Source organism: Peromyscus leucopus, chromosome 12 (genome assembly GCF_004664715.2).
Source record: "Peromyscus leucopus breed LL Stock chromosome 12, UCI_PerLeu_2.1, whole genome shotgun sequence".
NCBI lineage: Eukaryota > Metazoa > Chordata > Mammalia > Rodentia > Cricetidae > Peromyscus > Peromyscus leucopus.
Window position 1 is genome coordinate 466,939 of NC_051073.1, and position 143,651 is coordinate 610,589.

Consider the following 143,651-nt stretch of genomic DNA (forward strand, 5'->3'; position numbering starts at 1 on the left):
GCCTGGCTGGAGCTGACTCAGGTGGGCCAGGGTGTGGTGGCAAGATGCATGGATGACACAGGATAGCAGATGTGACCTCCTCCATGGAGACACGGCCACTCACGTGGAACCGTTTCTCCACTTTGCTATTTCTTTGTGTTGTGTGTAGATGCTGTATAAATGGGTATATCTGATACATTCCTGTTATAGGTCGAATGTGAAGTGCCTCCTACCGACTCCTGTTTGAACACTGATTCCCATCTGATCACATGTTTCAGGAGGCTGTGAAACTAGGATCGGGAAGACTGGTATCTGAATGCTGGGAAAGGGGCAGGCAGTGGGTGCCAGGCTTGTGAAGTTTCAGAGGGGAACACGGATTTGATTAGTGACTTTTCTGTGACTAAGTATCCAATGAGAAGCAGCCTAAGGACGGCTTTTTTCTGGCTCACAGTTTGAGGGCGCAGACCAAGGTAGCAGGGAAGGGACAGTGGCAGGAGTGTGAGGCAGCTGGTCACATTGTATCTGCAGTGGGGAAGCAGAGAAGATGAATACCGATGCTCTGCTAGCTTTCTCCTTTTTATTCAGCCCAGGACCACAGCCCATAGAATGGGGTCACCCACAGTTAAGGCGGTTCTTTCCACTCCAATCACCCCATTCTAGAAACTCCCTCACAAACATGCTCAGAGATTTATCTCCCAAGTGATGGTAGATCCTGTCAGGTTGTCGATCAGTACCAACCTTCACAAACTGTACTAGGAAATGGGTTGCAAGTCAATGTGACAGGCTGGCAAGGAAATTGTCTATGTTTTGTCCATGCCTTGAGAACAGAATGAGGCTGAATTTCAAAGCAATGGGCTAATTTATTTGGTGAAAGACATTTCAAGACAGCACAACCTCAGGCTATGGCATGGTTACTGCTAGCTACCTATAGTAAAGTTTACAGTGAAGAGTCTGATCAAAAAGTAGAATGGAAAGATATGAAGAATGTGTAGTTTAGCAAAGAAGGGGACAGAAGAGTGTTTAAAGTTGCATACAGGTGGATTAAGCAAGGTGACTGCAATTGTAAAAGAGGTAAGTGCCACCAAAGAGAAGGCTTCACTCCACACTGGGTCAGTATCAAAGGTGCCTTTAGAGCAAGATCCCATAAACTGAAGACTCCAGGGTATAAAAACACAAACTAAGCTAAAAGGAGAGTTACCAAGAAGAGCCCAAAGGGAACCTAGCTCAAACACAGCACCTTGACTATGGCTGGACACTGCCTAGGGAATGCTTTTTATGTTTCATCTGTCCAGGCACCCAGAGGCTGCTGCACTTTGGCCCAGGGGGTGTCAGGCTATATCTCGAGCTGGCAGCAGAACTTGGTGTTATCCACATGGTGCTGGTTTTCCAGGTAAGTGAAATGCAAGAAGTCTGAGGTGTGACTGAAACCAGTCATGCTTCAACCTTCCACCTCCAAAGACCAGGCCCTTTAGCCATGGTGCCTTCCAAGCTATGTAACAGTGAGCCAAAACAAACCTTTCTTCTTTTGATTTTTTAAAATAAAGGTCTCATGTAGCTCAGGTTGGTTTCAGATTCACTATGTAGCCCAGGATGACCTCGAAGTCCAAGCTTCCTGACTCCACTTCCTAAGGGCTTGGTGTCATGGACGTGCAATACATTGCTCATGACAATTTTTAAGATCTCTAAAGGTGGAGGCCCTTCTGTGTTGTGAACTGGGACAGGCTTGGAAGAGAATGCACAAGACAAGATAGGCACAGAGCAACCTTGAAGGAGCCTCCTGAGTCCTCAGAGACTTGGAGGGCTCCTTTCTCATATCCTAAAGAGTCAGTGGGCTGTGGAAGAAAACTCGGCTTCTATCTGGAGAGACGCTTTGGTGGCAGCACTAAAGGAAAGGAAGGAACTCATTTATTTAAAAAACATCTACAAAAGTGGGGGTAAAGGCTGCCAGAACCTTGCTGGACCCAGACTTCCCTTTGTGCTCTATACCTGCCTGGGGTCTGTGCACTAGGCCTGTTTTCTCTCCGTGGTATGAATGTATACAACGTCTCTGTTCAATTGCTAACACATTCTTGGGTCATTTACAGGTTTGAGTGGTTATTAATGAAGTGCCTTGAGCATGCTACACTTATCTGACTGGGATTGTCTGAAAGCTAACTCATCTCTCTTTCCTCCCTCTCTGGGGTCTCTGGTGACTCAGATTGTGGTTGTGCAGGAATACTATGGGTAGAAAGTAAACAAATTTCAACAAAACCTTATTTATAAAAATAGGCAGTGGGACCAGAACTTACCAGTCCCTGGTGTGAAAGGTTGGAAGGACTGGCTGACATTCGAACCAGCTAGAGGGGAAAGTCTCTCACCTGGGACAGGCAAGGAAGTTTAGGAAATAGGTTTCTTTCTTTTTTTTTTTTTTTTTTTTTTTTGATGCTATTCTCCCCCCTCCTTTTTTTAACCACAATTTGAGTTTTACAAATTGGCTCCGTTCAAGTTTAATTTTCTACTGTCTGGCCTCAGCAGAGTAGAGAGGGTCATCAAGAGCTGAAAATGGAGAATGATCAAGGGCTGATACTTAAGCTAGAGGGTCTTTGAGGTTTTTTTTTTTTTTAAGATTTATTTATTTATTCTGTATATAGTTTCTGCCTGCATGTATGCCTGCATGCCAGAAGAGAGCACTGGAACACATTATAAATGGTTGTGAGCCACCACATGGTTGCTGGGAAATGAATTTAGGACTTCTGGAAGAGCAGCCAGTGCTCTCAACCTCAGATCCAGCCCTGAGTTTCTAAAAGAACCTTTTTTTTTTTTTTTTTTTGGTTTTTCGAGACAGAAAATAACCTTTTAAAACATTTTTTTGCATGTATGCATGTTCTATATGCACGTATATCTACTCACTGTGTGAGTTTAGTGCCCATAGAGGCCGGAAGAGGGCACTGGATACCCTGGAACTAGTTGTGAGCCGCCATGTGGGTTCTGAGAATTAAACCAGATCATCTGCAAAAGCAGCTAGTACTCTTAACCACTGAGCCATCTCTCCAGCCCCCAAGAAAAGCTTCTTTGAAAGATGCTGGCCCTGATCACCTGGGCGAATGTCTGCTCCCGCTGGCAGAGAACACAGGCATTGTCCACTATGAATTCTTCAGGTGGAGTGTGAGATGCTCAGGTTCCAGCCAACTCCACACAGCTTGTATGCGCTCTGTCTGGGGAACCTACAGTGGTGTTGAGAAGGAAAGTCTCACTTTCATTTCACATAGAAGATTAGCAGAAGAAGAGAACGCGAAGCCACCAGGACAGAAAGGAGATGTTCACTCGATACTGGATCTTGATGGAGAGAAGGAAAGTTAGCTCCTTGGTGAGCTTGTCTTTTCTGAGTGACTCAGGGGACTGGAAGGGCCTGTGGAGGTGAAGATTCCATTCATGGATCATGCACTCTGCTTCAGACCTGTGTGCTGACATTGTCCAGCTCCTCACAGGATCCTATAAATGAAGATCAAGTATGCCTGTTTTACAGAGACCATGGTGTTTCTGAAAAACTATAGCTTTGAGATTGTGCAGCCTAGCCACTGACCGTTATGTCAAACCCACCACCCCAAAGGTCTGTGAGAAGTGTCTGGTTATCAATATGCTGTCCTGGTTTGAATTCTGTGGCTGTGATAAACCAATGACCATACCAGCTACAGGGGGAAAGAATGTATGTGGCTTGTGCTTTCACAGCACAGTCCATTGAGCAAAGTCAGAACAGGAACTCTAAGCAGGAACCTGGAGGAATGCTGCTTCCTGGCTCCCTCTGGCTTGCTCAGCTTCTTTTCTGATATAACCTAGGCTCACTGGCCTAGAGATGGCACTGCCAGTGGTGGGCTGGACCCTCCTACATTAATTAGCAATTTAAAAATGCCCCACATGATATACCCATAGGCCAATCTGATGGAGGCAATTCCCCGATTGAAGTTCCCTCTTCCAAGATGACTCTAGCTTGTGCCAAGTTGACAAAAACTTGCCAGCATGCATGCCTTGTTAACCATGGGAACACTGGTTTGCCATTTTACCATGGCCAGGAATAATAATGTGGGCCAGTCATGTTGCAGGTGATGCTCTGGCATGGGGGCTTTGTCAGGATTACTGAAGTGATGTGAGGGCAGTGTGGGGTCTCTCTTTCCTTGCTTTAAAGTTGTTGTCAAATGCTTGTGCCTTTGTGCATGGCCCGCTGATGGGAATGTATGTCTGAGTGTCTGCTGAATCAGCCCCACAGAGAGACACCCTGGGCTGAACTGCACACAGATGTCAGAGGGAGTTTCCCTAATTCTGAGTCAGCTGAGACACTAGGGATGGGCTGAGGAAAGGGAGCATCATACATCAGACAGGCTCAGAGTCCAGGAAAAGCATATCCACACACTAGACACTTTGGCCCTGGAGGCACCACTGATCCCACCAAGCCAGGCTGGATGAGAGGCTCCCTCAGAACCTCTTACACAATGAGGGCTCAGCACACATTGATCATGAGACAAGTGTACCTGGGACACGTGTGTCTCCTGTTTCTACTCCCTCGTAATATACATCAGCTCAATAGTGTCTCCCCAAGGTCAGGAGTACCTGTAACTTAACTGAAAATGAAGTTTTTACAGATATGATTAGTTAAATTAAAGTGAGACCATGGTACATTAGGATAACATGCCCAAACCTAATAAGTCTTCTTCCTTACATAGAGAGACATCACACACACACACACACACACACACACACACACACACACACACACACACACACGAGCCACACCAGAGCAGCCAAGCCATACAGCTGGAGCCAAAGGACACCTGCTGGAAGGATGAGGAAGGACCCTTCAGCGGGAGCATGGCCCTGTTGACAACATGATTTTGGAGCCCTGGTTCCAAGAGCTGTGGGAGAATAAATCTTTGTTGGCTCAAGCCACACAGTTTGTAGCCATTTGTTGCACAGCAATGTCACACTGACAGCACAGGATCCAGGCTTCCCCAGGGCCCAAAGCTGCAGGAGGTGACCAGGGTATGTCTATGTGTGTGTGTCGGGGGAGGGATGAGGGCAGGCAGGAAACCGTGGTGACCTCACATGGCAGAGGCTCCCTGCCTATCTTGAATCCACAGGCCCATGTGTCACAAGGACTAAGGAAGTTGAAGGACTCCAGTGTGCAAAACTAGGAGCCACAGGTGGGCCACCACACTGGGAAGCTTCCCTAGGAGGGAACCCCTGCCCTGGCTGGCCCCAGGTATCTGTGTATGGGGGAATGAACCAGAGGGTATGGGTTTGTAAAATGTGTAGTATGTGGTATGTAGTGGAGGTATGAAGTGTGCAGTATGTATGATATGTGATATATGTGTTTGATTTGTGTGGTGTACAAGGTATATATGTTTATGCACATATACATGGTGTTATTATGTGTGGTGTGTGCAGTGTGCAAATGTGCCATATTATGTGTGAAGTATGAAATGTGTAGTGTGTGTGTGGTCTGTGTAGTATGAGAGATGTGTAGTGTGTATGATGTGTTAGGTATGAGGTGTGTGAGGTATGAGATGTGTAGTGTGTGAGGTGTGTAGTGTGTGAGGTGTATGAGGTATGAGTTGTATGAGGTGTGAAGTGTGTGTGGTATGTGAGATATGTGGTGTGAGGTATGAGGTATGTGTGGTGTGTCAGGTATGTGGTGTGAGGCATGTGTGGTGTGAAACATACAGAGTGTGGGTATGTATATAGTATGTGCATATAACTCCATGATGTGTGAATTGTGAGATATGTAGTGTGTATGTGGTATGAAGTATGTTATGTATGTGTTGTGTGAGGTGTGTGTGGTGTCAAGTGTACAGAGTATGAGTGTGTGTAGTACTTGGCATACAGCTCCATAACATGTGTGAATTGTGAGGTATGTAATGTGTATATGGTATGAGGTATGTTAGGTGTGTGTGGTGTAAAGCATACAGAGCGTGTGTGGTGTGTTTAGTGTATGGCATATAGCTCCATAATGTGAAAACTGAGAGCTGTGTAGTGTGTATGTAGTGTATGGTGTGTATGGTATGTATGGTGTGTGAAGTATGTGTGGTATGCGGTGTATGGCCCTTTGTCCTCAGTGGCTTCCATTCACCCTCCCTGGTGTCAGCTGAGCTCTCTTTTCCCTCCTTACAGTTGTGTTTCTTCCTCCCCGTCCTACCTGCCTTCTGCTCAGATGTCCCTGTGTGTTGTTGCTGTAGACAGTTTTGAGCCTGTGTCTCCCTAGAACATTCAAGCACAGAACATGGTCCAGGAAGGGGTGGGTGATGTCTGCACCTTGGAAACCTGATAGCTGCCCTCTTGGCTGAAGTAGCAGCCCCGAAGCTGGATGGTAAGGTGGTCATTTCACCACTGATTGTTTTTATCTGTGGTGACACAGAACAGTGTTTCAACTCTTACCATCTCTAGGTTGTCATAGCTTGGATGTGAAGTGTTCCCATAGGCTCATATATGATAGTTCTGTTTGGGGAGGTTAGACTTTGAGGCTTATGTATGTGTAGCCTGGCCCTGCTTCCTGCCAGTCCTGCTTCTTGTTCTGCCCAGATGTGAGCCTGCAGCTTCAGTCTCCTGCTGCTGTGACTGACTACACCCTAAATTGTGAGTCAGAACTAACCTCTCCTTCCTTATGTCATCTCTTGTCAAATATTTGGTCACAGTGAGGAAGAAGTAACTGATTCAGTGGCCCAGAAAGTCTTGTCCATTGCAGAGAGAAGAACTCTGCGCTCCTGAGGGATCTGTCCCAGTGCCTAAGCTGACTCAGCCTCTTAGGACTCTATAGTCATTGTCACAGGCAAGCGTCTTTGTATGGCAGGGTGGCCTGAGTGCCTGTGAGCTCGTCTGGGCTCTTCTGTGCTCATGACAATGGGGACAGCTGCTTCTCACCTGGTCACTGACCCATTTTATTCTCTTTACTGGAAACATATGTACAAAATTGGCCTCTTCAGCTAAGTGGGCTGACGTTTCATTGTTCCCAACTAAAAGTGTGTTAGAAATGCTTGTTATGGACTTGGTGTTGTCTACAGATTCTGCTGCTGTTTTACTTGCAAAGAATTGCTATTGCATTTATTTTTTGTTATGTATGTATGTATGTATGTATGCATGCATGCATGCATGCATGCATGTATTTATTGTGTTGGGGGTACCTGTGTTCCATGGGACATGTGGAGGCCAGACGAAAATCCATGGAGTCTCATTCCACCATATGGGTCATGAGATTGAATTCAGGTTGTCAGGCTTGGTTGAAATTGCCTTTACATGCTAAGCTACCTTGCTACCCTCTGGTTGGTTTTTTGTTTTGTTTGTTTGTTTGTTTTTTGAGACAGGGTTTCTCTTTGCAGCCTTGGCTGTCCTGGAACTCACTCTGTAGACCAGGCTGGCCTCAAACTCACAAAGATTTGCCCTCTTCTACCTCCCAAGTGGTGGGATTCAAGGCATGCACTACCATGGCCCAGCTGCTGTCCTCTGTTTTTATTCTCTGTTTTCTTTCCATTTTGTTTTAGGTTAAAAACCACTGGAAAACAGCTATTTAAATAAAATAAAACAGTATTTTAGTTCATTCCCAACAAATTACATCACTGAATAATAACTTAATGCAGTGCCCAGCATAAGGACATTCCCTCAGCCCTGCTAAACCACAGCTAAATATGATCTTACATGGACGTCTCAGGAGGATGGTGACATGGGTGGGAGATGGCTCAGTGGGTGAGGCTCTTTCTGCACAAGCATGCAGACCCAAGGTCAGATCCCCAAAACCCACAGAAAGCCATCATGGAGTGTGTGTCTGTAATCCCATTGCTCCAAGGAGAGATGAGAGGTGGGGACAGCAGACTCTCTGGAAGCTGGAGGCCAGCTTAGTGTACACAGAGGCAAAGACAAGACAGAAGGTAAGGACCAACACCCAAGTTTATCCTCTGACTGGCACAGCATGTTAGGACACATACATGCTCCTCACAGATGTGCTTTAAAGATTTCTGTATTTATTTTATGGTGTATGTGTGATTGCCTGCATGTATGCATGAATGCACACCATGTGTGTGCAGGAGCCCACAGAGACCAGAAGAGAGCACTGGATCCCCTGGAACCTGAGCTACAGGTGCTGTGAGCTACATGAAGTAGCTACTGGGAACTCTGCAAGAACCACTGAGCCTTTTCTCCAGCCCCAGGTATTTTTAAGTTGACACAGTTTGTTCCTTTGGGTTGGTAGCAGTTATTTGGTGTGCAAATGGCTCCTTATGATGGTTGCTGAGGTGCCTGGAGCCACCAGGCCCTGTCTTCCCACTGCCCCATGGAAGACCCTAGGTGGAGGGAGCCAGACCTTCCTACACAGGGCCTCTTCACATGGTGTCTACTGGAAGAACATTCCCTGTTGCAGTTCTTTCTGTTTGAGGGCTTAGCAGTTCCCACCTGACAAGGACAGATGGATTCCATTGTGCTTCTTCTGAGCTCAAGTTCAGTTACCAATGCTGCTAAATTTATGCATGTCTCCTGAGCCCATACTGAGTCCAGGAGGCAGTGATTGCACCTGTCTGTGCCCAGGATGGCATTCCACTTGCTCATCTCTCCACAGTCCACTTGGCCAGTAGGATTGCTGGCAGTCTTTGTGAAGTCAAGGTTTTAGGTTTCCTTGTTTGTTTTTTCATGAGACACAGTCTCTTGTAGCTCAGGTTGTTGGAGAGCTCTCCATGTAGCTGAGGATAACATTGAACTCCTGGTTTTCTTGCCTCTACCTTCTGAGTCCTGAGATTGCAGGTGTGAACCACCACACCCAGTCAATGTTGTACTGTGGATTGAACCTAGGGCTTTGCATATGCTAGGCATGGGCACTATCAACTAAGTTACATCTCCAACCCTGCATGCTACACTTTGATGACACATTTTAGCTCTTCCAGTACAGGGAATCAAGTGACCACATGCCTGAATATAGAGGCCAGGAGGCTCCACCCACACTTACCACATACTGTATGGCGTGGCTATGCCTCTGGACAAGCTCTGTGCATCTCTTCCTACCCTTGGTTTACCTTGTCACATGAGCATGGGTTTCAAGTGCTATCAGTACAGAACCTAATACTCCATCCATCTCATGGGAACCTAGTCCTGAGCTAGGAATGAAGGATGGATCCAAGATGTGTTGATTGATTGATTGATTGATTGATTGATTGACTGACTGATTGATTGATTGACTGACTGAGTGAATAAATAGAAGGCACTGGTTGATTCATGCTAAGTGAAAGGAAAGTCAAGGAAGTGTACATTCTGCAGAGCCGTAGGCACCCATGAAGTCTTCCAACATGTCCATGCCAGAAGCTGGCATGTGTGCAGTAGAGGCCTGCCTCTTCCTTTTCTGGAACCCATGTCTCACAGGGCCTCCTGCCTCTCATCCCAGGAAGTCAGCCAGAGTGAGGCCCTGAGCTGGGTTGCCTGGGCTTGTTTCCAGGCCAGGCAACAAGCTTCCCACACTGGCTCCAGGATCCCATCCTGGCAGCTGCATCAAAGCTTTGTCTAGCCCCCGAGGCTAAAGTTGCTGGAGGTGGCCACACATTCCTGTGGGTCTTGGCAGGGAGGTGTTACACAGAGTGCAGATGAGGAGTCTGAAGGCTGCAAGATACATTCTGAACCTGTGTGCACAGATGCTGTCCATGAACTTGAGGCCAGGCCTGACTGGCCAGTCCATGGAGGCAGAGCTGTGGATACTGTTGGCTTTGGTAGTTAGTGTCTGTAGGCACCACTTTTAGCAATGAGGTTTATACTCCACCTGCCCTCCCTAACCCATCTCTGGAGAATACCTTCAATATGTGCTTGGCTGAACATTTGTCACTATTTAGCAAGTTCTAGAAAGCAGAGATTTGAGCAATACAACTCAAAATTGTACTTTGGGATTGCTTTTGCTAAAACAAAAGAAAATGCCTGATACTGTTGCAAAGCTCACAATGAGGACTGATGATGTTGCCTTCCTGAATGGCCAGGGATACTGTGTATATGTTTCCAAATGAGCAAGAGGTGAGCTTCAGAAGTTCATTGCCTATCCCACTATACTTGTGGTCATGGATGGCTGTCAACAACTGGGAGTTCCAGATGTTGAAGAGGTGGCTATCTAGCTAAGGCGAGGATAGGGCTCCCTCCACTGGAAGCTGTGGATCTGAACCAAGGTGGCTGTTCCTGCTCAAGTTCAGCTGGGTTTCATTCAGCAAGCAGAACAGTGTGATCCTGTCCTTCCACTTAGGGTGTGGCGCTGCTGCTGCATCTTCCTAACCCATAACATGTGTGTGATGAAGCCCATTTGCTAGGCTGCTTCTGGTTGTCTCCAGAGCTTGCACTTGCTGCCAAATCTGAAGGAGTGAGAAGCTACCTGGGAGGACCCAGAATTCAGCCTTATCTCTACCATCCAGTACAGACATTTCCATAGCCAGCAGCTTACTGCGAGGCTCTGCCATCTTTGACTGTGTCTGTGCTTCTGCAGCAGAAAGTGTTTTATTGCACTTCCCTCATTTCTAACAAAAACTAGAGGCCATTTAAAAATTAAGGTGCTATAAAACACGATGTAATAAAAACCAAGGTCTACATGCTTGACTCACGCGGGACAAATATGGCCATCCCTATGAAGAAGAAGCCATCTGGCACTATCACCAGATGGTTCAACGCTGTGCTCCAGTACCAATGCTTCTGCTTGGGAGAAACAGCCGCAGCTGTTTGGATGGAAGAGTAAGAGGCCGCATTTGAGAGATTTGTACCTAAGGGCGAGTAAGAATTAGGGGCTACATTTTTGAAGCTACCTGGAATTGATGTGTGTTTCTTGCTTTGGAATAGTCTATTCTGGAAATGGGGGCTGTCTACATCTTCTGGTGACTGGCAGAGCCTCAGCCTACTTCACATCCTGCAGAAAGACAGCCTGGAAAGGGAAGGGAGCCATTACTTTTCAAGGCACACTTGCAATACCGGTGAGAGTCATTAAAAATAACCATGCAGACAAAAATACAAATCAGATATACCTCTTAGATGCTTCTGTTGGGCCTGGCCTGTTTCATCTGTGTGTACAGTGTGAATTACTCAAACAACAGCTTTTGCAATTCAGTGTTTATTCAAAAGGCTATTGAGCATGTGAGCAGGAGCTGGACTTTAACACCACTTCCCTGAAGATTGACAGAGTAAAGAAGTGGGTGGCTGAGGTTAGGGAAGTGACTTCTCTGGTGTGCTGAGCACAAGTCAGCTGTCCTCATGGCTCTTCATAAGACTCATGCTCAGAACATGGCAGTGTGTCTGAGTGGGGGGAGTGTATTTGACAACATCAGCTCTTGATGTCAAAGAGGTCACCCATCAGACACCTGCCAGGCCCAAGTAAAGGGTGGTGCTTTCAAGAAAGGTGGCCTTCAATTGCTGAAAAGTAACCCAGGCAACCATTTTACTGCCTTGATCAGTAGGACAGAGGTGTCACACACAGCAGAGCTGTGGGAGACTAATGACAGGCCACTAGCTGTATAACCTCCAAAGCTGGTCATTTTGAAGGTTAACCAAAAGCAAAATGAGAAGGATTGGAGTGGTAGCTTGCTGGTAGAGTGTTGCCAAGCAGCAAGGAGCTGTGGGTTCAATCCCCAGGATCATGAAAGCAAGTGACTAAAAGCCAGTGTAGGGGCCAGAGAGTTGGAACAGTGGTTAAGAGCATAGACCTAAGTTTAGTTCCCAGCACCCATGTCAGGAGGCTTACAACTGCCTGTAACTCCAGCTCCAGGGGGTCAACACCCCTAGCCTCCTCAGGCGCCTGCACTCACATGTATACACTTGACACATACGCAATTAAAAATAAAAATAAATCTTAAGAAATAAAAGCAAGTGCAGCAAGAGGGTTTATCCAGAGTTTATTGTTGGACTTCAGATACGTTTCTAGGAGTCGCAGCTGAAATCCATTCCAGCACAAGAAGTACGAGGCATTTCTTCCCCACAGGCCCATTCAGACTAATAGGACCATTCTTAGAGCCCTTTTCAAGAAGGGCTCAGGGACAGCACACTGTCACTGTGTGTTTTACTGTGGATCCCTTCTCTAATCATGAGCCCCACTCTGTTTTCTTGAGGCTCCTGGCATGCCCCTGTCTCTTTTTGCCAGCAATGACTCCACTATTCAGGCTTGTGCCCACCTCCAGGAATACCCCAGACCTATCACAGGAGCACACCTCTGTTCATCTCCAAGGTAGGGCATCCAATCCCTTTAGGAAACATGGGATTTGAATTATCTTGTATCCTGCAGCCCTCCCACCACCTACAATGGTCTCCAAAGAAATGGCCACAAACTTCTCCTTACAAAGCACCACTAGAAATTCCTCAATGCTCTGAGAAGGCCTTTGGTCTTGGCCCTGTGATTGATGAGAGCTGTCAGTTTGTCCTTACTCACGCCACACTCCAAACATGTGCATGCTCCCTGTTGGCCAGAAGGTGTCAGCCTCTCATTTCTGCTGTGATTGGCATGGGAGACAACTGCTCTACCGCTGATCCACACCCTGGCTCTCTTTTTACTTTCTATTTTGAGATAGCCTCTCATCAAATTATCAGGTTCAGCCTTGAATTGGCCCTGTGGTTCCCAGAACCTGAACTAGCAGTCCTCCAGCCTCCAGCTCCTGAGTAGCTGAGATGACAGGCCAGCACCACAAGATGCTGCTTAGCTGCACTTTGCAATGGAAAGCTAAAGTCCCCTCCAGTCCCTGCCCTCAAGGATCTCCTTTTGCAGCTGGAGACATCTCTAGTGTGCAGGCGAGAGCTGACTGCCTCAGCCTGCTTCAGTGTGAACAAATGCTCATGTCACTTATGTGGTCACACATACATGGCACTGAATACCATTAGGGGAAGAAATGAATGATTAGATGTGAGAGAAAGTCTTCACCCTGCTAAATCATGCCTTTCCTGGTCCTTCTGTTTACTTGCTTTCTTGGTGCCTAGGGCCACCCCAGTGCCATCCATGAGTTTGGATATGCACAGCCACTGTCTTTGCCTGCAGAAAACACAATTTCCATAGCGACGACATATAAAAGGACGACTCATGAGCACTGCAGGGAAATGCCTGCAGAAGCATACCTCCCACACCTCAGGCTTCAGGAGACTTCTTGGAGGAGGCCACAGTGACAGAGGATAGAATATGGATCAGAGGGAGAGAATACATGAGGGTTTGCTGGCCAGCTACATCCTGGCTGGACAGGTATCTCAGATAGCAACAGGAAGTAGATAAAGTGTGAGAGATGGACCCTGAGTGTGATCAGAATGGACACCTACTGTGGATTTGTCTGGAGAACAGAGGGAACTGAAGTGGGTGGAGCTGGACTCCTGGATGAATGTAAACCTTCTTCATAGCCTTTGTCAGGGCATATGGGCAGGTAGGTAGCAGCCTGAAGTGTGACAAGGAAGGCCTGGCTTCAGTGGACTGCGAGGATGAAGGAGGCTGGCCATGGAGGTGGCCTGGGAATGAAGCCATAGCTAGGTAGGGGCCAGGCCTGCTCCAAGAGCCTCATAGTCACCTGCAGCAAGAAGAGGGCAGGAGCAGCCACAGGGGCAGGGCTCAGCTCCTGCTATGCAGTGTGAGGTGCTGTCTAGACCCTCACAGGAAGTGTTCAGAAGACATGGAGGAGGGTTCAGCAGTGAGACCTAGGCAGGACAGGGGCTGGTGGAGTGAGTGGGAAGCCTGCAAGTCCTTCCAGGTGGCTGAATATGGCCTCTGCTTCCAGCCTCCACCTCCTTGATACCAGCCCCAGTTAAATATACCACCCAAGGTAACTTCAAGTTCACTTTGCTCCTTCCTCTGCTCCTGTAGGGGCCTGCAATGCTAGTGCTAGCCAAAGGCTGTAGACAGGTAGCTTCTACTACAGAGCTGCATTTTCTTGCAGTTGTGGATGTGGGAAACCTGAGACCAAGTGGATTTGGCTCTTGTCTCTCTCTTACTGCTATATTGCTCCTGGTGTCCTTGGCTTGGAGCAATATTATTCCAGTCTTGGCCTCCATCTGCATACAGAATCCCCTCATGCCTTCTGTCTCTTAGGGTCTGCCTCACTTCAGTCTGACCTCATCTAATATTGACTCCATCCTATTTCCAAATGAGATCACCTCCATAGGCACAAGGGGTTAGAACTTGAGCACAAGCCTGCATGGTGGGATAAGAGCAGCACCTACTTTTCTGCACCTGTCTAGCTATTTGCTGAACCAAGAAAGTTTCCTCAGGGAAAGACAAGCCATTCCCCAGAACCCAGCGTTGGGCTGCTGAGGGGGACCACTGTGAAACCTCAGAGTCTCTGTCATCCTTAACTGGAGACAGCAAGAAACCCCAAGTCTTTCGACACCTGCTCTTGTGGGACCTGGGCTTCTGGCTCTGGCTCAGCACTGCTAGCTCACCAAGGAGCCAGCTGCTATCTTGCCTGGGGCCACCATTCCATACCAGGGAGGGACTGAGCTGGGTGCACAGGAAGAGATGTGGTAAGTCTCTGCAGCCCAACTTTGCCTCTTGCCTGTGGACCTCACAGCAAGCCCCAGCCCCATCTCTAAGAAGGGGTCACATGGCACCTCTTCAAGGGCTGTGGAGGCTAAAGTGACACTGATCTGGTTCTCAAGAACAAACATATAACTTCGTGTTGTTCTTGGCTTGGCTCTGCTCATGTGTGACTTTAGTAGCATCACCTTTGGGGGCCTTTCCAGGTCTTTGAAGCTCCTTGTCACCTGCCCAAACAGTTATTCAGCCTCTGCTGTGGATATCGCTCTATATAAATAAAACACTGATGGCCAGTGACCAGACAGAAAGTATAGGCGGGACAAGGAGAGAGGAGAATTGGGGAAACAGGAAGAAGGAGGGAGAGACACTGCAGCCACCGCCAGGACAAGCAGCATGTAAAGACACTGGTAAGCCACCAGCCACGTGACAAGGTATAGATTTATAAAAATGGGTTAATTTAAGATAAAAGAACAGTTAGCAAGAAGCCTGCCACGGCCATACAGTTTATAAGTAATATAAGCATCTGAGTGATTATTTTATATGTGGACTGTGGGACTGCGGGGCTTGGTGGAACCTGGAGAGAAGCCCTCCAGCAACAAGCCTCTCTAAACAAAGAGACACGGTTTACCTTGCATCTGTAGGAAGCACCCCAGTCCCTAAGGCCCAATGTGAACTCCTAGGTGGGCATCCCAATCAGGGCCTGGACAGTGGCACAATGTCCCTTGCTGGGTTCAATGGATGGCTATTGCTGTCAATACAGTATAAAACTGGTATGCCATTGCATCACCACCAAAAGTTTCTAGAACTTTCCTTTCAGACATCAGGACCACGGTAGGAAGAGAGAAAGGAGAAAGATGGCCTTAGGGAAGGAGGAAGTCCTGAGCTACCTTGCCAGATTATGCATGGGAGGTGTGAGAACAGGCTATATTTGAATCTGCAGCCTGGAGTGGGTGCTTGGAGGGAGATTGGAATAGACATGGCAAGGCCCATGCTGGAGCTGGAAAGGTGTTTGTAGTGGTGCCTGCTTCAGCCTTGCTACTGAGACCTTAAAGGAAGTGAATCTCTCTCCCTCTGATTCTGTCACCCCAGGAGTTCTGCCCACTGTAGCTTGGATTAAGAGCAGAGCACTCTAGAGGCAGAGGCAGGAGGATTACAAGTTTGAGGCTACCCAGGACTATGCAGCAAATGTTACTATCAACAAATAAACAAACAAACAATCTCATATTCTTCTGAATAGAGTCTGTTGAAACAAAACAGCTCTATCTCCAAGGGAACAAGAGGCAAATGTGAGTGACCAAAGCCAGTACACACGGGTTCAGCCTTAAATGGCATGGTTAAAGTGACTTTCATTGTCACAGAACAAAAGACAGTCATAGTCAACATATTCGCCAAATACCTTGGGAGGGACATCAGGAAATGGGTTACAGAAAGAAAGGAAATCTGTGTTGTCAGTCTCAGACATTATCTGATGACATCCTTAATATACCCCAAAGGTTAACTGATAGTCCAAAGATCAGACAGAGGTGGATAATAAGTGACCATGAAAGAGACTAGAGATAGCCCAAGATACTTTTTATTATTATTATTATTTTCGAGACAGGGTTTCTCTATGTAATCGTTCTGGCTGTCCTGAAACTCGCTTTGTAGACCAAGCTGGCCTCAAACTCACAGAGATCCGCCTGCCTCTGTCTCCCAGGTGCTGGGATTAAAGGTGTGCCACCAACACCCGGCTAATTCTTGATCGACAACATTCCAACTTTCCATAATCAATCATCAAGCTCTTTAAGACAATAGAGGTTTTCTCAGAGAACTTGAGTTTACAGCCCTCCATGTTGACAGAACATCACATTTTGTGTATACAGAAACTAGATTGTTTCTCTGTGCAATCTTCAGGGAAGAGAAATAGCTGCTAAAGCCATTAAGGAATGGGTTGGAGAGATTGCTCAGTGGTTAATGCTTGCTGCTCTTACAGAGGCCCTGAATTCGGTTTCCAGAACCCATTTCAGGGGCCTCAACCACTTGTAACTCCAGATTAATGGAACTGACACCTTCTTCTGGCTTCCACAGACACCCACATATGATATGGTTTCTTTTTCTGTCTTCCACACATGACATGACATTTGTAGGTCCATATCATGGCAATACAGTACTTAACATCAATGTAATTGAGAACCGGGTTGGATAAAGCACTTGCTGTGCAAACATGAGAACCCAAGTTCAAATACCTAGAGCACATAAGAGTTGGACACAGTGGGACATGTCTATAATCTATGCTCCAGAAGCACACCGATGAGCTCTTCTGGTAACAAGGAACTCCTGCCTCAAGCAAGGTGGAAGGTGAAGACTGACACCCAAATGTGTCTACTCACCTCCACATGTGTGTCATGGCATACACATACTTGTACTCAGCTGAACACACACACACACACACACACACACACACACACACACACACACACACACACACACACACAGAGTATGGCCTAAAGAAACAAGAGTAGCAGATGAGAAGCAGGCATCTTAGTCAACTCCAAATGCCTCTGGGTGCACCATTAAACCCTTAGCCAGACTGACTGTATTTTCCCTGATGTGTCTACAGCAATTTATACCCTAAGAAATACCCTGATTTTTTTAATAGTCAGAATAACTTATTTCAACTCTGACTTTCACTGGCCAATTCAATTCTATAATTATAACCTCACATGGAAGTGTCTAAATTCTAATGTTAGAGAAGATTTTTTTTAAACATCCAAATTATTATGACTCTTGTAGCTAATAATTTCATCTGTCTTAAGATTTTGGTAGAGGTCACAGTGTATATATCAGGATAGTTCAGGCAGATTACAGAAGAAATCAGATTTACAGGTTATTATTTTAAGTTTCTGACTAACAAAGTTATACTTTCTTCATGTAGCAAATATTTCTAGTAACATAGGTAGAGATGAAAACTAGACTCTTGAGAATAAGGATATTACAGTTTTCTTACTTTGCAAGAAAGAGAGTAGAGCCCCAATAGAAATCACTCTGTAATAGTGCTCATATGCTTCTTATTGGTAAAATATGAATATTTTGATAGCTGTCAAATTCCAGCTAACTATGCTAGGTGCATCTTGAAGACTCATTTAACTGCAAAATGTGAGCTACTGAAGTCACCGCTGTGTTGCCCATGCCATCTGTGAGGACTTTGTGGGTTCCAGACTTCGATGGAAGTATATATGCATTTACACCAACACTTCCCAGAGTATAAGGGAATGCAGCTCATCCCACCTGTAGTCCCTCCTTTTAGAGACAGCTATTCCTTTTAGTAGATCCTCTGTTGTGGATTCTTGGCCAGGTTTTCACCTTCTCAGCCACTCCACTCCCCAGGAAGGGTCTGAAAGCTCCATGCCAGGGTCTGGAACCCAGTGGGCTGCTCTGGGGAAAGGCAAATGCTCCACCCCCCAAAGCACTACCACAACTTACTGGCTTGGGGGCTGTTGCATGATATTTTAGCTTGTGGATGCTGAGCTGTTATTGGAGGTGTGCCTCTGTGTCATTGTGCAGCAGCCATATAGAAAGAGTTAGTGATTCTTTCATGGTGCCATAGCCTGGCAGAGAACTTGCATCTCCAGCCAATGGTGCTCTTGGGTGGTCACTTTCCCTCTATTGCCATGTGCTCCACACCAGGCAGGGCTCCATGTTCTCAGGCCATGAGACAGATGCAGGCCTGTGCTTGAGGCTCAGTGCCCATAACCACAGGACTTGAATTCTTTATGTAGCCAGTGTCAAGCTTGGGGACATTTTAGCATGAAGAAGAGCAGAGAGAAATAAGGACAGAAGAAAGGCAGGGAAAGCATGGTGATAACACCATGGAACTCTGAGGATGGAGGGAAGATAAATGGACAAACATAGTCTAGCTGTTTAACATTGGTTCCTGGCCCAGCACAATCTCATGACAACATATTATCCTTATTCTTGTTTCTTTGGGAGGAAAGGGCACACAGGCACGAAGTGAGCATCTTGAGGTCACACAGCCAGTGATGACAGAGCTGAGACTTGAACCCAAGAAGTCATCCTCCTGACTCCTCAGTTACAGTGGGAAGGGTGGAACATTTGTTGCAGATTGGACCTTGCTCTTTCTACTCCCATGCTGAAAGAGAGAGAGAAGTTTGGGAGAGCCAGATTGGAGTCTAGACTAGCTAAGGAAAACCCCCACCGTGGTCCAACCAGCTCTGTACTGGCTACTTTGTGTCAACCTGACACACACTAGTGCCACCACAGGAGGGAGCCTCAATTAAAAATATGCCTCCATAAGATCAGGCTGTAGGCAACCTTGTAGTGTATTTTCTTAGTGATTGATGGGGGAGGGCCCATCCCATTGTGAGTGGTGCCATTCTTGGGCTGGTGGTCCTGGGTTCCATAAGAAAGCAGGCTGAGCAAGCCATGATAAGCAAGCCAGCAAGCAGCACCCCTCCATGACCTCTGCATCAACTCCTGCCTCCAGGTTTCTAACCTGTTTGTGTTCCTGTTCTGACTTCCTTTGATGATGAACTGTGATATGGGAAGTGTAAGCCGAATAAACCCTTTGCTCTTCGAGTTTCTTTGGTCATGGTGTGTCATCACAGCAATGGTAACCCTAACTAAAACAAGCCCTCTTACATGGATCTATTTCATGGGTCACAGTGTTCTTTCTATTATAAAGTAAATATGTAACACACCTCCACATTCCACGGTCTTCAAGGATGAGATGGAAGTCTTTGAAGACATTTTAAACCTTGAGGAGGCAGCACAGGACCACAGTTGCTGAGTGTGATTTGCTCCAGCAGCAGAGTACTGCAGGTAAGTCTTCTTTGCACAGTGGTCTGCACTCTGCTCACTCAGGTCTGGGGACTTTCACAAGATGCCCAGTGAATGACTAAGGCAGAGCTGAGGTGCAAACCAGGAAACACTCCTTATGCTTATTTTCTGTTTGTTTGTCAAATATTCAGATAGCTACTTCAAACTGTGCCTCAGATGCTTGCCTGGTCTCATACCAGCTGGACAAGATGAAATGCCAAACTTATGACCTAGTCACCAGCACCAAGCCCTCATGTACTGGCTCAGCCATGCAGGGAGGCCACAGCTCCATCTTTGCTCAGCTCCCCTGCTGGCCCAAGATCTAGTCTATAAAGTCAGCTTGAACATGTCCTACATAGCTGTCTTTTTATGGACAGAGCAAGGAGAGAAGTCATACAGGGACTGTGGACACACACCAACTCATCTTATATGGCTGTGTCCAGCATGGCAGGGCAGAGTTTGTAGGGTAGTGCAGACTGGCTGAATTAACTGGAGCGAGATTCATAGAAACTGGCCACCGCAGGCTCTAGGCACTGGTCATTCAGATGAACCTGGTCCACACACTGAGGACCCTTGGGACTCTGTGCCTGGATCTATCTCTCTAGGTGCTGAGTGTGGGAGAGTCCCATGGGACCCAGATTTTCAGGTGCTGAGGTTGGGGTGGTCCCATGGAGAGCTCTTTGGGTGAATTGGACATTCCTGAGATACAGCTCTTTGCAGACTTGCCCAACCTGGTATGTTTCAGGACAAATGCCCAGCCCTGCCTGTGTGTCCAGATCCCCTTCGTCTGCAGCTCTGCGTGTCTGCTAGGTCACACAGTAGGTACCAGCCCCTCAGGGCCTGTACCTCTGGCACTGTGACCAGTGGCACATATGCCTGGCTCCTGTCTTTCTTCAGAGGCTCTGTATGCTTTGCCTCCACCCATGACCAACATTAGCTAGATCATATCTGTGTTCAGAAAATTTATTTATGTTACCAAAATGTACAGTACAGCAAGAATAGAGGGCCAGAGGGCCTATGATGGGCTCTGTACATGTTAGTTACTACTGTGTAACAGATTACCTCAGTCACAGTAACCCTCAACATTGGTTACCTAAGTTCCTGTGGATCTAGGATCCCTGTAGCTGGGCTAGGTTCTTCAGGGCACCACGTCCACATGCAGGCTCACCTGGGCCAGCTCCCTGCAAGCCCCCTTGGTGGATTCTGTATTGCTAGCCCAAGGGCCTCAGCTCCCTGTTGTCTGCTGGCCAGAGTTCTTCCCCACCCAGACCTCTCTTCCTCACCTGGTCTTGGAAGTGTGAAGAGAAGAAGGCTGCAGAGTGAGTCCCATAAGATGGAAGTTGGCAGAGGTGATCTCTCCCTGATGCTTGCTTGATGCTCTTGCCAGGTCCACCTCCCAGGAGGATGTGAACACAGGGAGCCAGCAGGACAAGAGGGTGCAAGTGAGCTCCCTCTGGCTGCTGTGACAATGACTACAGATTAGGCAGCCTGGGCTAGTCTGTTACTATAACAAATAACCAGGTACAGTCAACTTATGAAGAAGAAAGGATTATTAGGGCTCATAGTTTTGAAGTTTTAGTTTATGGTCAGTGTGCCTTCATGCTTTGGGCCTGGGGTGAGGCAGGGCATCCTGGAGGGAGCATATAGCAGGGAACTGCTCACCTCGTGGCCAGAAATGGAGTCCCACAGTTCTTTCCCTCTAGACTCTACCTCCTGAAGGTTCTACCACCTCCCGACTTCTCCAAGGTGAAGACCAAACCTGAGCACAAGCCTGTGGACCCTCATCCCAGTAGGACTTAAGACAACACAAGTGTCTGCTCTCAGCTCTTGAGGCCAGAGCTTGAAATCCACTGCACCAGGGCTGTTCTTCCAATGAGACCTATTGGGGAGAGTCCTTCTGGGGCACGAATGTCCCCTCCCCGACTCAGGGTGAAGCTTAATTAGCATCACCAAATACTAAAAGTGAGGCTTTAAAAAGATTTCATGGATTAATGCCATCACTGGGTTAGTTATCATGGGAGTGGACTGGTAATCATGGGAGTGGGTTGGTAGTAATGGAAGTGGGTTAGTTATTATGGGTTAAGGTTGATTATTGAGGGAATGGATTAATTATCATGGGAGTAGGTAAGTTATCCTGGGAGTGAGGTGGTTATCATGGGAGAGGGTTGGTAATCACAGAAGTGGGTTAGTTATCATGGGAGTGGATCCCAGATGAACAGGATGAGTTCAGATGGCTTTCTCTGTGTGTCACTTACATGCCCTCTTCCATGTTAAGATGCAGCACAAAGGCCCTCATCACATATCTTTCCTGGATCTTGAGTGTCCAACCTCCAGGCTGTGAGTTAAGCCTGCCCCTACCATGTGCGGTTGCCAGTACATGATCTCTGGAAGCAGCAGCAGCAGCACATAGCCAACACCCATCCCAGCTTCTTCATGTCTCCAGGTGCTTTTTGAAAGCTTTGGTGTCCTTGGCTTACTGCTGCACATTCTGGTGCTGGCCTCTGCCTCTACATGACCTTCTCTTGATGTGGCCCAGCCCTAATGTTTTCTTTGTAGGACATCAGTCTTACTGTGTTAACCCATACATTTTCCAGCCTGGCCTCTTTTCCCTTGAATGATCTATAAATTCTCCAAATTGAGGCCTTAGGCATATGTGTGGGATGTGACTTCAACACACCACAGGACTTAGTGGATGAGCACTGAGGCCAGAGTCCACTGGTGCCCTGGGCTGGCAGGGTTTGTGAAGGATCTACATAAGCTTTGCACACAAAGGAGGAGTCACATCTCATGATGGTCACAGCTGGAAATCATAAGCTGTTCAACCTACCTTGACTGCGACAATATGGAGGTGCCTGGATTTTATCCAGAGTGGGAACCGAGGTAGGCAGTTGAGCCTCAGGACTCATGATAGCATTTAGTGACTGGAAGTAGGTCTAAGCGCATACCTCCTTGATACTCAAAGGTGTATTCAACTTGTGGCCTTCAGGCCACAAGCATAACAAGCTATAGATGCCACTCAACACAAAATTGCAAGCTTACTTAAAATATTATGAGAATGTTTTGTGATTTTTTTTTGTAACTCCAGTGTATGGTTCTTAAGGGTGACCTTTATAATCAGCATCAGTCACAATGTCAAAGAGTCGGACATGCCTGCCAGGGTGTAGGCTATCTTAGAAACAATCAGAACAGGAGTCTGGAAGAGTGTGGGTGGCTATGAACTGTAATGCTGGCTCAGGGTCAAACCTTTTCCATAGGGCTGGGGGAGGGGCACTGAGAGTTCACTCTACCAAAAATCTGGGCTTAGTCGTGATTGCTTTTGTTGATTGTGTTATTGCCCTTGCTGTGTGGACTAGGCTTGCATCAAACTTGTGACCATCTCCTGCCCTGCCTCCCAAGTGCTGGATCTTCAGACCACGGGGGTGAAAACCCCGTTCTAGGTGATTTGCTTTGCTTCAAATTGTTCCTCACTACCTAACAGAAAATGATTTTATATTTTAATATTTATTTTTAAGCTGAGTGTAGTGGTATACACCTTTAATGCCAGCACTGGGGAGGTAGAGGCAGGCAGATCTCTGAGTTTGAGGCCAATTTGGTTTACAGAGCAAGTTCCAGGACAGCCAGGGTTATACAGAGAAATTCTTTCTTGAAAAATAAAAATAAAAGATTTATTTTTAATTGTGTGCACGTGTGTTTCAGTGCAAGAGCTCATGTGTGTGTGTATGTGTGTGTGTGTGTGTGTGTGTGTGTGTGTGTGTGTAAGAAAGCACTATATGCCCAGAACTGGAGTTACAGGCAGTTGTGAGCCACCACATAGGTTCTGGGAACTATATTTGGGTCCTCTGGAAGAGCAGTCAGTGCTCTTAACTGCTGAGGTATTGCTTCAGCTCCAGCAAATGATTTTAAATAACAAAACACTGCAAACAATATCAGGGACCTGGGTTTGGTAGATTATTGTATTGGGGCTTAAAACGTACACCCCAAATAAGGCTCCTGAACACAGTGCCTTCTGTAGCAGACAACTGGGAAAAGGTTAGGAGCAGGAGGGCCAGGCTTTGATGTCCCTCCTTCCCCTCTGACAGAGCCCTGGGGTGCCCCAGAGGAACGGTGCAGGGGACACAGCCTGGCCGTAAGCGCATATTCTCAATCCTTCCATGCCGCCATCATCACTGTAATCTTTTCATTTCTCTAAGACATTTACTTTTTAATCAAACGGCATGAAGACTGAGCTTCTTCTCTGTGTCTTTACATCTTCATTTTCAAAGGTCAAAGCTGGCTAAGTGGGAAAGAGAACTTAGTGTGCAAGCCTGAGGACCTGAGTCTGGATTCCAGGTACCCATGTGCTCTCTCTCTCTCTCTCTCTCTCTCTCTCTCTCTCTCTCTCTCTCTCTCTCTCTCTCTCTCTCCCCTCTTGCCTTCTCCTCTTTCACTCTTTCTTTCTCCTCTAGAATTAAAGGTACTCTGACATTTTTTTTTTGTTTTTTTGTTTTTCGAGACAGGGTGTCTCTGTGTAGCTTTGCGCCTTTCCCGGGACTCACTTGGTAGCCCAGGCTGGTCTCGAACTCATAGAGATCCACCTGGCTCTGCCTCCTGAGTGCTGGGATTAAAGGCGTACGCCACCACCGCCCGGCCCTGACATTTCTTTATGTGATACGTTGGTTTGCTTTTCTCTTTTTAACTGGTTGAGGCCAAGAAGAGAGAGGGTTCACTGACTTTCCTAAGGGCATACCTTCAATTTTCAAAACACTCCCAGGCCCAGTTGAGCTTATCTGAGAGTCTTTACCTGGTGGTGGAAGCCAGCTCTTTGAAAAGTCCTAATGTCAACAGCAACTCTTAGTCACAACGTAAATCATTAACCAATTCTATAGAAAAAGGCACGGAGTGTACACTACACATCTACCAGCAGCAGTGGTGGCTTACTATGCTTACAAAGCATGAGGGCTGTGGGTGTTGGGCTGGGGGGCAGTGTGCAGGCAACAGTTTACAACCTAGAAAGATTCTCAGATTTCAAAGCAAGTTCTTAATCCCTATTGTCCACTTCACCAAGAAATCCTGCAGTTTAGGAAAGGCCCTTCTTGAGGATAGAAAAATCCAGTACCAGCCAGTTCCTTCTGTCCCCAGTGACTTTGTTTTTCTTTAAGGTGGCTGCCTTCTCCTGTCTTTGTGCTAATTATCAACCAGCATTAGGTATCACCTGGCAGGATAGAAATGGTCCAAGCACGTCACTGCCCCCCTCCCGTTGCTAGGCAATGATTCCTTCACCTGAGATGGACAAAATGGGTCAGGAGAGATTCCAGAAAGAAGCCTCTATTTGAGGTCAGTGTGGTGGCCCCTGGGAAGGAGACAGGACAGGGGAGCCTCTCTTGGGATCACCCACTCAAGTGGCTTCATTGTCCTTTCTTCTCCCTAGTCCTCAATTCAGTGTGCTTGACAAAGACAGCCTGGGTGTGGCTCAGTGTGAGTTACCTAGTGCTGTCCCCTGAGAGAAACTCTGCATCTACTGGCTCATCATTCAGCCTTCACCTCATTACATAGGTGACTGTCCAGACTGTTCAACTTGATGCTCCCAGCCTCAGTAACAACAGCTTTCAAGTGTTTGCATTCAAGCTTAGATGCTCCCGAGGTGCCGAGGCCAACATCTTGCACCATTCAAGAGACCCAGCACAGGTGGCAGGAGAGGGCATGGAAAATACAGTCACACAAATCTTGTTTGAACACCAGTCTTGCTGTTTGCTGACCATGCCATAGTGGGCACTTAAAACTTGTTAGAGTCTTTGTTGTCCCTTGTTTTAAAATGTAGGCATGTTCTCCTAGGAAACAGCCCAACAGAAATGCAAGCTGCACAACAAGTGTGCTTATATAGGCTGTAACTACAGTAACAACAGCAACAACAACAAAAAATAATGAATATTGTTGATAGTCAATGGGAGCCTTCGAGATGACTCAGCAAGTAAAGGTGCTGGCTGTGCAAGCCTGATAGCCTGAGCTGGATCCTCAGATTCTGCGTGGGCATACACAAAATATAAAGGTAATGAAGGTTTTGAAAAGTTGAATGGTATTATTGTTTTGGCATATATGTATGATAAAATGCCTACCCTACAAGAACAAGGCAGCCAGGAGGTGGTGGCACAGGCCTTTAATCCCAGCACTTGGGAGGCAGAGATGGGTGGATCTCTGTGAGTTCCAGGACAGCCAAAGCTACACAGAGAAACCGTGTCTCCAAAAACAAACAACAACAACAACAACAAAAAAAAAAAAAAAAAAAAAAAAAAAAAAAAAAGAAAAAGGCAGGGCTGGAGAGATGGCTCAGTGGTTAAGAGTAAAATTGCTTTTCCAGAGGACCTGAGTTAGATTCCCAGTACCTATATGAAGCAACTCATAACTGCTCCAGGGAATCTGACATCTCTGGCCTCCTTGGGTGAGTACAAACACACACACACACACACACACACACACACACACACACAATTTAAAATTTTTTTTTTTAAAAAAAGAACAAGGCAAAGCTTGTGTGTGGATGTGGCAAGAAAGCAAGCCTTTTCTGAGATGCTGAGATGGGTCCCAGCAAAAGCATGGGGCTCCACACTCTGTGTGGAGAGACATCTGCCGATGCTGCTGAAGAGACATAGACTGCCAACATTTGTACACACTTGAAACAGTCACAGTGAAACTGGCCAGGACTCCATAGTTGCCTAATCCATGCTTGGATTCTGATAGGATCTGAAAGATAATGACCAATAAGAGCTTCAGCGCTCTTCATGAAAAGCATGTGGGTGACACACCCTTATTTTTATTTATTTATTTATTTTGGTGCCTGGGGGTGTATAGTCCAGCTGGTAGAATGTTTGCCTAGCATGCATGAAGCCCTAGGTTTGATGCTCAGCACCACATAAAACTGGGTGTAGTGAGTCACCTCTGTACTCTCAGCACTTAGGGAGGTGGAGGCAGGAGGATCTGTGTTTGGAATTATACGCTCAACTACACAGAAAGTTCAAAGCCTAAAAGTCTAAAAAGAAAAAAGTTGCTTATTATTTTGATTTTTTTGATTCAGTGTCTCCTACGGCACAGGTTGGCTTCCACCTTGCTATATAGTAAAGGGAGATCTTGATTTCCTAATCCTCCTGCCTCACCTCCCAAGTGCTGGGAGTACAGACATGTACCAAGCACAGATTCCTTTAAATTTAGCAAATCTCTCCTTGGATGCCGCTTATTTATTGCAGAAAAGTAGTCATTGTCTCGTGGAGCTTCTCACGTGCTGGGTTTGCCACTTGTGTTGTGTTAGACATTTCCTCTATTTTAGTGTTTTCTGTACAACAAGAGGAGACCCAGAGACTGGCCAGATGCAGTCTCAGCTCTGAGGAATAACACTGCCCGGGAGACAGCTTGGTGCTTCTCTCTGGCAAGCTCTGGATGTCGCCATCCTTCTCCTTCCAAGCCCCTGAACAAGACATTGGTCCCACCTGTAAACCGGTGCTTGCTCAGCCCTCTGTCCAGGCACAGCCTCAGAACTCCCAGGCTCACTAGACACCTTCAATCTGTGCTTTAAGGGCAGCAGTCCCCAGCCTGATGAGCTGAGACCAGCTTCATCTCCTTTGCCATGCTCTGGTGGCATAGGTGCTAGTCTGATGGGGAGGCTCTGGGTCAGAGTTGCCTATCTGACACCTTGCTGTGTCTCTGACCTTGAGCAGGTGCTGTGATATATTGTGTACCCTAATAAATTTGCCTGAAGATCAGAGAACAGAACAAGCCACCCTGGATTAAATGAGATTGACTCAGTCTAGAAGAGAAACAGAGTCAGGCAGTGGTGGTACACACCTTTAATCCCAGTACTTGGGAGTCAAACACCTTTAATCTCAGCACCAGGAAAGTTGAGACAGGGAATGATATGGGTGGGTGGAGAAAGGTATATAAGGTATGAAGAGACAGGAACTAAAGTCTTTCAGCTGAGGAAAGCTTTTCAGACTGAGGTGTCCTAGAGGTAAGAGGTGGCTTGTTCCTTTGTCTCTCTGATCTTCAGGCAAATTTATTAGGGTACACAATGTATTACCACAAGTAGGCCCTTGGGATGGGCAGAATGGCCACATGATCCTGTGGTACCCTATGCCCAGGACTCAAATCTGTACTTATGGCACCATGTGTCTTCCTCTGACACTTTTCTGAATGTGAGCTCTTGATAACCCTGTTCTCTGAAGGTACTAACAGGGTACTAACAGGATACGATTATGGAAGGGACAATTGCCTGCTGTGTCTCAAGTTCTGGTCTAGAATGTTGGCTCCTGCAGTAGAGTTGGGGTCACCCTTGGTTGGCTTGGCAGAAGTCTGAAAGCATTCTGTAGGTTTCACCTGGTTCTTGTAGAGGCCAGACTAGAGAACTTAAAAGGGGGTATTGTAGAGGCTGTACCCACTCCCTTCAGATTGTCAGAGTGGCACAGGTTTCTGCCCTCCCCCAGGTTGCCATGCAGGTGTCCTAGGAAATGGGAAACATCCGTGTGTTTTCAGAAAGTAGTTTTACTGGCATGCCACTTTCCAACTGAAGAATCAGAGCAGGGGCTAGATGTGCAGCTCAGCTGGTAGAGCGCTTACTGGAATGCACGAAGCCCAGCAGCATGCATAAACAAGGCATAGTGGTGCACACCTTCAGTCTCAGAACTCAGGAGGTGGAGACAGGAGGATCTCAAAACTGTCCTGGGCTACATAGCAGTTTGAGGCCAGTCTGGGCTACATGAGACCTAAAAAAAAAAAGAAGAAAAGAAAAAGAATCTGAGCAACAAACAAAAAAGGACAAAGTGGAGAGAGGAAGTAGAAGGAAATCAGGCCTGGGTGACTAAGTGAGGGCACTGTCACCCACAGTGGTAGCAGTCCCTCTCCCAGGACCTGGAAGGTAGTGGGGCTAAGGTGGGACACATGCATCCACCCATCCTTTAACAACTAGCTTGCAAAATTCCTGAGGATTTCATAACTGCTTCTTGGTGGCCAGAAGGCAGCTCCAGCTGGCTAGCACAGCATGAGAAGAACCTGACAGCTGTGGTCACTTTGCCCTGGGGAGTTCATGTCCTAAGAGTTGTTTGTGGTCACCTTCCTGGGACTCCTGCACAGAGAGCTGGCTTCTGCCTAGATCCTGCAGCACCTGTTTCCTTTCCTCCCAGGACTGATGGCTTTATTGTGTTTACCTTGCCACGGTTTTTAATTTTTAATTATTTATATTATGTGTGTGTGTGTGTGTGTGTGTGTGTGTGTGTGTGTGTATGTGTGTGTGCGTGTGCGCGTGCACGCGCATGCCTGTGAGTGTGATGTGTGGGCATCAGAGAACAACTTTGTGTGTTGGTTCTCTCTGCCCTACTTTATATGAGTTCTGGGGAATCAAACACAGACCACTGGGCTTTCCCACACCCCAACCCTTCTGCATGCCCTTCACTTGTCATTGCGTTCTGGAGATACTTCTGCAGTGGCACTGGCGACAGAGCCCAGTGCTGGGGCACCTGCCTCGCATGCACCAAGCCGCAGGGTCCATTCTTAGCACCACAAAAAATCCAAAATGAGACAAAAGCCTCCTGTAGCCTGTGAAGCCAGTCTGCTGAGAACTGGCTGCTCCAGTTCCCAGCATCACACAGCGAGAGGATTCGCTGGAGGGTGACATTTGATGATTCTGCCAGCATTTCTTTGGAGATTTGAAATCTTTGCTGATTTCCTCTCTGCCTGGGGGTTCTGGTGGACAGTGGGTGTGTGATTTCAGTAGACTTCATCTGGTGCTGGTGAGTTTCCATAGGCAGGACAGGAGTGTGCCCAGCTTCAACTACACCACAGCGGCAGCAATTGCAGAGCTGAGTGCTCTGGGTTGGTGGGGCATAGACCCCATGCAAGGGTCCTGGGGAGTTTGCCTCATAGGAAGAGTGAACTCAGTGGGTTCAAGGTGACCTGGTTCAGGCTAATGCTGGGTGTACTCTTGTGCTTCCCGTGAAACAGGAAATGTGGTGGTTTATGTTGACTGTCAACCTGACAGGATCTAGAATCACTAGGATGTAAACCTTTGAGTGTATCTATGAGGCAGTGTCTAGATTAAGTTAACTGAGGTGGGAAGACTCACTCTAAGTGTGGGCAGCACTGTGCCATGGGCTGGTCTCTTAGACTGAATGAAAAGGAGTAAACAAGCAAACTGCCAGCATCCATTTCTTCTCTCTGCCTCCTGACTATGGAGGCAAAGTGCCCAACAGCTTCAAACTCTGCCTTCTTCAACTTAAACTGAAGTCCTTCTTCCTTAAGTTTCTTCTGTTGGATATTTTGTCACAGCTACAGGACAGTAACTAAGATGAGAAGGAGAACAAAGCTGTTTCCTCATAAGAACAGAACACAACCGACAGCCCATACCCAAGTGGCAGTCCCTGGACAGTCCCCTCTTCCCTCCTCCCCTCCCATCCCTGCCTGGCAGGGGCTTTCAGCTAGGGTGGGCTGGGTAGCCCCAGAACAGCGAGATTCCCAGTTTAACAGAGAAATCCACTTGGAGAGGCAGCAGCAGAACCCACGTTCCCCCCCCCCCACCTGTGCTGCCCAGCTCCTTGGCCCTTACTGTCATGCTCCGTGGTATACGCCATAGAACTCCAAGTCTGCCCCATAAATACAGCCAAGCCCAGGCTCCCCATGAGCTGTGACCATTCACCTGCAACTTACAGGAATCCTGACTAGCCTGGATGTCACAAGAACACACAACACACTTGACTCACAAAATGACAAGTCACATGGCAGACCTTCCAGAGCTGTGGGAGGAGCCAGTTCCATTAGGAACCCTTGTTTGTTTTTCCTCTGCTTTGTCATAGCTTGTACTCATCTTCATTTCTTGGAATATTGCTTCAGGATCACAAAATGGCTGCTGCAGATCTAGACATTACTTCTGTGTCTCAAGGGAAAGACAGAATGGGAGAAAGAAAACAGTGTGGGTCTCAGGAAAGCAGAAGTTTCTCCCAAAATTTGTCAGAAGTATCCTGTGGCTACTCCTAGATGAGGATTTTTTAGCCAGGCCTGCTATCTACCTCTAGGGATAACAGTGCACCCAAGGTGTTCACCAAGCCCAGTGGGAATTGGGAGCTACTTGGCAGTCTGGAACAGATAGCCCTCGACTCTAGGTGACCAGGCTCTACTTTTGGTGCCTGTAGAGGGTGGATGGAGGCTGAGCAGCCTGCAGGTAGCTTCTGGCATCTTTTTGCATATATCTTGCCAACCAGACATTTTTTACCAAGGTTTAACTGCAACTGATCTGCTACTCCTTGGTGGTCCCCTCTCAATGACTCCTCCTGCTTGGTGTCTCTTCTCATGGAAGAGTCTGCCTGGCCTCAGCCACCCACCTCCATTATCCTGGGTACCCACTTGGGTGGCCCATACTTAGGGCAGCTCACCCCAGAACCCTTGGTCTGAGTTTCCAAACCAAGGCCTTGTGATGAAAGGGACCAAGATCCAAAGCTGTGGTAGAATGCCTTACTTCAGGAGGAGTCAAGGCTGTCTGGAAATACTGGGTAGCTGAAGGTTTGTTTTATTATTCCAGGCAGCTGGCTCAGGTGATTGTGTAGGGCCCTCTCTGGATCCTTCGGGAAGCTCAGAGGCTGCGGGCATTGCTCTGGACACAGGCTCAGGCTCCCTTCCTCCCTTCTCATCTTGCAGAAATCTGTAAGCCTCAGACCCTGTGGCACAAAGCAGATATGTGATGCACAACCCCATGGCCACCCACATAGGGAGGTGGTCCTGTTCCCAAGGTGCCAGCTGCTGAGGAAGCACAGGCAGGCACCACATTACTGTATCCCTGCCCAGAAAGTACACACAGGGTGCTGGCTGGGGTGAGCCAGCAAGGAAAACTGCCCTTACTTCTTTCTTGTTGTTTGACCTCTTAGATTGATCCTCCAGTGTGGGTCCCCATGTTAAACAGGAAGAGGAAGGGGAGGAGGGGAAGAGAAGAAGGAGAAGAATGAGGAGAAGGAGAAGAGGGAAAGAGGAAAAGGGAAGCGATGAGGAGACAGATTCAGGGAGAGGAGAGATCTCTTTTCTCCCTAGCAAGCAGGCCCAGGCCCAGTCCTGTTGACCCTCCTGTCTCTGTGGCCTCCCCCAAGCTGCCAGTCCCTGCAGTTTTAGCATCCCCTACACACTCCAGCATCCTTGTGATTTCAAACATCTCTCATGGGCTCCTTTGCCTTAGCCTGGGACTATGCTGTCTGTCTCTATGACTCCATGATTCCTGGTGGCCCCTTCTGCCTGATGCACTTTGGAGGTTCTCAGCTGGAGACCATCTGCACTGGGTGAGTCAAGCCCTCCTGAGGGTAGAAAGCCTTAACCCATAATGTGCTGTTTGCCTTCTATCTGGGCTGACCTGAAAGAACCTCTAAGTGATTGCTTTTCTGTAGAACTCTGGACCTGGCTGTTCACAGGGTGTGGAGGAAGCTGTGTTCATTCTGCTTCCAGGGCACAGGTCACTGTTTCACTAGCTCCTGTTGATCACTGTGACTCACTATGGATTTCCCAGCAACTGCATATATCTTCCCATGTTTCCGGCTTTCCCAGGGGACAGCAGAGTGTGGTATGGTTCCTCTGACCCTGGGCAGGTTACTTGGCAGAACTGTCTAGACAAACTGAATAATGATGTCACTGTTAGTGGCTACATGGGGTGAGAAGATCAGTAAGATGCAGAGGTTCATGAGCTTGGAGTTCTCTATGGATGGAGAAACAGCCTAGATAGTGAAGGCCAGCCTTGAACCCCTGACCAAATCTTCCTGCCTCTACCTCCCAAATGCTCGGTATGATTTGGGCATCATGGTCAGCTAGGGGATCCATAGTTCTGGCCTTTGATCACCTATGAAAGAGGTGCCCTTCATTCACACAGAGTCTGCTTGGGAATTCAAGTGCCCCAGCTCTGTTTCTGACCCAGTCCCTGCTCTGAGAAGTAGGGTGACTTGAAGTAGGTGAGCAGAGCCTGCAACTTCCCTGGGCACTGGGAAGGAAGTCAGGAGCCTGACCCCATAGGAAGTTCTAGGTCCCAACCACTACAGAAGGGACAGTGTGTTCAGTACCCTGTTCCCTTTGCTTGGGAACAGGATGCTGCTGGGAGCACACCAGACCTTGCTCCTTACATGCCTCCTACCCTAGCTGCCTCCTGTACCACTGCTCTGCTCCTGGAGAAACTGGGATGCACAAAGCCAGGCCATCTGGTCTCTGCCTCAGCATTTCAAAAATCTTGTCTGAGACTACATGGCAGACCCATCAGAGAAGACCAGAGGAACTGTTTTATGCTCTGTGAGCCCCATTCCACACATCCCAGTGTTACTTGTTTGTTTGTTTAGAGTAGTGACTCCATAGAAAGAAGTGAGCTGACTTTGCAAGTTCTGAGCCTTCCAGAAGCATGAACTGTTCGTACATGTGTGTCATAGACATTGTTCATAGGGAAAGGCAATTAATTGCCTATAGCTCTCGGAACTGAATCACAAGTAAATCTTGGGCATGGTGGGAAGCAGTGACTGCAAGTGGCCTGGCTGGCTCTGTGCCCTGGGTGTGGAGGTGGCCTTTGCCTACACTCTTGAGCCTGTTGGGGTCTCACCTCCTCCCTGTCTACAGCAAACAAGGTTGGTCTGTGTATCTGGCATGTGGAGTCCAAAGAGTCCCCAGGAAACCCGCCTGCCAGCAGGAACTCTGTACTTGTGGAGATGCTCAACCTTCCTTCTTACTCTCCTAGGCCTTGCCACAGCAGACTCTGCTGCCCTGTGAACATAGGAAGGAGTGCTAAGTGTCTCCTCACACCAAAAATCAGTGTCACCCCTCACTCCTTTCTGTCCCCCCACTCTTGCGGACTCTGAAGCCCTACCTTGTCCCAAGACTCTGCCCACTCCAGCCCCAGGTCAGACTCCTTTTCCTGATCGTCCCGAGAGTAGGGTGTTGTACCCACTGGGCAAGGATTCTACTCCCTGGGCAATATCCCCAACTCCTAAGCAGCTTTTCCATTTTTTAAAATTTTCACCATCTGTCTGGTGATTTCGGAGTCAGACTGTTTTGAGGGGCATAAAGGCCCCAGTTTGCAAGCATAACCTTGTCCTAAGACCTGTCACTCAACAACTAAATCTAGTGGCTTTTCTGAAGGTCTCAGTGGGTGACCCCAGGAGGGAAGATGGATGGGAAGGATCTGCAGGGGAAGGGGAGTTGCAACAAGGCCACTAAGCTGCTTGTCACTGACCAGGTTCTGCTTTGCTGCTGCTCTTGAATCTAGTCCCTTCAGCTCACCAAAAACTCCCAGTTCTCCTGATCTTCCTCCCTTTACTGCCCTGGTTTGTGGACCCCAGTCTATCATACTGTGGCTGCACTGGCAGAGAGCAGATGTCATTGTCCCATGTCACAAAACTGCCCTCCCCCTAAAGCAACAGTTCTCAACCTGTGGGCTGCAACCCCTTTGAGGCTGAATGACCCTTTCATAGGGGTCACCTAAGACCATCTGAAAACACAGATATTTACATTAGCAATATTACAGTTATGAAGTAGCAATGAAAACAATTTTATGGTAGGGGGGGCACCACAACATGAAGAACTATATTAACAGCATTGGGAAGGTTGAGAACCATCGCCCTGAAGTATCATGTCCTGCATGGTTGGATGCACTCTGACAGCACAGTTGGAAGAGCCCACTCAGATCTCAGAACTTCGCACACTGTGACTTTGCTCTTCCCATGCCTGGGACATCAAAGTGGCATGAATGGAGCCAGTGTGCACTTGTGACTGGAGAAGCTTGGGATGGGTCTGTCTATGAACTGAAGTTCACTGGGGTGGGGTGGGAGGGTGGGAGGGGAGGGGGAGGGGAGCTGCACCTGTGACGGAGATTCTACAAGCCAGATAGAGCTTGTGGTTGTGTAGAAACACGATGTTGCAGATCCTGAGACAAATGACCTTGGGATATTTTTCAACTCCCTCAGCAGCCATTCCTAGCCCACCTCTGTGTCTGATCTAACATCCCTTTGAATGTACTAGCTTAGCAGACCACTGTTTTCATCAACCCCAAAGCTCAACATGTCCTCAGACAGCATCTGAAGTCTATAGCCAGTGTTCTCTTTCTCTGCTGCAATATGCCTGCCTGAGGTTCCCACCAGTGTGTTTGAAAATGTCTTGATTATAAGTGTTCTGTAACTATGAAAAGGGTATGAAACCAATTCCATGTCGGACCATGGAGTTTGGGGTAACCTGAATTCCCACTCCCAGGCCACAGTTGCTTAGATTTGGTGCAAAACAAACTACCTCTTGTCCCATTTGAGGCAGGAGTTATGTTTTGCATAGACATGCCTTGTTCTTCTTCTCCTCACGAATTGCTTCCAGCCCTTTCTTTATCCTCCCTCAGCTCTGGCAAATACTATCCACTCCACACTGAACAGGAAAGCTCCACAGAGCCCACATCAAAGCGGCAGTGTGAGCATATACTTGCCTTCCAAACCCTGGCTTAGAGCTCATAGTCCCACCTGAGCAGACTCAGCTGCAGATTTGGGTCCAGCTCACCTGTCATGTGTCTTTATTGTTGGGACTAAATGGCCCACTTCCTATTATTTGGATACATACCTGTTATGGGCCATCGTCTAGAATGGCTGGTGAGTTATGCAAACACAGGAAATAATGATCACTTTGGTCCTTGAGTTTATTAAAACCAATGGTGATGGGCTGTAAACTGAGATAGAGATGTTTGAAGGAGGATTACTCTTTGGCAGAGACTCGGGGGATCATATTAATGAGAAATGAGCACCTGAGAGCACCTCTTTATTCATCGAAGCTCTAAAGATTCCCACTTCTGCCTGTTTGGATCAACAGTCCCAATGAGAACAAAGTAAACCCGGATAATATGTCTCTTAAGCCTGGGGACTGGAATTGGAGCCCTAATGAGGCAGTAGAATCATGTGGATCAAGAAGAAGCAGAAATCCAGACAAGCATGGTAGCTGGGTTCTGTCTTTATCCCTGGGGTCTGCCGATTGGGGGTGAGACACTAGGGACTACTTTTGGCCACACTGAGAGGCAGGAGGCCAAAAGCAGGCTTCAGGCCTGCCATGATCAGGGGCCCATAACTTCCCAAAGTGAGTGGGAAGTCTGGTGGGTCATATCCTATAAATAAAGAGGACCTTGAAGCAAAGCAAACATGACTACAGCCTAGTCACCCATTGGCCCTAAAAGTATCTACCAATGGTAGAGTATCAAGATGACCACAGGTTGGCCATACCTCAGAGCACCTGGCTGAAGTAGAAGGATCATCTCTGAATAAATACATCCCACTTGGCCTCAAACAATTCATGATGCCACTTTTTCAATGCAAGTGGTCTGCCTTTCATCAAAGACCACTGGAAATGCAAGCAGACATGAGAATACAACTTAGAAGGAACAGGAAGAACAGATGATAGAGACATACAGGCTCTAGGAAAGAATTATCAGGGCTGACAAGATGGCTCAGTAAGAGCACCATGTCTGACAACCTGAGTTTAATCCCTGGGATCCACATGGAAGGAGAGAACAAGTTGTCTTCTGACCTCTTTATGGTGCACCCTTCCTAGTCCTGTGCAAATAAATAAAATGCAAAATAATCAGATAGTCTTTAAAAGAGTTAAACACATACTATTCAAGAATGTAAAAGAGAAAAATTTGAATTTCTTAGAAAGCTGGAAATTTACAAAAATTATAGCAGCTCTGGGCAAAAAAGAAATTCTAGAACTGAAAAATCAAACAGCAAATTAGGAACACCTTGAATGTCTATTTACCAGACACCAGAAATAGCTGAAGAGAGAATTAATAAACTGGAAAAAAAGGTCAGGGGAAAATACATATTCTGAAGGGAGTAGAGATGAAATCTAAGAAAGACAAGAGAACAGGCACTAGGTACAGAGAATGCAGTAGATGGACTAGAGTTCAGAAGCAGGAGAGACAGATTGTCCTGTCCAGTGGAGAGCAACAGAAAAGCAGACTGGGACATAGGAGCCCATGTATCTCAAACTGATCCTCCTGCCTACACATCAAGAGTGATGGAATTCAGGTGTGTGCCATGCACCTAGCTGGATGAAGGTGGCTGTTTTTTCTTTTAAATTGCATTTATTCATTTGTGTATGTTTATGTGTGGGCATATGGATGCAAAAGCTCATATGTGGAGATTAGAGGACAACTTCTGGAGTCAGTTCTCTCCTTCCATTGTGTGAGTCCTGAGGTTTGAACTTAAGGTCATTAGGCTTTACTTGGTGAGACGCTTCAAAGGAGTCGGCTCTCTCTTCCCACCATACGGGTTTGCGCTCAGGTTGTCAGGCTTGGTAGTAAGCGCCTTTCCCCTTTGAGTCATCTCAGTAGCACTAGGCGGGTATTTTAACATGCTTTGTACCAGTTAGTTATCCTGTATCATACATCTCCCCATTTCTTGGGGGCTCCAACAATTGCTGTGCATGCAGCTGAAGATTCTGCAGGTATCAGCTTGGGCCAGGCTCTTCCCTGAAGTTCTTCAATCCTGGGCTCCCTGGTGCATCTGTGTGTCAGGTTAGGTGGTACACACCTCTAGTCCTAGCACTCAGAAGGCAGAGGTAATCAGATTACTGGGAGTTTGAGATCAGTCTCATCTACATAGTGAGTTTCAGGGCAGCCAGGACTACATAGTGAGACCCTGTCTCAAAAAAAGGGGGTGGGGCAATTGGTCCTGGATCAGTGAGATGATTCAGCAGTGTGCTGGCTAGTTTAACATCAATTTGACCCAATCTGGAGTCACCTGAAAGGAGGGAATCTCAACTGAGAAAATGCCTCTATAAGTTCGGGCTTTAGGCAAACCCATAGAGCATTTTCTTAGTGATTGATGAGGGAGGGTCCAGTGCACCCCTGGGCTGTTGGTCCTGGGTTCTACAAGAAAGCAGGCTGAGCAAGGCTTAAGAAGCAAGCTAGTAAGCAGCAATTCTCAGCGGCCTCTCCGTTAGCTCCAGATATTTGAGTTCCTGCCCTGACTTCCTTCAATGGTGGACGATAATGTGGAAGTGCAAGCCAAATGCACGCTTTACTCCCCAGCTTGTTTCTGGTCATGATGTTTCATCATAGCAGTAGTAACCCCAACTAGGACAGTTTTACTCAGTGTTTGCCAAATCTGCATCAAGGCCTGAGAACAGATCCCTAGCACCCATGTAAAAGCTGGCACAGCAGCATATACTTATAATTCCAGCACTAGGGAGGTAAAGATAGAAGGATTCCTAGGGCTTGCGGCCAGCTGGTCTAGCCAATCCAGAGAGCTTTAGATTCTGTGAGAGACCTTGTCTTAAAAAACAAGGTGCAGGTGAGATGGCCCAGCAGGCAGAGGTGCTTGCCACTAAGCCTGATGATCCCTGAAGTTTGATCCCTGAAGCCCATATGGTAAAAGAAGAGAATGGATTTCCAAGGTTTCCTCCTGACCTTCACAGACACACACAGACACACACACAGACACAGACACACACACACACACACAGACACACACACACACACACACACACACACACACACAACACACACACACACCACACACATACACACACCACACAGACACACACACACACACACACACACACACACACACACACACACACACACACACACCTCATTGACATGACTTTTCACCATCCAGAAACCCCCTCCATCATATGAGGTTAGAGCTCCAATGAGTGCGCTTGGGGAGGTGACACAAATGTCTCACTTGTGATTTTTATTAGCCTCCCATTGTAAATCTATTCCACGATTTTTCTGCTCAGTTTTCTTTTGCTAGAAGCCTGGGATTGGTTCAAATTTTGAACTGCTGGGAACAAGCTACTCTGAATAAGTATTCACAGGCATGTTTTCTGTGAGCATTAGTTTTTATTTACGTTAGAGCACTGGGCCTTAGAGTCAGCAAATGCCTACCTGGTGTTATTTTGAATTTTCATGATGGCCACTGCCAGTGAGAGTTTTTCATGTCTATTGGCTTCTCCTATGTCTTCTTCAGACCTTTTTAGTCTGTATTTCATTGGGCCATTTGTTATTTTAAATTTTACATTTCATCTTATCATTGAGTTGTAGCATGTTTTAATATGTTTTTGGGATATGAGGCTGGAGAGATGGCTCCATGTTTAATAGCACTGGCTGCTTCTGCACAGGACCCTAGTTGGATTCCCAGCACCTACATGGTGGCTCACTACCATCTGTAACTCCAGTCCAAGAGGATCTGACATATTCTTCTGGCCTCCTCTGGCACTGTACACAAGTGGTGCACAGACATGCATGCGGTCAAAAACACCCATACACATAAAATAAAAAATAAAGGAAAAAGAATATATATATATGGGATTGAAGTCCTTTACCATAGATATGTTTACACATGATATAAGTATATATAATATGTACATATAATATTATATATAATATAAACTTTTTCTCCTGGTTTGTGTTATCTGTTGATTTTCTTGGTAATTTTTAATTGCAGTGAAGTCTAGTGTTCTTTGTGTCCTGTCTTAAAAAAAATCTTTGTCTCTTAAATAGAGGAATTTTGAGCTATAATTATTGCTTTTAATGCAATCATTCATGGTAATGTTGCTGCAGTTCAGAGCACCTTTTTTTTCTCCTTTGAAGTGCTTTGTCATCCTTATCAGAGATGAGTTTGTGGGGGACATTTGTGGGCTCCCTCCTTGGGTCTCTCAGTCTATATATCCATCTTTTGAAGGTCTGGCTTTGGTGAGATTTAATCTCTGGGTAGATTTCAGAATAGCTCATGTGCCATCCTTTCCCAAGAGGATCTCCTAAGCCATGAGAATCTCCTACAGTTCTCCTATTGGTTTTTTAAATCCATCCTGGCCATGGATTCCTGACGCTTTGGCTTTGTAGCACCAAACCCAGCTTTTCTCTTTAGATTTTAAACACTTTCCTCAGTGTTGATATGTAGTTTTCAGTCTAGAGATTTTAGACAAGTTTAATAAATTCTTAACAATGACTTTCCCCTGATGTTGCTGTAAACAATTCAAAAGTTCTTTGCACATACATAAATCAAAGCTGACTCTTTTTAGTGTACCTTGCATCCTGCAGCCTCCTATACTAATTTGCATATGGTCAGATGTGTAGATGTAATGGTCTTATTAAATAAGAAACACAGAGCCAAATGCAGAGTTAAAAGACCAAGAGGTCAGAGCAGTAGCTAAGAGCTGAGACTAAAAACCTTCTTATCACCCGTTGCCACTGCCGTCTTTCCCCTGAGAAAGAGACCTACTTCCTGTGTATCTGCCTTTTTATTGACTTTCTGTTCTGCCTTCTCATTGGTTGTAAACCCAACCACATGACCTCCTCATCACTGCCTGTCTATACAGACCTCCAGGTCTTCTATGGTTGGTATTGAGATTAAAGGCATGTGTCTCCATGCTGGTGGTGTCTTTGAACACACAGAGATTTGCCTGTCATGTGATCAGGATTAAGGGCGTGTGCTACCACTACCAGACTTCTGCTATGGCTTGCTATTAGCTCTGACCCCAGGCACTTTTATTTATTAAAATACAAATAAAATCACATTTCAGCACAAATAAAATATCACCATACAGATGTTTGCTTATCTTTGCAGGATTTTCTACATGCTTGCACACAGAATCACAAGGCCTGGGGGGTGTGTGAATCTACTTTTTCATTTCTCCATAAAGGAAGAGCTTTTTTTTGTGGGCTGAGGAATCAAGGGCACCCTTGCCCAGCTCCTGACTCTGCTCATCAGGAGGTACTTCATTTTTTTTCTTCTCTGATGCTCTGATGCCTTTAGTTGTGGATTTTTTCTTTTGTCTACACTATACCATCCTCAACACCCAATCTCATCTGTTATTCCATTTCCTAGATTCAGTGTTAGAGATTTCTTATCATTCCAGAAAGATTTCTGTGATCAACTTTCCTTTGACCTCTGGATTCTGACTGGGTGGTTGTTTCATATTTCCTCCCTCCATATCACCCCTCTGTTGATTTTGTGTTTTTTCCTTCTCTTTCTCTCTCTAGGTTTCATTCTAGGCAAGGTTTGTTCTTAATTTCTCAGTTTAGCATTCGCTGTTTTTGTCTTTTAAAAGAAAGATGTGTTCTATTGCATGAGTGTTTGGGTGCATGTAGATTTGGGTGCAGTGTGCATGCAGTGACCATGGAGGCCAGAAAAGGGTGCAGAATCCCCTGGAACTGCAGTTAAAGTGGTTGTGAGACCTGAACCCAGGTTCTTTGCAAGAGCAACAAGTCCCCTTAACCTCTGAGTAATCTCTCCAGGGCCCTCAATGTTTTATCGTTTCATTTTAAATGCTTCCACACTAGGGGGTTGTGATAGCACTCTTGGTTCTGATTCCTGCAAAGTAGCATTTCTGTGGTCCCTGGGCACAGTCAAAATTTGTAAATGAGAGTAGTGGATGACAGCATGTCACCTGCAGAATGTGACCAAGGTTCACCCCGTTCCTTAGCATGCTTTATTTGGTCCAACTTGCGAGTTGCACTTGGTTGCAGTGCTCTTCCACCTCCTCAAACACGGATGAGCCTTTTGGGGAACACTGGATTGTGTATGGTAAGACACCCTGGGATTTGGGTCCCCGCTGTTTCCAGGAGACATGTATTTTGTAGAAGAGCTGCAGAAGTGATGATGTCACCTTCTGGCTCTGGCTCCTCCCTCATGCTGAGCTTTTCAGCTGTCATGGGCTTACAGCTGGCTTACAATCCCAGACTGTTTGGAACCAAATGTTTGTATCCTAAATACACTGTAAGACAGTGGGACAAAGGTCAGGCATGGGCCTAAAAGAGTGCCTGCTCCTCTGTTCCAGCATGTTCTCAGAATCAAGGTGACTCAGGATTCTGCAGTGGCCTACAGAGACTGCTCCTGTGAGGACAACCTCACCAGAGCCACCAAGCATCCAGGGAACACGACACTGAAAGACAGATCACTGCCAATTTACAGTGACACCCCAGTGCCCAGGCAGTACCCACACTGACATGTGTGAGTGACTCATGACACTAATAGTCTCTTAGCTCTTGTAATGAGGAAATGAGTCTCAGAAATATGGACTTCTCCAACTTTGGGGGTACTTTGGAGCAGACTGGACTACAGGTATTTATGAAGCCCCTTCAGGCCCTATTTATGCCTGGCTGGGAACCTGCCCATGATGTCTGCCATGGGTGAGAGGGAGGGTGGGAAGGGCGTTAATCTTATAGTCAAGATTGCTTTCTTCCGTGAGTTCTTTTTATGACCCTTTTGTACCAGCTTGCTCTCTAGACTTATAACTCAGGAAGGGTGGATCTAGGGAAGACTGTAAATTAGACAAAGATTCTATTCAGAGCCCTTTCCTAGCCTTCTGACACTTTTTTCCCCCAAGACAGGTTTTCTCTGTATAGCCCTGGCTGTCCTGGAACTTACTTGCTTGGTAGACCAGGCTGACTTTGAACTCACAGAGATCCACCTGCCTCTGCCTCTTGAGTGCTGGGATTAAATGCGTGCCCTTCTGATACTTTAAACCCCTTCAATCTTAATAAAACAATGGCTCCTCCCCTCTTCTCCTTCGTACATAACCAGTAAACCTGCAGGCACTTAGGGTGTTGAGTAGTTCTTCTGTGTGTCCCATGCCTGGCTTATCTGGGTAGAGGCAGGTGGGCAGAGCAGACTCCAAGTGGATATAGGCTAGAGCAGCTTTAAGAGTACCATTTGCTGTATACCACGGCCTGGGGGATCTTCACCTTTAGGGGGCCTAGGAAAAAGTGGGACTTCTGGAAAAGAGGCAAGGGACTTTAAAGCAATAACCAGGTGGAGAGGAATAAAGAGTGTCCAGCCACAGGAGTGGTGGGCCAGTGTAGTCAAGGAGTCAGCCAGTGGGGCTGCCAAGGGTCAAGGAGAGGCAGAGCTCCAGGCTGGCCCCATGCTTCATTTAAATAAACCCACAGGCTCTAACTTGAAACAGGTTCAGACACCTGAATTCTCCCTCCCACCAGGTCTGCATTTGTTAGATCTAAACTCCATCTAAAATGGAGCATTTCCTCCTCAGTCCTTCACGGGTGGCCAGTTCATTGTGCTGTGACACTGACGATGTCTCTAAGGTTCAGATACAGTAAATGGCTTCCTTCCAGAACACACAGTCCTTCGTGGGATGGGCCGGCTCATTGTGCTGTAATGCTGATGCCATCTCTAAGCTTCAGATCCAGTAAATGGCTCCCTTCCGGGAGAAATACTGCTTTCCGTATGGTTTGAGGAGACCCAGATAACAAGTAGGGAACTTGAGCTGATTTTAAACACAGTCTTGGGTGGGAACAGCTGAGGAGACAAGCTGGCTAGCACTTGGAGGGCAACGAGATGCCATGAAAGGCTACCTGTCTTTTATTTTTAGGATGTAGAAAGTTTTACAAAATAGAAAGCAATGGGTCTCAATACTGATATTTGAAAAATATCGCCAGACATCTAGAACAACACTCTGGGGAAAGAAGAGGGCAAGAGCTACTGTACTACCCAAAGGGAGGGCACTTGCCCAGCACGCTCCAGGCCCCATCCCCAGCACTTCCAGACAAAAGGAGGAAAAAAACAGAATGGGGAAGGCAGGAGGGAGAGAGAGAGGGGGAGAAGACAGAGGGTTGAACAGATAAACAGAAAGGTGGGTTGAAGTTCCTAGTATGGATGAAAGATGGTTTTGTACAGACTCAGAAATTTGGGGGGTCAGGAAATCCAGGTGGCTTGCTATCCAGCTGTCGGAGATGAGGACACATGAAAGAAAGGAGATAACAGCAGAGGGACAAGCCAGGAAGTATGCCTTGCACCAAATACCCTCTAGTTGTTTGAAAAGAAAGTTGTAAAAAAAAAAAAAAAAAAAAAAAAAAAAAACAATAAAGATTTGAGAACAAGGAAACAGCCAGGCCTTTGGGAGACACCCTTTGCTCTATCTTCCAGGAACAAGTCTGCTTGCCAGCCACCACCAGAAACCAGGACTTTGCCTAAACATGTGGAACACAGAAGGCATTGTGGGCAGGGCATGAGTGACTGCAGTCTTTCTGTGACCTGGAAACAACTGTCCTGAGGGAAATCTGCCGCTGGGGAAGGCAAGTGACAGGGCCACACTTCGGTGAAGATCCAACCTCATAGCTTCTCCCTGCCTAGTAAGCTTCAAACTGTCGTAGCCAGGCTACTAAGATGCAAATGTTAAAGGTTTTACTGAAGGCTACAGTTCCTAAGCTCAAAGCACACAGCAGGCAAAAAGTTTTAGGTTTTTTTTTTTTGTTTGTTTGTTTGTTTGTTTGTTTCTGGAAGCTTTGTAAACATGAGGCCAGAAGAACATTAGAAGTGGAGGGACAAGACCTGGCACTGTCCCCAACCTTCCACCATTCCTGACCTCATGTCTGAGAGGGTGGAGGACACATGCCTTCAGTATATCCATATAGAATTCCCTCCAAGCTCTGACTGGCTCTCCTGCTGCCTGGGGCATGCCTGGAGAACCTCAGGCCCATCTCTTTCCTTTTCCCACCTTGGTGGAAGGTACCAGTTACCTATGAGATGTGCCACCCCAGGTTCTTCTCCACTGTGACCCCACTGATCCCCCCGACCCCTTCACAAGCGTGTACATCCCTCCAGTTCCCAAAGGTTCTCTTTCCTTTTCTGCCAAACTTGATAGCATCTGGTACCTACAGCTTCTCCATAAGCCCATCTTCCTTCTCTTCTCCCCCATCTTCCTCCTTCTCATTCCCCAATCTCCCCCTCCTTCCTCACCTCCTATTATTCTTTCTTTTCTTCCTCATCCTTGGGTCTTGTCCTCTAGTGCCCACTTGGGACCATGGAAATTTCTAGACAGTATGAAGCCAGGAAGTTTACCTTCCTCTAAGACCTCTTGTGCCAACTGCTGTCCCCACTACCCATCAAGGGCCTTGAAACCTTGGAACTAAAGATTTACCAACCTCCCTGCTTTCAAAAGAGAAACAATAAAGGATCAATGACCACTCCCTAACTTCACCTTCAGGGTCCTGGCATGAGGTTTAGGTTTAAGTAGAGGGCAAGAGTTGTGCAGAACTAAGGAGACCTGGTCAAGGTCAGTCCTGCCCATCCCTGAACCATCCTTGCCTCAACTCTGGTCTCCAATCTCTTTCCCCTGCAGGGATAGTGTCCATTTTCAGTACCAGGGAGATTTCTTCCTGGCAGACAAGTGTCTCTCTTTTCCTTCTCCCAGCACGACACTGGGGGAATTCTAGTTCCTTGGAGTTCCATCTCAATAGTCTGATAACAGAAAGGAGGGGTACCAGGGTCTTGGTGTGAAATATCTTTACTCCTGCTGGGACAGTTATGGGATCAGCCTGGGTGATCATAGCCTTGCTAGAGTGCACTGGGCCACCTGTGCAGAGCAGGGCAGGCTCCTTCACAAGGGCTATCACGGAACCTCTGCAGGCTGTCGCCCCCCCCCCCATCTGCTGCTGTCGGGAGAGGCAATAGGATCTGGAGCAATGTTTGAGGAGCAGACGTTTATGGGACACTTCTTTTATTCCTCTGAGCAGATACTTGCTTTGCTCTGATTTGGATTTTTAAAGTGTGCCTTGTGAAGCAAACCTTAACTCCCGTCAGCATTACGTGCTGAACAAAATACAGAGTACTTCACACCCTGTGCTGGGTGGCTCCAACTATGGCCCACAACGACAACAGTAAGCCCTGCTGAGGTAATTGGCCTAACAGAGCTCCTAGGTTGTGTGTTCTAGAGGGTGAGGTAAGGTCCCAGGCCCTCCTCTGCCTGAATTATTCAGGGGCAGTGGCTGACTCCCTCCTCAGCTCTCCTATCGATTTTAGTGGGAGCAGACCAAATCTACATAGCCCTAACCTGGGAAGGCTGCATGGGGAGTGAAGGAGAGCAGCCAGGCCCAGGGCTACGCATCTGTGATCTTAGTGTTCAAAAGATGGAGGTAGGACCAGAAGTTTAGGGCCAGTCTAAGCTAAGCTGCATAGTGAGATCAAGTTGGTCTGGACTACATGAAACCCTGCCTCAAAAAGAGAGCCAGAGAAACACACACACACACACACACACACACACACACACACACACAAGAAGTAGGGAGAGGGAAGGAGGGGGAGGGGGAGAGAGAGAGAGAGAAGAGAGAGAGAGAAGAGAGAGAGAGAGAGAGAGAGAATAAACATGCTGGAGTCTAGAACCTTCCAGAGAGGCAGGCAGTTGTGGTCCACATTCTGCTGAAGACCCTCCTGAGCAGGACTCGGGGTTCTACTGTCATAGCTAGGAAGAAGCTGGACCATGACCATGGCAGGGACACAGATACTGATTTTAGGATAGCTCTCCAACTATGTGAATCTTTTGACTCCTACAGTCAACAAGGGACTGTGCTGATGTAAATCCCTTGTGACAAGAGGTGGTTCTTCTTACCTCAAACTCAAGTGTGTTGGAACTTGGCCCAAGAGTCTGACCAAATGAAGTAGTAAAATGAGTAGTACAGGACGGCTCAGAGCAGAGCAGGGGTCCTGAGCTGGCTGGTCCAGAGCGGCTCTGTCCCAGTGCTGAGACCAGAGGGCAGCAAGTCGCTGTTTGTGGTTTCCCCCTTTGTAGAGGCAGAAACAAACTGGATGGTGTCTAAAGACTGCCTGTCTGTGAACAGCCCAGGGCTCCCTGCCTCGGGACCGTGTGGCCTCTGTGCTGACAGCTGTCATCTGTTGCCACTGAGTCTTAAGCAATGCAGAGTCCATGACTGTAGACTGCCCTGGAAAAGAAAAATTAGACCTATTTTCACAGTTTCTCAGCTGGAGGTGGATGTCAGGATATGAAATTGAGAAGGGACAGAGATATACCCAACTCAGAGAGAAGGGGACCTGGCAGCCCACACCTGTAAGACAGGATCTCACACTTGTAGGTTCCTCACAAGGTGATCCCACCACCTGAGATGCGTTTCAGTGTGTGTGTGTGTGTGTGTGTGTGTGTGTGTGTGTGTGTGAAGTGCACTTGTGTCATTCTTCAGGTACACCTACCTTGTTTTGTTGAGACAGGTCCCTCAGTAGCCTGGAGCTCACAAATTAGGCTGGGCTGGCTGACCAGAATTCTTCTGCCTTCATCTCTCCAGACCAGGGATTATAAACTCAACCACTACACCCAGTTTTTTTGAATGGGTTCTGGGATTAAAGTCAGATCTTCCTGCTGCCAGGACAAGCATTTTACTGACTGAGCTATTTCCAAAGCCCCATTTGGATTGGTTTTTAGATGCAGGTTCCTGGGTTTTGCCTCATACCCACTGACTCTTCTGGGTCTTGGAGGCCAGGCCCAGGGACTCAGCATCAGTGTCTGTGAGCATATGCTGCCTTTGCCGTCAGCTCTCAGGCTGCTGGTAATTTGACCTTGAGGTTTGCAACTCTCACTCTAAGAAAGACTATTCATGAAGTCAGCTTTGAGCAAGCCTTGGCTAGTTCTTCCTGGGTTTGTTTCTGTCAGGGTACAGGCCCCCTACCACAGTGTTTGTGTGCTCCTTGTAAATGCTTATGAAATGACTGAAGGTCACTGGGCTCCCAAGGAAGTTTGGAGCAATCATCTTATCTTCAATAACTACCTAGCACAGGACCCAGTACTAAACATCGAACCATTTTATAACCAGCCCACACATGGGATGGGTTGGGTTTCCCCACTATCCCTTCAAGGAAGTGATACCATAGAATCACAGACTGATTCGTTTAAAGTTCTCCAAGTAAAAACTCCATGATAAGATTGCCTAGCCATTGCTGTCCTCTGGTCGACCTGGACATGAACAGCAGAAATACACTAAGAAATACAAACAAGCATATCTTTCTGAAACCATGTCTTCCACATGCCCCAGCCTGTCCAGAGGATCTTAATTTCCCCTATCTAATGGTGGGACTGAACTACACTCACACCTTCAAAAGGACCCAGAGGACTGTAATCTCTAGAACTCCCTCCAGGTTCCATTTTCTCCCTCTTTGTTTTCTTTGGTTCCCTGATTCGGAGAATTCCACATTTAGTGGTTCTCAGACTTAGCTGCTGCTGAGGTTTGAAAACTCCTTTAAATGAGGAGCTTGAGGCATGAAACAACAGCAGCAACTCCTCCCCAGGGGCTGGGGATGGCTCAGTAGGTAAAGTACTTACTGTACAGCATGAGGACTTGAATTTGAATCCCCAGCACTCACATAAAAGCTCAGTGGGCGTGGCAGCCACCTGTAATCCTATGATGGAAAGTCGGAGACAGAAAATTTCCGGTACAAGCTGGGGAGCCACATTATCTGCAATGTTATGCAAACACATGTGCTCTAGGTTCAGCAAGACACCCTGCTCCAATATATAAGATGGAGAGCAATGGAAGAAGACACCACAATGTCTACACTCGTGTGCACAAGCACACACACACACACACACACACACACACACACACACACACTCACGCAAAAAAGAAAACCCTCTCCAGGAGTTTCCAGTATCCAGCAAGGTCAAGGTCACAGGTCCACTGGCCTAAGCAGAATCAGGCCATTCAATTGGCCCTTCTCCCTGAAAATGTGCAAAGTACTTGAAAAATGAGTGAGAAAAATTCACTTGCATGTTGAAATTCAGGTTGTTTCAGAGCTGTATAATCTAAACAGTGGGTTCTTCACAGAGGAAGACACTCCTCACCCATTCTGAGGAATGATGAGTCAGACAGACAGACTCCCTGATGAACAGCACATAAGGAGAGGGCCCATGACTAGGTAGTGAAGACAGTGAGCCTCCAGGATAGCTGGTGGCTTCTTCACCCTCCTGACCGGAGCCAGAAGCTTGACAGCTTAAAATATAGGCCTTCTGGGCTCTTTCTTCCACCAGGAGGTCCCCTGCAGATGGATTGGCTCAACAGGTTCAAGGTTGGATGAGAACATGTTACACAACAGTTCTGGGCCAATCAGTCCTCTTCACTGACCAACCCTGGATTAGAGAGGAAGACTCTTCAAAGACTAAAAATCAAACAAACAAAACCACGGCCCTCAAGGAGATCCTGCCCCCACCCCCCTTTCTTAGAGGGTTTTTCTCTCTATAGGCCTGCAGTATGTGTGTGCTTCGCTAACCCTAATAAAAGGCCTTCTTCACTGTGTGATTTGTCTGCTCCTGTTATGTGTGTTTGAGGGTTTCCCTGCTGCTTGCTACCTGCCACACTGGAGATTTTTCTTGCCTTTTAATTCTTTGACTGGCAGAGAAAATGAACCGGATCTCGAGCCCTAGATGGTAACAATCTCACAAACAACACAAGCTGATAAAGTTTATTATGTAGTTGCTCTTAGTAACCACTCCTGGATTGACTCTCTGCTGGGGTAATTAGGATTTCAGCCCTGACTGAACACTGGAATTCCTGAGATAGAACTGGGCTCTGGAAAATTTTCATGTTTTCTGGTGGATTTCCTGGGTTCCCATTTGAAAACTACTGCTTTTTGTAATTCTTTCATCAGAATGTGTTCCGAGCTTGGTGACTCTGGTGCTCAGGAGGCTGAGGAAGGAGGCTCACAAGTTCCAACCCTAGCTGGGCTATATAGTGAGCTTTTTTTGAGACAGGGTTTCACTATGTAACTCTGGCTGGCCTGGAACCTGTAGACCAGGCTTAACTTGATCTTGAACTCACAGAACTCTGCCTCTGCTTCCTAAGTGCTATGAATTTTTTTCCCCATCCAGTTCTCATCATTTCATTTTGGGAAGTATCTAGGGTCATAGCCCATTTCCTCTGCCTTGGAGAGGCTTTCTTTCTCCACACACACTCATCCTATTGAGATGTCAGCTACCCATTCATCACTGCTGTGTGTCAGTGTCTGCCTTCAGGATCTTTTAGATTTTCTCCTGGTCCTTGCTGCTCTCCACTCTCATTGTGAAGACTTTGTGGCTTTATTTCTATTTAGCTTTCAGGCTCCTCAGTGCTACCCTCTCACTTGAAAAGGCATGCCCTCCTTCACATTTGCAAAGCTGATGTGATATGGCCCCTCTGCACTACTCCCTAGCTTCTCCAGTTCTAGAATTCTTGTTAAGACTCTGTTAGAGTGTCTTTATTTTCCATATTATTTAAGTTTCTTACATATTTTTCACTTCTCTTACTGTTCTGTTGGCATTAGTTCCTTTGTAAAATTTTCTGTTTCACTGATTCTCCCTTTAACCATGTCCACTTTAAGATTTATGCAATTTGTGGGGTTATCTCCATACTTACAGGCTGGGGTTTTGTTTCTAGAATCTCCATCAGTTATTCTTATGGAAGAAGTTTCTTTTTATCTGCTTGAGTTACTTCAGAGCATCCCATTCTCTTTTTCTCCTTATCATAATCTCTCCCTCTGTGTCTTTGAAGATTATCCACATGCAAGTTCTTTGCTGTTTACTTTGTCATTTTCCTCCTCAGGAAAATTCTTCCATTTTTTTTTTTGCATCTATTATTTTTCCAAGGCATCATTTTTCTTCTCAGCCTCTGAATGTCATTTTGCATGTGTGCCTAGCTGTCTCTCTTAGCCCACTGTGGTGGACAGGCTTGTGGTCAACTCTGCTCTCAATTCTCTTCTTCTGAGGTTAAGTAAACAATCCTTATTCAAATCAGTCCAGCCTCATACACATACCTGTCCCTGTCTCCAGGCTCTGGCACATAGTTTCTATGCACCTGCAACCCAACAGTAATTGACTTGTTGCTTGAGGATGTGCCCCTGCTTCTCTTTGTCCATGCAGATTGCTCCAAGCCCTCTGTGTCCTCTGGCCCCAGAATGTGACCTTGTCTCCCATGAGGACAATCCCTAACAACTGGAGGAGAAGCTGGCTAGGTGAGCACAACCTTGTGATTGTTACTTCCAACCCTGCCAGCTCATGATTTAAATGATAACACTCCGAAGGACTATGGTAGCTTAGGGATGGCTCTTCAGGGGCCACATGCAGACTGCCAAATATTAATTAACCCCTTGTTCTCTTCATGTGAATCTGGGCTCAGAGGAAGTTCCTATTCATGACTCATCATTTTAGGGATTTTCTTCATGAGAAGTTATAGGGGTCATTTTCTAGATTCATTCTGTACAATCATAAAAGGATGTTTATACAGTGGTATTTACAGAATGCTTATATAATGACTCATTACCTCTTCTCCTTCTTGCTGAAGGTAGGATGGCATTTGGAGGTCACCTCAGTTATAACTATTCTGATCACAATGAATTAGAACAACAGACCCAGAAGTCAGTCAGTGGTGATCTGTTTCATTCTGAAGCACAGAACAGGGTGAGACCAGCATCTGAGTGAGAGGAGTGGGGGCCCACCAGCCTGGGAGACAGGACAAATCATTTCTTGAAACATTAACAGCACCATCCATGTACGGCACAACTCGCTCAGTGGTTCTCACCCACTGACAAGCATCCTGATCTGGGCAGAGACACACAAACTCCCTGGTTATGTTAATGACATTCTCGCTGCCATGACCAAATGTCTCATAAGACATTTCAGGAAAAAAAGGTTTCTTTGGGGCTTATGGTTTGACAGGACCCAATCCATCATGGTGGGAAAGGTATGGCAGTAGGCAGCTTCATGGTGGCAGCAGCATGAGGTCACATTGCATCTGCACTCAGGAAACGGAGACTGGATGGGAAGTGGGGCCTGGCTATAAAACCTCAAGTTCTGCCCCCTGGTGACCTACCTCCTCAGGTGAAGCTCTACCTCCTAAGAGTCCCACAGTTTTCCCCACACAGTGCCACCAGTTGGAGACCAAGCATCCAAATACCTAAGCCTGTGGGTCACACTTCACATTCAAACCACAGCAGTGGGTTAGGCCTCATCCACACACATTTATCTGGAAGGACTTGGGGACACAAATAGATTTTAAAGCTGTGGGCTTCAGGTTTAGTTATTAGAAAATCCTGGAGCAAGGTCTGGAGAGATGGCTCAGCAGTTGGTTAAGTGTGCTTGCTGCTGTTGGAGAAGACCCAAGTTCAGTTATCAACACCCATATTGGGAGGCTCAGAACTGCCTGTGACTCCAGCCCTAAGGGAGCCAATGTCCTCTTCTGGACTCTGTAGGTATCTGCACTCACACATATACATACTCACACATAGAATGGATTTACAAAGCAAGGTCCTACCTGTCTCAAAACAAACAAGCAAGCTATAGAACAAAACCAAAACAGAGCTGGCTCTTTTTGCCCTTTTTCTCTGCCATGGTCACTCAGGTTCTACTCGAAAATGGGACAATAACTAGGGTGAGATGCCCTCACTTCTCTAGAGTAAACTGTGGGAATGGGTTGCATCCTGAAAAATGCAGAAAAAGGAAACACTTGGGGACTCAGACCTGTGGCCCACTTAACAAGAATAATTAGTTGTTCTCACCCAAGCCAAACCCTGCTCAGTAGTGGCCAGCTTCATTTAGGAGGGAAGGGTCTCCACCTAGAATCACTCAGAAGCTTAGCATCCTCCTGACACTGGAATCCTTTCCCTAGGATTCAGACCTGAGTGACCCAGAATGTGGCTAAGACATGAGATGCAGAGGCCTCCCCCCAGGTGGGTGAGCGAGGAGCACTTCTGGGATTGTACACAAGAGCTAGGGGAACTAACCCTGGTTTAGAGAGTGGGGAGGGAGAGTGATGCTGAGCAGGGCAGCCCAGAAGTCTCCAGCAGCCATTGGCTGATGGGTGACCAGGACTAGGGTGGCCTCCTGTCCTGCTGTGGCACCGTCCCCATGCTCTTGACTTGAATCTGTCCATAAGTCCAACTGCCGTGGAGATTCACATATTTTGGCTTGGTCTCTAGCTGGTAGCACTTTGGGAGGTGATGGCTACCTGTGGTTGTCAACTAATAAAGGTATCTCTGAATCGCTGTGCTGCCTCTAACCTGCCATTCTCCACCCACAGCAGATGCTAACTTCTCTGGCTGTCCAACAGGAACTCTTCAGGTATCTTCCAGGCTTTCAGAGCTGGATTGAGACTGCTGAGCCATCCAGTTTCATGGCTTGAGCAGATACTGAGTTCTCAGCCTCTCTAGCATGCAGATAGCCCCCAGTTGGATTTCCTAGCTCCTATCATGTAAGTCAATCTAATGAACAAACCCCTTTCTATAATATGTATGTGAGGTTGGAGAGATGGCTCAGTCACTAAGAGCTCGCTCTGCAATCATGAAGATCAAAGTCCAGATCCCAGCACCCACATAACAAGGTCATTTGTGGAGTGTAAACACCTGCAACTCTAGCCCCGAGGAAACTTACACCTTCTTCAGGTCTCTGCATGTGCATAGTCATGTATACCCATATATGTGTGTCTTAATTAGGGTTTCTATTGCCCTTTAAAATAGCCAATTTCATTTAAAATCCGAAGTCTTTTAAAATTCAAAGTCTTTCAGTTGTGGACTCCAATAAAACAAAAAATAAACCAAATGCTTTCTTACCTCAAGAGGGAAAAATCAGGGCATAATCACAGTCAAATCAAAACAAAACCAAACTCTAGCTGTCCAATGTCTGGAATCTACTCATGATCTTCTGGACTCCTTCAAAGGGTTTGGGTCACTTTCCAGGCTCTGCCCTCTGCAGCACACACAACATGTGTTCTAGGTTCCGGCTGACTCCACTCCACTGCTGCTGCTGTTCTTGGTGGTCATCCCATGGTACTGGCATCTCCCAAACTGTAGGGTCCCTTGCTTCAGCTGGGCTACACTTTCACCAATAACCTCTCCTAGGCCCTTTTCATAGTGCCAAGCCTCAACTTTTCTGCATGACCCCTTCGATTCTGGGCCTTCAACTGCCACTGAGGCTACACCTTCACCAATGGCTTCTCACAGTGCCAAGCTTCAGCTACTTCCCATGACCCCTTCAAAACCAGTACCAGCTGGGTGACTCTAACACATTACCAATTCTGGCTGCCAACACAAGGTACAACCTTGGCTTCCTCTGGAAATTTGCATCTCTGTGCTCTCAGGAAACATTTCCCAAGAGACTTAACCTCAGTGCTTCTGGTCTCAATCACCACTAATTTCTTAGTTCCAGCTGACCAGCATCAATTTTCCTAGTAATGCAAAGGTTTCACCTCAGTGGTTCTAGAAACTCAATTGAAAACAGTAAACAGCCCTGATAGAGTCTTTAAACTTCCCTCTGAAACTTAACAGGCCAGGCTTCCATCTTGTTCTGATCTCAACATTATTGTCTTCCATGCTCCCACAGAGCATCCCACTGAGTTCTCAAACACTCAATGGCTTGTCTATCCCAAAGTTCATAAGTCCTTCCACAATACTCTCCAAAACATGGTAAGGTCTGTCACAGAAATACCCCACAATCCGGTACCAATTTGTCTTAATTTGGGTTTCTATTGCTGCAATGAAATACCATGACCAAAAAGTAAGTTGGGGAAGAAAGGGTTGATTTGGCTTACACTTCTATATCACTGTTCATTATTAAAGGAAGTCAGGATAGGAACTCAAACAGTGGAGGATCCTGGAGGAGGGGGCTGATGCAGAAGCCATGGAGGGGCGCTGCTTATTGACTTACTTCACAAGGCTTGCTTAGCTTGCTTTCTTATAGAACCCCTGACTACCAGCCTGGGTATGGCACCACCCACAATGGGCTGGGTCCTCCCACATCAATCAGTAATTTTAAAAATGCCTTACTTTGCTGTGGAATGTCTTTCTAGATGCTGTGAATATGTGTGGCTCCCACTGGATAGTAAATAAAGCTGTTTTGGCCTATGGCAAGAAAGTTTACAGCCAGGTGGGAAATCCAAGCAGAGGTACAGAAAGAAGAAGGGCTGAGTAGGGAGAGACAGCAGCCTGCGGTCGAAGGAGCAACAAGATGTCAGCAGACTGGTAATGCCACAGTCACGTGGCAACATATAGATTTATAGAAATGGTTTAATTTAAGATGAAAGAGCTAGCTAGCAAGAAGCTAAAGCCACAGGCCATACAGTTTCTAATTAACATAAGCCTCTGAGTAATAATTTTATAAGTGGCTGTGGGACCGCGAGACCGGGTTGGGGAGGTTTGTCCCGACTATGGGGCCAGGTGAGACAGATTCATCCAGACTGCTGGGCAAGGCAGGACCGTAGAAACTTCTGTCTACATTACTTGTGGATGTATTTCCTCAACTGAGGCTCCTTCCTCTCTGATGACTCTAGCTTGTGTCAAGCTGACACAAAACCAGACAGTACAATGTGCATACACATAAACAACAAAATCTTTTTAAAATATAGTATGTGTGCTGGACAGTTTTATGTCAACTTGACACAAGCTAAAGTCATCTGAGAAGAGGGAACCTCAATCAAGAAAATGCCTCAATAAGATTAGGTTGCAATAAAGCCTGTAGGACATTTTCTTAATTAGTGATTGATGGGGAAGGGGCCCATTGCCGGTGGGGCCATCCCTGGGCTGGTGGGTTCTATAAGAAAGGAGGCTGAGCAAGCCAGAGGGAGGAGGCTTCTGCATCAGCTTCTGCTTACAAGTGCCTACCCTGCTTGAGTTCCCATCCTGACTTCCTTTGATGATGAACTGTGATATGGAAGGCAAGCCCAATAAACCCTTTCCTCCCCCACTTACTTTTTGGTCAGGGTGTTTCATCTTAGCAATAGAAACTCTTCCTAAGACAGTATGTATGCATTCTCTCTCATGGTGTGTGTGTGTGTGTGTGTGTGTGTGTGTGTGTGTGTGTGTGTGTGTTCCAGATCCCTGTCACTCACTTTATCATTCACAGAAAGAATGCAGTATCTTTTGAATACTGACATTTTAAAGTGACCTTTTCAGTATCTGATAGAGCTCTCACCTCAGCTATTCACCATTTGCAAAGCACAGAAGCTAGGCCTCTATGTGCAGCCATCCACATGGCTTCCTCTCAGCTTGTGTGTTTATCTCATGGTCTGCTTTGATTTTATCTGAATATAATATGCAGATGCTTCTCCCTCCAAATAAACCCATCATCTGTTGAAAAACAGAAGGTAGAAAATTCACTGAGCCCACGTGGCCTCTGTACATCCTTGTTCAGTCACCCAGAGCATCAGCTCTTTCCTGACATCACCACAGGCCACCTAGGAAGCCTGTGAAGATGGGCAGCTTTGAAGGAGGGTCCTATTAGGTAGGTAAAACCCCAAGTTGGAAACTCCAAGAATGCTTTCTGCTGAATGTATATCACTCTGCACCATCACCATGTTAAGCAAGTAGAAGGCTGGCTGAGCTAGGGAAGTCTGCACTCATAATGCATGAATCATGCATAAAATGATTAATTTTACTTGAAGGATGAGCAATTCTTCCTCACCATTCTACATTCTGCATTCTTCTCAGGAGCCACCAGCATTGTGATTTCAACAGGACTGAGCAATGCCTTGTGGCTTAGCCAAGATGAAGCCAGGCCTGGTGTCACTGTTTCTCAGAAATGGCCACATTGCATGCCCCTTTGCTGTAACCAAAGCAAAGGCCCCTAAGCTAAGGTAGGGCGGTTTCTCCTTCTAGAGTTGGCCTTCCCATCCTTCTCATTTAGCATCCTGTTCCCACCTGCCACTCCAGAGCAGAAATGACCTGAAGCTGGGCACAAGGCAACCTAGTCTCCTTTGTCACGGGTCAGCCTGGCCTCTCTGATCTGAGGCCGGTGCCCTTTACAGTGGCCCTTCTTTAGCCTGGATATATCACCTGCAGCACAGGCAAATTCCACCAACATGTGGCTTGGACCCTTATATCCAGACTTTGTCCCCCTGATCCCCTTGTCCTATGAAAACAGTTCCACACTGACATGTTTTGGCTTTTTTTGTGAAAATTTTGGTGTCTCAGAAATGAGTTCTCTTTCTTCGCTCTTCCTCTCTAATAGTGCTGAACTTCAGTCCTTTGTGTGAATTTTGGGATCAGTTCGGCTCAACTCTTGGAAAGCCCTCAGGAGTTTTACTCAGAGTGATGCTCCATTTGTAGATGAGGTTGGCAAGAATGGAATTGGCATTATGGTATCCTCGACAGTCTTCTGATTTATTGACACACTGTGGTCTTACTTTGTCAAATATAGATCTCATACTGACTGTTTTCTTACAGCTTTTTGCTGTTGTTGTTGTTAGATCTGGGGACCCAACCATGCTGTTGTAATTGCAAACAATTAGCAGTTTTTACCTTCAGATTTTTCCCCGGGGATGTCTTATTGCACAGATAAAGGCAGTTTTCTAGAATCCTGTCCTTTTCTTTCTCTCTAATAGTCCCTACTCTCCTTTCCTCTCTCTCTCTGCCTCTCCCTTCTTCCTTCTGTGCTTCCTTTCCTCTGTCCCTCCCCTTTCCCTCTCTTTCTCTCCCCTTTCTGAACATCTCTTTTCTTATCTTTCTTTTTATTATTCAATTGACTAGAACCACAGTACAGAATTTACTAGAAGTATTGATAGATGACACTTCTAAGGATTGTTTATATTTTTAGGTAATTTTAAAATGATAAGTTAGACCTTTGCACTTCTGAGATAAATGCAATTTAAGTAATGTGTGGTGGTACTGGCCTGGAATTACTCCTAGCCCTTGAGAGACTGGGCAGAGAGAATTAAGAGTTCAAGGTAATGATACATCCCAAACAAACAAACCAGCTAACAAGCCACTAATATCATAAGTTCAGAAAACCATCACAGTTGTTTTATTAATTTTGCGATATTTTGTAATGCTAACTGCCCAGCCAGGGTGGGGTGGATGGTCAGTGGGCCATAAGGAAAGAGCTTAAAGGAGACAATGCCTAAGAAACCAGGCGCTGCCTCCTCCCGCTCCTTGTCGTCCCTGTCCTGTTGGAACTGTGGCCTTGTGTTTTGTTCTGTAGTTGCTTTGGGGCAAAGCACTGTTCTTATCATCTCCGTAGTTCCCTGTGCCCATTGGAACAGAGCCCTGAAGAGGCCAAGTACCACTGGAACCCCTACTCTGTCTGGCTAGGACCATTGCCAAGGCTCAGGTGGCAACAGCCACTCATTTGTTGGAAAGGAATCCCAGTGTCCTGGGGTGCACACACATGGCCACTGAGGAATGCAGCCTGACAGTCCAGAGACAGCCAGGATGTGTCTCAGGAACATTCTCTCTCCCCAGGCACAAGGTTTATTGGCTCTGAAGGTGTTCCCTGTCCAACTGGAAAAACCAGTGCTGCTGCCAGGGTCTTGGTAACCACTGGATAAAAAGTGCCTCCAGGTGCAGGTAGTAAGCAGAGAAGCTGGATAGCCCAATAAATAGAGTGGACTTGCTGCATTCCTGAATGTATGGAAGGACAGGAAGATCCCTGGGAAGGGGAGGGAGTCTCACACCTCACAGCCTCCCTTATACTCTCCCAGATGCCTCTGGGCCCCAAGGAAGTCAGGACTCACTGTTCCATCCTCACCCCCTTCCTACTACCCCCATTACCTCCTGTTTATGCCAGCTGCCCTTCTTCCCAGGTTCCAAGTAGAGCAAGCAGGTCATCTTCTGGTAAATTTACTCCTGGCTAGCACTTTCTCTGGGGTCTAGAAATAATGTCAAAAGATGTGGAGTCCCGACAGAGTAATCTGGAGACACGGGGTCACCTTGAGGGTGCCCATCAGGCATCAGCTTGCTGGACCATCTCCATATACGGAGGGGCCATCCTGGCCTCTGCATTCACACCTGGGCAACATGGCCCCCTGCTCACCTGGTGCAGTTTAACTACCCTGCAGGAGATTCAGTGGGTATGGGCTGATCAAGACCCTGGGCTATTCTGATACTACACTCAGCTCAGGCCTCCTCTGGACCACAGTGATGCCAATATCTACCACCATTGTTGTTTCAAGAACCTAACTGGGGAAATGAGCATGTGGCTCAGCTGGTAGAATGTTTACCTAGAAAGTGTGACGCCTTGGGCTTCATCCCAGTATCACATAAGCCAAGTGCAATGACACACAGATGTAATCCCAGCACATCACCACAAGGACCATATTGTCCTCTAGGTGGGTCTGGTCTGCATACTGTCTCACTGCTGCCTGAACTTGACCTCGATCCTCCAGAGTGAGAGTGGAGGTCTGGATGACATAGACGCCATACCGGGTCAGATTGGGAAAGATAACAAGACTCCTTGATATAAACAGAAAGATTAGCAAAGAAAGAACCCAATGGAGAAGGGGGCATGAACTGTAGGGGGCCATCTCACCCCCACATTTCCCCAGAGTACTCGAGTAGAAGCAGCAGGAAATATTAGTTAGAAGGATAGAGGGGAAAGAAAAAGATAGAAAATACAGGATAGCCTAGAGAGGGCTTGGATCCTAATCCATCAGGCCTCAACTGTCTCTGTCTAGGGTATTTGAAGTAATGCCAAGGGGTGGAGCAAAAGACCTCCCCCCAGTATACCCAAGTGCAGACCATCTCAGATACCTGCACTCAGGCCCATGGTCCAATCATCCTCTTTATGCAGACCTGCTGGGTAACGCCACTAGGAAACCTCAAATGGGCTCCAACAATGAACTCCAACAATTCCATTGGTTCCAGCCTCCTCTCAGAGAGGGCAGAAGAGGGCAAGAGTCTGCCAAGATCAGGCGTGAGAAGATACCGGAGAGAACTGGGGGGAGAAGGAGTGTGTAGAAGAGACCAGGTTGTGGCATTGAAGGACAGGGAGGGGCAGTGGAGGGAGGGGAAGAGAGGCAGATGGGTAAGGAGGGGGAAGTTGATCCTCAACCTTTGTCCCAGAGGAGGAATGTGAGGAATGTTGGCCACTGAATGGAACATGTGGCAGCATGGGGGGGGGGGGGGAGATAGGCAGGGTTCAGAGGAGTAGGGGAGGAGGTCAGTGTCTCCAGTGGCATGGTCAGGGCAGAATGTTCAGGGTCTCAGTCCCCAGATGAGCAGGAATCTGGAGGTTCTGTGACCCTAGCCAACAAGACCTGAGCTGTGGGACACTGGCTGCTGAAGGAAGGGACCACAGAACCCAAAAACTGGACATGGGGCAGTTCTGACCACTTATCTCTATGCCAACAAAAATGTTCAAGATCATGGAGGATGGTAAATTCAAAAGTTCCTTCCAGCGGCCATCTTCATTGGTTATCAAGAGCGTATTGTGGCCAGGTCTTAGTGCATAGAGAAATCAGGTGTTCAGGACATATGCTATCAGATAGCCCCAATCTAAACAGATTTTGTAAAAGGCACCCCAAAGGTGTTTGGGGATCTGGCCTAGACCTGCAGCTGCCCATATAACAAGCCTGTGCCAGAACTTGAAGTCTAAAGCAATACATCCACTGTGATAGGCTTTGGGGGAGAAAAGGGTGTGTGTGGGATGTGCCTTTGAGCAAAACGTCTTCTACAGAAGAGGTGCCATGGGAACAAAGCTGGTCTTTGCTCCAGTAATGGGTCAGGGATGGTAGGATCCTGCCCTCACTCCAGCTCATGCGCAGCTTGGGGTCTTGCATTATCAGGCGGTGCTGATGGCTACGTACACGCCTTAAAAAGCTGGACACGGACCCCCACCCTCTCTCTGCTCTCTCTGTTCCTGCTCTGCTCTCGCCATCTTTCTCTCTCCCCAGGCCTGACTCTCCTTCCTCCTATCCCCTCCTTATTTCTAATAAAGCTCTCTGTAACTCTGGTAGTCGTGGCTGTGGCCCTATCATAACCACCAAGGGGTCCTGTCACAGCCATGTCCTTGTCAGGGTGCCCTGAAAGTCAGAAGAGGTCCTGGGCCTCTAAGGCAATGACTTGGAACAGGCAACTTACCGGGCCAAAAGCTGATCTAGTCTGGTGGAGAGCAGGTGTAAGGGGAGGAGTGTTTTCCCACCACGTGGCTGAGGGCCAATGGGGGAAAATCAACCCCTAGGCAGCCAACCTACCAGATGAAAGGTTTCTGTACCCTGATATTAAGGCTTTCTGCCAACACAGTAATCCAAATCAAACCGAATTAAGAATAAAAGTCCGGGTTTCATGAGTAAAACACTCCTGGATTATTTTTCAGCCCCCAGAAAGGAGATGGGGAGAAGAGACTGGAAAAACCACATGGCTGTTCTCTAGGGGACAGTTTAAATACCCTGTAGGTGTGGTCTTGAGCATCTCTGGGGGAGGAGCCAGGGTTTGGCTGGTTTTCTGAGATGGGGCAAGGTTTGGAGAGAAAGAGATGGGGGGGGCTGAGGTGGAGCTTCCATCTGAACAATACTCATACCATCAACTCCCCCTTCTAATTCCGTTTTCCTGGTGCTTTGGTTATCCTTTGTGTATTGAGCTGAATGAACCAGCATGGCCTGATGACATTCATTTGTCCTCCAAACTCCACCCTGGTAAAATGGAGCTTAGCTAGCATCCTTGACGAAATTGCATTAGCCTGCTGTCTCAGTTACTGTTCTATTGCTGTGACAAAATAGTATGGCCAAGCCAGGTGGTGGTGGCACATGCCTTTAATCCCAGCACTTGGGAGGCAGAGCCAGGCGGATCTCTGTGAAGTCAGACTGGTCTACAGAGCAAGATCCAGGACAAGCACCAAAACTACATAGTGAAACCCAGTCTCAAAAAACAAAACAAAACAAAACAAAAAAACAAACTAAAACAACAACAACAAAAACCAGTACGGCCAAGGCAACCTATAAAAGAAAGTATCAGGAACATGAAGCAGTTAGTCACATCTATGGTCAAGAGCAGAGAGACAGAATGAATGTATGCTCATACTCGGCTTGATTTCTTTTTTAAAATTAATTAATTACTTTTCTTGAGACAGGGTCTCTCTATAGACAGTAGTTTTGACTGGCCTCAAATTTACAGAGATGCATCTGCTTCTGCCTTCCAAGTGCTAGTATTGAAGGTGTGCACCACCACACCTGGCCTTTTTTTAATGTGTAAAAGTGTTTTGCAAGTGAAATCCATGAGAGTCTATTTGAGGAGTATCAGGGATTTATTAAGATATGAAGTGGGAAATTTATTCACAAATACAGGATATGGTAAAGCCAGTTTCATAGTCCTTGGAAAGCTGGGGACCAATCACATGCTGCTTACTGCTTCATATCACCTGACCTGGTCTTTACCACCCGAGAGAGTACTCCACTCTACTCCCTCTGCTCGTAAGGGGTCATGTACGCAGAAAGAAAGCCACACCCTAGGGTTTGTACCCCCAAAGCCATTGGCAAAATGAATTCCCACAACAATTTTGCTTGCATGTATGTCTGTGCACCGAATGGAACCCTGGTGCACAGGGAAGTCAGAAGAGAGCATAGGATCCCCAGAAACTGGAGTTATGGATGCTTACAAGCCACCATGTGAGTGTTGGGACTCCAACTCAGGTCTTCTGTAAGAGAAACAACTTCTCTTAACTGCTGAGATATCTCTCCAGCCCAAACTTCTCTACTCATACATAGTTCTGGACTCCTTGCCTACACAATGTTGCTACCCATAATGGGTGGGTTTTACCACCTCAATTAACATAATCAAGATAATCCCCACAGACGTGACCACAGGTCACCCTGATCTAGGCAACCCCTCATTGAGACTCTCTTCTAGAGATTCTAGTTTGTGTCAAGTTGACAAACTAACCATCACTGTGTGTGTGTGTGTGTGTGTGGTACAAGTGTACATGTGCCATAATGTTTGTGTGGAGACCAGAGGACAATCTACACGTTGGTCTTGCTTTCTACCTTATCTGAGACTGGGTCTCTTGTCATACTTTGTACACCATGCTGGCTAGCTGGTGAGTTTCCAAATAATCTCCAGTCTCCATTCCCTATTTCAGGACAGGAATGATGAATTTACAGATATGTACTGCCATATTTGACTTTATATGGAGTTTGTGGATCTAAGCTCAGGTTATCAGTGCTGCACTGTGTCACTTCCACAGCCCAGAGGTGGCTTTTATGGTAGTCTAACTCAAGCAGTTCAAGAAGAAAAATGGCACCACAGGAACTCTTCTTCCGTCTCAGCGCACACATAGCAGTGTTTAACAATGATTATCATGGAAGGCAAAGGCCCAGTGTCAGTGGCCCACATGGCCATCTCCACATTAGGTAACCCACATGTCAAGACAGCAGGACAAGGAATGTATGGTATGGCCTGTGCAGGTACCCTGGTATTCCCATGGAAGACAGGGGCTACACTGGGGGAGTCACAATGCTGAGTCGGCCCTTACCTTCCAAGCTGAGAGCTGACTTCTCAGCCCACATGGGGCCAGATGTTCCTTGGGGACTCCTCCCATTCTCCAAGCCAGGACCCTACTGAGAGAGTATGCAGGTGTACTCAGGGCCAATAGTCTCAGCTTCTCCCAGGCCCAGAGCAACACAGTCTCTGGAGGCAAAGCCAAGAGATTTGCAAATTTCTAATCTGGACTTCTAGGTGACCCCAATATAGTGTGGAATATTAGAAATAACTACTGAACATATTATACCTCTTATGTGCATACTTACGCACATACATATACATACACAGTTCCTACCTACATGTACATATACATATTACATACCCTCCCACATGTATCTACATATACTTTTACACTCCTTCTACATGCATGTATGCATACACCTACCTCTTCTACATTCATATGTATGTATATAGATATTCATACACACATTTCCACATGCATGTATACAAATACATATGCACATACATATACATATATACACATCCCTCTCACATGCATATATATGCACATGCCCCTAGAAGGCAGCCCCATTCAGAACTCCCAGGAGACTTAGCCTTTTTCTGTGCAAAAGGCCACAGAGGGGTTTCTCCAGGTACATTCTCAATACAGCTTCACATTTTTGACAGGTATTTTGGGAGAAAATATGTCCCTGACTGCAGGCACTCTGGATCTGAAGCAAGGCCGGGAGGCATGCATCTCTAGCATTGCACCTGGGATTTAATTCCTCTCTGTTTACATTGAAGTGATTGAGACTGACTGGAGGCATTTGACTCACACTCAGGAGTTTGCATGCATGCATATAAACACAGCACACCACCTACATACATGCTTTCATACACACACATATCCAAACCTGTATGAAACTTTGAGTGGAATGGGGTCTTGGGAAGAAGAGATACCTTCCTCTGTTTGTTAGATGAAGTACGGTCAGGACGAGCATCAGTCTTCCTCTGCAAGCCAGCGTCTTTCACATGTAAGTCCCAAGTTTCAATCTTCAGCTGCTGTGGGATGTTCTGTATGTCCTGTGGGAGCCCGTTCTTGGGTCCCTGGTGGCTTTACCCAGCAGGTCCGCATAGAGGATGATTAGGACCATGGGCCTGAGTGCAGTTGTCTGAGATGGTCTGCACTTGGCTGTGCTGTGGGATGGTCTGTATGTCAAGTTGCTCTGATTGGTCAATAAATAAAATACTGATTGGCCTGTGGCTAGGCAGGAAGTATAGGCAGGACTAACAGAGAGGAGAAATAAAAGAACAGGAAGGCAGAAGGAGTCACTGCCAGCCGCCACCCTGACAAGCAGCATGAAAAGATGCCGGTAAGCCACGAGCTGCGTGGCAAGGTATAGATTTATAGAAATGGATTAATTTAAGATATAAGAACAGTTAGCAAGAAGCCTGCCACGGCCATACAGTTTGTAAACAATATAAGTCTCTGTGTTTACTTGGTTGGGTCTGAGCGGCTGTGGGACTGGCGGGTGACAAAGATTTGTCCTGACTGTGGGCCAGGCAGGAAAACTCTAGCTACATTCAGCCCCCACTCTGCAGCCACATTAGCAAAGGCCCAACTAGGCCAGTGTGCCTTTCGTAGATGAAACATATGAGAAAACCCTCCACTCTTGAGACAGCCTGACGACTGGTATCTCCAGAGGGGAGGCAGGGGTCACCTCCTGTTTTTCTTTTCTCTTTGGACTCCCCAACAGTCAGGCTTCTGTGCTTAGCACTTGTGAAGGTTGCTGTCACCAACAGTGTCATCAGCTCGTTTTCACCCTAGGGATTCCAGGTCATCTCTGGTCCCTCTGGCTTTATTGGGCACCTTTAAACCCTCTTCTCTTTCCTCACCCACCTTTCAGGAGCACTGCCGCCCAGGGCCTCTTCTGCATCAATGAGCCATTTCTGTTAGCCTGTCTTGGAGGTTTCTGCCAATCTTCCCTCACAAGCCTGTCTGAGCTCTATCCATGGCTGCACCCTTCCCTGGTGGCTTATTCAAGGCCTGGCTTTAAGCATACTCCTTGTTGATAACTCCCAGCCCCTCTATCCATTCCTGAACTCCACTCAAGTCCAGAAATCCCCATGGCACAGCAAATTTAACATGTTCAAGATGAGGGCCTGATCTTTTTCTTCATCTGTGTTCCCATATGTCTTGTCAAAGTCAAACAAAGATGCAGAGACAAGATGGGTGTCTTAGGGTTTCTATTGCTGTGATGAAATACTGTGACCAAAAAGCAAGTTTGGGAAGAAAGGGTTTGTTTGGCTTACCTTTCCATATCACTGTTCATTATTGAAGGAAGTCAGGACAGGAACTCAGACAGGGCTGAAACCTTGAGGCAGGAGCTGATGCAGAGGCCATGGAGGGGTGCTGCTTACTGGCTTGCTCCTCATGGCCTGCTCAGCCTGCTTTCTTAGTGAACCCAGGACCACCAGTCCAAGAATGGCACCACCCACAATATCCTGGACTCTCCTCCATCAATCAACAATGAAGAAAAATCCTGCAGGCCTGTTTACAGCCCAGTCTTATTGAGGCATTTCCTCAATTGAGGCTCCCTCCTCTCCAATGACTCTAGCTTGTGTCAAGTTGACATAATACTAGCCAGCACAATGCCTAATGGGAAGAGCATTCATTTGGGAATGAAGGACAGTATTGCAGGCCTCAACATTCATTTCATTGACAAGTGTTTTGAGAAGTGTTTGGGTTCTTACTGGTGAGTATAAGCACATATGCAGAGTCTGCAGGCCACCCCACAGCTCTATGGAATCAGACATCTGTGGAGTCCACACGCTAGCTAACAGCTCCATAGACAGGTGCTCAGAGGGAAACAGCCTTACAGATAAAGCAGGTTGCTTCATCAGATTAACCTGGGGACAGTTCCTGGAATGATCATTGGTGACCTGAGCATTTGTCTCTGTGGGACCCCTTTCCCCAACCTACCTCCTTTCAGATGGAATGACTAGAATGGTTGATACAATTTCCGCAGTCAACAGAAAATCCTATCCTCCAGCTGTGCAACCTAAAATCTCCTAAGACTTAATCTCCCCTTTCCTCTTAGCCACAGTGTGTGTTGGGAATCTCCAGCTTGGGCCCTATTCCAAACCTCACCCAGATGTTCTGCTGGGAACTTGACTCCACTCCTCCCATTCCAAACCCTGCCCTCAGAAAACATGCCAAGCGGTGGTTCCTCCCCCGGCGCTCCTCAAGACCACGCTTACAGGGTATTTAAGGTCCAGTCCATAGACCTTCCATGTGGTTTCTCTTCTCCTTAGGTCACCTGGGGATGCTTTGCTCATTAAATCTGGACTTTTAATTCAGTTTGATTTGGCTTATTGCATCAATAGAGAAACCCACAACTGGGGTTTTTCAGTGTACTTATCAGTGTGCCCATAGCAGTCCAACCTCAACCCCCACATGCTCCATTCCTGTTTGGATGCTCTAGGAAGTGAGGAAAGTGTGTGCCTGGGTCTCTCCTGTTTCCTACAATTCATTTTTTAAATTAAAAAATCCATCTATTTATTGTGTGTATGTTTACGTGCATGTGCACATGCTTGTGTCCAGTCAGAGGACAACTTGCAGAAATTTGTTCTCTCCTTCCATCATGTAAGTCCTGAGGATTGAACTCAGGTCATCAGGCTTGGCAGAGAACACTTTTACCCACTAAACCACCAGTTCATTCCTACAAGACAGAATCCCCCAGGTTATAGGATTTCTCTGTTCTCGTCCAACTTAACACAAAGCAAACTATTCCTGGTATCTTTATGGCTCTCCCCACTCCTATGGGGAAATTCTTTTCCTGATGGGCACCTGTTGCTTCTCCTGGCCTATACCTAGCCTGGGATTCTTTTGTTCTTCAACACATAACACTGTCTGGATCACATGATTATTGTTTGTTTCTTCCATCTCTATTGCAGTAGAGAAAGGAGGTGTTCTTCCCTCTCTGAAATTGGCAGCACAGGTGGTCTGTGGGGATGTGGGGTCCCTGCCATCATCTTCTCAAGGACTCCAGGCTAAGGAAATCAGGAGGTACCCCAGGAAAGCAGAGATGTTTCATTTTCCCAGCAGTGACTTCTGAGTTTCACAGTCCATCTGTAGAAGACACAGGCCACCTGGACCTTGATGCAGAGCATCAGGCTTTGGCTGGGCCCTGGCACCTTTGGGGACAGCTCAGGACATAGTGGTCTTCTAGCTCCAGGCAGACCTGGCACCTTGTGCCTAAAGGAAGCTAACTGTCTCTGCCCTCTCCAGGAATACTTCTGCTAGCTGTTGAGAGCATATGGGGACCTGAGTTTAGTGTGAAATCCCCTGGTTTTAAGCAGGCAACTCAACTGTTTTTAAAATGCCTGGTTTCAGCAAAACATGTACATCACTTTGCCCACTATAACCAACTTGGGTCTAGATCAATCTCAAGGTGATTGATGGAGTGGCTTTGGTTCAATGGTAGAACACTGGCCTAGCATGTACAGTACCCTAGGGTCCATGTTTAATACTGTAACTATATATATGTACACACATAATACATAAATGTGAAGTTGATTTTTTTATTATTAATTATTTGCTTATATTCTACTTTCTGTTTCTGGTGGTACTGGGGCTTGATCCTAGGGCTTCATGCAATATATGCAAGGACTGTGCCACAGAGCTGTATCTCTCCCCCTCAATTTTGGTTTGTTGCAACACGATCTTTGTATGTAGCTCAGGCTGGCCTCTAACTCTAGATTCTCTAACCTCAGCCTCCTGAGTGATAGGATTGTAGGCATGAGCCACCACACCCAGCTTGACTAGGGTGTTTCTGAAAACTGACACTTTTATTTCTGCCCTACAGTCATGTACTTAAGCCAAAGAAAAAGTAAGATTAAAAACAAACACCCACCCACCCACCCCCAAAAAGTGAGGCAGTGGTGGTGCACACCTTTATTCCCAGAGCTCTGGAGGCAGAGGCAGGTAGATCTCTGTGAGTTCAAGGACAGCCTAGTCTATAAAGCAAGTTCCAGGAGAGCTAGAGCTGTTACACAGAGAAACCCTGTTCTCCCCCCCCCCCCCCCCGCCCCCAAGAAAAAAACCCAAAACCAACCAACCAACCAAACAAACAAACAAAAAAACCAAAACAAAACCCTATAATCCCAGCACTCAGGAGGCTGAGGCAGGAAGACTGTGAGTTCAAAGACAGCCTGAGTTACATAGTGAGACTCTGTCTAACAAGGTAAAGCACAGCAAACAAAAGAGCTGATCCAACATTACAATCTAGATTGAAGAGAGCAGAGCTGTAATGTTCAAATTCTCTGGGCTAGAGACCGGCATAGACACAGAACTTCACCCATGTTTTCCTGAGACTTTCATATGACCTTGAGCAAATCACCATTTGCACAAGATATCTTATGACATTGGCTGGGAACTGTCACATTGAGTGTGCACACCTCTCATGACAACAAATGCGAACAATGCTTCTTCTGGTCGTACAGTACACAATCTATTCCACCCACCATGTCAAACACAGCCCTATAGCACTCAGCTGTTTAAATTCTCTGTTCTTTGGGAAATATGCCTTGAATGTGCTTGGCCCTATGGGGTTTGTGAGTTTCTCCTTCATCACAGGTTCATTCATTCCTCTGTCCAGACGCACATCCTACTGTGCCAGTTTTGTGGCTACAGGAAGTCACTGTCTCCAACTTGCCTATAGAGCAATTACCAGAAGCATTCCTCAGTGCTCTGGCCTAAGAAGTGCCTGGAGCTCAGAGATGCACTACTGATATGTCCCCACCATCTCCCTCTGCATCCTTTGGGAGGTGGTGTCCTCACCCCTGCCCAGAGCCTCCAGGTCTCAGCTCTACTCTTCTCAGGACACCACAAGGCTGGGATGCCCTGGAGGGAGTGCTCTTTCTGCAAGGTCTCCCCCCCCCACACACATCCCAAGCTGCACACAGCTTCACTGAGGTGGTCTTGGAGCCCTCAAGCTCTTACTACCATCAGGGCTGCTCATTAGGTGCACATGCTTGTCAACCCTCTGCAAGTCCTTTAGTGTAATACACACCCTGTAGCTCACTGACTTTCACACAGATATTTTTCCTAAGGAGTCACAAGTGACTGCTGAAGGACACATGGACAAAGGGAAGGAGCAGCTTTTACTTTTACCTCTTCTCCTTTAGAGCAGAACTGCCATTCTGTGTTTTAAAAGACAGTTTCCACTCAGGACCAAAGATCTTCATAGCTGGGAACAAAAGCACTATTTTATTTTCTTTATTAGTTTTATTGGGCAATAATAACAGTGTGCAAATGCCATTGTCTATTTACACACAGCCATTCTAGTTTGTTTGTCAAACTAGATGGTTTGTCACCACCATCTTCTATGGCAAGTCCCCAAGTGGAAAGATGATGGCAAGCGCTTGCTGTGTGACCAAACTGTACCATGCCTTGACCTTCCTGACTACTACGTGCTGCTGTGGAAAATCCTGTTTCTGTCAGTGTATCTGAAATTCCGCTTTTGGTGCCAGGTTTTCACTATTCTCAGAGGTTGTGTGGTCACCCTGGCCTGCCCTTGGAGATGTCCCAGTTGGAGGCTTGGCTCTGATAAACCAAACATTGGATACAGCTCCCAGAAAGGGGTGGAGATCATGGAAAGGGTAGGGATGGGTGGGTGGGCTTTTTCTGGGGCAATGGTGGTTTTGTTGGGAGGATGGAAGAGGAAGGAGGAAGATGTGCTGAGAACCTACATGGAGTGTCTCTGTGTTGAGGAGCCATGGTGGTGATACATCACAGGATCCATTATTCTGGCTGCGGATCATGACCAGAAGCTGACCAGCACACAGAGAGAGCCTGTATACTCGGGAGAAATGGGCTATCTTACTCCCCATTCCATCCCTGCCACGAAGGTCAGAGGCTCACGGAGAGAGAAGCCTGCTAGCTCAGGAACTCAACCGAATAGAAGAAAAAGCACCAGAAGAGCCTGTTAAAGACAGGTGAAAAGCCAAGGGTGGCCCATGAATCTACCTTGGTCTGGGGGGATGGGAGGTCTCTGAGGGAGGTCCTGCTCCTCTAAAAGGGTCTGCAACAGGTTCTTCCCTCAGTACCACACACCAGCTGGGAAGCACCAGCCAGGCCCCAGCCTCCACTCCACATCCTCCCTATGCAAGGAACTTGTTTGACCAGAACTCTGGCCCTAGTAACTCAGTCTGCAGAGAGCCAGACAGGGACCTAAGGAGCCTTCACTGCCACATCAGCTTCATCTAACCAGGAAAGCCTGCACCCCCACTTGAAGGCCAATCCCAGACCCTTGCCAGGCAACAGGAAGAAAGTGTCATGTAGAGAAGAAAGTCCTGAGCACTAGACAAAGGAAATGGCTTGAGCACAGAGTTGGGGACAAATGTTCACTGGTACTGCTCAGGACAGCAGGGCAGGGATGATGGCCAATGTTATATGTTGTCTCCCCTTGCCCAGTAGATCTTCATTGCAGTGAACTTATTTTCCCTCCAACTTTGAACCTGTGTTGGCAAAAGTTGTTCTCAGTCATACCTGCAGCCAGCCTGGAAGAGCCCTTCCCCAGTGAGAGGATGGGACCATGAGCAGCTGAGATCACGAGGGACTCTGGAGGACAGTGAGTGTGGCCTGGTCTTTCTCTTTCATTGTCACCATTACTGCCTGTGCCCTCACAAACACCCTTTCCCGCTGTGCTTGTTTCCTGTTGGACTTTGGATCTGGAAGACTTAAGGTCCCTAGGAACAGAACAAACATATCAACAAAGGACCCTTATCTAGTCCAGGAGCCAAGAACCCCAACCCCTGGCTCCTAGCTCATGGCTCCTAGCTGGTAGCCCCAGCTGTGGTCTTGGTTCCATCTGGTACACATCTAACTGTGTGACATAATCAAGTTCTGTGCCTTCTCTAAACTCCAACGTCCGTGATGGGAAATAAGGAAGTCAATACACCTATCTCACCATGGGGTAATGTAAACTTCAATGTGCTAACTGGCAGAGTGGATGTTCAATAAAAGGTAATTATTTTTACTGTGAACACATGGAGCCTTGGCAATGGACTTATGGCTGGCTTTAATCACAGAACAACAAATATTAATATTAAAACTCCTCTTTTTGAAACTTCTAGGGCATAAAGGTTTGTATGAATCTTCATTTACCTGAGCAATACTGTATATATTTGGGACCTCACCCATCCTTTGGAGATGAAGACCTCTGCATACCAGAAGTTACCTCCTTATTTTTCTTAAGACATGCAAAATGCTCTACTGGAACCATTATGTCTAGGAGTAGCTTCTGCTATTTCCCAGATCTCAACTCTCTTGCATGATCATGAGCACTGTGGGAATCCAGGAGCTGCTTAGTATCAAAACCAAAGTGCAAGACTTTCCATCTTAGCAATGTTAGGCCAAATACACTTTTTAAGATTTTTATTTTTAATTATGTATATATATGGGTGTCTGTGTATAGGCTTGTGCAGTGTCCATGGAGGCCAGAAGACAGTGTTAGAGTCCCTGGAACTGGAGTTACAGATAGATGGTTGTGAGCCATCTGACCTGGGTGTTGGAAATTGAATCCTCTGCAAGAAGATTATCCACTGAGTACTGGTTAGTTATTTTGTCAACTTGGCACAAGCTAGAGTTATCTGTGAACCACAGAAAAGGGAACCACAATTGAAATACCTCCATAAGACTGGTTTGTAGGCAAGTCTATGGGACATTTTATTAGTTCATGAGTAAGGTGGGAAGGCCCTGCCCATCATGAGTGGTTCCATTCCTGGGTTGGTGATCCTGGGTGCTATAAGAAAGCAGGCTGAGTTCTATGGGGAGCAAGCCAATAGCATTCCTTCACAAACTCTGCATCAGATCCTGCCTTTAGGTTCACGCACTGAGTTCCTGCCTTGACTTCTCTGGACAGGAGACGATAAACTGTTAGCTGAAATAAACCTTTTCCTCCCAGAGGTGCTTTTTGTCATGGTGTTTTATCACAGTAGGGGAAAACCTAATTGAGAAATTCCTCAGAGGATGTTTTACTATTGACATACCATGAGTGATCACATTATCCTCACCAAGGAACTTCTTCTGGGGTATGCACATTCTAAAATAAATTAGCTAGCTGGATGTGGTGGTGAATATCTTAATCCCAACACTTGGGAGACAGAGGCCAGAGAAGCTCTGAGTTCAAGGCTGGGAGATAAATTAAAAAAAAAAAAAAGCAAGCAAACAAACAAAATCCTTCAGTAGCCTATAACCTCAGTGAAATGTCTAGGAGTTCAGTGGTATGGGGATGCTGGGATACCCTTCTAAAGTTGCAATAGTAGGTCCTCTATGAGAGTAAAACAGAGGTACGGTCCTAGTAGGCTTACCTGAATTCTGGAGGTAATAAATTCCTCATTTAGGTGTGTTACTCTGGCTCACTTATTGAGTCACCCACAAAGCTTTCAAATTTGAGTGGAATTAAGCCAGGAGGGTCTACAACAGATCCAGGCTGCTGTGTAGGCTGCCCTCCCAACACATTCTGGAGCTAGAGATATCGGCAGCAGATAAGGTGCTGTGTGGAACCTCCCATAGGTCCTCTTGATTGGCTCACTGCAATACCTTTAGAATCTGAAGCAGATCCCAGGATAACTCTTGTCCTTCTGAAACATAGCTCTTGGCCTGCTGCTAGGCCTTAGTGGAAACTGAGCATTTGACTGTGTCACCACATTTCCACCTGTGACCTGCCCTGTCCTTCATGAACTGGGTCTTCCCTGACTGGTGAAGCAGGAAAGCTTGGTACTTAGGAGCAATTTATCATCACATGGAAGGAGGGTACATGTGGTCAGGGGAGAGAGGTCCTGTTGGCATAAGTTATATAGAAGTGGCCCTAATGCCCAGGATCTGGCCCTGCTATGCCACCAGTTCTATCCTAGTGTGCACAAGTGACCTTATGAAAGGTTCCTTACCATTCACTGACAGAGGAAGAGAAGATGAAGAGAAAGCTTCCCCTGGCAGAACTCTGAACAGTACTCCCTCTTCTCTTAGACATGGTCAGATAGGGCAGGATTTCAATGGCTCCAGGGTTAAAGTGTTTGCTGTATGTGCAAGAAGACTGGAATTGGATCCTCAGAATTCATGTAAATGCCAGACAGGCATTGCAGCCCCACCTGTAATTCCAGCCTTGGAAAGTATAAGCTGAAGCAAGCTGGCTCTTGAGGCTGGCCAAATGGATGAGGTCTGGGTTTAATTGAGAGACACTGGTTCAATGAATAAGTTGGAAGAGCTCTGAGAAGGATTGCAAAGGCCAACCTCTATATGCATTTGTGTACATATAATATGCACTGCACACACATGTGCACCTATACATCTGTAAGCACAAATACACACATGCTTCCTTGCCACACATAAGACACATGAGGAAAAGGAGGAGGATGAAGAAATAGCCAGCTCTAATTACATACTAATTCATGGCCTACAGCCAATGTTTTGATAAGGGTAAAGCATATAACTGAAAGATGAGTGACAAGGAAATTTTGGTAACAGGTCTGTGACTAGAACTCTATTAAGTGGCACACACACACACACACACACACACACACACACAAAAAAAGCCAAAACATAATACATAGACTACTCACCAAAGGTGACCTCAGAAGAGAAAGAGTTTCATAACCAAGATTAGGATGGTCTATCCTGTGGACACCAACCAGCTTCTTCCCCCAGCTACTTAATGGGCCATGGCGGCAGAGCTTAAGTTTATGCCTGGACTCAGTGACACAGGCTGACCTGGCCACATGCACCTCTGGGTACCCAATATGCCAGCAGAAGATTCATTGATGTGACATTATTCCCCAGGGAGGTCAGCCTGGTGACAGTTTAAGTATCCTGGACCATTTCCACCATGAAAGGGCCAGTGCTCAGCCTGGTGACAGTTTAAGTATCCTGGACCATTTCCACCATGAAAGGGCCAGTGCTCTGTTCTTATCAGAACAGACATTCTGGCTACAGCTTGCCTTCCATGCAACACTTCTGCTGGAATTGCTGTCTTGGGACTAACAGAATGTCTTAGCCACCATCACAGCATTCCACACAGTGCTGCTTCTACAAGGAACAGAAGTGAGTTGTCACCAAAGACTTGACCTGTGTTCAGGAGAATGAGCTCACTGGAGTCCACTTGGACAGCAGTGACACATCTGGGAAAACCCCCTCCAGATTTGATGGCATTGAGGAAGGCCATCGGTTTTATTCAGTTTGTTAGTGCCAGTGTGGTTCAGACCAGTTACATAACTCCATGCTGTCATCTACAGCACCTGACTTTATTATTATTATTTGTGTGTGTGTGTGTGTGTGTGTGTGTGTGTGTGTGTGTGTGTTGTAGTGTGCATGTGGTGGTCAGAGGACCACTTTAAGGAGTCAGTTCTCTCCTTCCATCATGTGGCTTGCAGGAACCAAGCTTCAGGCCTCAGTCTTGGCAGCAAGTACTTAGCCATCCTCCAGCCCCCACTGAGAAATTCTTTTCAGAGACTCAGTGGAAGCGAGCAATCTTGACTTTGCCATTGAAAAGACTTTCAGGATGAGCCAGTATGAAGTAAAGTTGGAGTTTTTTTTTTTTTTTAATTATTTTATTTTATTTTACAATACTATTCAGTTCTACATAACAGCCACAGATTCCCTTGTTCTCCCCCTTCCTGTCCCCTTCCCTTCCCCCCAGCCCACCCCCCATTCCCACCTCCTCCAGAGCAAGGCCTCCCCCGAGGACTGAGATCAACCTGGTAGACTCATTCCAGGCAGGTCCAGTCCTCTCCTCCCAGATTGAGCCAAGCGTCCCTGCATAAATCCCAGGTTTCAAACAGCCAACTCATACAATGAGCCCAGGACCTGGTACCACTGCCTAGATGCCTCCCAAACAGATCAAGTCAATCAACTGTCTCACCTATTCAGAGGTCCTGATCCAGTTTGGGGCCCCTCAGCCTTTGGTTCATAGCTCATGTGTTTCCATTCGTTTGGCTATTTGTCCCTGTGCTTTATCCAACCTTGGTTTCAACAATTCTCCTCATATAAACCCTCCTCTTTCTCGCTAATTGGACTCCCGGCACTCCACCCAGGGCCTAGCCGTGGATCTCTGCATCCAGATTCCTCAGTCCTTGGATGGGGTTTCTGGCACAACTATTAGGGTGTTTGGCCATCCCATCACCAGAGTAGGTCAGTCCCGGCTGTCTCTCGGCCATTGCCAGCGGTCTTTTGTGGGGGTATGAGACTTCTTTGGGGCTGGGGCTATAGTGCAGGTGGTAAGGGAGACTTACTTGCCTGGTATGTGTGAAGCTCTAGGTTTAATCTCCAGCATCACATTAAAAAAAGGGGGCAAGGTAGAGGTAAACACCTGCAATCCCAGCACTAGGGAGATAGAGGCAGGAGGAAGGATAATGAGTTCAATGTCACAGCTGGGCATAGTAGCACATGCATTTAATCCTAGTACATTGGAGGCAGAGGTATCTCTGAGTTTGAGGCCAGTCTGGTCTACAGAAGGAGTTCCAGGACAGCTTGGGCAGTACAGAGAAATCTTGTCTTTTTTTTTTTTTTTTTTTTTGGTTTTTCAAGACAGGGTTTCGCTGTGTAGCTTTGCACCTTTCCTGGAACTCACTTGGTAGACCAGGCTGGCCTTGAACTCACAGAGACCCGCCTACCCCTGCCTCCCAAGTGCTGGGATTAAAGGCGTGTGCCACCACTGCCCGCTGAAATCTTGTCTTGAAAAAAACCAAAGCAGCAACAAAAAAGTTCAAGGTTAGCCTGGGTTATACGAGACCGTATCTGAGGCGCTGGGGAAGAGCACCTAAAGAGAGGCCAATAAAGCACTCAGGAATGGGTGTGGCTTCTTAGAGAGAGTCAGGCTTAAGAGTTTTTACAACAGCCATATAGACAATTTTAGTGACTTCTGGAGTTCCACTCAAAGGGTCAAGTGAGATAAGGTGACTTCTGAGGTTAAGTCAGGACTGCAGCCCACAGGGTAAAACTCCAGGTCACAAGGATGCACAGAAGCCAAGATGTTTTAACAAGAAAACAAAAGTTTATCGGCCTGTTTGTGAGGATCCCAGAAAGAAAGATCGGATTACAACTGGGAGAGGAATAAGGCAACTCATGTTCAGGCCTTAAGTATGGTCCATTGATATTTTCACATTCTTATTTGACATTCCTGCCTATAAAAGGCACATCAACTGTACCCTGGCAATACCCACAGCAGAGGCCAAGAGTGCTGAAATTCTTGACTGGCTAGGGAGAGGTCTCAATCCATCATACCTGGAGGAAGGGGCCTCTTAACCTTCTCTTCTTCCCTCTCTTTCTATCCTGCCTCAAGTTCACCAGGTCTAGGGCTGATCTCTTACATAACCTTAGGAAACCTTATGCACCTTTCCAGGAAGGACCACGGAGGACTGGGAAAGAGTACCAGGGAAGCAGGAAGGGCTCACAGGGCCCGGCAGCCATGGTAGGCATGGTTCTAATGTCTTCTGCCTGTATTTTGAGTTAAAGCATTTTGTGTTTATTTGTGTGCTGTGGATGATTGATTGAAAAATAAAACACTGATTGGTCAGTAGCCAGACAGGAAGTATAGGCGGGATTAGCAGAGAGGAGAATTGAGAGAACAAGAAGGTGGAGAGGAGGAGATACCAGCCTGTCGTCCAGGGAGCATCATGTAGAGGCAGCAGGTAAAGCCATGGAACATGTGGCAACATATAGATTAACAGAAATGGGCTGAGTATAAGAGTAAGAGCTAGACAATGGTAGGCCTGAGCTAATGGCCAAGCAGTTTAAATAATATAAGCGTCTGTATTTTATTTATTTATTTTATAAGTGGGCTGAGGGACTGCTGGGGATTGGCGGGACCCAGAGAGAAAAACTCTGGCTACACTTGTGTGCTGTGTGGATGTAACCAGAGTTTTGGAACAGAAATACTTCATAAGTGCCTGTTACTAAAGTGAGAAAATGCTTTCATACCATTTTTTTTTTTGGAGGGGCGTTTATTCTTTAAACTGGCACAACAGATCAACAGGAGAAAAATCATTTCAATTTATGTGGACATGGAAGAGAGTCCTGTAAAACTCCATAAAATTTTCAACCTCCAATGCCCTTCTCGCTGTGCACACCTTTGATTCTAGCACATGGGAGGCAGAGATAGGCCAGCCTGGCCTGTAAAGCAAGTTCCAGGACAGCCAGGGCTAAGTGAGACCTTGTCTCAAAATACAAAAATCAACCTGTGATTGTGAGATTGTCCAAGGCCTAACCTTATATACTCCACCAGGTGCTACAGAGAAAAAAGAGATTTGCTTCATGGGTAGGTTGTGGAGGCAAACTATGGGGATCTGTTGAGGCAAATGGGGATGGGCTGGGGGGAAAGCCTGGAGAGAAAGACTGGGCGGATAAAAGTTGCCATAGAGCAGCTCTCTTCTTGGTACAGACACCTGTACAAAGAGGCCGTTTTTTGTAATTGTGAACCGCACACTACAAAAGGGGCGTTTTTTTTCCTGGCTCCTCCAGCGTCTTCTTCAGTTTCGCAAAATCACCAGCTAGCTGCTCCGTGTGTCAGAGGGAGAGTTGCTTAGGAGACTGTGCTGGTCACCTGAAGTAGGGGAAGACTGGGTCTTACAGACGGCACAGAACGCATCCCCCGCCTCACTTTGCCCCACCCTCGGTACAAATGACATCCCACCCCTCTGGAAACTTCCCAGGGGACTTTGGGAGCGGGGGTGGGGGTGGGGGTGTTCTTCGGGAGGAAAGCCTGGGCACACTGGGGAGGGTCTTTAGCCCGGGAGCTGAGAGGTGATGTTGCCAACTGGGCCCTGCTTAGATGTCTTCTTGGTGTCTTCAGACTAGAGCCTGCCGGGGCTGGGAACTAGTGGCTCCTGGGCTTGCAAGGGATCAGAGTAGCGCTCCCTTAGGTCTTCCCCTTTCATTCATACTGCAGTCTAAAGACGATATCGCGCCGGGACCCTAGCGGTCCTATGGGCCTGGGCCTCGAGGGTGCGCTGCTCAGGAGGCGGGTCGCGGCCAGGGAAATGCCTTGGGTCCCTTCTGGTCCGGCCATGTAGGGGAGGAGCGCTCCCTGGGCTTCCCTCGGGGAAACTCCTCCTCCTTTCCCCGGACAGCCGCAGCTCCGGGCCGTCCCCTCCTCCTGGCCGAGGTGACCCGGCACCTGCGTTTAGGGGTGTTGCCCTGGCTCCTGGGACGCCGCCTCCGGAGATTTAAGCGAAGGTCAGGGACTTGGGACGGACAAGGAAGCCAGAAGCTTGGGCACAGGCGGAGAGGGGCGGGGAGCGCAGCAGGTGAGCGGCAGGCGGGACAAACTCGTGGTCTCCGCACTGGGTCCCGGCCTGGGAGGGGAAATGGGGGTGACCCGGGTCCGCCCGGTGGTGCCAGGCAGGGGCGTCTAGGGTACAGCGGGTTAGGCGAGGCCAGGGCGCGACAGGTGCGACCATCTCGGGACTGAGCGGACCGGGAACACATTCTGGGGACTGGGAGAGGGCCTGGAGACCCAGATCCCATGACTGAGACCCCAGGCCGACGCCATAGATTAGCGGCTTGGCTTGTGGTCCTGCCATCTCCTGGCTAAGGGCTTGGAGCAGAGGGAACCTGGGGGTGGGGTCCTTCGGTGGAGCAGGCTCCTGGGTCGTATCACCTACTGTATACAGTCACTTACTCAGATGCAGAGATTCGTTCGCCGTTCTCTTTGTTTCGGGAAATCTCGGCGGTCTGGCAGGTTACCTGAACTCCTTCCGCTCCTTGGTCCCTACCGAGGTGGAGAGAAACTGGAAACTGGCTGAGATGCCGAGGACCGATACAGGCGGCGCTGTGGGGCCCTGGGGACCCTGTCAAGACGCGAACTGCCCGCCAATTGGGGGTAGGGAGTGCTCCAGCGGTCCGGTGCGGTGACCCGCGTCGATGGTGCAGGCCAGGCTGCCTTGGCCCTGGGCACTCATTGGAGTGGGTTCTGGAGGAGCCGGCACTGGAGAAGCCGGCCCGGCTGCCAGGCGCGAACTGCCCATTCAGGTGAAGGCTGACCACAGAGCACATGCTTCTTATCGGGTGGGACTTGGAATGGTAGCAGCATGACCCAATGTGCCAGCTAGGCAACGGGCGCGGTGTGTGAGGACCCGCGAGCCCAGCTGAAGAAATGAACTGTCCCACGGCCTGAAAATTTGTGTGTCCGTGCCCCAGACGTTGTGGGTGGCTTGTAGCTGGGCTTTTGCTTGCTGAGAGCCCAGGCCCTTCCTGATGGCCCTTAATTCCGTCCTGAGCGCATAGGTCTCTGGCAGCTTGTTTGAAAAGCAAGCTTGGCAGCCCTAAGTGGGCCTGGAAAGCAGGAGACCCTACAAGGGTTGGTTGGGCTTGAAAATCTTGCATGCAAATACTTACCTTAGTCCTGGGGCTAAAACAATCCATCCAGTGCTGACTCCTTCAGCTTCTAGCCGGCAAGAGCCAGGCATTGTGGAAAGTTTCAAAGGGCAGGCCACTTAACAAGGAGTTCTGAAAATCCAAAGTGAGGTGGGGGTTGTTTACCTGGCTTGGGAGGAGGGGAGAGGTTCTTCTGTAACTGAGGGTTATAACAGCTTCCTTCCTGTCAGGAAGGCCGAGGGCTGGGCAGTTTTGAGGGGGACACAGGGAATAAAAGATCCCAGGCTGCTAAGCAGCTGCAGTGGTGGGTGGTGAAGAACCTCCAGGTAAGCAAGGTTACCTACTCCTCACCTTTCCTGTGCTTCTACTGAAGAGGTGCTTGGGGGGCTCCTTCCAGTGACCTTCATATGATGTTAGAATGAAAACTCAGAAGCCAGGTGTGGTGAGAATTATCTTTAATTCCACAACTTGGGAAGTAGAGGCAGGCACATCTGGCACTCTGTGAGTCCAAGGCCATCAAGTCAGACCCTGTCTAAAGACAGAAGGAAGGAAGGGGGGGGGCTGGAGTATCACCAAGGCAGGAGACCAAGTTCTCAATTGAGGGGTGTTCTCAAGAGCTGGGGATCGCCTATGGAAGCTGGGACTCATATCTTAGTCTGGTCTTTTTAGGCATCTCTGGCCTATGTTCTCAGCTCATTCCCAGCTTTGGTCCTAAATATACAGGTACCTACACACACACACACACACACACACACACACACACACACACACCTTTGTCGGCTTTCCAGCAGCAAGGTCTTGGAGTCAAGTGCAGAGCCCCGAGTTTGTTTGCCTGTGGCATTGCAGTCATTGGAGGAGGCTGTTTGGCCACACTGGTACAATAGCTGCATACAGTGGTGTGACACTTTGTAGAGGGACGACATAGTGTGTTCTTTATAATCTGTTTGCCTCACTTCAGCTATAGGGAGGCTGATGCAAAGGTTAGGTAGCTTGTCTGGTGCCCTGATGGGACTAAAGGGGCAGAATCAGGGCATAGCACAGGAGCTGCCTCAGTAGGTCAACACTATAAGCATTGGAGTCTTAGGCAGAGATGTTGACCATCTGCAAAGAGTTTCAATTCTTTTCCTCCCCTTAGTCCTGAGATCACAGTGTGGCAGCAAGTCAAGAGAAGTGGAGAGGGAAACTGAGATTGAAGTCTAGGGAATCTGGATACCTCAGGTGCTCTGGGGCCAGGCTGCCAGGCTTCCTAACCTCATAGGCCCATCCATCTCTTTCTGCAGCTCCACAGTGGCCAGGGCCTGGGCATTACTAAATGGGCCAGAAGGCTGAATCCCTGGGTTATAGGGTCACTGAGTGACAGACACTTGTGCAACTGTCCTGCAGGTGATGAAGCCTGGATATATGAAGTATGGAGTTCCAGTACCAACTTCTTTATTGTCTGAGTGGACTGCTCTCAAGCAATGAGCCCAGCCTGGGGCCAGGAGCTACCATGAAATAGAAATCAAGAATCTAGTTGACTACATCACTCTTTGCATTTAAGTATTGAGGGAGCTTAGGAAAGTGAGGGATAGGGGTAGGGGTTCCTTAATATGAGGTCATTGCTCAGGTTCTGAGTACTCATCAAACCTTGAAAGTGGGAACCAGGAGTTTTTTGTAAGCTCTGCAGAAAGTTCTGTGTCTGAGAACTCCTGGTCAGCCCAAGCACTGGGCATTAAGGAAGCGAGGAAAGGTGTCTAGTCAGTCAAATGACTGGCCAGTTTGGGTTCCTGAAAGACTGGAAACTGGCCCTGCTGGTGGGGAGGGCAAAGGAAGCATCTGGGGTGGGCAGGAGAGCTCCCAGGGAGCCACACAGCTTATGGGGAGGCTTTCCCATCCACTGTTCTCACCTAATTGTTCCCCTAGCTGTCCTTAAGGCTGAAGTTGTTAAGCCTTGTTTGTTGGTTCCTCCTCCCTAGGGGCCATCCCATGCTATCCCTAGGACTAGTTCAGGGGCCTTTGAGGATCGGAGTTCAGAGTATCGTGATCCTAAGAGTTGAGACCTGCAAAGGCCGACTTGGGGAGCCTTTATGTGCAGCCCTAAGTGTAGTCGACCTGGTTATGAAAGAGGGTGGTTCATGTGTAACCTCATGCCAGGGGCAACTATGGTCTAAACCTGCCTGTGGGTTCTCGGGGAGGAACACGGTCATTAGAGTCCCATCTGATCACAGTGGCCATCCTAAAGGATGCCTCTGGGAGTAGGCCTGGAATTCTGGAAGGAAGTAGAGCTGGACCTGGCGCTTGCTTCTTCCAGCAGGTGATCGACAGGAGAAAGAAACAGTAATGCATAGAGACATCTTGGGAGGAGAATCCATGTGGACAACTGCAGGCCATGTATATTGTCAGTGTCCTACGTTGTTCATGGGATGGACTTTGAAGAGGTCGGGTGGCCAAGAGACTCTTCTGTCCTCCGTGTAGACAGTGGGGGAAGGGAGGAAGTCTGCTGGCCTTCCTTGTGTACACAGGTGAGCTATCAGGCACAGGGGCTTGGGCTCAAGGGGCAGGGTAGGATAACAAGGCACCTAGTGTGTGAAGACCAGCAAAGGCTTGTGGCTGTAGAAATTTACGCAAAGACAATGGGTAGACAGATGGCTTAGCCTCCATGCTGTGACTGAGGAGTGGGACGGTGACACAGAAGGATTTTCAGGTGAGCTGAATTGGCAGATGAAACAAGTCTGGCTTTGTTATTGCTTGTTTACCCACGGTACAACACAGAGAGTCAATTTCCCTTTAATTTATGGCCCTTGCTTTCGAAGGGGTGTCCAGGCAGGTGGCTCTGAACTCTTATCTGAGCTCATATGGGATCTGAATAATCTGAGGTCCAGGACACAGGAGATGATTTCTAGGGACCACAAAGTTGGAGGTCCCTCTAAACAGCTCTGAAAAGTGTTCAAGTTCGCTGTCGACAATACGTTATAGTGAATCGGCAGTGACTTTAAAGGTCACCACATCTGGCCTTGTAGCTAATGCTTAGTCATTTGTGTTCTAGAATGCCCTGGAAACCCTACCTTCCCAGCCTAGGTCTTGTGCTTTGAGGAATCTGCACTTTCCTAGTACCTTCCATCCTCTGCTGCACTTTTGAATATTTGGGAAACTTGGTTTCCCTGGGCTCAGTCAAAGCCTGCCTTCTGGCTGATTCCGACAATCCTCAGTCCCAAGGCCAGCCTCTGGGTTCACATGGCCTGAATCGGGTCTCTTCTCCACATAGCAGCAGCATAAATGCTGGAAGGCAAAGCCTGTTTTCTGTCACATTGAGCTCAGAGCTGGAGAGCATGCTATCACTCAGTCTTTATGACATCCCATTTATTACTCAGTATCCTCATTAAACAGAGTGGCCTGGGCAAGGTCAGGGGCCTGGATGTGTGTTGAGGAGTTCCCTGCCATGACTTTCTGCCTGTCTCTGTTAGATATACACTTAGCTCTGTGTACCTGCAGTCTTTGGGGTCTCCCACTGCGTCCAACTTGTGAAGCTGGTAATGTCCTGGTGTGGGCTTCCCATCCCTGGCTGTTCAGTTTTATCTTACTCATATAGCCTCTGAAACTAAAAGAAAAACCAAACCAAACCAAAACCAAAAAATGTGCGTGTGCTTGTGTGTGTGTTGTGTGTGTGTGTGTGTGTGTGTGTGTGTGTGTATGTGTCTATCTGTGAGTTTCTGTGGTCTGTGTGTGTGCAAATGTGTATGTGCATGTCTCTGTGTGTATGTGCACTTGTATATATGTGTGCATGCAGCATGAATCTTAACAGTTCTTATTAAAAAGATCAAACCCGAGGCCAGTTATTGGAGTCAATGCTGGTAGATCAGAGAGACGGAACAAGCCACAGCTATCTCACCTCGCCGGATCCTCAGCTGGTCTTGTCTCCTCAGACTGGAGACCTCTGAGTCCTCATCCAGAATGGGTCTCAGCTGAATTGCTGCTCAAAAGCCTGAATGCTTAACCAGCCAAATGCTTCTAGTTTCTGGTCCTCACGCCTTATATACCTTTCTGCTTTCTACCACCACTCCCTGGGATTAAAGGCTCGCTTTCTGGGATTAAAGGTGTGATGAGCCACCATACCTGTCTGTATCCTTGAAAACATGGATTTCTGCCTCTGGAATGCTAGGATTAAAGGCATGTGCTACCACTGCCTATCCTTTATGTTTAATATTGTGGCTGCTCTGTCTTTGACCCCAGATAAGTTTATTAGCATGCACAATATTTGGAGGAATACAACACCACATGTGCATATGTGTATGTGTGTCTATTTATGTGTGCATGTATGTGTGTGAGCATGTGTGTTTCTGTGTGTTTATTCCTAGTTTGCTTCTCTATTACTGTGATTAAACAAACAAAAAACACCATGACTTAAACAACTCCTGGAGAAAAGGGTTTATCTAAGCTTATCCAGGGAACTTAGGTCAGGAATCTAGAGGCAGGAACTGAAGCAGAGCCATTGAGGAACTTTGCTTTCTGGCTTGTTCCACATGGCTTGCTCAACCTGCTTTGACTACCTTCCCCAGGTGACACTGCCCGTGGTGGCCTGGGTCCTCCCACTTCAATCATCAGAAAATCGCCCCATAGACTTTCTTATAGGACAGTCTGATAGAGGCATTTTCTCAACTGAGGGTGCCTCTTCCCAGATGACTCTAGCTTGTGTCAAGTTGACAAAAAAATTAAGCAGTACAAGCACACACAGAGACACACATACACACACACTGATACATTTTTTTTTTGGTATGGCACAAAGATAGATTAAAGAAAAAAAAGAAAGGAACAAGACTTAATTCCTGCCCTAAAAAGTTTGTAATATTCTTGGGACAAGGAGGCATTCATAGAAAAAGAAATTCAGATGGTGTGGGCTCGCCTCTTATGAGGTGATTTGTTTTTCTTTCTTTCTCTTCCTCTAGTTACCAGAGCTGGCACTCCCAAGAAGCCTGGCCCAGCCACCATCTCCAATATACCAGTTAAAGAGACAAGCCATAGTGAAGAGCAGAGAAAGGAGATTTATTATTTGGCCACACTGGGAAAAGGAACAAATAAAAGGGTCCAGTGACCCTAAGTTCATTTTGGAGGTCCTTACATGAGATCTATGTTTAAATAGTGGACAGGAAGTAAGCATACCTAAGCAGTCCTGCTCAAGGTATGGTTCCACGTTATCTGATCCATCACTGCATCAGCCTCGGTCTCTCCTACAAGGTGGCTGTATAAGCTGTGAGAACTGTGTGAAATCTCTTTCCGAGAAGTAAGTTCCTCTGGTTGGCACCAGCTTCAGCCTTTTCCTTCTTTGGGGTTTCTGAGGAAGTCTTAATTCTTCCAGGTCCACTGTTTTGGTAGTCTGATGGCACAAGTGCCTCTTTTAAATACCTCTCCCTCGCTAGGGCAGGATCTCCATGTCAGGTACTTGTTTATGCTAACTGTCTCAAACCTTCTCCCGATACTATTGACTAGCCTCCTCCTAACAGTGCACTGTGTCCCTAAAGAGAGAGTATCTTATGATATGATTTGAGCCATGGTTTTCTTCAGTGTGTTTATTGGCTGCACAGTATCTGATGATGGTGGCAGTGTGCTGACAGATGTGGAAAAAAGGCACAGATTCTGGGGATCCCCTCCCACCTCTGGCAGCTTGAACAGTACCTGGCTCTCTGGGGAACTCATGAAGGAACCAGTGTGAAGTGGTGTGTGATTACATCAGTGGACTTCAATTATTTGGGCCATCCCACATTCTTGAATATAAGTTAGTTTCAATGAGTCTGTCCTCATTTGCAGAGAGGAAAGGACTACAAGGCAGTTCTTATTAGAGAAAGTGGTTTTTTTTTTAATGTTATGGGCTGAGACTGGACTCGACAGCATTGTCCCATTGTGTGACAGTTGAACAGGTGATTTATGGGCTCACACTAGACAGCACCAGGACACTGTGTTCCAATGAGATGGAGTGGACAAGGCTGCCATCCAAGGACCCTTAGGAACCTTGTCCTCATTTGTTTTCCTGCCCCTTAAAGGACAGTTTCCCAAAGGGTTTCCTTATGGCTGGCTCTCCAAGGTCAAAGACAAGCATTAGGGTTCTTTAAATGACAGGACCGATCCCTTGTCTGGTTATGTCTTGCTCCTTTCAGAAGTCAGTGCATAGGTGTCACAGTCACATGGGTCTGTAGAAATTCCTGTTTAGAAGATGGCCAGGACTGAACGTGATTCCCTGGCTCTTTTTGACACACCTTTGTGGATCCCACTTAGTGTGGGCATCACTCCTTTCATCGTTTTGGGGAAGTTCAGGCTACCCTCTCCTCTTCCAAAGTCCATGGTAGCTGAGCTGGGCCTTCTTCATATTTCTGGCTTCCGTGTTTTGTGGGTCAGGGGCTCACTGGACAGATTAGGAGTCTCTGCCGGCTTCTGCCTCTGATGGCTTTCCTTCGACAACTCACCTGCTGGGCTCTTGGCTTCCTCCTTGCATGAATTTCAAGCACCAAGTCATTGCTCCTTTCAGAGGGCTCCCAAGCTGGGAAAACTGCCAGCGGATCAGATTTTCATTTCCTGAAACTTCAACCAAACCCATAATTGGTGTGACAGATCAACGAGCTAGCAGGACCTCAGAGGAGTGAGAACCAGTGCAGCTGGGTTCTTCTGGAAGGGAACTGGGAGGGTGGCCTGGCTAGCCATGCTTATGGGAGGAAATCAGGATGCACCAGGTAGACGTCCAAGCTTAGAGTCTGTTATTTACAAAGTGATCGTAGAAAAGACACCAGTGGGTGACAATGATGCCATTTTAACAGGTTTAGGTGTTTCCCACACATTTTAAGTGGTGACTTCTCTTACCTGTATGTTGTTCACTTTTCTTCCCCATACCCAGAAAGTTGTTGACTTTAATCTTAGAAAAACCTAGTTTGGCCTGATTCTTCTATTTGTTTGATCTACAAGTGAAGAAATGAATGGTCTGGTGCACCTGGTGCATCAAAGCCGTCATCATCTTTCTTTATTGAAGGTTTGTTGGCTTCTGGGGGAGCTTCTTTTATTTAGTGCTCCAAGTACTGTAACTTTGCTTAGGAGATGAACAGGTGGCCTCTGCTGCTCCATTCAGAGACACTGAGCTTTGAGAGCAGGTGAACTTCTCACAGCTTAGAAGAATACCAGTACCAATCTGCAAGTGTTGAAGGGGAGGCTGCCCTCAACCCCGACCAGCAGCCTTTAGAATTGCTTCTTCAGTGGCGTTTGGGATCAAACCCAAGGCCCCCTGAGTGATTGGCCAGCACTCTACCTTGCTATATCCCCAGGTAAAATTAGTTTTTATTTAACTAAGACTAAGGTAACACTGTGTACCAACACCAATTGCATTATTGTTAACTTATTCAAGTTCCTGAGATTAGTATAATCTCTGTGTATCTTGAAAGAGAACTGAGGCATAGGACCTTCCCAGGTCACAGCTAGTGAGAGACTGAATCTGGGTTGGGACTCAAGTCCAGCCTAAAGCCTAGTCCCTAATTCCATAGCATCTAGCTCTGTAGTGCTGCCTACTACTTTCTGTGTACCTAAGCATCAGGCTTGTAGATGTGTAGTGTAGTGTATGCATGTTTATGTATGTGTGTGTGTGTGTGTGTGTGTGTGTGTGTGTGTGTGTGTGTGTGCATACACATGTGTGCATATGTGGAGATCCAGAGTAGATGTTTTGAGTGGGCGTTTTCCTCTCCCTCTTTCCTCTTTAATTTTTTGAGACAGGGTATTTGAGCCTGGAACTCACAGAATGGGCAAGAGTGTCCATTCATGTCCTAGGGATCCTCTTGGCTCTGCCTCCCTAGCACTAGGATTACAGGTGGGTACCTCCATGCCCAAATTTTTATGGGGGTTCTGGGATCCAAAATCAGATCCTCATGCTTGCTTAGCAAGCCCTTTACCCATTGATCATCTTCCCAGGACCCAAGCACCTGGTCCTTGTAGATGAAAAGGGCTCCTCCTGGCTTCTAAACTCCTCCCAGTCTTCCTTGTCAGATTATCTGGAGGATAGCTAAACACTCCCCTCCCCGAAGATGGTTTCTTAGAATAGTCTTAGATCATTTCAAGTCTAGCTGGGAGGTGTGAAGCAAAGCCCTCATAGAGAGGATATCAATGGGAAAAAAAAAAATGCAACAACTCCCGTTAAGGCAAGGCGAGGACCAATGTATTCAGGAGCATCTCAGCAGGTGGAGTGACCAGGCAGGGAGCTTTGTGGTGGGGAGGAGATGCTCTGATTCTCAATGCAGCAAGAGAGAATGGTAACCTACAGCTGTGGAGCAGAGTGTCTGTGCATGGGAAATTGGTAAGATATAAGATAGTGAGAGGAATCTGGCTAGCTTGACTTGACAGGATTCCTGCACACAGGTCAAGCTCCCCAGGTATCCTTTGAGGTTGATAAGAAGACTAGGAATCTATTGAAAATGGGGATTCTCAGTAAACTGATTAATCAAGGTTTCATTAAACTAGATTTTTATGAGGGAGTGCACCAAGGTTCAGAAGCTTGATGAAAGTCTGTCAGTGGAGGACAATGCTGGGAAAGCTGGTTTGCTTAAGTAAGGGACTTGATGCTTGTTGGCATTTCTGGTTCCTATCGACTTTTCACATGTGGCTACATATGAAATGATCCAGGGACTTCTCATAACCATACGTCACTGAGTTGGTCAAAGTAGTTAGGTCGGCACTGTTTTCTGTTAGGGTTTGGGATAGTAAACAGATTGGGGGTGGATCTGTTTGTCATGTACCGTTTCTTCCTTGTGCTAGATAACTGGCCAAACTGGAAGGATTTATTATGGATCTCTGTTCAGGAAATACATCCCTCATGGCTGGGAAATATGGCCCAGGACCACCTCCTGTCTGCATCAGTGGGAGCATGAAACTGCTTGCTGTCATCCTAGTAAATCAGGAAGCAGGACCTCTAGCCAGAAGCAGAGGCAGGGAGTAGAGCTGGCCTGTAGGCCTCAAGTCCCATGCTCCAAAAGGCTCATGCTGTTCCAAAACAGCACCACTAACTGGAGTGCTATTTTACATTTGAACCATAACAATGTGTTATAAGGAATTTTAAAACATATTATTTACTAAAGCTTGGGTAACCCTGTGAGCTTATGTAGAAGAGTCCAGCACAGCATGTCTCTGGTGTTCAGTTGCAGGCCACCAGTTCCATGGCAGGCGTCTGCAGGAACACGCCTGTGGAGTTCTAAAAAGGGTGTGTCTAATTCTGACAGCTGCTCGCTCTTCTGCTCTCTGAAGACTCCTTTCCATGCATATTTGAAGCGAACCCAATCTTAACAATGTGTCAGCCATGGTATCCATTTTGTGAAGTCAGGCTCATTCAGTTACCTGGCTAAGGATGCTTCCAGGAAGGTGCACAGCCTCAGGTCTTTGCCTTGCAGGCCTGCTGTTGCCTTCTATGGGGTAGGATGGGGTTTTGATGTTTCTGATGGTTCTTGTGTTTTTCTCCCATGAATCTTCCTTTTGGTGAATGTAAGTGGGAGGAGCCATTACTGTTCCCCTCCTGAGAACTATATAAGTGTAGAAGGGCTTGGAAAACCAGGCTCAGCCTTGGGTACTCCCCAGGAGGCAGGGCCTTCTGCCTGTCCCCACTTCTTCAAGGCCAGGCTCTTCTGGTCACAGTAGTTCAACTTGTATCCCAGTCTCACTTATGAGTTTCTCTGCACCCCAAAGGAAGGAGGACATTAGTTTGCATGGCACAAACACACCAGGAATGAAGAGACCTGGGAAGATGTAGGTGAAGGGAAGGCTCCAAGCCAGGAGCAGAACTGCAGCTTACTCTAGTACAATGTGACTTTCACCTGGAGTCTTTCAAAACTAAACTGTATTGAAATATTACCATGTGTGCTTCTTTCCATTAGGGCACCTGGAAGAAGCCAGATACTCACCTCCTCATGTTGCTGACACAGCCAGGATGGCTTTGAACTCAGTAAGTGGTTAATTGTTAACATCTCTTGCCTTTTCCTTGTTCCTTCATCCCTCTCCTATCTTCCACAGGTGTCCATCAGTAATTTTAAGAGCTGCGTGTAGGAGCAGGTGGCCCTTTGGACGTTGTTCAAAGTGTCTAAATTAGTCACTGTTCTATTGCTGAATTAGTCACTGTTTTATCACTGTGAAGAGACACCATGACTAAGGCAACTCCTAGAGGAGAAAGCATTTAATTGGGGGCTTACTTACAGTTTCAGAAGTTTAGTCCATTATCATCTTTGTAGGTAGTATGATGGTGTGTAGATAGTTTCTGGAGTGGTAGCTAAGAGTTCTATATCCTGATCTACAGGCAGCATGGAATTTTGGAACCTCAAAACCCATCCACAGTGATACACCAAGGCCACACCTCCTAATTCTTCTCATCCTTTCAAAGAGTTCCATTCACTAGTGACTAAGTATTCAATACATGAGCCTATGGGGGCATTCTTATTCAAACCACCACAGTTATGTTGGAAGGGTGAGGGCAGGATGGAGCCCAATATGGCACAGAGTGCCTGGAAAGCCACCACTGGGCAGAAGCTGGGATTGGTACACTGTGTGTGCTCTTTTTCCTTCAAGGGCAATAGATATGCATACAGGAGAGACAGGATGGGGCAGAGAGCATCAGTTTAGGGAGGAGAGTCTGTGACGATGCTGTCGAGTGTCTCCCTATTAGTAACTGGGGAACAGTCACACTTGGATGAGACTTTGGGTAGTTCATTCCTACTGGGAGCCCACTCCCTAGAGCAATAAAAGTAATAGTTTTTGTCATCCTCAAGCCTGGCCAGTGCACCTTACATCTTCCACATTTATAAATACTTATTGGCTAATAAGAATATTTTTCTAGGATCTTCAGGGAAACATGCCAGTGCTCCATTTTATGAGTCTGGTACTTAGTTTTGGTTTTTTTGTTTTGTTTTTGTTTGTTTGTTTTTTGTTTTTTTACTGGATCTCTTTATAATTTTAAGAGCGCCATCCTGGACAAAGTGCTTGGTATGCCTTGGCCTTTCCTCCTGAGAGGGATCTGGGCCAGACACTCACCTGATTTCTGAATCTGGAGTGCTCTGTTTATATGAGGTTTGGCTTTCACTGTCCTACCACTCTGGCTTCAAGTCATAATCTTTGGACTTTTGAAGAAGAGTGCTGAGTTATGAAACACAGATTGTTAACCTTGGAGTGTTCATGTTGTCACGCTTAAAATTCTCAACCTCTAGGCCAGCAAGACAGCTCTATAAGGTAAGAGATGACCTGCATTCAATCTTTGGGACTGATAGAATGGAAGGAGACAACTGACTCTCACAAGTTGTTCTCTGATCCCTGTTTACACACATGTGCAACATACACAATACATAAATTAGTTTTTAAAAATCTGAACATTAGTGGCCCCTACTGAGGATACCTGCTTCCAGAGGATAATGTCTTGTTAATCCTGAGGCCAATGAGAGAGACTGAGCAGAAAGGGAGCTGGAGAGTTTTGGATAAGAACCATTTGACATGGATGAAGGCAACTGGGACCTCCAGGAGAGGTCCAACCACTGAGAATGAGGAGATTGGATATAAGAATGCCGAAGCTATGAAGTCCTCGGGACTGCTAGGGGTGGGTATGCAGCCTGAGGAAGGTCATGTGAAATGGGCGAAGTGAAAGGATCGACACCCCAGCAGAGGATCCTGTCTTTTTCACATTTACACAGCACATGCTTTGACCCCCACGTCCCCCTGAAAGAGCACCTGAACCTGCTGCACCAAGATGTACACACTGTATAGGGTTACTTACTCTGAGCTAGCAACCCCCTGATGAGAGCCAGTGGGTAAATGACTGCCAACTACAGCTGCATGAGAGAAGGGGCCCTGGGAGAGAATGGCCAGAGGAACCTGCATCTTGGGTTCCTTCTAGCAGATTTTCAGCTCAGCTGAAAAGTGTGCATTTACCACACCGGAGGTTGTACATAGGAGCTGAATGTGGTCTCTTCAGCAGGTGAATTCTCAGGCATGAGCTGTTTTGAATCAGCCTGGCTCATAATTTCACACCCCAGTGCTCAGGGGGTAACCTGGAGCAGGAACCAGAGCAGCGGGATTCTAGCTCAGTGACTTTTGACCCCAAACTTGTATTCATTTTTTTCCTTGTTTTTTTTCCTATGGGATCTCAATTATCAGTCACTTTTTCTTTATTTCAAAGAGTAAATAATGGAAACAAGTGAACCAGGAAACCAAAGCCAATGAAACACATTGTTAAGTTAATTCAGAAACAGAGTCTAGTCATTTTAAGTGAGTTGTTGTAATGCTATGATGCTTGGTGAATATGCTGGTTCTCCCTCTCTTATGGGAACATAATGTGATATTAACTTTCTAAGCTTTTAGGTTGAATGAGAGCTGTAACTGATTTATCTCTTTTCCTATCATCTAGGGGTCACCTCCAGGAATTGGACCTTACTATGAGAACCATGGGTATCAGTCTGAGCACATATATCCCCCAAGGTCACCTGTGGCTCCCAATGGCTACAACCTGTATCCAGCTCAGTACTACCCATCTCCAGTGCCTCAATATGCCCCGAGGGTTACAACACAGGCCTCAACACCTGTCATCCGCACACAGCCCAAGTCCTTAGGGACACTCTGCACCTCAACCTCACGTAAGACTCTTCAGCATTGTAACATGAGGGACTGCAGTTTCTGGGTCAGCCTTCTCTTGTGGTCTCTTAGTCCTCCTGTGCTGTCACCAGCTCTGCACTGGCAGCAGGGCCAGTCTCTCCTGCCTGCCTTCCACTCTGTGGCTGGTCAGAACCGTGGTACTAGCCTCACTCTCTTTGGCAGGGAGAGACCTTCCTCTTCCCTTGACTTTTGGTGTAGCACCACTGTGTGCTTGCCCAGCTCAGCTAGTTTTGGGGGCATGGTTTCTCATTTTTGCCTCTGTAATTATGGGTGTGTTGTCTTGTCAATAGTGAGCACTCAAGGTTGGGAGTCTTAAATGTTATTGATGTCCTCAGAATATAGAAGGTTCAAGGTTAAGATATCTCCTGTGGCTAGCCAGAGACCTGTTACCACTCTTGCCCCCAGAAAAAAGGATCTCCTCCACGAAGGGGGTTTCTCCTTCTAGGGTCTGCCTGTATCCTTTCTAGGGGAACTAGGTGCCCCTTCCCTGGCATGACTACTCTCCCACTCTCTGTCACCTTCCTATGTTCAGCAGATACTTTGGGAATAGCACAGAAATGGGATGTATCATATTACCTCCCTAGTCCCCCAATCTCTGTGCAACCCCAGAACAGTGCTGAAGGTTGAGTATGAAAGCTGAATGTCTTTGCCCTCTCCTTTGGCCCCTTCACTCAAAGAGTTACGCTCTCTCTCTCTCCAGATTCCTTACCCCTACGTCCCTCTACCTTTTAATTCAGGCTGTTCCCAGTGTTGTCTGTCTGGTGTAAAGGATGGTATTGGCTCTACTGATAAGCTATTTTTTTTCAGATTTATTTTTTATTTATGTATTATGAGAGCATGTGTATGTTACATGTGTGCAGGTGCCTATGAAGGCCAGAGAAGGTGTTGGATCATCTGGAGCTGGAGTTACAGGTATTGTGGGTGGTTGTAAACCATTCAACATGAGTGCTGGGAACTGAACTTGGTTCCTTTGGAAGAGCAGTAGATGTTCCTAACATCTCTCCAGCTCCACACAAGCTTTTTTTTTTTTTTTTTTTTTTTTTTTTTGGTTTTTCGAGACAGTGTTTCTCTGTGTAGTTTTGTGCCTTTCCTGGAACTCACTTGGTAGCCCAGGCTGGCCTCGAACTCACAGAAATCCGCCTGCCTCTGCCTCCCGAGTGCTGGGATTAAAGGCATGTGCCACCACCGCCTGGCATTCCACACAAGCTTTTTAATGGGTAGTTTCTGTTTTATGAAATGAGCACCTGTCTGTGTGTATCATGTACAGTTCAAGAGTGATAAGGAAGTGAATTCTGTGGGCCACCCATCGCTTCATCAGCAATCAAGTGATAGACCTTAGGCCTCAAGGATCTGTCTGTCCTATTTAGACCTTTCTGGCTCTCCTGCTGTCCCTCTCCTATTTCTGTTCCACTACTTGATGTGGTGATATATTGTGTACCCTAATAAATTTGCCTGAAGATCAGAGAACAGAACAAGCCACTAACTAGATTAAACATAGAAGCCAGGCAGTGGTGGCACACACCTTTAATCCTAGCACTTGGGAGGCAGGAATCCATCCGGATCTATGAGGTCAAAGGCACCCTGGGCTACATGAGATTGACTCAGTCTAGGAGAGAAACAGAGCCAGGCAGTGGTGGCACACACTTTTAATCCCAGTACTTGGGAGTCACATGCCTTTAATCTCAGCACCAGGAAAGTTGAGAAATGATATGGGTGGGAGGAGAAAGGTATATAAGGTGTGAGAAGACAGGAACTAACGTCTTTTGGCTAAGGAAGTCTCTTCAGGCTGAGGAGTCCTAGAGGCAAGATGTGGCTTGTTCCTTTGTCTCTCTGATCTTCAGGCAGATTTATTAGGGTACACAATCTATTACCACGAGTGGGCCCTCTGGGCAGCTCTTCTGCCCTTTGCTCTATTGTCTTGCTCTCTTCCCTGTCTCCATCAGGCCCTTTCATCTTAGTCCAGCCAGCGTCAGCTGGACTGCAGAGCAGAAAGCCTGGTCTTCACTCATCATGGTGGCTGGAAGAAAGCCAGGGTGAGGAACCTGTTTGTTGTCAGAAGCCAAAGGGCCTGTGCAAGGTTGTACCTCTAAAAAGACTGCCCGGCTCTCAGCGGTCAACTCAGAAGGCAGAAGGGTCCCAGTGCGCCTCACTGAACCCTTCCACATTCCAAGGGAGTAATCAGGAAGTGAAGGACTGGGGAAAGGAACATGTTGGCTTTCTGCCAATGGCCTATATATAGGAAGGATACACCCTAGGGTGTGATTTTCCACTATAAAACTGTATTGTAAAACTGCCTCTACGCCTTGAGGAAATCACTGTCTGATGATCAGGCTTTCAGACTGGAGTCTTGGGCTTCTCACCATTAGTTTGACAGAAGTACAGACTGATGCCCATGTCTCATGAACTGGAAAGTAATTTAGTAATTTTATTTTATTATTTTTTGCACTCACCTTGACATTGTTTTTAAAATCATGTTACTGGCTTCGCAGTAAAGAGCATTCTAACTGTTCTCACAGAGCACCTGATTTCTACAACCCCTCCATTGGAGGGGATCCAATGCCATCTTCTGGCCTCTGAGGGCATCTGTGCACACACACATACACACACCAAAAAGAAGAATGAAAAAGAAAGAACATGTTGTTGACATATTAGATATCAAAAAGGCTACATTTTTGCCAGAATGATCTTGGGCTCTGAACTGGTGTCCCACATTATCTCAGGAGTGTAAGGACATTCTACTTTGGATTTATCTGTTTGCTCTAGCAAGTGCCATGGAACATTCCCATTTGAATGGTGGTGCATGCATCTGCAAGAGCCTTTGAAGAATTCAAAGTCAACAGTCCTGTGATGCAGAGATACCACAGGACTGAGTCAACAGGCTGTGCTGGTAAAGATGGATGTAAATGAGCAGTAGTCCAAGACTAAATCCTGCAAATCTGTGCTATGCTGACCGAAGCTGGTGACAAATGCCTGTCCAGAGGTGAAATGGGGCTTCTTGCTGCAGACGTGGTCCTGAGCAAACCAGCCAGATTGTGACTCTGCACATGCCCCAGCCAGAGCTGAAGGGCACCTGATTTAATCTCCTTTACTCATGAGCTAAGTCCCTGATTTCGTGTTTGTTTTTTTCCGCTGAGCTAGGCTCCTGAACATGCTAGGCAAGTGTTTACCTCTGAGCCACATGGCCAGCTTTAAGCAAGTTATTTTATCTTAGATACAATGGCATGCAGATAAGTTGCCCAAAGAAGAAAATGTGCTTGGCAATTCATCAGGTGAGCCATCAAGAATTTCTCCTGTGGGTTTCTTGGTGGCTCCACCCTGGCGCCTGAAGGCAGTCACCCCTCACTGCGTTTTGATAAAAATCACTGGCTGCCTGGTGAAGTTTTCAAACCTGGGCCTCTACTGTGAGGCTGCTGGGATTACAGATTGCCCACTTTACCATAGAAGCACAGTCCCTGGTGAGAGGGATGAGGACCAGTCCCCAGGAACTCTTTGAAAGCTGCTCTTAGCTACTAAGACATCTCTCCAGTTCCTTGTTTTGTTGTTTTTGTTTATCTGTTTGTTTTTAACATTTATTTTTTTGTGTGTGGTGAGGTACCACAGAGTGTGTAGAGGTCAGAGTAGCCTGCTGGATTCAGCCCTCTCCTTCTACTATGTAAGTTCTAAGCAAGAGCCTTTACCTGCCAAGCCACCTTGCCAGCCCCCTTGTGGCAACTGAATGCTTCAATTTATACACTTTAGTTTAATTCCACTTAGCTGTAATTACTGAGAGTATCAGTAGCAATAGGTGGCTAGTGGTTGTCAGATTCCACTGGGTTCTTCCAGCAGTTGTGGGAAGGATAGGTGTTCTGCCTAGAGCATCCCCTAGCAGCCCCAGGATGCTTTGGGGATGGTATTATGTGACTCAAACTTGCAGTTGCTAAAATGAGGCAGCTCTCCTTGAGCTGTTTTTTAGGTGAACATTGGCCTATGTTCAGAACCTTTCTGAGGTGTCTTGGTGTTTTAAGAGCTTAGTTTTGCTGGATTTCATTTCAAATTGTAACTTCATTTTCCATTTCCCCAAGCATGTGTTTCACACTACAGAAGCATCAAGACCTCAAGTGGTACCCTTAATGTTCAAATTGACATTTGTAAGAGTGTAGGCAACACTATTTCTTAGGGTAGGGGTGTAGCTCAGTGGTAGAGCACTTGCCTAACATAAGTGAAACCCTGGGTTTTATCCTTAGCAGCACAAAAACAAATGAATAAATCAGTGTTTATTCTTCTCTAATGTATCTAAATGGCCCCACATACAGTAGCTAAACTAGGACTTTTGACTTCATGATGGCATGAAAGTATACTCATAAAACCATTCTACTTTTCAGTTTCAGTGTGGTATTCAATGAGGTGCACGCAGAATCCACCACCTTGTTATGAACAGACACCTAGCTGGGTGGTTTCCCTAGCTATAGGTAATGCAAGAGTTCTAAACAAGTTTAAAGGTGCCCAGGTTAGGCTGATCGTTGTGTAGCAAGTGCACTTTGGACTTGGACTTCTGATCTCTTCCCCCTCCTGCTTCTCCTCCTCCTTTTCAGTGTTTTGAGGTAGAAGCTCATGCATTTTAGGATGGCTTTAAACTCTTGTCCCTGTCCTTCTCAACTCCCCCCTCACCCCTGAGTACTAGCATTATAGGCAGGCATGTGCAATTATACCCAGTTTGACTTGTGATATTTTCAAATTGAGTAACTCTGTGGTAACTGTGGGATATTGAAGAGCATCAATAACACATGGTGGAAGGACAGCCTTCTCACAGCACTGACCTGAGCATTCCTGTCTTCTGCAGAGAACAAGAAATCCCTGTGTGTTGCCCTCGCCCTGGGCACTGTCCTTGTGGGTGCTGTTGTGGCTGCTGTCTTGCTTTGGAGGTTCTGTAAGTTTTGGGCTGGGTGCTGCCACTGTGTGCATGGCTATGACTGTGACCCTTGCTCCCCAGGCTGGAGGAGCCACCCGATGCCTGCCAATAGGTTTTCCCTTCTGGGCAAGGTTGCCCTTTCCTCCCTTTTCTCCATGCACTCGTGAGTCTGTGCTTTGCTTCCACTAACCTGTGGCTTGTGAAAATCCTAAACTAGTTCTCCCATCCAAGTGCCAACCCTGCTGTATCCTGCTGAGCATCTGAGATCAAATGAGATGGGGATGTTTAAGGAGGCATAGCCATAGTCTGACTCTTGTATATCACTGCACAACTATGGTATCCTTGGCTGGCAGTAACTTGTAATCTTGTAATCTTGTAGCTAAAGTCTCTGTAAGTGGCCTGGATGATGCAGACTCATGGGCACCTGGTGGACCTCTGAGGCCCACTGGATGGCAAAGAGGAGGTGTGAGGGCTCCCCTTACCCAAGCACCCTTCCCATTGGCTCTGTAGAAGACAGAGCCCAGTCCTAGCTCCATGTGTATGTAGGTGGCAACGACATGTCCTTTCCTTATGAAGAGGCAATTTCTTCTATTCACTAGACTTGAGGGTGGATGACAAGCTTCCTATGGGCTCTGCAGTTTCTTGGATGCTTAGCCTGATGAGTCTCCCTCCCTTTCTCCCAATCCAGTGCCAGGGGACAGCAAGTGCTCTACCTCTGAGATGGAGTGTGGGTCTTCGGGCACCTGCATCAGCTCTTCTCTCTGGTGTGACGGGATATCACACTGCCCCAACGGGGAAGATGAGAACCGGTGTGGTGAGTTGGCCCAGCAAGCACTGGACTCAGTATGTCTGCCATTAAGTAGCAGCTGGGGGACAGTCAGGAGGGGTTCTGCCCAGTCCACTGATGCATGTATTAGCACTTCTACACTCAGGATTGTGTTCCTGGCCCTGCACCACACAGAGTGATGGGGAGGTGATAGAGCCAGGAAGGACTCAGTCAGGATGGCAGTTAAAATAAGCAGGCTGTTGAAAACATGAAGCTGGAGTGCACTATGCTGGTTTTAAAAAGAGCTGTCTTGCCGGTGGAGCAATCCCAACACTCGGGAGGCAGAGGCAGGCGGATCTCTGTGAGTTCAAGGCCAGCTGGGCTACCAAGTGAGTTCCAGGAAAGGCGCAAAACTACACAGAGAAACCCTGTCTCGAAAAACAAAACAATAAATAAATAAATAAATAAATAAATAAATAAATAAATAAATAAATAAAGCTGTCTTTAAGGTCATGTCCACTGGGACAGCAGTGAACAATGAATTTGCTTTGTTTCCTTCAACTGTTTACATAATAACTAACAAGCTTGTGTCTTGCTTGTCAGGTACAGTGTGATGTCTCTCTACATGTACCCCCATGGGTGGGGCAATCACACTACTTAACATACACCCCCTGTGCTCTTACATGTATGGTGGACTGTTTTCAAATGGACAGTGTGCTGTTAGCATCTATTACTGTATTGCATTATAGATCTCTTAAATTCATTCTTCCTATGTAATTAAAAATTGTGTATTTTGACAAGCTGTCCCCAACCACTTCCTCGAAGCCTCTGGTGACCAACACTGTCATCTCAGCTCCAGTGAGTTTGACTTTTAGATTCCATGTGTGTGTGTATGTGAGCTTGTGATGCTTGCCTCTCTGAATTGGCTTATTTCCTTAGTACAGAGTCCTCCAGGGTCATCTGTATTGCCCCAAGTGGCAGGATTCCATCCTTTTATGGCTGGATCCTAGTCTGTTGTTTACATGGACCACATTTCTTCACCCATGCACCAGCTGGTGGATTCTTAGTTTGGTTTCCAGAAGTGGGATTGCTTGATAATGTGATAATTCTGTTTTAGTGATTTCAAGGAGCCTCCATATTGTTTTTCATTACTGGCTGGACATATTACATTCCCACTTCTAATTTCATAGGCTCCCTTCTCTCTTGATCTTCACCAGCACTTGTTAATGTTCAACTTTTTAATGACACCCATTCCAATAACAGTTACAAGGCAATATCCCTTTGAAGTTTTAATTTTTAAAATAAAAAAAATTACTTACTTTGTGTATGGCAGGGAAAATGATGCCATCAATGATGCATGTGTGGAGGTGGAGGACAACTTTTGGGAATCGGGTCTCTCTGTTCACAATGAGGATCCGGGAGATCAAACTCAGGTTCTCGGGCTTGGTAACAGGCTTCTTAACCCACTGAATAATCTCCATGGCCCTGCATTTGTTTCTCTTGTGCTGTTAATTTTTGAAGGTGACTTCAAGGGTAATCAAGAGGCTGGACCCAAGAAAGATGCCTGAGGAACAGGGTTGTGCCAATCATGTTCCACTCAGAGTCTGAAGTTGGGCCTCTTGACATCCGGTACTCCGGGTGGAACCTGCTGGCGTTTGCTCGGTGATGAGGGGTGAAGAGATGACACAGACCCTGTTCTTCCCTGGCTCTGCAGTTGACAGTGAGCTGCTGTCTTGCCCCCTGGAACAGCTGTCCTGCCCTGCTTTTCTGCCTCTCTTGGAACTTATTCCCTGAGCACTGCCCATGCCCAGGGGCTGAGGTCAGCAGTGGCTATGTGCACTCTCCCTGACTCTGAGCCCAGGAGACATTCTCTTAAATGAGAAGTTCATGTTGTAGTCAGTCTCTCCAGGAGTCTCCCAGGCTTTGCTGTCTCCACCAAGTAATCTCCAGTCCTCTTGGAGTTTGGGGTAAAAAAAACCCATAGACCTAGTTGTCCAAGGTGGGTTTTGTTTATTCTGGGCTGCCTTTGGGTATGGCTGTTTTCTGCTGCATCCTAACCTCCATAATCCTGTGTGAATTAGATTCTGTAGCATTGGTCCTGGCTCAGAGAATTTCCCAGGGAGAATCAATGGTCTCCTTGGGCCCAGCTGTCAGCTCACTTGAGTGAACTGATGCCTGTTCTGTGACTCCTGGTCCTTCAGCATAGATGTACCTGGAAGATACAGTATCCACAGCTTAAGACAGCTCTTTTCCTTTCTTTGAGTGACAGCAAATGTCTTAGGTAAAGGGTTTGAGTTGAGAATGGTTAAGATTTAATTATAATTATGTGCAGTAGACATCAATTAATTCCTGCTCCTGTGTGTACATGAGCAATAAACTTCTGTTAGAGAGGTTTTAATTTCATTTCATTTCAACACTGGGTAGAAACAAAGACCATACACATGTAAGGCAGGCATTCTACTACTACCTTACATGCCCATGCATACCCTACTTTTCTTAAGGCAGAGTCTCACTGAGTTACCCAGGCTAGTTTGAACTCATGAGCCTCCTGTCTCCATCTTCTAGGGGCTGGATTTCATGAGTGTGCCCCCATGTTCTGGAATCCAGAAGGTCTCTCTCCATGTTTGAGTTGTACTAGATATTTTAGCAGTTAATGTACCTACAGCATAGATAAAAATCTAGGAAGAACAAAGGGTCTATAGTAGGAAAAAAAATCTTGGTTCTAGCCAAGTCTGATGGTGCACACGCCTTTAGTCCCAGCACTTGGGAGGCAGAAGCAGGCAGATCTAATCCCCACCACCACACATACACATATGTGTAACACATTAGGCACACACACATACACACTCACACACATACACACAAACTGCAAGGTTTCCACCTGTTTGTCACACCTCCTTGGGTGGCTGCTTTAAGATTCTTTTTACAAAGATGCCATTTCATTTTTCATGGAGCTCTGATCCCAGCTCCCTTGTGCACAGGGTTCATGGTTGAGCAGCCCACCTGTGCTAAGTGCTTGAGGGTCGCTGACAGCCAACCTAAGTGTTCTCACCACAGACAAGGTAAAAAACCTAATATGAGGAAAGGAGGTGAGCATACTCAGTTGGTAGTGGCAATATTTCATGATGGACACTTACCAAATCATCACCTTGGGCACCACAAACATATACTTTCACTTATCATTTATAGCTCTGAAAAACACTGGAAAAAATACTAACACCTATAAAAAATTTCTCTCTGGGAGCATATTCCCATCATGTTGCCTCCCTCTTGTTTCTCCATCATTATTGGAGGACAGACAGGAGGCAGGACAGCCACCCCTTACATCACTGTCCCTACCACTTCCATCACTAACTGGGAGCATACAATCTCAGCTACATTTAAGCACTTTAATTTTGAAAGCACTGTTAGGCCTGCAGAGAGAGGCCACCCTGCCTCCAGCAATCACCCAGGCATTAACACACACTGATCACTGGACCTTGTCCCCTGGAGCCAGAGCCACGAGTTTGTGTTGAATTTATCTTCCCCTGGTGTGACCTTATGGGTTTGACAAAGACACAGCACTGGCTGTGTACCTACCCCTAGAGTGCCCTGCCCAAGCCTACTGTGCCCTGCACATTCCTCTTCCTGCAGTATCCCCTACCAGCCTCAGATCTTTGACTATCTCCATAGCTTAGCTTTTCTAGAATGTTCTGTAGCGGGTGTTCTGCAAGTTGCATACCTTTCAGATTGACGTCATTCTTTTTGCAATATGTGGTTGGGATTTTCACAGCTTTGTGGTTTCTCTTGGGTAATGAGTGACATCCCATTGCCCAGCTTGTAACAGAGTTTTATCCACCCACGAAACACATGGCTAGGTCATACATGCTATGTGGCTTCGTGCTTATCCCCAGAGAAGACAGTCAGGCCCTAGAGTGGTCACTCTGAGAAGGTGACCCTAAGGTATCAGGCTATTTGTCCAATGAGTTAGGTCCAGGATGGTGGTGAGAAGTGAGTCAAGGCTTGACCAGATCCTATTGTCTTCCCCTGATCACGTACGTAGTCCTATTGATGTGCTTTTAAACTCTACAGTTGTGAGATGCAGAATGTGTCTCTTGGATGCTGACTGTCTTTGGTGTGGCACTGTTTACAAGATTCTTCTTGTAAACTCCATACCCCCTGGGTCACCCACCAGTTAGAAGTCTGCTCTGAGTTGGCCACTCTCATCATCCTGTCAGATGACAAGTCCTTTGAATGATGAGCTATGCAGATCTCTCTGGAGACCAGAGCTGAGTAAGGAAGAAACTAGCTACATTTAAATGTGTTGGTTCTTTTTTTTTTTTTTTGGTTTTTGAGATAGGGTTTCTCTGTGTAGCTTTGCGCCTTTCCTGGAGCTCACTTGCAGCAGGCTGAACTCAAGAGATCGCTGCTCTGCTCCGAGTGCTGGGATTAAAGGCGTGCGCCAACACCGCCGCTTAAATGTGTTGGTTCTTTAAATGAAAGAGCTGATATCTTTTCAAGCAAAAGGCAAATGAACAGTTCAGCATTCAGGTACTAATTCTGGGGTGCTTGTCAGGGCCTTGGGTACTCTGCCAGTGTCTGAGATCTGGATGTGAGATCAATTTGTACAAAATGAGAGCTTGATGGGGACTTTTGTTTTTGCTCTGAATTTTATTCTTTTTTTTTTTAAACCAATGAGCTATCATTTATATCTCATAACATGTCCTTGATAAATGTCTGAACTATGGTTTTTATATATTTGAACATGTGTAGCCCCTGATCATAGGCAGTTGAGGAGTATCCCATCTCCTTGATAAGGCTCTTTTGCCCATCTTGCTCTGGTCCCAAGAAATTACTAATATCCCTTCTTTTTTAGATTTTCTTTTAAAACAAACAAACAAATAAGTGTGTGTGTGTGTGTGTGTGTGTGTGTGTGTGTGTGTGTGTGTTTCTCAGTATATGTATGCCACATGAATGTAATATCACAGAAGGCTAGAATAAGGGCATCATATCTTCTGGAACTGCAGTTACAGGCTGTTCTGAGCTGCCCAACATGGGTGCTGAACTTGGCCCTCTGCAAGGGCAGTATGTACTCTTAATGGCTGTCATCTCTCCAGCCCTTTCTTAGGTTTTTTAGTCTAGACTTTTCATATGCTTGGGATTGCCCAATCTGTGGGCTGCTGTGACTCTGTCACTTTGTGTCATGCCTTAAAGGCCCATTCATGTAGTGAGTCCCATCAGAGCTTTATTCCCATTGACAGCTGAATGACTTTCCATCACACTGCTTGGCTGTGGCATCCAATGAGGGTCACTGACAGGCTGTGGGCATTGTGAAGAATTTATATTTGAATATCCTTTTGGAATTCTTTTAGAATGCTTTTTATCAGGAAAACAGGAGTTCATGTTTCCTATGAGGCCATGGCCCTAGGAAGAAGCTGCTGTGGTGTGCTTGGGCAGTGTGGGGCTAGGGCAGCATCTGGAAGACATGGATTAAGAGTCAAGGACTCATGGGTCATCTTTCTGTTTGAGCAGTTCGCCTCTATGGACCAAGCTTCACCCTCCAGGTTTACTCATCTCAGAGGAAAGCTTGGTATCCTGTGTGCCAGGATGACTGGAATGAGAGCTACGACAGAGCAGCATGTAAAGACATGGGATACAAGTGAGTATGTGCCCTTAGGAGGGACACAGTGCCATCACAATGACACTGACGACAGACAGACCATCTCTCCAGCTCTCTGTATGTGCCAGGCACTGGATGCTGCAGTTACCTTGCAAAAGCTGATCCTACAACCAGAGGGCAGCCTCATCACCCCAAAACTGTCAACCTAGGCTCACTGCCTCTTGTCCTGCACCTTTCCTGGCTACTTGGGAATGCCCATGCAGTGCTGGTGTGACAGGAAGAGGGGTGTAAGACAAGGGCAATGGTCACTTTCTGTCCTTGGAACTTTTCAGATGAGCTGAGCCTTTGCTCTGTTCGCTATAGGCAGGAGCCACTGAGGCTTTGGGAATGGAAGAGACCTGAGCAGAATTACACTTAGGAATTCATTTCTGCTAGGTGGTAATGGCACATGACTTTAATCCTAGCACTCAGGAGGCAGAGACAGGTAGATCTCTGAGTTCAAGCCCAGCCTGATCTACAGAGTGAGTTCCAGGACAGCCAGGGCTGCACAGTGAAACCCTGTCTCAAATAACCAAAAAAGAAAGAAATTCTTCCTGTGTGCAGCAACCAAGGTTGAGAAAGAATAAATCCTGTAGCTAGAGTTTTCCTGCCTTGCCCACAGTCAGGACAAATCTTTGTCACCCGCCAGTCCCACAGCCACTCAGACCCAACCAAGTAAACACAGAGACTTATACTGCTTACAAACTGTATGGCCGTGGCAGGCTTCTTGCTAATTGTTCTTATAGCTTCAATTAATCCATTTCCATAAATCTATACCTTGCCAAGTGACTGGTGGCTTACCGGCATCTTCACATGCTGCTGGTCATGGCGGCAGCTGGCAGTGTCTCCCTGCCTCAGCCTTCTACTTCCCAGAATTCTCCTCCTCCTTGTCCTGCCTATACTTCCTCCTGCCTGGCCACTGGCCAATCAGTTTTTTATTTATTGACCAATCAAAGCAACAGATTTGACATACAGACCATCCCACAGCAAAATCACTTCCTAGCCAGGGGCTCTAGCATTGCCCAGTGTCTTCTGCTATAAAAAAACACTTGAGGCTGGGTTCTTTGTATAGAATGGGGGTTTATTTTAGCCCACTATTCTGGGGGAAATCAAAGATCATGTGTTGGCTTCTGGTGAAGGCCTTGTACTGTTTCATCTCATGGTAGAAAAGTGGGAGAGCTGACGAGCACATGTAGTGGGTGAGGTTGAGGGGGCTGGATCTGCTGTGAAACAACCTGCTTTGGAGAGATTAAAGTCAAACCCTGAGAACAGCATTAATCCCTTTGTGAGAGTGGAGTTGCTGTGGCACAGATGTTACTTAAGTTCCTATTGCCTCTCAACACTGCTGCATCAGAGCCCTCTCAGTGTGTATTTGAAACAGGTAAACCATACCAAACTTTGGCTCTCATGAAGACTGGCAGGCCTCAGGCCTGGGAAGAAAGTTACGATTTTAATGAGGATTTCTCTTCCATGGGTTTGTTGTGAGATCCTATGCACACTAAGACATTCTATTTGCCAGTTCTCAAAGCTGGACTGTTATTTGATGTGAACGCTGGCATCTCAGCTATTGGGACACTCCAAAATGCCACCCTATGGGGTTGGGGAGATGGCGCAGTGGGCAAAGTGTTTGCCACAAATGCATGTGGACTTCAGTTTGATCCCCAGCACCCATGTGAAAGCTAGCCATGGAGGCAAACTGTAATCTCAGTGATGGGGAGGCAGAGATGGGAGGATCTTTGGGGCTTGCTGGCCGGCCAGCCCAGCTGAATTGATGAGATCCAGGTTCAGTAGGAGATTCAGATTCAAAACACAAGGTAGAGGAGGCTAGAAAGATGGTTCAGCAGTTAAAGCACGGACTCCTCTTCCAGAGAATCTGAGTTCAGTCCCCAGCACCCACACAGTGGCTACATCCACCTGTAGCTCTAGTTCTAGGGGGTCCAGCACACTCATCTTGCCTCTGAGAGCACTAGGCTTATGTTTGATGAATAGACACCCATATGCAGGCAGACACACATATAAAATAATAAAATATAACGTGGAGAACAATTGAGGAAGATGCTCAGTGTTGACGTTTGGTCTCCACATACACAAATATCTTGTGACTCAGAGTTTTGGGTACACAGAGACACCCCTGGGTCCAGAACCAGTGGGAATTTTATAACAGCTCAGACTAAGAACTGTACATTTTATTAGACAGTGTATAGTTGGGCACCCTCAGCACCCCATTGTCCTAGCTCACTCGGTCTGAAACACAGCTAATGGGAGACTCTAACCTTACAAGTCAAGGTTTCTGGATTGGATAATGGCTTTCACACAGCATGGCTGAATTTGAGCTTAGGTTTTGTTTTCTAAGGTGTCCCTTCTGCTACAGCCATCATCCAAAGGCGCTTTGTGATGTGGGGTGTGGCTTGTGAGTTCATATGCCTGAAACATTATTTTCAGTAAGATTTTCTGTCATTTCTAGGAACAATTTTTATTCTAGCCAAGGAATACCAGACAGCACCGGAGCAACAAGCTTCATGAAGCTGAACGTAAGCGCAGGCAACATAGACCTCTATAAAAAGCTCTATCACAGGTACGGAGGCCTCCTTTGATTTGCATAATTTGAAGAGGATGAGACAATCCAACAGATGCTGCCATCCTGAGTTGATTTCTCTGTATTCTGGGAGTGATGGGGGATGAGCTTCACACTGCTGGGAGTTAGAGACAGGACCTGCAGCAACCTTGATTTCATTCTTAGCAACTATCTGAGACTACATGCCATTTTGCCACTTTGGTTTCAATCCCTACTCTCTGGCCAGACTTTTGTTGTTATTTGTTTGTTTTTTATTCTCCAGATACTGGGAAGTGTGTCTACTGTGCTAGAGTGTATGCTAGTTAGCTTTTTGTTTCTATAACAAAATGCCTAAGGCAGGCTGTTTTATAGAGAAAAGGGTTTTGTTTTTATTTTGTTGACTAATGCTTTTAGAGAATTGAGTTCCTTATAGCATGGCATGACTCTAGCAGGGTCATCTCACCGTGGCAGGAACACTAAGCCTTGTGTGGCCTCTCTCCTTGTCCTTATGAGGCCACCAGGATTCTGTCACAGAGACTCCCCATCCCATGACTTAATTTCACAGAGACTCACCTTCAAGCATCACAGTTGCATCAAGTCTTTGCTCTGTCAGTACCATGAACATAGATGCTGGGGCTTATTCTCTGGCATGAGCTCAGAGGGACAAACTATATGACACTATAGAATTGAGCACCAGGAGTCCAAGAGATTTTCTGGCCCATGACTAGCAGTGAGAGGACGCCATGGGGTAATGTTCTGGGCCCTGGTGCAAGCATTTGTTGTACCCAAACCACAGATCCTAGGGCTGATGACTGAACTGCTGGGAGTTTGGAGGGGGACATAGACAGCCATCATTTGGGTATGGGTTTACAGGACCATTGGTCTTCTCCAGGTGCTTTTGATGTTGGGGATTTACGGTGTCTTCTTTGTGCAGAGACTTCCCAGGGCCTCATTGTTCTTCTCCAGGTGGCTCAGGTGCCTCCAGGGCTGACTGTCAGGAATTGCATGTCAGGGCTGGAGAACTAATCACTCACTCCACCTCTACTGAGTGGCTTGCCTTTCCGGTGACTACCAGTCAGGATGTCCTGCCATAGGCTGGCTGTCCCTGAGAATGTGGCAGGGCTGGCTGGGCTGGAGAGCAGCACCCGGCTAGGTGTTCCATCTAGACAGTAGGGCTTAGCATAGGTGGCAGGTGTTTTATGTGAGTTGAATGGCTCTTTGTCTTCCACAAGGACTCAGGCTCAGGATTATGCTTAGTTGGCAAGTGCGGAAGGGAGGAGAGAGGAAGTGTAGGCTGCTGGTACAGAAAGGAGCACAGCAAGGAGGGGTAGGCTCAGGCCACCATCCTAGGTGAGGGCCTTCACAACTCCAGAGGTGACTGGCAGGAAAGTTATTGTCTAGTATTGGGTTTCTTAAATTGTGACACCTGTCCACCCAAGAAAATTTTATGCGACCCCTGCCAGGCATTTAGGACTATAATATAGATATACAAATCAAATGTTTGCTGTAATAAATCATAAGTAAAACTATCTTCAAACAACACCTCTGTATATATATATATAATATATATATATATGATTTTACTACTTATTAAAGATTAAAGCAAATTTATATCCTAATGAGATGGATGAGTTTGTTTGTGTGGCACAATATAACCTAAAAAGAGGCAAATTTACTTACATACACAGGAGTAATGGTAGGAAAATATTAAAAGTCCCTGCATTCTGTAATTAAACCTGTATATTTTATACACAGAAATGGGGCATTGCAGTAACATTCTATTGCTCATTACATACAGAAGTCTGGAACCTGCAGAGAGAGGCATTTGCAGAGGCGTTTGCTGGTGCATATGGCCTGACTGTGTGTGCAGTATAAAGTGCCCATGGTGTGTGTTCAGAGTCAAGGTTTCAGTGAAGTCATATGATGTAGAAATGCCCTCTTTCCAATGTTCCCTTCTTGAGGCTACCCACCCGGTACCCTGGTAGAGGCACAAGCTAACCAGGACAGGTGATGGTAGCTTTTTATTTGGGGGTTTGGAAAGGCCCCCATTCAGTGTGTGCATGGGTGATAGTGGAGTGGGCTGGTACATGTGAGGCTCTATCTGTCCCAGTGGCCTACTAGGACATTGATGTTTAGGAAATCAACTGTTCCCTACAGAACTACAGCTGGCAGTTGATGCCACCAGGGCATCGGGACTGTGGCCTCTTCAGTACATCAGGGGTCTATCGGATGGAAAGCACTGATTGTTTCTTTCTCATACACAGCATGAGAAGTTTGACTCCCAACTGAGCGCTGTTTTTTTGTTTATGCTTTTGTTTGTTTGTCCTTGGCAAAGTATTGGTTTTGTTGTCATCTGTGGTTTACATGTAAAGCCATCCAGGGAAATCAGTTTCCAGACCGCTTCCTGATGACACTAGGGGATGGCTGCTCATTCATTGGTAACAGGGTCTTGCTATGTAGCCTATGCTGGCTTTGGACTGGTGATCCTCCTGCCTCACTCAGACTCTCTAGCACTGAAATTTCAAGTGTTTGCCTCGATACCCATGATTTTAAATTATACAAGGACAGAAGTAAAAACTGATGCAACTGTGCCCTCATCCCCAAGTCACCATCCAAGTAGTGTCATAGGTCATCCTTGTATTGAAATGTTGGGGGCAGGAAGACTTTCAGAGTTCATTCAGATTTTTAAAATACTCATGTATGGGACATTTTGGGGCTAGGATGCATGTAAGGACAGAAGTGGTTTGTTTCATGTGTTCCTTTACTTAAATGTATTTAGTCTGTTTGTGTGGGGATACTGCTATGGCACACATGTGAAGGTCAGAGGAATCAGTCCTCTCCATGTGGATTCCAGGTTTTGAACTCAGATTGTCAGACTTGGAGGCAAGTACCCTTACCTGCTGAGCCATCTCACTGGCCCTTGTGTATACCTTATATGCATAGACTGAAGTTGTTAACATCCTAGCATCACTATCATTTGACTGCGACCCTTCATGTATGGTTAGGTGTGAAATTTTCCACTTGTATGGCATTGGGGTTTCAAAGTTTAAAGATTTTGGCACATTGCAGATCAGGGATCAACCTGAATTGTTATCTTTTTCTTTCTTTCTCTTTTTCTTTCTCTTTCTCTCCCTCCCTTCCTTCCTTCCTTCCTTCCTTCCTTCCTTCCTTCCTTCCTTCCTTCCTTCCTTCCTTCCTTTCTTTCTTATGAGACAGGATTTCTCTGTGTAACCTTGGCTGTCCTGGAACTTGTTCTGTAGACCAGGCTGACCCTCAAACTCAGAGATCTGCTTGCCTCTGTCTCCCAAATGCTAGAATTAAAGGTGTGCACCACCATGCCCAGCTTTGAATTGTAATCTTATTCTACCTGTTGGGAAGAGGCAGAAGAGAGTTGACATCATGCCCAAAGGTGCATAGCTGGGATTTGAGACTGGTACTCTGACTGTGTCGATTCTTTGCCACTATCCCCACGTAGGTCTAGTCACATCAGTAGGGTCATTAGTGATGGACAGGAGGCAACACTAGGAGAAGACTTCAGTGTCTCATCCTGGCTGTGGTAACCAGAGTCCCTTCTTCTTTCCAGTGACTCTTGTTCATCCCGCATGGTGGTTTCTTTGCGCTGTATAGGTGAGTACTTCCCAATGGTGATTTTCTATGCTTAGGAGCCAGCCTGTGGCTTTCTTGGGATTTGATGAGGGAAGGCCTCCAGGAGACAGCAGAGATGTGCCTGGAGGCCTCTTGCTTATACCCGGATCTCTATTTTGGAATTTTGCTGCACTGTAGTGTCTACTGAGGGCAGGTGATGGCTGGACTCTGGCAGGCCTTGTTTTTAGGTGCCATCGTGAGAGGGGAGCCCTGGTGGCTCCTTCTCCATGAAGTGGAGGGATGAGATGTTTGTGATCCTGGAGCCTTTGCAGCAGTGACCTGGGCTAGGGCAAAGTCAGAGCAGTGTCATGCAGTTTTCTACTGGGACTCCTAAGGAGAAAGCCTAACACCAAGCATGCCCTTCTTCCTTCCCTCAGTAGCTTGTGTGGTAGCTCACTGGAGTCCCCTCTGTGTGTGTGTGAACTGCTCATGGACCCCACATGGGGTAAATACAGATGCCCAGCTCAGGCCTGGGACTTGAAGCTCACCTTTTGGCAAAGGAGCTCTGAGTCTCCTTAAGGTCCTCTGTAGGTGTTGCACAACCAGGGGAGCGCTGCTGTTCACCCTTTGCCACATGTGCCTCACAGGTACTCAAAGTCACTTACAAAGAGGTTCAGGCGACACTTGGAGGATGCTTCCAGAAGTCCTGCCCCACACTGTGCCAAGATGCACCAGGCCTGCTCAGCTAGCACCCACCCCATAGCAGCCACTGGCATGGGGACCTTCCAGCACATTGGGTAGTTTCCAACATCTACTTCTCATATTACCTTGATTTCTCTCAATTGAGAACTTGCCCCACACTTGTGAAGTTTCTAGAGTCAGGGGCTGCTGACTCTGGAGTAGAAAGATCTCCTCTCTCAGTCAACTGGTCAGCAAAGAACCTGTTTCTTATTTCCTGAGGGGTACTCAGACTTCACCAACTCCTATTACCATTCACTTACATCCTCACTCAGCCCCTCACATGACCTCACGTCCTCTCATCTCACCTTTTTAGCACCTGCTGAAGCTCTCACTTGCCTCCTCACTCACTCTTCCGCCTTTTCTACCTCCCTTTTCTTTGCCCAGAAGTTCTGGGTGTGGAGTGCTGAGTATATCAGTCTCCTTAAGGAGCTTGCTACCCAGGACCTTCCCAGTCATGCCTACCAGAAATCCAGTGAAATTGGGTACCAATAAGAATTAGTCAGTGCTCCAGCCTGGGTGGCCCTTTAGGGACCTAGGAGAGTATCTACCTCCCACTTGCTACTCCTAATAATAAGGAAAGAGAGGCGGCAACAGTTGCCTTCCATCAGCCCCACCGCCAGAAAAAGGCAGCCGAGTTGAGCACATAGTGGTTAGCTTTGTGCTGACTCTGATGTCACCTGTTGACTTTTGACTGACACCTAACATGTGCTTGTCACCCTCAGAGTGTGGAGTCCGCTCAGTGAGACGTCAGAACAGGATTGTGGGTGGATCGAGTGCCTCACTAGGAGATTGGCCCTGGCAGGTCAGCCTGCATGTCCAAGGCATCCATGTCTGTGGAGGCTCCATCATCACCCCTGAGTGGATTGTGACAGCTGCTCACTGTGTGGAAGAGTATGTCTATATCCTGTGAGGTCTGGGGTAGTAGGGTGGAGTCACATGGCCAAGACTCCTGGGTTTGGAGTGTGGCTTTGCCACCATATGACCCATACCAAGCTGTATGGCAGCTCCTATGTCCTGTGTGTAATGGGGTGAGTACTGCTGGGTGGTGGATATATGCACTGCAGGTGCACAGTCTCATCCACTCATTAGACAAATGTTTATGTGGTCTCTCTTGCTTGCTGCTGCATACCAGCTTAGGATAAGGATGATTGTTGACAGCACCGTGACTGGGTGTGTTCCAGTTGCCATCTTCTCAGCTCTGTCTATAAGTTTGGAGAGCCCCTGCTCTATCAGTCTCATTTCTCCTGGATATGTCCACTCTGACAACCTCACACTGCCCTAGTGGGTTCTCTGGAAGCCTGTATATACACCCTTGGTCTTGGCATTACACTCAAGATGGGCAAGAAGGATAAGGACAGCCATACTGAGTAGTGTCAGCTCTTGCCAGAGACACTGTTCCCATTCTGTTTTTCCTTCTTCCTTCTTCCCCTCTCCCTCTCTCTCTCCTTTTCTTCCATCCTTCCTCATCTCTTCCTTCCATCTCTTTCCTTTCCTCCCTTCCTTCCCAAGGATTTTGCTATGTAGCTCAGGCCGACCTCAAATGGATAATTCTCCTGCCTCAGCCTCCTGAGTGCAGGGATATACCCCAATTCCAGCATCACAGATTCTTTATTAGACAGGTTTGGGGCACTTGCTGCCTTAAGTGAGGCTCAGATCCTGGCTCAGCCATTCTCTGGCTGTGTGGTCTTGGAAAGATGACTGACTCAGTGTCTCTCTCAGTCTGGTGATACCATCTGTCACACAGGAGTGCCCTCCTCCTCTTCCCAGGCACTGCTAGAAAGTTAGGGAGCTACCTTACCTGGGACTTCCCTTTCTTCCTTTTATATCCCAGATTCTGAGGTCCCTTTGGTAGTTGAAGTTCTTCGATGAAAGGAAGGGCGTGACTGGTATCAAACACCAAGTATGCATTTATTAAGCACCCACTGTGTGTCAGTAAATGCTCTGGCATATAAAGATTAGTGAGACAGTCTTGTTAGAAATGTGATTTTAAGTTTCATAGAAGGGTGCTGGCCCTATTTGTGGGCTGGTGCAGAGGACAGGAGAAGAAACCAAATCCTCAGACAGCTATTCAGCAGCAGGGAGCTGTGGGGAGGTGGGAGGGAAGTGGGGAGCCCCTGTCCCACAGTTTCACTCTGTGGCTTGGAGTACTCATCTCACTCCAGACCTCAGCATATGTGTTTTAAAGATTGGAGGGAACACCTTGTATCTGTGGTCCTGAGTTTCCATATGCTGTCTCTGTCTCCCAGACCCCTCAGCAACCCGAGGTACTGGACGGCATTCACAGGGATTTTGAAACAGACTCTCATGTTCTATGGAAGAAGACACCAGGTAGAAAAAGTGATTTCCCATCCAAATTACGACTCTAAGACCAAGAATAACGACATTGCTCTCATGAAGCTGCAGACGCCTCTGACTTTTAACGGTATGTGAGGCTCTTTCCACTAGAGGGCAGTAACTCCCTCTAGTAGTGTGGGTCAGCTTCAAATACTGCTTACTATCACTGTGGGACAATATCCTCTCCAGCTGAGGCCATCTGGTCGATAATGTGTAAAGATTACTGCTTTTAAAAGTAGTTAAATTATTTTTTAACTTTTCTGTGATGGGTGTTTTGCCTGTATGTGTACCACTTGTGTGCCTGGCGCCTACAGAGACCAGAGTGGGTGTTACATTCCTTGGGACAGTTGTGAGCCTCCATGTGAGTGCTGAAAATCAGTCATGGGTCCTCTGGAAGGACCCACTGAGTCATCTCTCTCAAGACAACGGTTCTTTCTTTTTTAAACAAATATGTTCTGAAAGCAGGATACTTTAAAATTGAAATGTAGACCTTTAGCTTTTTTAAAAATATGTTTTCTCCAATATTTTGTAAACATTTAAGAATCACAGAAATGGTAATAATGTATTTTTAAAAGAAATTTAATGAGTTTTTTCCATTAAAAAGTAGTCTGTAAACTATTTCCTTTTTTATTTATTTATTTTTGTTTTTTTCGAGACAGGGTTTCTTTGTGTAGCCCTGGCTGTCCAAGAACTTACTCTGTAGACTAAGCTGGCCTCAGACTCACAGAGATCCATCTGCCTCTGCCTTCCGAGTGCTGGGATTAAAGGCGTGAGCCACCACTGCCAGGCTCTATTTCATTTTTTAAGTTATACTTTTAAATTCATTCTTTGAGATTTTGATAATGTATATAATATATTTTTATTTGGTGGGGCAGGGTCTTGTGTAGCTTAAGTGGGTCCTTCTATGTAGCCATGTGTAACCTTGAGTTTCCTGGTCCTCCTGCTTCTACCTCCTGAGTGCAGGGATTACAGGCATGTGCCACCAAGCCTGGTTTTATGAGGTGCTGGGCATGAAATCCAGGGCTTTGTGCATGCTAGGCAGGCACTTTTTGCCAACTGGGCTACATCCCTAGTCCCTTCCTTAGGTTCTTATTATCCCTTTTCTATTCTATGCAAGAGCATGGAATGTTCTAGAATCTACAGATGACAACCGACTTCTCTCCTGAAGTGCTTGTATTTAAGCTGGGGGACCAACTCGCACACAAAATAGCAGATCCTTGAGAGATGGTGTGGCTTTGGGACAAGCTGGAACCATCAGCTTCTGAGCAATGGCCATCACCAGTCCTTTCTTCCCCTGTCACTCAGAGGCCAGAGTGCTGTGTTTTGTTTATCTATCTATCTATCTATCTATCTATCTATCTATTTATCTATTTTTTGAGACAGCGTTTCTCTGTGTAGCTTTGGAGCCTATAGACCAGGCTGGCCTTGAACTCACAGAGATCCGCCTGGCTCTGCCTCCTGAGTGCTGGAATTAAAGGCGTGCGCCACCACTGCCCGGCTTGTGTGCTGTGTTTTAGAAGCAGAGCCAGCACTTAATTCTAGATATGAGTAGCAAATGTCCAGAGAAACTATCAGGAAGCAGGCCTGCCAGGATGGGAACAAGGGGTCCAGGACCCACAGGAACCTGGGTTTCTGGAAAAAGCAGAGCATCGGGCAGCCAGGGGAGACTCTCACAGAAGCCCTGTAGGCCTGGATAACTCATCCTTTGTTCTTCTTTAAATAGATGAAGTGAAGCCAGTGTGTCTGCCAAACCCAGGCATGATGCTGGACCTAGCCCAGGAATGCTGGATTTCAGGGTGGGGGGCCACCTATGAGAAAGGTAAGGCTTTGGGCCACATAGGATGGGATAATGATTTCCACAGTGGGACCTCCTCATCTGAATCCCAGTTCTGTTATTCAGTGGCTAATGACTTTGGACAACTTACCTAAGCTATGTGCCTTTCTTTCCCCATTTGATTAACAGAAAATATTGAATCAGCCCTGCCTAGTACATAGGGAAAGGGCTTGTTATTGTGATGGTCTGAGGGAATGTACTTCTTCATTCCTGTGACAAAATTCTTGACCAAAGTAGATCAAGGGAAGAAGGGCTTATTTTTCACAGTTTGAAAATGCAGTCCATCACTGAGAGGAAGACATGCCATCAGGACCTCAAGGCGTTGGATCTCTCTCTCTCTCTCTCTCTCTCTCTCTCTCTCTCTCTCTCTCTCTCTCTCTCTCACACACACACACACACACACACATACTATATTATCAAGATGGGGAGAGAGATGAATACTGAGGCTTAGCCCACTTTCTCATTTTATTCAGCCTGGGACCCAGCCTATAAAATGGTGCCACCCATCTTTAAGGCATTTTCCCTCCTCAATTTACCGACTCTAGAAACTCCCTTGTAGACATGCTCAGAGGTTTGTCTCCTGGGTTCTTCTAGATCCTGTCAATCAATGTTAACCATTAGAGGGAGGGAGGGAGAATAGAAGAGAGGTATGAGATTATCTATATAAAGTGCGGCTTCTTGAGGAAGATGTCCACAAGAGCTGCTAGCTGATGCCTCTGTTGTTAGGGAAGACCTCGGATGTGCTGAATGCTGCCATGGTACCCTTGATTGAGACCTCCAGATGTAATAGTAAATACATATACAACAACCTTATCACACCAGCCATGATCTGTGCCGGCTTCCTGCAGGGCACTGTGGACTCTTGCCAGGTAATTGTGAATTTTCATTCAGCCTTGGAGTGTGTAGTTCCCATTGAACCCCTATGAGACACGAGGCTCTGATGGGATCAGAGATACCTCCCAGGGACACAGGGCCAGTTGGGAGTGGAGTGGGGAGGGATGGTTACTAGCAGCATTTATGCCTTCGGCAGAAACCAGTGCTAATCACACTATGGTCTCCAGAGAGGCTTTTGTTTGGCACAAGTGTGGTCTGTCATGCACTTGCAAACAGCTAGCTGGCATAGACCAACTTCATCTTTTGGAATATGTCTCTATGACCATTGTCTCCTGCTGGAGAGACAGACCCTTACCACCTTTCATATCCAGATACTGTGTCCTCACTGGTGCATGGTGCATGGTGGCAGTGTGCTGTAGTGTGCCTTTCTCTTCTCAGTAACTTGCTATGTTCTCCAGGGAGACAGTGGAGGGCCGCTGGTTACTTTGAAGAATGGCATCTGGTGGCTGATTGGGGACACAAGCTGGGGTTCCGGCTGTGCCAAGGCATTCAGACCTGGAGTGTACGGGAACGTGACAGTATTTACAGACTGGATCTACCAGCAAATGAGGGTAACTTCCCTAATTCCTGGGTTATCTATCTCCTTGAGCTCAAGCCACAGGTCTGGGAGGAATGCACCATGTCAGGAAACAGACACTTTCAAGGCCTGAACTGCTCCTGGATCACCTTTTACCCCTCTGCTCCAGAGTCCCTCTCCCCATCCCTCTGGTTTCCCAATCCCTTTATACCCCTGAGCCTATGATGCCTGCATACCTCTGGCAGTCGCACACATCAACATCACTGGCTTCCCTGCTAGTGCTGATGGCAGAGCTGGACTCATAGAACCTTCCTGGCTCCCCATTCTGGTGAAGGGTCAGCAGAGCCAGGCACCCATCCAGCCTTCATCCACTCACATAGCTGGGTGAGGGAATAGTCAGAATGGCACTCTTCCTCACAGGGGTCTCTTGAGGGTCATTAGGGCAGCCTTCATGCAGAGAGAAAGGGGCGGTTAGAGATCTCAAGTCCCCAACTCGGGTCCAGGGGAGGCTGCACAGCAAGGAAGAAGCCGGGGCTTGCTGTGAGCTGGCCTTCCTGGCTCATCCACACAACCTGTCGGAGCCCCAGCCCACTTCGTCCCAGGGATCAGAATGATGGTTTGCTTAGACATGCGCTCATAGGAGGGGTTCCTAGAGAAAGAGCATATATCCCAGTATCTGCCTGATAAAGGACTAAGACCAGGTCATGAGGCCTGACCATGTCAACGCAAGTGACACCTGGGCTCAGGGTGTCACATCATTCCATGGGAAGTCTTCTCCTGGCAGAGGCAGAAGTGGGAACAGAAAAGCCAGACTATGCTGAGGGACACAAAGATGAAGCTAGAGAAGGGGGCAGAATGGAGGGAGCTGACAAGCAGGTATATTTAAGCCTAAAGGACACTCAGCATGGCCTCAAGGAAGGCCAGTGCTAAGTGGGAGGGGACACCACAGGTAAGAATGGAAGACCCCATAAGTGACATCTCTAGGTAGAGTGTGTCCTGAGTCAAGCAAGCTTCTGGGCAGAGGCCCATGTGTTTCCTGCACCTGTGTGTGACCTGAGCTCAACCTGCAGAAGTCTGTGAGGCCTGTGCTCAGACTCTGGGTCTCTCACATCACCAGGGGAAACAGACAGCTTTGCCTGTCTTAGGCGAGTAACCTTATCTCCTCTTCCTGTTTGCACAGGCGAACAGCTAATCCACGTGGCCTTGGCTCTGACTTCTTTTGTCTTCAACACCCTTCTGCAAGAACACCAAGGGGCTGATTTCTAACTCCTGTGCACAATGTACCTTTTGAGATGATTCAAAGGGCTTTCACTTTATTAAACAGTGACTTGTCTGACTGCGCTCCCTGGTCCTGCGAGGGCTTCAGTGCCCCACCCCAGGCCACTTCTGTGGCTCCCATCCAGAAGGAATGATGATCCTGCTGGGTTTGGGCACATAGGGCCAAATGCAGAGGAGGGTGGCACTGTCATGCTCAGCCTCCTTTTTGGCTCATGCTCAGGCCTCTTTTGGATGAATAAAGACTATGACCTCTGAATAGCCTAATGGCCTAACAAAGAGTAGGGAAGCCAGGCAGGGCCTTGGGCCCTGGGACAGACATCTTAAGAGAGCTACTATAGCCTGTGGCCTGACTCTGTGTACAGTTTGGGTTGGTCATATTATTATGACTCCATTAGCAACCAGGGTGAACATGGCTGGGAGCAAAGGGTTCTCTCTCCTGCATGTTGACATAACATCCACTTCTAAGGGTAACAGAGCTTTTGCCAGGCTGAGAGCCTAGGCAGAGCCCTCAGAGCAAGAAGCTAATGTCAACATGTTCCCCTTGCCCACTTGTCCCTTGGGTGACATGGTGTCATTCAGTCTGGTTCTTGGCTCCCCACAGTTTTCTCAGCCTCTCAGAGCCTGAGACTCACCTCAGTACCTGGTGCTGAGTACTGGTACCAGTACCAGTACTCAATACCTAGTACCTGATGGATCCTGTATAGTTCAGCTAGTCTCCTGAAGGATGAGGTCCATCAGAATCAGGGACATGTGATTCCAGTAACATTGCTTCTGGATCATGTTTCTTCTCTTACTACCTCACTGCTCCTGGAGCACTAGCCTGGATGGATGTCTAGTGTTCACCTGCATTTGGACTGTGTGATTGTGCCTCAGATATTAGACCTCTTCCAGGTGGTGAGGTTTTTCTGTAGAAGTTCTTAGTTTGGGACAAAGATGAAAAAGAGGAAGTCATTGTTCTATGTTCTCTTCTAGCCCTGGCTTTATACCAGGAAGACCATGCCAGAATTACCAAGTATGAAGTATGAGTGTCTTACCTATGGTGAGGCTCTGCCTCCTTCCCTCTGCCTGGTTCTCCAGAAGGGAGTGGATGGGTCATAGCTGGAACTCCATCTTTTCTGGGAAGGGACTCCCATCCAGGGGAGGGTCATGCACTCCATGATGCTTCCTCTGGGAGCAGCACCCAGGGACCTTCTCAGATGCAATGCCAGAATAAATGTGCAAGCACCTTGAAGTGTGAAAACATGTCCCCGCCCCAGCTCTCCCTGTCTGTGCTCTTGGTTGGTTATTTCCTGCTTTGTGTTTGTTCTGAGTTTCCACTGTGAAATATATGAATAAAGTTTATAATTTTTTCCATTATTCAATGACTCTGTAGTCGTGCCCCAGGAGCAGGGCCAGGCTGCAATAGTTTGGGAAGGATGCCAGTGCTGCTGCTGGGTTGGAGAGTGATGCTATCAGAATACCAGCCTAGCACTGGCAGGCCCTGGTTGGATCCTGTGCTTGGACTCTTCCAATGTCTTCCAGTGACTCCTGCAAGAGCTTTACCAGCTCTCCAACACAGCACCCCCAAAGCCAGACTCCAGGAGCCACCATTACCACATCTCTACCCCAGTTCCTCAATACTCCCTCACAGCCCCTTGGCCCTGGAACCATGGAAAGGAGCAGAACAGGCACCTGGTAAAACCCATTTATGCCAGCTGTTACATGATGTCCTTAGCTCTGGAGACATAGCTCCAGGCTTCCGCATTCTCAGGCCACCTGACTCAGACTGAGTCCAGCATCTGTACTCTGTGGTTTCTTCCCAAACCCCAGACGGTTCATGGTGACACAGATGCCGCCTCACACGTTGTTACTCCTCTTCCCTGCAATTGGGACTGTGGCAGGAGAAAGTTGGATCTGGTCTCCTACACAAGAGGTAACAGCCACTCTGCTTGACATTCTTAGCACATGTGTGTTTCTGACGCCATTTCTTTTCTTTTCTCTTCCCATTTTTTGTCTTGCCCTCCACCAGGGTCTTATTGTATACCAGGGAAGCCTCAAACTTGACATAGCTGATAATCACTTTGACCTTCCTACCTTCTTCCCTCTACCTCCAGAGCGCTAGAATCACAGGCATGCATCACCACACCTGGTTTCATGTGGTATTGGGGATGGAACCCAGAGCTTACCAGACATTGGGCAAGCACATTGAACCCACAGCCATCAGCTGCACAGCTCAGCCCAAACAAACATTCCCAAACATGATCCCATTAGATGTTTCTGCCTCTTGGGCTGAGGATGTATCACAGATATGCAACACTGTTCAGGGCTGTGCAGCAGCGAAATTATGATGAAAATACAAACACACAAAAAGCCAATTTGGGGCTTCAGTGTGTACTAGGACAGCAAAGCGCCAGCTGCTGGCCTCCACTGGGGATGCCCATTCAGAGCTGCAGATTTCTGCCTTGACGCTGCAAGAGAAATTCACAAACCAGACATTGGAGACATTGACAAATGATGCTGGTTTAATGTGTTACCCTGGGGAAAGAAGCTGGGGTGTTTCCTTTAGTCATGTTGGAAAATTTCATCTTAGGCCGTTTTCATTTGTGAATGATGATGACTTTACTTGAAAGATTAAGTTAAAAGCAACCAGATGAGGGAAACACTGATGTTGGTGTAGTTAAACACTATTGACTTTTGGAGCATAAATTAACCCAGCATTTCATTAGAGTGAAAATCCACATTGCCAGCTTTTCATAGCTGGGCAAGGAAGGAAATGAATCCAGACTCGAATCCACACTTGAAATGATCAGTGGTTGGCTGAGTTTGGGGTGACAGTCCTGCCCTGAGCTCATGATCCTGGGGTTCTCCCCAGATATGGGTCCCTGATTTCCAAGCTATTTTCCATTCAGGCCAAGGCTGTGGTTCCAGAAGCATACCTGCCTGGTGTAACTCTGTCTAATCACAGTGCAGAGGATTGGCTACATGGTGTGATGTGGCCCAGGTTCACTTCAGACGGTGCAGTGTTTGACAAGGGCTTTAATTTTTGTACTTGGAAAGAAGGCTTAGAAGTCCCCCAGGGAGCTGCTGGTTCATCCCAAGTGCATCAGCCTGCAGTGGTGGTACTTGAGGCACAAGCTGGAACACAGCCTGATCTGGATACCAGGGCAGGTTCCCTGGGAGGAGAATAAAGGATCTGATAAGCCAGCACCACAGCTGTGTCCTTCTCGGGCTCATTGTCACCTGTTACTGGTTTACACTCACATCAGCTTTCCTCCTCGAGACCTGGCTTTCTGTGGGGGTCTGCTGCCTGTCTGGTGCCAAGTATCTGTTCCACTTAAAGAGGATTTATAGAAAGCAGAAGGCTCCCGTCATTGACAACATCATGTCCACAAGGCCCTCTAAATAAGGTTCATATGATTTCCCATCACACAACATGAGTTCAGCTCCTGCAGCATACCATCCTGAATGTTCTGAAAAACTGAGGCATTCTACTGCAGCCTGTTTGTAGACAAATTTCTAAGCGGTCTTATTAAATAAAATACATGGAGCCAAATATATGGGTGAAAGCCTTAGAGATCAAAGAAATAGGAACAGCCACCAGCTAACCTTACCTCACCATGCTGCAGCTTCCAAAGTGAGCTACTACCTGTCTACCCACACCTTTATTGCCTTGCTGTTCTGCCCTCTCATTGGCTCTTAGCCCAGCTACCTCACTTCCTTGTCAATGCCTGTGTGTACAGGCCTCCAGGTCTCTATAGTTGGTACTGGGATTGATTAAAGGTGTGTGTCACCATGCTTGGCTCTATTCCCTTGTGTGGCCTTGAACACACAGAGACCCTGCCTGCCAAGTGATTGGATTAAGGGCGTGTGCTACCACTGCCTGACTTTTGTGCTTACTTAAAATGGCTTGCTATTTCCTCTCCAGGCAAACTTTATTTATTAACATACAAACAAAATATTACCACATTTCAGCACAAATAAAATATCACCACACCTGTTCTGATCGGTCTAGGCCTCCCCATACTGCAGTAAACATCCCCACTTTATAATAGTCACCAAGGCCCAGTCTATAAAATTCACCATTCCTAGAGTGAGGGTCTAGGAAAAGATAAACTGCAAGTTCTATCATCATTAAGAGGAGTGTGCCAGGCAGGTGTCACATAGCAGGTGACAATAGCTGGGACATAGTTGTCATCCTGGGGTCACTGATGAGCTGTGGCCTGAGCCTGGTCTCTCCCAGGACTAGAATCTCATCGAGGTGTCCTAGACTTCACATTCTGGGTTCTGATCACAGGGACAGAGCCCAGACACTTGTTATTTATGGCCCAAAAGGAACATCCCCCTGGTCCTTTGGGAGAATCACATCTAGCAGACTACCTCCCCTTAAACTCCCTTCTTTATAACATAGACTCTTGCCTGCCATTCACACTCTATATATATCCAGGAAACCAGTGAAGCCAGGCAAAGTACATCTGATACTTGGATGCCACCCACAGTTTCTGGTCCATCAGAATCTAATGTCCCTGTAAGATGAAACTAGGTTGGGGATATACAGGGGAGGGATCTAGGAATAAATCATAATTATGGCCTCAGGCATCAGGCACTGGGCTACTGCTCTCCAGAACAAGATGTCAAGACTGTGTCAACTGGAGGAACACACACTTGAGCCAGAGATGTTTAAACTAGCTGCCCACTTCACTTTCCCAGAATCCTCTGTGATGGGAGGTTCTAATACTTCATGCTCAGGTTAATGGACAGCCTCTGGAAGCTCCGGTGACCATGGCAATGGTAAATTGTCAGTCAGCCCTGGAAAGGCCTATTGATGTCATTCATCCCAGACCTTGGAACTGGGAAGTGGCCATTGTCTTCCTAGCATCCTTCTTGTAAGCCTATTCTAGAACCTCCCAAGTCAGAGATGATACAGGTTCAAGGGTCAGAAGATGTGTCGGGTGGGGTCTATTTCTAGTTCTGGCATTCCTCATGGTTTAGTGCTCCTTCAACAGACCTGGTGTCAGGACATCAATTGGGCATCTGTCCCTGGCTAGTGTTCTGACTGCACCCAAGGATTCCTAACCATGAAGGCAGGAAGTATAGTGTGGATTTGGAACTGAGTTCTAGGAGAGTCAGTCTGAGGGTGAGGCTTGTGTCTAGTCATCTCCCAGTCACAAAGGGACCCTGCAGTTCTCCTGTAGGGAGAGTATTGTCCCTCAGCTGACCTGGTCCTACCCTGGGTGGTTTCTCCACCAGAGCTGGGTGTGCAGAGCTTCCTACAGTCTCTGCTCACATTGGAACTGCTTTATATTCCCTGCAGGCTAGTGCCCAGTACGTAAAGAATGCAAGTGTTTAACAGTTTGTCTTTCCAGTTTGTCTCCAAATGCTGTAGTTCCTAGGAAGTAAACCCTCCATGGTCCCCAATTCCCCAAATGAGTTGGTTTTAGTGGTCCACATATTTACTACTTTCCCTGTGGGGAACCAGAGAGACTCTCTGTTAGGGCCTTGCTCAAGGTCAGAGAGTCTCAGCTTGCTTTACACATCAGGACTGCATAAGGAAATGTTTTGCCACAGGCATGTTTACCCAGTGTTTGTCCGTATAGTGTGCTTTGATCTTGCAAGGGGGAGGTCTTTTGCCTCTCTCTTTGGCATATTATAAAAAACCCTTTGGAATAAACCTTTGTTCTGTTGGGTATTGACCCAGCCCCTCCCGAAGCTATCCTGTGTCTCTTTCTCCTCGTCATCTAGGTCTATCTTTCTATCTGATATTTTCTCATTCTTCTCTCCTCCACCCAAGAACCTTTCAATAGGTGGGAGCAGGTTAGAGCTGGACTCCCACATTGCCCTCTATTCCCTACAGTCCTGTGCAACCCCTTCCCCCAATTAAAAGTGAGTCAGACAAGTGTCAAGAGTGGTTTATTAGGAATGCAATAAGCAGCTCCCAAGATCATGGACCCTTTATTCATCAAGAGTTGTACCTGGCAGGATTCACTGAAACAGGTTGCTAAGAAGGTGGAGGCCAAGGTGGGAAAGGATCTGAGCATGAAGCGATTGTCATATCAGAAAAGTGGCATCCTCTACCCAATACCAAGTCAGAGTCCAAAGAGTGGTAGTGTAGCTAGCTACCAGGAAAGGCAGGAGCCCTGCTGTCCCTGACGCACTGTCCAGGAGACACAAGGAAGGGCGGGGACAGCTTAACCAGGGAATTTGGCTAGCTGCCGGCGAGCCTGGGCCAGCCTTGACAGCCTCTCCTTCAGGAACTTCCTCTTCTCGCTGGTGTCATTGCGTTCCTTCAGGAGCCAGCCGCAGGAGTCCTTGTCCTGCAGGAGCTGGAGCATGCCCTTCTGCAGCTGCTCAGCAAACATTTTCAGGATGAAATACTGGATGATAAAAGGAATGTGGCTGCAGATGCGGTTGTAAGCTTCCTGGAAGAGGGAGAAACAGAAGGCTTGAGGGAGAGGCACAGGGAACCTGATACCAGGTCATCTCTGAGTAGTGAGATTCTGGCAGGTACAGGCCTCATCCCCCTCAGTGTCCTGGCAGAGCAGTCCAAGGTGCCTGCTAGACTCTGGATCCCACCAGATTCCCTGACCATCAATCAAATGGGTTTCAATGGAAAAGAGTAATATGTACTGGAACTGAGTCCACAGAGACACCCCAACTCCATTTCCAAATGGCTGATCCCTTCGCTGAGAACATTGCTTGCCTGTCCTTAAGACCCAGGCTTCTTGGCAGCAGGGAAGCAGAGCAGTCAGAGTCCTAAATGAGCTGCCTGAAGGAAGTCAGACTTCACCTGCTCCATCCTCTCTCTCAGCTGTCAGCCCCATTCCCCTCAGACAGGTTGCTCTCTCAGGTAGATGACATGTGCTGCTGGTTTCCCAAGGTTGGTGGCTCTCTGGTTCTCATTTTCCTTCTTTAGGATACAAGATTACCATGACCATAGCCCTCTGGGGATGGTTAAGCAGATGTGTCACAAGACAGCAGAGTTAGAAGATGCCTGGCAAGTGATGAGGAGCTGGTCACAGCTTAGGCACAACCCTGAGTGATGGCAGAAAACAGGCTGTGTGTTCTCTAACCACAGACAACCTGGGTGAGGCCTGTCTCCAAATGCCAATGGGAAGGCCTGAGGTTCACATATGGGGCATAATAGAAGGTATAGAGACCCCAGATATCTAGATGTTGGTGCCTTGGATGGGAATAGGTCCTTGACTAAAAGGAAAGATGATGTCTGTGAAAGGACCAAGCAGATGCCATAACAGGCTGCTCAGTCTTCTCACAGAGATCAGGCCTCAATTTCAGTTTCCTGAGACTTGAGCAAGCAGTTTCTGGGAGGGCCATGAACAAAAGACATAGTCCTTGCAGTAGCTCTCTTTCTGCACATACTCTGACTGCTCAAAGTTCAGCCAGATGTCTACTGTCTGGGGACCCTCACCAACTTAGAGTTATGTGCAGGACATGCCAGGCCAGCCAGCCCCCATGGCAGCTCAAGGACAAAGCCTGGGACTTGTGCTGGACTGCCCCCAAAGTGATAATTGTAACCACCAACCAGTAAATTCAAAGGTTACATACCCTCACCCAATTAAAAGAGAACAGAGATAAAAGTTAACCAATCCAAGTTGCACCCATGCAAACCCCTCCCCCACAACCCCCTGAAGGGCTTGTGGTTTTTGCCTTTAAAAAGCTAGCCTAACAAAGAAAGAGCAACTCCTCCCTGCCTCACTGTATTGGGTGTAGGAATGAGTTCCCTGTCTAGACTTGTATCGACAGAATAAATCTCGTTGTTGCATTCTGGACATCCAAGGTCTTCAGTGGTCTCTTTGGGGTCACAATCTGGGCATAACAGTCTGCAGACAAAATAGCCCTGATTCATGCTATGATATGTAGGGACATTGAGGACATTATGCTCTGAGAAACAAGTCAGGCAGGAAGAGTAAAAACTCTACCAACCCACTTAGTGAGGTTCCCCAGGGTCATTAAAGTCCCAGAGACAGAGAGCAAACTTAATATCTACAGATGAATAGCCATAAAACCCAGGAGTCCGGTGCTAGGCCACATGACAAAGCTGGTCTTCTAGCATCCAGTGACAGAAGTCTGTACATTAGAAGGTCACCATGACTTCTCCTACGTGGTTGCTTCCAGGTGCCTGTGGCTTTGGCTGAGTAGGACCTGCTGTACCTGGATTACATGATGTGTGCCCCACCAAACAGATGTCAGGACCTGGCTTCCACTTGATGAGTGCATGGCATCCCAACACTGTGCTACATTACAGGTGCTTGGGATGTCGAAAATATACCTTATAGAAAAGAAAACCGATGCTCTGGGAGTCTAAATTACACAGTCAGGATCACAAGGACCATAAAAATCAGATGTATGTGGTTCTAGGTTCTGTTCATCTGAATGAATTATAATCCCTTCTTAGACGATCACCCAGAACTGTAGGACTGAGCTGTCCTGAGTCCTCCTTGCAGATTCATATTCTACACAGAGAGACACAGAAACAAATGAAACAAATGGCCTGATAGCCAGTTCCAAGGTATTCACACATTTACCTGGCGGTAGGCGTCCAGATGCTGAAAGATCTCAGGCATGGATGAGTTCTGTGAAGCTTGAGACTGAGAGGAAGTAAAGGCACTCGACTTTGTCTCATTCGTTTCCTCCTCAGCTTCCTTCTCTCTGACCTTCTGCAAGGCTCCATTGTAAACTTGGTCCTGGCAGTAGATAATCTGCTCCATCTGAAAGTGAAGTCGGATCATCTTCTCAGCTTCCTTTTCTTGTTCTAATCTGATGTCTTGAAGTTTGGACTGCAAGGAAAGAGAAATGAAAGTCACCAGTCATCAAGAAATGCTTGCCATGGAGTAAGAGCACAGGATACTCAACAGGTCGACAAGCATCTGGTCACCCAGTAGAAACAAATGTAGTCATTACCCAGGAGTATTCCCTGTACCCTCTTGCTCAGTTCATCTATGTTACACCCAGAACTGAGGGTGGAAACCAGAGGAAGCCTGAGCCAGGTGTGAGTAGCTCCTTATTTAAAGGTCAACCTTTAGTGCCAATTTGAGTGGATTTATTTTTAAAGATTTCTTTATTTATTTTATGTATGTGTGTGTATGTCCCATGCATTTGTGTGTACCATATTCATGCAAGTGCCTACAGAGGCCAGAAGAAAGTACTGGATCCCCTGGAACTGGGGTTACAAATGATTGGAGCCACATGATGTAAGTGTTGGGAATTGAACTGATGTCCTCTTAGAGCTGTAAGCATTCTTAACCACTGAGTCTTCTCTCAGGCTCCTTGTCTAGGTTTAGAATCCCTCAGGAGACTTGTCTGTGAGCATGTCTGTAGGGGTATTTCCAGAGATGTTTACGTGAAGGGGCAGACCCAGCCTAATGCGGACAATGCTATCCTATATATTTTGGGCTTCTGAACACTGCACTCATCTGTTTTCTGAACAGTGCAATGTGACTAGCTGCCTCATGTTCCTTCTGCCCTGCCTTCCCAGTCACAGTGGACTGTATCCCCTCAAACCAGGAGTCCAAGTAACCCTCATTAGGTTGTTCTTACCAGATATTTGGTCACAATAAGAGGAGAAGTAAGGAAAAACCTAGGCGAGGGACCTGTGTGAATTCTCAGCCCTGACCCAGCCACTCTCCTTGCTCTTTTAGACACTTTAACTTCTACAATAAGGAGATGGCTTCCACCAGTGTGCCAAGATAAGAAGGCTCAGTCTAGGTCAGTCACCTCCTATGGGTCTCGTGTCCTAGGATTTCAGGTCAGCCATGGAGGACAGCCATTGCCTAGAGAGGATCCTGACCTGACCATTGCAGGGATAATATATGCAAAGCTTGGTGCTGGGTGTGTCTGCAGCTGCACCTCCCATTTACCTTACCTTCCAGGGCGGCCTCACTTCTTCCACTTTGGGACCACAGGTCCATGATACATCCTAGGTGTGGCCTAGGCAGGAGAATGGCAGAGCCAGTGGCCACCTGCACAGACCCTGTCTGCCTGCACAGGGGCTGAGTTTCTTGGCCATGCCAGACCCTTGGGAAGTAGAGGCATTTCCTCTTTTCTGCTGTGTTCCTCTAAACAGACTTTCACACTCGGCATCCTAACAGTTAGAACCCGGCCCAGACTGCTACCCTGGCCCTGAGACTCCAGCAGTCCTTCCCTTTCCCCAGCCTCACAGTGTCAGCTATCCTACTAAGCAAATACCTGGATTCAGTTCTTGTCTAGGGAAATAAGTTTTCTAAGGCACATCACACACATCAAAGACATCAAAAGGCTCCTGATGGGTATCATCTGGTGATTACCAGTGGCCACATTCCCCCCTTCTGCCTGTTGGGATATCAGAGAGCCTGACTGTGGGGTTGTAAAACCTTCCCCCTTCCTCAGAGACTTACAAGAAGGGAGCCTGAATCTGTTCTGTGGGCCTGATTCCTCTTCAGACCCCTGCCAGAGTGTCTCTGGTCCTGGGGCGGGACTTTCCTCAGAGCCACTGGTAGACTGGCTGTAAGTCTGTCCATGGTACTAACAACCCTTCTAATAAATATCTTACTTCCCACAATCCATCTCAATGTCACCCCTGAGCCCCACATCTGACAACTTTCACTCAATGTCAGGAGTGTCATCCTATACATGGCCCTGTGAGCCTCCCTGACAGAGTACTGTGGATTTCAGCATTCATCACTGTTCCTACACCCTTCTCCCTGCTCCTACTTCAGCCAGATGCACCAGTGCCCTCATCAACAAGATTCAAGCAGGAGCCTAAGCCTCTTCCAAACAAGCACAGGAGAGGAGAAGTAGTCTCAAACCAAAACATCTGTTCTCTACCATTATATTCATTATGCTTTAAAAATAATACACACTTGGCTTTACCTTGGTAGTTCTGTGGAGGTTAAAAAACTCAGCAAAATTTTTTTCAGAAACACTGGAAAAGGCGACTTGTACTATTTCTGATTGAAGAGAGAAAAAAAATCAGTTTCACACAGTAAGTGGTTAAGATGTGTTCACTCTGTGTAGATGACAACCAGGGTAGGGTTGAGGGAGGTGGGTGCTCTCCTCCTCCCTTCCTTCTTTTCTTCCTCTCTCCCCAATGAAGAGGGAGGTACACCCAGGCTTCTAGAGAACTCTCTTTAATATAAATATAGCTGTAGGCTAAGGGTGGTCAGCACTTTACATGAAGGACTCTGAATGTGCTCCTTACATGATTGTGATAAGGACCAGAAAGGTTAGGTGACTCTGCCCTCTGACAGCAAATCTCTGTGCCCAGGGGGTGAGAATGGACTGAATTCTTGAACACGACACTGGCATCTAGAGCACAGAATGCCTACCTAGAACCAGCCCTAGAGGACAGTTCTGGGGTCAGCTTTGCCTTTGTCCCCTGTCCCAGAAATAAAATGGCTGAGAGCAGCAGAAGCATTTCTTAGTGACCCTGTACAGCACTCACCAGTGACCCTGTACAGCACTCACTCACCTGTGACCCTGTGCAGCACTCACCTGTGACCCTGTGCAGCACTCACCTGTGACCCTGTGCAGCACTCACCTGTGACCCTGTACAGCACTCACCTGTGACCCTGTTCAGCACTCACCTGTGACCCTGTGCACTCACTCACCTGTGACCCTGTGCAGCACTCACCTGTGACCCTGTACAGCACTCACCTGTGACCCTGTGCAGCAAGTCTACAGCTGGCTTTTCCAGGACTTTGATTTGACTTCTTATGATGTTCTCACATTTTTTGTAGTTCACAAACCCTGGCATGTCTCGTCCTCGATATTGTTTTTCAAATTTCTGGACTTCTTTAGCAAAAACATCATAACCTACAATAGGAGGAGACCATTAGTTGTTTTATAAAAAACCATCTTGTAGATTGTTCTAAATGAACCCATTCTGCTCTTATTGAATTTACTGAGATAAAGTGAAGCTAATAAATATCTGCAAATTAGAAAATGTTTGGGTTACAGAGAAGAATGTAATCTCAAGGTCGCTTCCCTCAGTTGAGGCAAAAAGCAAGCTCAGACCAGAGACCACAGCAGAATCTAACAGGTGGAAACCAGGGGAAGACATGGCCTCAAAAAGACCTTGAGTGTGTGGGTTTTTGAATCCAGCTGGATTTAACCAAAGAAGAAGAGACAGAGCACATGACTCACAGGCCCTGTGGCCTCTAGGTGGCATCAGGAGCTGAGTGGGAGGAGGGTGTCCCTCAGCAGGAAAGGACAGGGCTAGTGAGCACCTGGATGGCCCCAGTGTGACCTGTCCTCCCTGTTCATGACACAAAACACTTAGTCCCTCTCCCCACTACTGGAAATGGGCAGCAGACTCAGATGGCCCCAGCTTCCCCTGTTATGAACTGGTTGTTTTTGTATTTTTTTATTGTACCATTTTATGTGTATGGTTTGGCTTGCATGTATGTCTGTGCACAATGTGCATACTATGCCTCCAGAGGTCACAGAGAGCCTCAGATCCCCTGGGTTTGGAGTTACAGATGGTTATGAGTCCCCATGTAGGTGCTGGGGATCAAACCTAGATCCTCTGGAAGAACAGCCAGTGCTCTTAGCTACTGATCCATCACTCCAGCTCATCAGAATATTTTTACCTAAAAGAAAACAAGCTGATTAAATGTGGTAATATTTTATTTGTGCTGAAATGTGTTGATATGTTATTTGTGTTTTAATAAATAATGTTTTCCTGGAGATCAGAGAAAATAGCAAGCCATTTTAAGTAAACAAAGAAGTCAGGCAGTAGTAGCACACACCCTTAATCCTATCCCTTAGCAGGCAAGATCTCTGTGTGTTCAAGGCCACACCAGGGAACAGAGTCATTCGTGATGACACAGGCCTTTAATCTCAATACCAGTCATAGACACCTGGAGGTCTGTAGAAACCTACATTAAGTGACAGAACTGTATAGGAAGAGGAAGTGAGGTACCTGGGCTATGACAGCCAATGAAATAGCAGAATATCAAGGCAATAAAGGTGCAGATAAGACTGGAAGTAACTCACATTTGGAAGCTGCAGAGTTGGTGAGGTAAGGTTAGCTGTGGCTTTCCCTATCTTCTTTCTCTAAGGCTTTCACCACTATATTTGGCACTGTGTTTTTTATTTAATAAGGCCATTTAGAAATTCATCTACAATTAGACAAGACTATAAATATATTCTGAGTTGTGAGCCAAGCTCCACAGTTTAACCCTTGATTCAGTGAAGTTTCTGTCACTTCGAGGATCTGCTGCTCTCACCAGCAATCGGTGCCTCCCTTTCTGCCCTCTCTCCAACCCTGCAGCCCCTGCTCTGCTCTGTCCACACCATGTATGTACTCTGGGTGTTTCTGAAATGGAATCACATACCACAGGCCACTGTGACTGTCCTGCTGGCTTTCACTCAGTATCCTGTCATCAAGGCTCACCAGCCTTGTACCTTGTATCTGCACTCCTTCTGTTCCTTTCTTGGGTTAAAATACTGCACTGAGAGATGCTAAGAGCTGAATTGCTTCCCTCAAAATCCTTGTGCTGTGGTCCTAACCACCCAGAACTTCAGGAGGGGACTATTTGCAGATGAGGTTTTTAAAAGAAATTACTAAGTAGAAAGGAGTCTCTTAGGGTGGTCTCTAATCCACTGTATCTTGTGTCCTTACAGGGGCTGACAAGGACACATAAATATCCAGAGTAGAGGACTTGTGAAGACATGGGGAGGTGATGCCAGGTTCAGGGTAGGAGGACTTGCATGTTTGACTTTTTTATTATTGTAGAGGAAAAGGAGTGGAAGTGGGCATCCTGTGTTTGCCTCTCTGAAGGCTCACTGCTGTAACCCACAGCAGCTGTACCATTTCATGTTCCCCAGCAGTGAACAGGGCTACCTTTTCACTGCCTCTTCTCCAGCACCTGCCAGTGTCTGCCTTTCTGATTCTAACTTCCCTAGGGTCTGGGACAGGAATTATCACTGTGTTTTCATTTGCATTTCTGATGCCCACAGGCCATGCAGACTTTGAGTGTTTTGTTAGTCATTTTTTTTTTTTTTCAGAGCTGAGAACCGAACCCAGCCAGGGCCTTGTGCTTGCTGTGCAAGCACTCCACCACTGAGCTAAGTCCCCAACCCCTGTTAGTCATTTGTATATCTTCTTTTTAGAAAAACATCCTTATAGTGTTTTCACCGTTTTCTAATTAGATCCAGTTGTTGTACCTTAGAGTTGTAAAGCTGCTTCATATTCTGGTCTCTAGGCCCCCCTCTATCAGATATAATGGCAGGCACTTCTAAGTTTTGAAAGAGGACATTGACTCTTCCCTGGAGTGAGGACACACTGCAAGGCTTATAGTGTCAGCTTCAGCAGTCTGATAGTAGGTGAGAAGCAGAATGTGACTGTGAATGATCACAGCTAATAAGTTTCATAAGCTCTACAAAGCACATTGCTACACCTGACACTACATACTCATTAGTGCTAACGATTTTCATGTACTGCAGAGATAGATACTACTTTTACATCTTATACAGCTAAGCTTTTTCAAAACTTGTTTTCAACAATTCTATTTTTTCATTTAGGAAGCATCTTTTGAAATTCCCCTCCACCATGGCAGCTTTCTCAGCACAGATGTGATCAAAGAACAGATTTATAGTACTTTCTCCCTGCTTCAGATTTTGAAGCTATGAAGATGAGGTGGGGTGCTGCCTGCACTTATAATCTTCTCATTGCCATAAAGAAACACAGTAAGACGCCCCAGGATTAAGTCCCTGGACAGGCAGCAGTTCCATCTAAGATTAAAACTTTCCATTTTGAGGGATGCTCCTGAAGGCACATGAAGTTAGAAAGGAGGTGAAAACAACTACATCCTCCTGGGAAGCTCCTTAAACTCAGGAAGTCAACAACTCAGTGACTTCAGAAAGTCCCTGAAACTGACTAGATTCACCAAGCCTTCTCCCCAAGTGTCTATAAACAATAGGGACTGCTGAGACTCACTCTCAGAGAGGCTGAGCTGCCTGGAAGAAGCAGAGACTAGTTAAGCTGCTTGGCAGAGGCTCAGACCAATTGAACAACCCTGAACTTCCTCGCTAACCTGTTAGGCTGCCTACAGTCTGTGCCCTGTGCTCCAGATTTCATGAACCATCACCCATGCTGGAGTGGGCTCTGAGATTACAGCTGTCTTTGAGTAATTTCTATGCCTGTAAGTAACTCCTCACCCGTATTCCTGAAAATCAACCCAAGAAAACTCATTAGTTCACCAACTTGATCTTGCCTAGCACCTGTACTTTGATTTATTGACAGTTCCTTATCTGGTGTCTTACCGAATTTTGTAAGTTGTTGACAGTTCTCTATCTGGTGTCTTACTGAATTTTGTAAGTTGAACTTCATTCCTAGTGTAATGGCACTGAAAGGTTGGCATTTAAGAAGTTAGCAGGACATGAGAGTTCCATCCTCACAGATGGTGTGTGTGTCCTCATAACAGATGCCAGAGAAAACTGTCTCTCATCCTCCACACATGAGGATCAGGATAGATATCATCTTGGGAGCAGAGATGGAGACCTCACTAGTCACATCTGGTGCCTTGACCTAGGACCTCCTAAGGAACCAGAACTGTGAGTGATGGTCTCCTATTGTCTATAACAATGCAGTGTAAAATTGTTAAGGATGGCAACCCAGATTGAACAAGATACTCACTGTTTTGGGAAATATTTTCTATCTCCTTACTCCACAATAAGAACTCATCTAGGATCCTGGTGAACAGGCAACATTCTCCCTCCTCCACATTTTCCTCCCCTTGTACTATGGCAGTGATGTCCTGGTTAAACGTGTTGATTTTCTGCCAAGAAAAAAAACATCAGTATCAGCAGAGATCTTTCAAGCATGGGGTCAATGTAGTAAAAGGACATGTGTGCCCTGAAGGTGGATGAGCCACCTCCTCCTTCTGGGCCCAGCAGAACAGTATTAAGGGAGGGACATTTGCAGCAGGAAATACCTCCCTTCTTCCTTTGGGATCCTTAGGGAGAACTCTTCTGTCAGTATGGATGAAATGAAAATGCCCCTACAATCTCCACCCTGCACTCAACCATAATCTCTGTCCTGACTCTCATCTTAACACTAAATGGACAGGATTCATCTCCATCAGCCTTGGAAGCACGAAATCTGAAGAGCACCAGAAAGAGATTCCTGTGTAGACAGTGATGCAGTTATCATGCCCAGAACTATGGACAATGCTCACTTCAATCAGGAAGAAAGTTTTCTCATTGTCATCCTCTGGTATGTCTGCACCATACTTCTGCAGCTCCTCACTTGCAGTCTGGTAACACTTCTTTATTTGATTTTCTAACAAAGGCAGAGATTTCTGAAATGAAAAGAGGTAAATGGGACATAGAAATATAGACTGGCAAACGAGGCCTCAAGCCTGTTCTACAGAGTCACCATGACATGTGGGAAGCATTCTGAAGTTCTGATATTATTTCCCTGGTGCAGAGCAGCACTTGAGAAGCATCCCTTTATAAATAGGTTTGCCCATGCCTGCATCTGGTATGTAACCTGTCCATTGATCATGGTTGCCTCCTAAAAGAGCCACCCAGAGTAATCTCCTTCTTTAAACATTGACATGAACTCTCTTCAGGGAAATGCCACAAAGTGCCTTCTAATAGCTTCTGAAACAGGGGAAGTTATAACAATACAAGACTCCTATAGCAGCACAAGACACCTAAACTTCTGTGTTTCTTTCACCAGGTCAAAAGCTGCTGAGGATTCTTGTTTCCAAGGAAGATGCTGTCCCCAGGCATCTCAAGGCACAGAGCTCAGCAAGAACAGGCCTGCTTTTGTCTGCATCTAGGGGCTCAGAGGGAGTCACTCAAGATCATGGTGTCCTCAGATGCCTGGATCTCCACCTGCATCCTGGGGACTGCAAGAAGACCTTGAACACAAGAGGAGCCCAGGGGAAGATCACTGCTGAGTTTCTTTCCACAGCCAGTCCTCATGCAGATCTAGACACTAAATCCACATGTGCTGAGTATTCTCAACACTCCAGGAGAGAACTAAGGTGGTTTGAGATGCAGACTCCACCAAGTCAGAGAAAAGTGAACATGGCTTCTATCTGAAGAACCCGTTTGAACTCAAGCTCTTGAGATCAGCTCCAGAATAAGGCTTCACAGCCATGCCTCAAAATCAAAGGTGACAGCAGCAAGAACCAGCAAAATCATTCTGATGCTGAAGTTACAATTTCCCAAACAACATATCTGTGCAAAGAGATCTTGACCAGTTTATGTGCCTAGGATCGTCCCAGTCCCAGCTCAGGTTTATGAAAACACAGCCACCCAGGCTTACACAGATGTGTGAGATGAGTTCCGTGGTCAGTCTCTCTGCCAGAAGGGGCACTGTGGCCTTCCCATCCTCCAGAAGAACGCTGAGGGAACAGGAGAGAGGATCACATTAGACTTGGCCAAGACACACGTCTGCAGCCTGCTGTGGGGAGGCCAGGGACAGTCTGGGTACTTTCAATGAATGGATACCTTGAGATTGGTACTCATGGAGTACTCAGAGATGGTTTTGTACAATGATACAGTGGAACCAGCTAGGCATGAAGCTACTGTAGCATTCAGACCCACCTCCTGGAATCCTGGCCAATAAGCAGATAATGCCCTGGCCTGCCCAGTATCTTGATGCCATCCTACATTTCTTTAAGAAAGGACTCCTCCCCCTTCACTCTCTCTCTCCCCCCTCACCATGAGGTAGCATGGTCCTTCTTTCTTCTCTTCCCCTCTCATTTCCCCCATCTCTCTGTCTCTCTTCTCCTCTCCCCTCTCTCTTTCCCCCACCAAATAGAAGTCTGAGTGCTGTCTGCATGGCATCTCTGTCTCTTACCCACTGTGGGGTACCCTGTCTCAATCCTGCCAATGTCTCTCTCTTGCAGTATCATAACATTGGTGCCATCACTCGGCAGACCCTACCAGCACTTTCTTCTGGCAGTCTGAAACGTCGTTCATAACCTGAGAACCTTCAACATTCACTCCATATTTGGTAAGCCCCCTCTCTTCTGGCCATTTTCCATGGGTGAGGATTTGTCTCCTTCAATCTCTGGGATTAGATCTCCTATTTCTCTACCTCACTTGTACAAAATGTGCCTATCACCATATCTCTAATGGCTGACAGTTAGTCTTGGCCTCACACCCCCTATACATCAGTTTCTGCCACCTCCCTTCTCACCCTCTCCTTCACTCTTTCACTCAAAATGTCTTGTCCTGTTCTGTCTGTGTTCCTTCCCTCCCAGCTCCTGGCTGCTGCTGCCACCCATAGCATTGGGGTGAGCTGCACAGAGCATAGCGCCCCCCCCCAGCCTTCTCTGTTGCCACCAGTCAGGATGCCTCTCTTATCTTCTGCTTCTTCCTTGCTTTCTCCTATCCTGCTGCCTCTCAGTCTATGCCTACAGTTTTATAGCTCATTCTTTATACTGTAAATTCTTATTTCTGGATTTTTAAGTTGGTCAGCTGACAGTTTCCTGGAGTTTTGTCCCTCATTCTGTTACAAAAGTTTATTTCTTATGTACAGATGGAAATGTGTGGTTGATATGGCCAAATGGATGTGTTTCTGACTGTCTTTTAAATGCTTAAATTTATTTGTTCCATATATGTTCTGTATTTTTTGTAATAAAAAATAAAACATGTGACCATAAGGTCAGGTGCCAGAGAGCAATCACATGGTCAGGGCACCATCGTGACTAAGGTCACAGACAGGTCATATGGCCCCACTACCACTTTTAGTAAGGGCAGTGAGAAGCCACATCCCGTCTGAGGCTCAAGCATGGGCGGGGTGCCTGTTGCTTCAGCCTCTACCCATCCCTCCTGCCCAATAAAGTTCTTACCAACTAGGGAAGGGGCCCTAGGCAGCTGCAGGAGGATGGCAGTACCAGGCTTGCAGTTCCCTGTGGGCAGGGCAGCATGCTCCTGCGGCCATAGAAACTTGTTTTATGACTGTTTGGGTCACAAGGATCTGCTCCCATGCTGGTGGGCAGAGCTTGCTCAGAATTTGTCTCTGAGCTATGATTACTAGATTTGGGTTAGCACAAGTTCAAATGTCTTTTTGACATAAATAATGTTAAAATTGTTTTATGCTGTTCTTCATTGAAAATCTGGCTCTAGGGTTGGATTATGGCTCCTCCTTAGCTAGACCCAGGTGGACTTTAACAGTTTTGCCAGGTGATAGCCTCCAGAAGCCACAGTAAAATGGAACAGGCTGAGATCTAGAAGGCAGGCTATGTATCTGCTGCCAAGGATGGGATCAAGAAGTGATCCAAGAGGATTATGAACAAAATCCCAGATAACAAACTTTAGATTGTTTACATTTTTGTAGCTAGATTATGGTTATGCCATGTTTTTTCCCTCTTAAAATAAAAGAGGGTACTTTATTTTTGATATTACAAAAAGACATTTGAGAGATTTTAAACCTTTTCTTAAAAAGTTTTAAGACATTGAAATTTATAAGGCTGTGACCAACTTGTCAGCTCATTTTATATATAAAAGTCAAGCCTCACTTTTTCTAAAGCTACTAGGTATCTCTTGATAAAAATGTTCTAAGATATTAAAGTCCATACAAACTTTGAGGGTGTCAAAAATGATTCAGGATATAAATACCAGTTATAAAGACATAAATAGATGATTTAAATACTTCAGATTATTTTCCCCTTCTATAATATTGTTATATTAAGATTTCAAAAGTTCAGGGTCTAACATTAATAGAATTCTGATACTATTTGAATTACAAGCTCAAAGTTTTAGATATTCTTTTGTTTTGATATTAACTTAACCTTATCAAGCCAAAGACACCACCATCCAATCTGTTCCTGGCTCTCTCTAAACAAAAAATGGACATATTTTTAATATATATCTGTAATTTTGCTGAGACTCAAAAATATGAGTCTACCACTTCTGTTTTACAGATACCCATTACCTGCTTTTCTATATATGGATTTCAATACTGATTGGTAATACTAATATATCTAAAACTTTTATGTCCTTTTGTAAAATAATAATTCATATAAGCCTCAGAGGATCAAAAGAAATCATTGGATCTACTTCACAGAGGTCAAAAGGACTCCAGATAAGTACAGCCATACAGCTTGAGTTTTCAAGCTTCCTTTCCCAATTACTAAGGCTGTGGGACTAAAAGTTCCAAATAAGTTCATAAATTCTAACTTCTGTTCCTAGTTTAAACTTGTCTCAGCAGGTTTCCATTTGGCTGATTGACACATCCAGGCATCAGCTGCTAACTTCAAACTGTGAGCCAGGGACCAGCCTATGTGATTTTTTTTCCCTGTCTCTACAGCTAGGTCACATGACCACATGCTTCTGATAAATACCCCATTTCCTAAATTCCTTCCTGACTTTTGACTAGCCTCTCAGCCTCCCTGTGCTCTGACCACCTGTGTCCTATTTCAGCTTGAAGCAGCTATAGAAGAGAATACATTGTCCCTGCTCCCAAAACAGGATAAAAGACTAAGTTGAAGGGAAACCCTCTGGCATAGGGGACAAAATGGCTACCTAATGCTCATTAATAGACTAAGAAACTGGACCCAGAGTTGTCAATTGATAGAATTTTTTAACTAAGATGGTTCTACAATAAGACACTTGACCTTCTTTATACAGGACCAAAGAAGTATTATATGGCTTTAAACAATTATTATTTCTATATAAATCATAAATCATTCAGGAATATAATCTGGCTGTACTCAAAGATCAGGGCCGTGTACAGGGCCTTGAAAATGGCAGTAGATACAGATATCACTTCCCTAGAAAAATCCATTACACATTTAGAGGAATCGCTCTCCTCTCTAGCTAAAATAGTTCTTCAGCATAGAAGGGACCTTGAGCTAAAATTTGCTCAGTTTATCCCTCTGGTTATCATTACTTTAACAGGGGACCTGTTTAACAGGATGAAAGATCTCAAGAGAGCAATGTTTTTGTGTGAACTGCTTAGGGGTCATTAGAAACTCCATGGCCTTGCTGAAAAAGCAGATCCATATATGCTCTCAAAATTAAGCCTAAATAACGTTTGATTTTGTTCCCCTGACCTCCCTTGTCACTCTTCTTTGCCTCCACAGGAGACAATAAGTCCTAGTCTTGTAAAAGATGCTAACATATTAAAGACTGTTAGGGAACACAAGTTGATAGTCATTCATACCTAGTAGACAGTCCTTAAATGTTCAGAGATCTGCAGAATATGACATTTAAAATGTTAATTAAAAAAAGCCTATTATATCAGACAGAGACTCCCAGATCCTAGCAGTGACCCAAGGTCTCCAAAGAAGATTATGAGGCACCATGATATCTCCACCTGGATTATGGCAATGCTGACCTCTGGGTGAGATGCCCCAATTTGACATGTGCTGCCAGGAGCTGGCCCAGTCTGTGGACAAGCAGCAGGACATCGGAGAACTGATTGCCTCCCTTTTGCCTACACAAAGTAAGGCCACTTCCCTATGTCCCTCTTCCATGGCAAAAAAAAAAAAAAAAAAAAAAAAAAAAACACAACTCACTTTATGGGCCTGGTGGATAAAGATTGATGCTGCTCTGATACTTCTGCCTCCAACAATGTGGAGACCTGGGTATGGCTAATTGGGTATGGATCGACACCTGTCATTTTCAATAGATTCAGAAGTTGCTTGGTCTGCACTTAGGTATAATTTATTTTTCTCACATCTCTGATCCAATTTGATGACCAGGCTTTGCTTCAGCTGCCTTCCCAGTTCTCTATGTAAAATTCAAAGGCCTCATTCTCTTAGAGCTAATACTGCTCTTAGTATCTCCTGGAAAATTAGATAAAAAGAAACAGATTTAAGATTTGTTTATCTAAAGATAGGAAAGCTGTCTCATTTCTGTTCACTTATATATACTTTTCAGATCTGATGGTGTTTGCCAGTTTCACAGCTCTCTCCTCCAACTCCAAGGTTTCTGTGTATTTTATTGGTCCCAGCTTTTAGAAACAGGTTGGCATTAGAGAGGGTATGGAAGCCTCCCTCCTCCTCCTTCACTCACTCAACCACTTTCATTCAGTAAGTTTCCCCTGGTTATAGATGTAAAAATGTGTTTCATTGGGCTGAAACCAGGCCCTGGAAAAATGTTCATACCTTTGAACCCAGAGCTATAGCTTTGCTATAACACCAAGATATAAACCTGTTTCAGTGGTTTACAAGCACTCACAGGTTCCTACACAGATCTACTCCTCTGTCAGATTCATGCCAAGGACAGACCCTCAAAGGCCGTCCAAATACACCAACAGCCACTGCACCAACTGAAGACACCAACCAAGTGAATATTGGTAGATTGGCTACACCCACACGCCCACTTATAAAAACCCTGTTATCTCCTAATTCATTGACACTTTTACAGGATGGATGGGGGAGTTTCCCACCTCCAGAGAAACAGCAGATATGATGGCTCTTGTACTCCTGATTTGGCATGCCATTTCCCCAGGCTCCTGGAACATCACTGCTGGTACCACCACTCCATACTCCAGGGCATGTCTGCTCGTTCATCTGGCTCATCCACCCTTGCCTCTTCCGTACAACCAGGGTACTTCTCTGACCCATTCTTTCTGGCAGTTATCACTCTTCCCATGGCTAGCCCTGCTCATGAGGCTAATGACAATAATCTATTTCTTTCCTAGCAACCTGCCTCCTCAGCTCCCTCAAGGGGTCTCCAGGATGACAGCTAACTGAATGCTTCTTCACTTACACCTCCCAATGTGTATGACCCTGACTTCCAACTTCCCCCTTCCCACTTTGTTTCAAATCAGCAGGAAGCAGTCTCTAGAATTTGGTACCCTCATTCCCTCTCCCCAACTTGCTATTCACAATTCACCTTCTTATAATAATCAAAATGGAAGAAAGTTAGCATTCAAGGAATCCTGGCCAATAAGCAGATAATACTCTCTCCTGCCCAGCATCCAATGCCATCCCGTTTCCTTTAAGAAAGGACTCCTCTCCCTTTGCTCTCTCTCTCTGCCCACCCCACCACAAAGTAGCAAGTACCTCTCCCCTCACCTCTCTCCCATTTCTCCTTCTCCTCTTTCTTTCTTTCTCTCTTTCCCTCTCCCCTCTCCATTCCCTCCACCAAATAAAACTCTTCACTCAGTGCTGTCTTCATGGCATCTCTGTCTCTTACCCACTGTGGGGCACCCTGGCTCAAGCCTGCCAAGGTCTCTCTCTCGCCATATCATAACAGCTACACCATTCCCATGATGCCAAAATCTGTGTTCAGACAATACACTGTTATGCCTTAGGATGCAAGTCATCAGGGAGTTAGAACTCTTCCTGCCTGTGAGTGACAGCTTACTCTTATTGGGGCTCCAGTTTCTACATGGTCAGTTTATTTAAACAAACAAACTGTGGTAGAATAGAAACAATGGAAATTTTGTTTTGTTTTGTTTTAAGCCAGGGCCTCTCTACATAGCCCTGGATGTCCTGGAACTCACTATGTAGAATAGGCTGGCTTTCAGCTCATAGAGATCCACACAACTCTGCCTCCCAAGTACTTCGATTAAAAGCATGAAAACAATGGAAAGTTTTAAAGACAGAAGGGCCTGGAAAGATGCATTCCAAGTTCTGAAAGATCATAACTGTTGACCCAGACTATTATATCCAGCAAAGCTACCTATTACAATTGATATAGAAATAAAAACTTCCATGATAAAATCAGATCTAGAGAATTTATGACTGCTAATTCAGCTTTACAGTGGACCCTGGAAGAAATACAGGGCTCTGAGGAGAAGGACAAACATAGCTAAGAAGTCACAGGGAATAAATAGGCAGCACTAAAACAGTCTATCAGAAGAGGTCAAAGAATACCACAGAGTAAATGACAAAGCCAGGAGTGGTGGTGCAGGATCCCTGTAAGTTGGGGGCCAGCCTGGATTCTAGGACACAGTGGATTCTAGGACAGCCAGAACTACATGGTGAAACCCTGTCTCAAAATACAAAATCAAAAACAAGCAAAACAAAACAAAAAGCAATGACAGGAATTAGCATATATCTGTCAATAATAACTCTGAATATTAAGTCCCCAATAAAGAGAGACTAGCAGATTGGATCTGAAAATAGAATCCATCTTTTTGCTGCCTCCAGAAAACACAGCATATTATCAATGATAAATGTGACCTCAGGGTAAGGGTGCAAAAGCAAATGAATCTAGGACACAAGCAGGTTAGATATTCTAATCTCTAATAAAGTAGACTTCAACATAAAACTATCAAAAGAGATAAGGGGGGATACTTAATACTTACCAAGAGGACACTGCAATCTTACACATATAGACACTAATCACAGAGCCACCCATTTCATTTTGAAATGCTATTAAATGTGAAACCGCAGGTTGACTAACACACCCATAGGGTGTGACTTCAATACCCAACTCACATCAGTAGATAGGCTATGTGGACACGATCTGAGCAGAGAAACATGGCTGTTAAATGATGTCAGAAGTCAGATGGAGTTAGGCCTAGTGATGCATGCCTTTAATCCCACACAGAGGAAGGCAGGTCTCTGTGAGTTTGAGGACAGCTTTCTCTACATATTGAGTTCCAGAACAGCCAGAGACTAGTAAAGAGAACTTTCTCTCTCTCTCTCTCTTTTTTTAATTTTATTTTATTTTACAATACCATTCAGTTCTACATATCAGCCACGGCTTCCCCTATTCTCCCCCCTCCCACACCCTCCCCTCACCCCAGCCTACCCCCCATTCCCACCTCCTCCAGGACAAGTCCTCCCCCGAGGACTGCGATCAACCTGGTAGACTCAGTCCAGGCAGGTCCAGTCCCTTCCTCCCAGACTGAGCCAAGTGTCCCTGCATAAGCTCCAGGTTTCAAACAGCCAACTCATGCAATGAGCACAGGACTTGGTCCCACTGCCTAGTTGCCTCCCAAACTGATCAGGCCAATCAACTGTCTCACCTATTCAGAGGGCCTGATCCAGCTGGGGGCCCCTCAGCCTTTGTTTCATAGTTCATGTGTTTCCATTCATTTGGCTATTTTTTTCAATAATTGAGTAGAACCGAAATTTATTATAAGCTACAGTCGTCCTAGGGACCGCCATACTATATATATAGCCTCTATGGTTCTATGGGCTGTGGTCTGATTGTTCTTTATTTTATATCTAGAATCCACTTATGAGTGAGTACATACCATGACTGTCTTTCTGGGTTTGGGTTACCTCACTCAGGATGATTTTCTCTAGTTCCATCCATTTGCCTGCAAATTTCATGCTTTCATTGTTTTTAGAGAGAACTTTTTTTCAAACAAACAGACAGAAAGGAAAAGAAAAAAGAAATCAAGTGGACCTAACAGACATCTATAGAACATTCTACCCACACACTAAAGAGTACACATATACACATTCTTCTTAGCAGACCATGGAGCTTTCTCAAGAATGTATCACCCATTAGAACACAAATCAAGTGTCAACAGACACAGGACAACTTAAATACCATCCTGCATTCTGTCTGACCACAACAGAATTAGGCAATATATCAGTAGCAAAAAAAAACTATAGACAGTACACAGACTTAAGGACACTAAAGAGCACACCACTGAATGGTGATTATCATTAGGAAGAAATATGGAAATTAAAAAGTTTCAAGAATGTTTTCGTTGGTGGCAGCACATGCCTTTAGTACCAGCACTTGGGAGGAGGAGAGAGGTGGATCTCTGAGTTCAAGGCCAGCCTGATCTACAGAGTTTCAGAATAGCCTGTGCTCCACACAGAAAACTTGTCTCAAAATACAAAAACAGAGAGGAGAGAGAGAGAGAGAGAGAGAGAGAGAGAGAGAGAGAGAGAGAGAGAGAGAGAGAGAGAGAGAAGAGGAAAGAAAAAAAGAAAGAAAATCTAAGAATTGAATGGAAACGAAAACATAACATGTAAAAATCTACAGGGCACAGTGAAGGCAGTCCTAAGAAAAATGTTTGCAGCACAAGTGTATCAAATTTTTTGAGATATCACCAATTAACAACTTAATGATGCACTTGAAAGCCTTGGAAAATCAAGAGCAAACAACACCTCCAAACTATAGATTGGATGATACAATAAAAAATAGAATTGAAAAAAAATTACAAAGACTCAATAAAATGAGCAGTTGGGTCTTCAAAAAGATAAACTAGATTGACAAATCCTTGGCCAAATTACACAGAGAGAGTGAGATTGCAATAGATGCAAGTGGATTGAGTACAGACACTCAGAAGGACATACTTTAAAGACCTGTATTCCATGAAACTGAAAAGCCTAAAAGACATGGATGAAATCATAGATGCATACAGCATAACAAAATTAAATCAAGATGAAATAAAAAGTTTAGACAGATCCATAACCAGGAATAAGATTGAACCAGAAAAAAAACCCTCCCAAACTTTAAAAGGCCCAGAACCAGATAGATTCCCTGCAGAATTCTACTAGACCTTAAAGAAATTCACACCAGCACTGCTCTAATTCTTTCTGAAATAGAAAATGAAGGACAGCTCCCAAACGTTTCTCTATGAAGCCAGTATTACCTGATACCAAAACCAGATCAAGACAAAACAAACAAGCAAAAAGTACAGACCAACCTCCCAGGTAAAGAAACATGAAAAATTTTTCAATAAAAACACCGGCAAACTGAATTTCTATGTATACAAACAATATTATTCATCACAATCAAGTTGGTGTCATTCCAAAGATGTAGGGATGGTTCAACATAAGTAAATCAATTCGTGTTATCATCACACAGTGTACTCAAGGATAAATCACATCATTATCTAATTGGACACAGAAAAAGCCTTTGGCAAAATCCAGTGTTTCTTCAGGACAAAAATGGAGATGCTAGGGATGGAGGGAACTTGCCTCAACCTAATAACAGCTATACACAAAAAACATATAGCCAACAACATACTAAATGGAAAAAAATCAAATAGTTCCCATTATGATTAGGAGAGACTTTGAAAAGAGAATGCTCTTGTAGTAGGGAGTTCTAAAGGTCTTGGTGGGATTTAAGCCATCGTCAGCAAGTGTGTTTGGAAGCTCAGATCTTATCACTTATGTCTATTGTTCTCTGACATTAGTTTTACTGTAATGTGTCAAGCAAGAGCCTGGCATAGATTACTGCAGGCACTGAGCACTTGTTTATGTCATGGACTGCTAAAGTACACCTGGAATGGCTGAGTGAAGTTTTTATGCCATAGCAAAGGTATGGTGAGGTTCTGGGTCTCCTACTTTTCCTCTGCTCTTTTCTACTTGTGACTCTAGTTCCTAAACCATTTGATGTGGTACTTTGGCAAGTCCCCTCCTCTTTATTTACTATTTATTGCTCTTTAAGGACTACGTTGTGCATTTGCTTTCCTTCAGGAAAGTTTTACAATCATTCCAATGGTGCAATCATCCTCAGGCTGTTGCACACACACCACTCATGTCAGGTGTGTTCTTGACAAGCAATTTTCACTGCATGGCACAGTATGGCAGAGGTACCTGAAGTGAGGGTGCTCCTTGAAGAAGGCTTGCTCCTTCTCAAGGGCCTCAGTCAGTGTCATCTGTTCCTGGATGTCCTGCTGATCCCT

General features: G+C 46.5%; 3 protein-coding genes across 6 annotated transcripts in view; 1 reads left to right on the plus strand and 2 right to left on the minus strand.

Annotated features, from left to right (window-relative positions):
- Positions 1 to 75,981: 75,981 nt before the first annotated feature.
- Positions 75,982 to 78,614, minus strand: LOC119088766. Its single transcript, XM_037209601.1, has 2 exons — positions 77,814 to 78,614; positions 75,982 to 76,736 (listed from the first exon to the last, which is right to left on the minus strand). The coding sequence occupies exons 1-2, from the start codon at positions 78,554 to 78,556 to the stop codon at positions 76,733 to 76,735; spliced, it is 747 nt and encodes a 248-aa protein (XP_037065496.1). The 5' UTR covers positions 78,557 to 78,614; the 3' UTR covers positions 75,982 to 76,732.
- On the plus strand, positions 77,334 to 117,499 carry Tmprss2 (transmembrane serine protease 2). 4 transcript variants are annotated; one of them, XM_037209600.1, is made up of 15 exons: positions 77,334 to 77,439; positions 88,375 to 88,442; positions 90,885 to 91,110; positions 95,949 to 96,035; positions 96,706 to 96,831; positions 97,585 to 97,641; positions 102,295 to 102,421; positions 104,886 to 104,996; positions 108,559 to 108,602; positions 110,024 to 110,192; positions 111,548 to 111,723; positions 113,359 to 113,454; positions 114,196 to 114,338; positions 114,762 to 114,914; positions 116,061 to 116,221. In XM_037209600.1, exons 2-15 carry the CDS (start codon positions 88,428 to 88,430, stop codon positions 116,070 to 116,072), a joined length of 1,542 nt encoding a protein of 513 aa, XP_037065495.1. In that variant the 5' UTR covers positions 77,334 to 77,439; positions 88,375 to 88,427; the 3' UTR covers positions 116,073 to 116,221. The 4 variants fall into 4 exon arrangements, with proteins under 4 accessions (XP_037065495.1, XP_037065492.1, XP_037065493.1 ...); XM_037209597.1 differs by having other exon boundaries at positions 77,348 to 77,368; XM_037209598.1 differs by lacking the exon at positions 97,585 to 97,641 and having other exon boundaries at positions 77,358 to 77,439.
- Positions 117,500 to 122,028: 4,529 nt separating this feature from the next.
- Positions 122,029 to 143,651, minus strand: part of LOC114685662 (interferon-induced GTP-binding protein Mx2-like) — a 24,092-nt gene continuing 2,469 nt past the window's right edge. The window contains exons 4-11 of the mRNA XM_028860309.2: positions 143,563 to 143,651; positions 133,410 to 133,488; positions 132,310 to 132,432; positions 131,769 to 131,910; positions 127,784 to 127,942; positions 127,001 to 127,077; positions 124,678 to 124,929; positions 122,029 to 122,553 (exon numbers count right to left, since the gene is read on the minus strand). The exon at positions 143,563 to 143,651 is cut by the window's right edge and continues 110 nt beyond it. Of these exons, the coding sequence (XP_028716142.2) occupies positions 122,323 to 122,553; positions 124,678 to 124,929; positions 127,001 to 127,077; positions 127,784 to 127,942; positions 131,769 to 131,910; positions 132,310 to 132,432; positions 133,410 to 133,488; positions 143,563 to 143,651 (1,152 nt within the window). The 3' untranslated portion in view covers positions 122,029 to 122,322. The remainder of the gene's footprint in view (positions 122,554 to 124,677; positions 124,930 to 127,000; positions 127,078 to 127,783; positions 127,943 to 131,768; positions 131,911 to 132,309; positions 132,433 to 133,409; positions 133,489 to 143,562) is intronic.

Bases quoted from the DNA above. Each gene is read 5' to 3' on its own strand.
- Tmprss2 (XM_037209600.1), top strand. The intron at 104,997-108,558 runs GTACGGAGGCCT...TCTTCTTTCCAG, and splicing joins TATAAAAAGCTCTATCACAG to TGACTCTTGTTCATCCCGCA. The intron at 113,455-114,195 runs GTAAGGCTTTGG...CTCTGTTGTTAG, and splicing joins GGGGGCCACCTATGAGAAAG to GGAAGACCTCGGATGTGCTG.
- LOC119088766 (XM_037209601.1), bottom strand. From the start codon at position 78,556: ATGGATTGTTTTAGCCCCAGGACTAAGGTAAGTATTTGCATGCAAGAT.